We start from the raw sequence: 144179 nt of genomic DNA, 5'->3' as shown, positions 1-144179 counted from the left end.
TTGTTCACTTGTGTCACTTGTTGAAACATACATGAAAGGCGACAAAAGGTGGACAAAAGAACGGGCAAGAAAATTATATATACGTTTTGTAGAACTTTCTTAAGACGATGAGTGAGATAGTACCACTTCACATCATTTTCGATTCCACCATGATATCTCCACATGCTCAAGGGAGAAAAATCAACCCTTGTTATTGGCCATGCATGCTTAAGGGAGAAATATCAACCCTTGTTATTGACCATGTACCTAGAAGCCCACTATTCACGATCCATCAATCATCTTGCATTGTTACATTGGCTATTCTAATGTGTGCCTCCTCAATGGCTACAAATAGCTCTATTTTTATAGCATATGATCAGATTCTTCCTTGTCTCTAGATTGCTATTTTTAGCATCTTTGTACTTCTTGCACCCTTTAGCTATGTATCCTTTCTTGTTACAATATAAGAATTTTAACTTTTTCACAAGTTTAAAGAGAATCTTTACTCGTCTTCTTATTAGTGTTGGTAGCAAATAAAGCCTAATCATCATTGTTGTGACTTTGCATCCACGGCTTCTCATCTTTAAATAGAAAATTGGACTCCTTTAAGGTGAAGTTATCATGACACCGATGTTTAGAGAGGTGACATGCATGTTTAGAGAGGTGACATGCATGTTATATGTGACATGATATTTTGAGGCTAGGCTTTCTTGAGGCTTTGATAAGTAAGGTACACTTAAATGATTGTAGTCATTTGGTTTTTAAATCTTTGATTCTATTGAGGAATACCTCTATTATGAGAATGGATTACTCTCTTGTATTGACTTTGCACCATAGCCTAGGCTTTTGTAGATTGGAAAAAAGCTTAACCATTTTCAAAAGATTATCTTCCATATGCCAGTGAAGATGGTGTAGAGCAATGACACAGAGAACATATGAATCTTTTTGTTTTCAACCAAGACAAGGTCACAATTGGGTGGAACTATTTTTCCTTACACGATTGCTTTTGGTGGAGGAAGAACACTGATGTAATGATGTCATGTCAAAGCTCATAAAAAGGATAGGATAGCCTTTAGCTTGAACTTTCATATAGGGTAATTGTGTTCAGATTTCCATCATCGTTAAATGTTGATGGGCTTGAAAGAAGCAATACTCCTAAAGTTTTGTTTTGTTAGACCACAACTAGCTTAGGGCATTTATACTAAGTCAAAGCTCTAATACCATGTAAGAGGATTGCTATATGCAAATATTCCTAAGAAGCAAGATCTATCAAAACACAAAACTTGAATTCAAATTGCACAAAAAAAGATGGAAAATAACATGTTATTATTGATGTGGTATAATAGATAAGTCCCACACCCATGTGCTTTTGTGAAGGAATATTTGATGGCTAGCTTAGAACTACTAAGATTAGAGACACAAAGCTATAATGCAACAGATGATAAGGCTAATAACTAGAAAGATGATTAACTACTAGAGTGTGACTTTGTGAATAGCTATGTAAACTAATGCACCCACAATGGGAAGTTGCATTTGCACCTTGAAGGCAAGGCCCGACATATGCTTCAACATGGCTAAGGTAATCTTTTGACTCGAACATTTTTGGTGCTAGTGCTGGAGACTAGCCTAGGCTTAGCTCCATTTTTTTGTCCATTCCAAGCTATTAGGATCACCTAATAGTGCTCGGTGTGCTGATTAGGAGGTCACACTCCAAAAAACATACGGTTTTGGGACCATTGGATGTGTTTGTTTGTGTGTTTGATTTCGATTTGAAGTTTATTTTATATAAGGGAGTTCTATTTACTCTTTTGGTAAGGCAAAACCCTAGTTCTTTGGTGATTTGCATGAAATTGGAGCCAAAGGAGCTTAGATTTCATTGCTTTGATCCAAGGATTAGTTTAGAAATAATGATTAGAAATAGAATCCACTTCGAAAACATGAGCGTTGAGCTCCATTAGGTTGAATTAGAGTGAAATTGTCAAGTTTTTCATACATTTCATATTTTTTCGTAATTTGTTAATGCATTATTGGAATTGGTCGGTTAGAGGCATGCCAAACCATCAAAAAATAATAAAAAATATTTAATTAGTTATATTACAATCATTAACTAGGATTATGACCATTAATCACATCCCATCAAGTCCAAAAAATCATAAAAACCATAAAAATCCAGGCTAAACCAGCTCTCAGATAGGAGACATAAGTCCACCGTCCTGCATAAAAAGACATTAGTTTGGACACGTGAGCCTATAGACTTGAGTTAAGAGACATGAGTCCTGAGTTTGGATATATGAGTGTCGTGAGCCTAGATACATGAGCTGAGCCTACAGACATGAGTCTGGAGGTAGGTATACCTAATATAAGGAAAATTCTTGTCCTTTGTAATTATGAAAAGTTAACACTTATTACCCAATAATTGCACACTAACCCTATCACAGGCCTAGCTCCTAGACTTTCGTATCCTAGGTAAGTACGTGATCCAAGTTCATACAAAAAAACGTGAGCCTACCTAGAGGCGTGAACCTACATACGTGAGCCTGTAGATGTGAGCCTACGAACATGAGTTGGAAGATGTGAATCTAGGGACGTGAACTTGGACACATAGGGGGATGAGGGGTAGCTTAGGTGCTGGGGAAGCTCAGTGGCATAAGGCAAATCAGGGGCAAAGCGCACTTTGGAAAGACAACGCGAAGGATCTAGTCTCAGGAGATTGATGCTATCGCGCTGTCTTTCTAAGGTGGCCAGATGGGGAAATATCCTTCTGCTTTGGAAATCTCACAGGGATGGGGCAGCTCAGGGGGATCAGGGGGCTCAGGGGCAGCTCAAGGGGCAAATGGCAAATCAATGCACTGCAAGGAAAGCTCAGTGGCATAGGGTAGTTGAGGGACCAATGCAAGGGAAAGACAATCAGCTTACGCAGCTTGGAGGTAAAATTTTTAAAATTAACCAGATATTTATAGGTGCGTGAGGCCACGTGGCAATGGTATGGATGCCATGTGGCCACACAATGCATTCACACGTGTGCGACGCACGGTTACACGTGGGAACCCACATGTCGACGTCCTATGGTTGCATGTGTGTGGGTGTTGCACATGTGCATTAACACTCGCATGTGTGGATACACATGTTGCCATATGGTTCTATTGTCTGTATGCCATGTGACATAGTCGACGTCTTCTATAAATAGGATGGGATTATATATATATATATATATATATATATATATATATATATATATATATATATATATTACTGTACATGCATAGGCATCAAGTGTTCTTCTTTACCCTAGCTCCTCTTGGTCTTCACCCACACCAACTGTGCTTGCTCCAGTGGTGTTTAAATTAGCAATAGGAGCCAATTTGAGTGCTGTCTAGCTAAGCTTATCCTAGTGGAATAACGACGCAATATCCACATATTGGAGTCATCGAAATTCAACATATGCGCCGTTCTTCCAACACGTCAAAGGTATACTTATTCTAATCAAATTCTCAAGATTCAAGTCTCTAATTTCCATATTTTGCATCAAAATCAAGCCCTCTAGGTAGCTGACTAAGTGAAGGTTAAGTGTCAAATCTGGCCTACTATTGCACATCAAGGACCAATCAAGGAAAAAGGAAATTTGGCTAAACATTGGCATTCCAACAGGCTTCCCACATGAAATTCTTCTAAATCATTGTAATAGGGTAAATCAAGATCTAGGAAATTTGGGTGAAGACCCCATTGTAATTTGGGTAACTCACGCTCTAGGAAACCCCATGAAATTCTTCTAAATTTGTAATAGGGTAACTCAAACTCCAATGTGTAATGTTTCAAATCTTTCCAAGTTTGTAGGGGAGAGATAGGATTTGCACAACCAACCAGTAGCACATATATGAATGATGCCAGCCAGTAGCTCACCAACGTGCGGTAGGAAATTGACATGACTAGGACGATATGGTAACACGCGATATCATATATCACGCTGTCTTTCCATTGTTGCTTATGCCTCCCACCGGCCCACACCACTCCACACCACTCTCTATCCAGTTAAATTGCCTCTGCAATGCTTGTTCCTCCCACCAACCCACACTTGTTTCTGCACATGAAGGACCAATCAAGGAACTAGGAGCCACATGTTACTACCATGGTGGGAAAGTAGGAAAGACAGCGCGACTTCTAAGTCATTGTAATAGGGTATGTCTCTTACCTAGTGTTGTAACTCAAACTCTAGTGTGTAATGTTTCAAATATGGCAAACTTTTCAGGGGAGGGTAGGATTTGTACCAGCTAGTAGCATATATGTGAGTGAAATGCCAGCTAGTAGCTCACGAACGTGGCATGAGAGATGACGCGTCTATGACAATCCGATAACACCCGTTATCATATATCGCGCTGTCTTTCCATTTTTGCTTGTGCCTCCCGCCAACCCACGCCACTCTCTATCTAGTCAAATTGTACAATGCTTGTTCCTTCCATGTTTCTAGCCAGTTAAATTGCGTGTAGAACTCTTTTTTCTCCCACCAGAGTGGTCTCTATAAATTGCATGTACGTAGGAGTGTTCTACTTTGCATGTCTGATGATATAGTATGCACATATCATGTTCTGGCTTGCATATTTAAATCCAAAATGATGTAATTTCTTAAATGAAGTCATATTTGGTTCTATGTTTGATTGATAGGCCTAAGATGGCTAGAACAAAGAAAACATCAAGGAGGGTTGGACCAAGTCCAGGGTTGGCAGAGAAGGCAGTAAGTGAAAACACATTGTCAAAGAAAAAGTTGAAAAAGAGAATCAATCAGCATGTGAATGCCCTAAGAGAGATAAGGAAAGCCTAGAAACATGTCGAGTTACTCATACCTAAGCTTACCTTCATGAGAGTCATGAGACAGATTTGTGATGAATGGAAGCTTGGGATGAGATGGGTTGGCAATGCAATATTTGCCCTTCAAGAGGCTGCAGAAGACTTCATATAGACTTTTTTATTGATAGTTACATTTGTTCTTCCCATGTGCATAGAGTCACTCTTATAGACAAAGACATGCCCTCCTATCACTACGCTGGACCCCATCGAATAATCGAATGTCTAGTCAAGAAAAGGATGGCTAGTACTCCTGTGTGAGCACTCCCACCTTAACCCCCTTATGCATAAGTTGTGGGTTAGACCATATGTACAACGATTGCCCATTAAGAACAAGTGCAATGGGGAAGGAAAACGAATCTAAAACCTAGTACCAGCATTAACTTGCTGAGTATACAGGATGGCTTCATCCACATAGTGCCTCTAAATGGAGTCACATAAATACAAAGTAGAAGGAGAGCCGTAACCCATGTTGCTGCTTGTTGCCAAAGCATCTACTTTGTTGAAGTAGGAAGCCTCAGGACATGCAAGTTTCTTATCTTCTAAAGAGGTTCCTAAACAAGCATGAGCAACTAGGCGCTCCCAAAAGAAAAAGGCCACAAAGATTGGCAACAAGGGAGATAGCTGTGTTGTCTCATCAAAAGTGGGTTCGGTGAGGGACAACTACTAATGTGTCATATTCCTCATCTAACAAAGAAAACATACTAACATCTGCCCCTCAAGAATGAGAGTAAATAGACCCCCATTCATTTACCTAGAAAGTTAGCCGACTATCCCATCCCAACTTGATTAAGGAGAAGGGAAGATTGAAGGCCACACAAGAGTTAGTCAAGGATTGCCAAGCTCGATTGGAGGAGAAATCTTAGGCAATTCAAACTACATGAAGTTCCTCTATGCCTAATTTAAAACCTATTGAGGTAACCTAGAAGCTTAATAGAAGTCCGAACCACCAAGCACCCATTGAGAATCTCCCTCGACCACGAGAGGTAGACCCAAAAGCCACAACACTCCCTCAACAAGTGAACCTATTGTGTATCTCAAGAATTTTAGGGACAACCACCCAAGAAGATTGGATATTGAAGTTCATATCCCTATTTTCAGACACTAAAGTTCATATCCCCATACTTTACACTTTGAAAATCTTAAGCATGAATAGGGATAACTAGAGTTATAAACCTATGCCCATTCCAAGAGATATTGTAGGTCTTTCCTCCTTTTTGTCTTTGCAAGTCCAGATTCTCATTGGAACCTTACTTCAAGGCAGCCCAAGTCTATGAAAGGATTTGAATGATTGGATGGAAGGAAGTCTTAAATAAGAAATGGAAGAATGGGTGGAACTAAGACGAGACTGATAAGGAAGGATCCATAGAAATAGACGGAATTATCGGTGTTCCTCCTACGGCCCTTGTGAACACATTAGGGAAATATTTTGAAGGAGATAAACTCAATGCAGCACTGCCCTTAACCTTTGATGAGCTTCAATCATTGCTATCCTAGACGGCAGGGCAAGAGTGAGAATTGCTACCAAATAATGTTAGGAAAAATGGGGAAAACCTCCTATGTGGATGAGATTGCATATTGATTGTGAAACTAGCTGATGGAGCCACCGTGAAGCCCATAGGTCTTCTGCAGGATTTGAGGATTAAGATTCTTAGAACTAATTTTTGACACACCTTTGTGATGATGAACTTTGGCTAGTAGCTTGTTTCCTATGATTGCATCTTAGGACGATCCTTTAAGAGAAACCAGGATGATCCATGATTGGGACACGGATCACATTTACATTTATAAAAAAGACTGGACACTAAAGGTCAGCCTACGCACTTGAAAGATCCATTCAATGAGTGGGGAACCCTTGGTAGAAGATTCAGTGAGTGACTACTACGAGATCTACTACAGTACACTTATGCCAAACGTGCCATAAAAGATTGGATGATGAACGGGATAGCATGGAATTTACACCTCTCCTGAAGCCAGAAGACTCTGAGAACTAGATACACATCCTTGCTACCATGGATATACTTCCAAAATGCACGGGTACAATATTAGCCACGGATGATGGGCAAGAGATCACAACCCTCTACATGCTTCAGCACTGCATGTATGCCCGATATTATTAGCCATGAACCTATGAGCATTAAAGATAAAGACCATTACAGGAAAAACCCACCCGCAAGACCCATAAAACAAATGGCTTCATAGGAAGCTTACATCTTCCCAATAGAATCTGAAGAACATTGGTGCTGAGATATGTGGAAGTTGTTAACGCGAATTCCTACTTCTGCCAAGTTTAGCAAAAGGAGCTCGATGAGTTCCCCATTCCAGTTAATTCCGTGACCACAAAAAAACAAGAATCAGTCAACTCCCAAACCAAACCCCCAAAGCTTTGTCGCTTTGTGCGTGAGCACGAAATAAAAAGTTGGTGCAATTCGAGAAGGAGGCCAAGAAAAGAATGGACAAGGAAAGTGCAAAAGATGAGGAGACCAAACAAGTCCCTGAACACTTCAAAGCCTACAAGGTAGGAGACTATTTTAGCTTCATAGCTCGAAGTGGTCACTATCAAGCTGCTTCTTTGCTAAGCCATGATATACATGAATTACCAAGGTGAAAGCAAAATTCACTAGTGGAAACTCACATGTCATAACATCCAACCCAAACAAAGAATAGGCCAAGGGACTGAGTACCCTGTAAGTACCTAAATACTTGCTTAGTATCAATGCTTACTTTTAGGATTGTATATAAACCTACCTCTGAGTCACTTGCATCCTAAAGACTAAGCTTACCACATGTCCCTACATATATTGATGAGGCACCTAATAGCTTGTTGATAAAGCGATGTATCAAATGGTTCAGTTGCATCTTGGAGACTAAGCCTAGCACTTGTCTCTATTGGTGTAACAGTAAGCTTACAATCTTCAAGACCAAACCGTGCAAGTAACCTTTGTATATACTTTGACTGCAACGTCACAATACCATCATCACCTTACATAAATTGTATGCCTAAATAATAATTCAATGAGCCCAAATCTATCATCTCAAATGACATATAATTGAACCTCGAAGGCTTAAATCGTATCCTCATTAAGGCCTCTGACTAGAATGTCATGAACATATAAATGATTGATTAAAAAAGAATATTTACTCCTCTTTACATAGAGGATACTCTCAGTTGGATTGTTGCAAAAGAATATTTACTCCTCTTTACATAGAGGATACTCTCAGTTGGATTGTTGCAAAAGCCATTTGTAACCAAGAATGCATTGACCTTCACATACCATGCTCTGGTGGGAGCTTGCTTAAGCCCATATAAAGCTTTTTTAACTTGTATACTTTAGACTCCTATCCCTTTTCAGCAAAACCACGAGGCTAAGATACATATACTTCCTCATATAAATCACCATTCAAGAAGGTAGTCTTGATATCCACATTCCAACCATGAAGTGCTACCAATGTAATAATACACTTGATCGTAGTTATACGAGACGTGGGTGCAAAGGTTAGAAGAATAGTACATGACTTAGAACTGCTTGCAATTGTGTATACTTTAAAAATGTGGAGGCACTACTTGCTAGGCCAAAGGTTTACACGTCTCAAGTTGATTTTTACCTAGCCAGATCTGAATATGTGCCAACGTAGATGGATGGAATCCTACAGGAATTCGATTTTGAGATCAAATACAGACAAGGAAATAAGAATGTAGTTGTAGATGTTCTTAGCATAAAGTGTTGACTTTGGAGGAAAGCTCCACTGTTTTTTCCTTTCAATTTTGATGTTTGTATCACCATAATTGTGAACGTGAACAAGCAGAGGGTGATACTCAGTTTTTCTTTCCTTGAAAAAATCTATAAAAATTGTAAAAATAAGGAGCCTTTAGTTGTGTCTTGAACTCGTATTACATTCTTTATGCATGGCACAATCATTTTGGAAACATCTGGATAGGTATTTTGCACCTAAACTCCTCTCTATCGATGTGCTATCGATGTGGGAATTCTCCACATGAAACTACAGGAAAACAGTTCACGATGTGAACTACTCCCTACAATCTCATGGCATGAAACACTCTCAAAATCATCACCACAATTAGTGCTGCAATTCACATGATTACCTTGCTAAAAATAGGTTGGCTTATCCTAACACCTCTGACACCACAGGTCTGGCAAAATTGTAATCCATGAACTAGCAGAAAATGCTACATGACGTGAACGATTTACATTTCATGACATGAACTGTTTCAGCACATCTCACGGCATGAACCAATAACATTTCATAGCGTGAACTAGATAGGAACTCACGACGTGAACGGTTTCCATTTCACGACATGAACTATTTCTGCAGTTTCACGACTTAACCAAATCTAGCTCACGAACCTAGTATTGTCAGATTAAGGTTAAGGAAGTGCTTGAGACCAGTAAAAATTATAACAAGGTAATGCAGATTTCTGAGTCCAAAGTAAAATCTTGGACACATGAAAGTACAGAAATTTGTTCACGACATGAACGGTTCTCTAACTTTTCACGCCGTGAACTGTTCTCTGCATTCTCACGGCCTCAGAAAACAAATCGACGGTATCTTACCAAAATTCAATTGGGGTAGCAAATTAGCTTATCAAATCATATTCACATCCACTTGAGGTCTAGAAAGCTTATCGAAGGCGACCTCACTCCTAACAATAGTGCATCAAATCACCCAAGATCTTCCTATCAAAAGAGTGCTAGTTCAGGCCATTCAATGAGCACTCAACTAAGTGTCTTAAGGAATCTAACCACCGTTGAGAGATTAGTAGTAAAGAATCCATGGAAGAAGAGTTGCGATACTCTAAGTTTGGGGAAGAGGAGAAACCACTCTCCCCTACCAGATCTAGTGGTATCATTGATATAGCCCGGGGATTTTTTGGTCTCCAAACCAGCAACGATGAGGAGGTGCAATCCGTAGGCACGGGTCCATCAACCAGCACTAAACTTGGTCCAAGGCAATAATTACCAATCCAACCTTCAAATTCTAGGTTGTCTAACACTGGCACCCCCCCAATGAGAAGAGACTTGGAAAGTGCAACCACATCAAGTATTCTTCCCAACCTCAGAGAAAGTAGAACTAGATCTGAAAAGGATTGAAGTAGAATGGCAGATCTATGAGAATTGAGCTTAAGGAAACAAGAGCTCAATAATTGAAGGACTAGGGCCGAACAAAAGGAGATGGGAAATGTGAACCTATTTCAATCACGTGGTAAAGAGCCGGAAATAGTCATGGGCATGAGTGAGGGAGAAATTCCAAACTTAGATCCCATTAATGAAGATCCAAGAACGGAGGAAGGGTTTGTAACCCAAGATGAAGGAGATAATCTACCAAGGAAAACGGGTGAAGTAGAAGACCATCTATGCACCAAGAAGGACATCGAGCAAATGATCAATCATCCCACGTTTTATAGGACATGAAGCTCTTAATTATACAAACGCATATACAGAGGCTACTAATGATGAGCCAATCTAGAATGGACCGTCCTCTATAGACCGGAGATGCCTAGAAGAGCCAATGTTGGAAGAGGACGAGGTCTAGGTAGGGGGGAGTAGCTCCTCAAAGACCAAGGGCGAATCCAAACATAGATCTTAATGCGGCCACCACAAGGATAGATTTGTTGAATATGGATGTGGAAATGGGCCACGGAATGGTCAAGGAACTAGGCACTACTCTAGAATCTAGACCATCCCAAATGAAGCCACACATCATTTCAAAGCTCATACAAAAATTCTCTAAGGATAGGGATCCGATTCAACATGTAGAGATCTTTGAATCCACATGCAAAACCTGCGGGCCAGTAAGTGATGTAACCATGATTCATGCCTTCTCACTGACCCTAGAAGGAAAAGCTCATCAATGATTCTGAACCCTCAAGCCAAAAGATAAGATTAAATTCACGTGCAGCTCAAGAATGTGTTTGTGCCAAGCTTTGCCAAAAGTGGCAACAAATGGAGTCCTATGGCACAGCTACACAAAATCAAACAAAAATAAATTGAGTCGATATGCGAGACTTTTTGTGAGTTTCGAGTCACTAAGAGATTAGAACTCAGAGCAAGCAAGTTGGGAACATGACTGTGAACGAACTCAGTAAGCCATACTAGAAAATTGAAGGTGAAGGATGGAAGAGAAACATGTGGGCATGGGCATACCCATCTTTACCCTTGTAGAGATTTGGTGTGGTGTTCTATGTGCAGATTGAATCACACTACCACTGAACGCCCACAGTTAAGAGCAAGGCCATTACTCTATTGTATGCAATGTGTAAAATTAGGGAATCATAACACCCCCATGTGCAGATATCCAAGGTTCCAAACGTAGCATAGTTGCTGGCACCTAGAGCCCCATTTGCCTTACTAACACCACCCATGCTGTGGGACAACCAAACCCTTCTTATTTACCTAGGGGGATGTTTCGAGTACAAGACACTTCACCTCTGCCGCCACCTGTTCTACCATCACAACCACCACAGGCTAAAATCAACCAAGTATTTATTGAAGAGCCATCACAGGATATGGATATGGTGCGTGAAGTAGAAATCAGTTGTGCTTAAGTACTATGAGAAAGCTGCAGAGATTGAGTACTATGAGGAAGCTGCAGAGATTGCACCAAAATTTTGTCTTATAGAATAAACACACTAGTACCTATGTTTCAAACCATGGTACAGTGGAAAGGTAAGGACATAAACGTAAATATAAGGGGAGGACCACTACAATGTTTTGGTTGTGATGGACCGCATCGAATAGCTTAATGTCCTAACAAGAATGTGGTTCATACACATCAAGCTCAACAATTGACTGCACCACCCAATGACATGCCAATACTTATCTGTACTAAATGTGGGATTGATCATTCGATCAAAGATTGTCCATACTGCGCAAGTGGTTCTACTTTCACTTTTAACCAGGCCACTGTCCAGACCATGAGTGTGCAACCTAGAAACATCATGCCACTCAATGTTCTGACACATGAGCCCAAGCCCAATTAGGGAACAAAGGGAAAAACCCAGTAGATGCAACCACTTCTAGAACTTGCAAGGGAAGGAGGGTGAAAAAAGTGGGTAAGGGTGACACCAAAGTCACAATTCAAGATGAATCTGAAGAAGAAGATACGATCGACACCGGATCCACTCAATCAAGAGAAGAGAGGGATCAAGCACTCAAACCAAATGAGCCTTACCAATAAATGCAAGGGGAAAGACCATCCTAAGGAGTCGGTGAATACCCAAATGCTAAAGAGGAGATAAGGAAGCTTGAAGAAGCTAGGGCCCTGGTAGAAGAGTGTCAACGACTTCACGAAGCCAAATTACGGGCTAACCGAGTCAGGCATATAATGTATCCAAGAAACGAACCAACAAGGGAAAGGGAATTGGACGTACCTACTCCAATTCCAGAAGAGTCCGAAGAGGGATCTCAAGGAAACATGTTGTCAAGAATGTTTGAGGAGGTTGCGCAGGATGAGTCCATCCATTCATTCCCTAGGGATGGATATGAGATGCACACATAAAAGGAACTCTCAATTGCCGAGAACCCAGAGACATAGGCAATCTCGCCAATTGTACCATCCACTTTCATGCAAATGCCTTTGGGGCAACTGCTACGTAGTTCACCAACATTGTGGGAAGACATAAAAAAATGGGTAGAGTTTAGAGAATGTGCGACTCAAACTCTTTACGTTTCAATACCATCATACATTTGTGGTAATGGATTTTCTGCGCCAACCAGACTCATATGACATAATATTGGGGAGACCCTTTATGAGGGAATCCAAATTGGTGCACAATTGGACATTAGACCATGTGTATGTTCAAAGGGATTCACAAATTCTAAATATAGATCTGAGAACATAATGGAAAGCACACCCCATGGTAGTGCAACTATTTGGTAATGATTCGATCACAATCGAGCAAACTACATCCGTACAAATATGCCAGCACACGGTGGAAATTTCCAAAGAGGAAGAGAAAGCAGAAATGTATGCATTACTTCCTCCTCCGGATTTTAGTGAAAACTGGATACATGTGCTAGCCACTATAGATGTGATGCAACCCCGAGGAACCCAATGCGTGGAATGTGGGATTGTTCCCACTACCTTTGTCTATGTGGTCAATTGGCAACCCATTGACTCAGAGGAGGAAGTTTCTAGCATAGAAAGGACTAGATCACAAGGCTATACCAATGCCCAACGCCTTAGAAGATGGCGAAAGCAAAAAATGATATATCACTCGACAAAATGCCCTGCTACGAAGAAGACCCACGAATGCCCAGTGGGCTGAGATACCTCGAAGCTACTAAGGTACACAACGAGTTTTCTAAGGATTGGGGTGAGGAATTGAGTAAGATATCCCTTGAAGGCAAACATAGGTAGGAAGTCACCCTTCGAGAACCGGAAACACCTAAGCTTACGAAAGCTCGGTACCAAAAATGAAACAAAGCTTTGGCAGAAGCTGAGCGAGAGGCTCGGAAAGTGATGGCTAAAACAAAAAGTGAGAATGAGGATAAACCAGACCTTCTTTTAGTACCAGACCATTTCAAAACATACACAATCGACGAACGAAAGATGGTCCGATTGACGGCCAAAAGAGTTAAGGAATATGGGTTATCCACATCATACGATGGCCCAAACCAGCTAAAGTCAAGGAAATTTATATATTGCAGAACCATGGGAGGAAACCAAACCTATTTATATCGTTAAGGACTTGACTTCAGCTGAAGAAAATGAGCTTGTTGCTCTCCTTTAAAGAGTTTAAGGATTGTTTCCTGCCTGGAACTACAAAGAGATGAAGGGTGTACCACTTGAAGTGGTGCAACATAATGATCCCAATCATGGATGGATCAAGACTAACCAGGCAAAAACCATACCAAATTAATCCTAAATATGCGACAATTATAAAGGAGGAAATTGATAAACTCATATGCGGATTGATAAAGGAGGAAATTGATAAACTCATATGTGGATTTCATCTATGAGATAGAACATGCGGATTTCATCTATGAGATAGAACATACGGATTGGTTGTCACCAATCGTAATAGTGCCAAAGAAGAATGGGAAACTTAGGGTATGTGTCGGTCTTAACGTAGCTACTATGAAGGACCATTACCCATTGCCTTATACCGAACACATTTTGGAGAGAGTAGCTGGTGAAGAAGCTTATAGCTTCTTAGACGGATTTTCAGGCTATAATCAAGTGTCTATAACACTCGAAGACCAACATAAGATACCTTCAATACAATGTGGGGGACGTTTGCTTACAAAGTCAAGCCTTTTGGTCTCACCAATGCCCCAGCAACATTCCAACAATTAATGTGCATAGCATTCAAGGACTACTTGCAAAAGTGGTTGGAGGTATTCATTGATGATCTGTGTACACACTCTCTATGGACAGACAATTTTACTTTCTTAAGTAAAGTGTTTGAGCGATGTCGATTGTATCGTATATCCGTAAACCATTTAAAGTGCCAATTTTGGGTTAAACACGATGTGATATTGGGACACATTGTCTCTAAGAAGGGTATATCCAACTGATGCAATCAAGGTCAGGTTGATCTTGGAATTGCATCAGGTTGATCTTGGAATTGCCCCCACCCACTAATTACAAAGGTGTGCAGAGACTTATGGGCCACATTGGGTATTATCGCCGCTTCATAATATTTTATGCTGAAATTGCCAGACCATTATATAAGCTACTCGTTATCTTTGAATGGACTGAAGAATGCCAGGAAGCATATGATAGATTGAAACAAGCATTGGCCACCACAGCGTGCCAATTCTGAGACGACCTAATTGGGACCTTATATTTCATGTGCAAATCGATGCATCAAACTTTGCTATTGAATGCGTATTGGCATACCCTGGTGAGTTCAAATTGGACTACCCAATCTACTTCACTAGTTGCCAATTGAATGATGCAGAGGTGAATTATACCACCACAGAACGAGAAGGGTTGGCCATGGTTTATGCTATCAAGAAGTATCGACATTACCTATTGGTTAGCAAATTTGTATTCTTTGTGGACCATCAGGATTTATTATACTTGGTGAACAAGCCTTGCATCACTGGAAGAATTACATGCTGGTTATTATTACTATTGGAATTTGACTTCACGGCGGTTACGGTGAGAAAGGGAACATAGCATGTGTTGGCCGATCATATGTCGAGGATTCCAAATGGGGAACCAGCCAAACGGGTGTTGATGATGACCTCCCTGATGCTTGTTTATTCAAACTGGACATGGTGTCCGAATGGAGTGAAGAAATATCAGATTATCTAGCTTATGGTTTCTCGGAACGACCCTTGAACAAAGATATAATGCGACGGCTTGTTAAGCTAGCTGCACCTTATCAATTAATTGCTAGAGAACTATACAAGCTAGGTAAGGACAATGTCTTAAGGAGATGCGTGTGGGTCACAATATTGGATGAAGCACACTCAAGGATAGCTAGAGGACATTTTGGTGGAGAGATTACAGCTCGTAAGGTGCTTCAAGCAAGACTTTGGTGGCCTACGTTGTTCGAGGACACCATGGAGTTTGTTAAAAGATGTGAAGAGTGTTAGCGATTTGCTATCCCGTAACTTACCCCTATTATTGTAAGGCAACCTTTTGAGAAATGGAAAATTGATTTTGTTGGACCTATTAGTCCAGTTGCGCATCCATCACAAGCGTGATATGTGATTATGGGCCACATACTATTTCATAAAATGGACAGAGCCTCTAAGCGAGTTGATGTACGAACAACAGCTAAGTTCTTATATGAACAAATCATCTCGATATTCGTTTGCCCATTAGAGTTAGTCAGTCATTTTTGCAATTCACACTTCATTAATGAGGTGATTGATCACTTACTTGTTGGATTCCTTATAGTCCACTGGAAGTCATCCCCTTATTATCCCACAGGCTAATGGTCAAGTGGAGAGTACAAACAAGATTTCATGTACTATCTTGACAAAAACATTAGAAGCAAGTCGAGCAAATTGGGAACATAAGCTGACGACAACTTTATGGGCATATCAAACATCGTATAAGGTAGCGATGGGATATACTCCCTTCCGTGTAGCTGATGGTGTTGAAGCGGTAATGCCTATATGGAGTACCTAGTTCCAAGCTTGAGAATTATAGTACAAGAACATTCGACTGAGAATGCATTAGCTGAAAGGCTAATATACTTAGAGAAACTTGATGAAACCAGACTAATTACATCACATGGTCTTATTGTCGAAAATTATGAAGAAAACATTGATTTGACAATAACTTGAAACAAAAGGAACTAGAAACGGGGGACCTTGTCCTCATGTATCGTGTAGGTAACTCCAGAAAAAAGAAACTCAAGTACAAAGGGTTAGAACCTTTCTGAGTGTCTAAAATCACACCTCAAGGGTTGGTTAAAATTGAAAGAATTGAGGGCGTACAAATGGAGGGTTACGTCAATGGAAGCAAGCTTTAAAAATATTTTGTACCACTGACCCAAGAGATGCTCTTGCAAGAATGTCTTTTAAAACAACGGAAGGAGCTCGCAAAAGAAAAAATTAAGCAAGCTCAAGAAGAAGCTAAGGCAAGAGAGGCCAAGGCCAAACAGATACTCCAGAAGAAGAGGATGTTACATGTGAACATGGCTTCACTAACTCTCCTTGACGAGGACAAACTGGACATTGAGCCAACACGGCTTAGGGTGGGAGTCTCTATGACTAAAAGTCATACAACAAGCATTGCATTGATAGATATGGGATCAAGTCATAATCTGATCTCATATGAGACATGGGTAGCTCTAGACAAACCACACCTTGAGGCCACCAATGCACAAGTACGAAGTGTGCACTTGACAACTACAAAAGCTGAGGGATTTCTAAGTGTTGATGTTTCCATCAAAAATAATCCCTTGGTTGGGAAGGTGTTTGTTATGCCCTGCAGGATCGATGGAGGGGGAAAGGATCCTGGGACGATCTTGGATTTGTGCCAGTAAACTGTGTAATATATCCAATAATGGAAAAAGAGAACGGCACAACTGAACAAGGACAACAATGTCATTTATGTGCCCTTATGGACCCCAATAAACAAAGGGAAGCAATCCATGATTGAGGATATGGAAACACCAGGCACGGTAACAGCAGCTCACGTACCAGAAAAGGCATCAACCCCACAATCCATACGCAAAAAACAACTAAAGTTACCAGATAAAATACTCAGCAGTGGGTGCCTAAGGGTCAACTTGGAAACTAGCTATACAATGATGAGAAGGGCGTAAATAAGGAATCAGGGAAAATTTTTCAAAGATCAGATAAGGGACATAAATGGTCTTCAAATGTAAGCTGGCGTATTCTTTTCCTTCTACTAACTGGTGATCCAGTTGCACTAGCTTGTGTCACTGACAGATTCTCTTCGGCTTCTGGGTCAGAGGTGGTTGAGGTTGACATCTGTAACAATGAGAAGAAGGTGAGTCTAATGACTGGTGAGGGCATGTGCCATGTCTTGTTTCTTTCTCTTCTTCTTCTTCTTCTTCTTCTCTTTTCTTTTTTGAAGTGTCTCAAGGTTATATTTGATGAGAAGCGTGTTAGTGGTGTGAGCAAATAAGGAGGTATGAATTTCAAATTGAGAAGGTGTACATCGTGATAGTGCAGGTTAATGTACCATGAGATGACAAGGTACAAAACCCGTGAGTGGGTAAACATCGTGAAAGTGCAGGGTAAAGTTCCGTGAAACATGTTTCTGTGAAAGTGCAGGGTTAAGTTCCGCGTGAAACATGTTTCCGTGAAACAGGTTAAAACCGTGAAAGTGCCTAAAATCATGAAATGGTCTAAACCCATGAAATAGTATTTTCGTGAAAGTGTAGGGTTAAGTTTCGTGAAACATGTTTCCTTTTATACCTAGTTGTAGGGTGAGTGTACTTTATGAAGTGGTAGGTCACGGAAACAAAAATTCATATGCAGCAAAACCAACCAATTTTTGTGAATATATAGTACCGTGAGAGTGCAAGATGTGATTTACCAATGGATTGCGAGGTTTGTGAGATGATGAGAATGTATGTATTTGAAGATATGGGGAGCAATCGACCACGACTATGCAATTAATGAAACTTTTGCCAATATTAGTGAACTTCTGATCATGCAATTTATGCTCAAGAAGGAAAGAACTGAAAACACGAAAAGAAAACGCAAAGGCAAGGTACATGCTCCCACCTCAACCTGGATATGTGGATATCGTAGGGAGATGGTCACATGGGAATCGAAATCATGGAGATGCAAGCTCGCGGATCGTGCACATGATGAAGACGACGAACGCAAAATGGACAAAAAGGGAAAGAAAATTGATTTTATGGCATGGCCATTAGACTGGGCGGCTACCTTAATGAAGAATGCCACATGGCTTCCCATGATTAGTCAAAGTAAATGTGACCGTTTCACGGCGTAAACCCTTTAGAACCAGTTCACGGTGTGAACTATTTAGACTGTTTCAGGGTGTGAACCTTTGAGAATTGGTTCACAGAGTGAACTGTTTGGACTATTTCACGATGTGAACCTTTGAGAACTGGTTCACGACATGAACTGTTTGGTGGACTGTTTCACGACATGAACCATTTTGAACCAGTTCACGACGTGAACTATTTTGTGTCGAGTGTGTGCAAGGTTGATACCCTAAGTTTCTTTCATGCTTAGACACTCAAATCATGAATTCAAAGTTAGATGAAGTGAATGATCCCTGTTTTTACCTTGTATCTGTTTTTGAGTAATGGATACCTTTATTTTGTTTATTGCCATGGAAACCAAGTTGGTACTATGGCACTTCTGGGCATTTGTTTTGTTGCAATCATTTTTAACTCCGTGTGAGAGTTCTTGATCTTTCCCTCCATCCAACTGAAGAGTGCTTCTACTGAATCCTATTGATTGGGTTTTGTATCTGTGTCTATTTGTTGCACCTTTTCCTTCTTCTTCTCAATAACATTGCCTAGCTCCTCTATTGTGGTGGGTACAAGTAGCGGGTTTGTTATCTTTAGTTCATCCTATTGGATTGGCTTCTTCCTCCACACCAAGGTTTGTACATTCCTAGCATTTGTTTTAGTCAGGATTTGGCTCTGAATTCCTTTACTGTCCTTTTCTTTGTATCTGTAGGTATTTGCAAAATAATGGGCTCTTGGTGGACTTTGGGCATCAATATTTTTGTATTGCCCTTGTAATAGCCTTGTGTCACTAGTAATTCCTTTCGAACACAGTGCTAATGAGAACCTTGTGGAGTGCAGTTTTGGGCCCGAAATTGAGCTATTTGGGTCAGTATGCACAGGCATTCCATGGCAGAATCATAAGCAAGGAAGTCCACACTACACATAGAAAGATAGCTCTGCAATACCACAACCCTAAGTGCGTGCATATTTGGAGGATGCTAAAGTCAAGGAAAAACTAGAGAGAGTTGCCTAGGGCGGTTGGCCTAGGGCGGTTGGGAGAATGTCTTCCCCGAACCATTGATATAGAGTTGTGTGCAGAGTATGACAAGGCCACTAAGAGGGGAAAGGTAACTAAAGCAGATGGAACCATAGAGCAGGTTTTAATCACATAAGAATTGATATGGGAGGCCCTACAGTTACCACCACCACTTAAGATACACTCTCATAATTACGAAAAGATGTCCCTTGATGCCATGCTAAAGAAAAGTTCTTACAACTCCAATGGCGCTGAGTATGACAACATCAGGGATGAGGTGACAGAAAAGGCCTGCATAGCAATGTTACTCATAATGCAAGTAAAGCCAGTAGACAAGTACAACACGGTTCCCCTTAATAGGATAGCCAAAGTACATGAAGAAAAAGAAGATGACTGGGCTTATTACATCCATAGAGAAATCAAGAATTATTTAAAGGCACACCAGTCAAAGATATGCAACCCTTATATGATGACATAGGTGCTGAATCACATAGCTCAGCGACCTCTTCCAGATCTGGAACCAAAAGAAAGGATGTAACTGGCAATACAAATAGCACCACCACCACTTACCTCTAAAGAAATGCAGGAAGGACAAGCCATATTAATGAAAACAAAGAAAATCATGAAGGAGCTCAAGAAAGGGAGAAAGAAGAAGACTGAAAAGAAGATGAGAGGAATTATGCCTGACGTTGCTGAGGAAACACAAAGAATAGAGGCCAAGATAGCCTAGGAAATAGCATCATACTAGGAAGTACTGGGGCAGCAAGAAGCATCAAGTCTCAGCTTGTCAGCGCCTCCAAAGGGGACGGCAGCACAGACACATCATCAAACCCCCCCTCCAAGTACGACACAATGGATTTTCAAAAATCTTTCCCCTCTTAAAAATTCAACAATGTCAGATACACTGCTTCTACTAAGTTGCATTTAAAGAGACTTGGCAGCAGGAAGCGTTGCCAGAAGCAGAGCACCAAGGCCACGAAGAAGCCACATCACTCCAAGAAGGACTCCCCGAAGAGCCACTGGATACATGGAAACGACAAAGGACTGAAGAGAAACCAAGCCCCAGTAAAAGGAAACGTCTGGATTCATAGGGGATTCCAAAGACATCTTTCCTCCATAACATGGATTACGACAAATTCTTTCATGAGACTATGAAAGGCCTGGAAGGACTCTTGCAATTGCCACACTCTGGACTGGAAGGAGCAGCAACAACAAGTGCTTCTCTTTGGGAACAAGAGTAGAGAGTATGGCGATGCCATCTTCTTACAACTCATATGCTTCATGAGACAAAAATGCAATGCTATGGAAGCAGGTCCAGGATGCTACCAATCAAGTTCAAACACTTCAAGAGCATCTAACAACAGCAGAAGCAACACACAGAGGTGTAATCCTAAAAAGCTTAAAGGCTGTCGCCGCCGCCACACCGAGGAGCAGAAAGTGAGATACCAAACACTTGAAAACAATAATCTTGCTCTTAGTCAAACCTTAAAAAATCAAGGAAAATACAAACTTGAAAGCACAGCTGAAACAAGCAAAGAAGCCAATTCAAAGGGAAGTAGCACATAACAAGGAACAAGCAACTATCCAGACTAAATAGCTACAGGAGCTCCAGCATACCTCCCAAGCTAAGAAAGAAGAACTACAAGGCAAACTGAATTCATTATCCACAACCCTTAAGGAGGCAGACAAAGACTGCTCCAACTCCAATAAGAAAGAGAAAAAAGCAATAGAGCAAATGCAAAAAAAAAAACGATCACTCAATGAGACCATCAGCACACCAAAAACTTGGAAATGCAAAAGATGATGGATACACACAAAGAGGCAATGCTGCAAATTACACAGCAGCTCCAAGCAAGTCAAGCCTTCGCCACAAAAAGACTTCAAAAGATTATAGAGGCTCAAGGAATGGAAGTTGTAGCTAGACGAGCACAGGAGGCAGCAACAAGGCAATTTGAAGAATTGGATGCCGCAAGAATGGTGTGAGAAACAAGTATATCAGATCTTCTCACCACCAAGGACTCACGCATGCAAGAGTTGGAGCGCCAGCTGTGGCAATCCAAGAACGCAGCCAAAGACAAGAGCCAACCGGCGAGATGCGACTACTCCTTGAGCGAGCCTTGGAGATAGGTTCGTTGCCAGTAACTCCTCAGGTCCCTCCTCAAACTTTGACTCTCTTTTTGTCTCCACTAACACTCTCTTTACTACAATATGATGTCAATCTGTCTGATGATCTGAGCTAGGAGAACTAACACTTATTAAACAAAATACAGAGCATGATGCTGACCCTTCTGTCATCATGGAAATTTTTCGAGGAGACCTAGTACTGACTGATCCTAAGGATATTTTCTTCTGTCCATTGTGCTCAACCTTCGTAGTGCTACAAAACTCAGACATCCTCGATAACAGTGTCGATAAATTAGACCTATTTGTTCCAGATGATATTCCTGAAAGACCGGCCAATTACAAGGTTGTAGCTCACAGTTACCAATGGATCATAAGCTATGGGTGGTTAGAAGTACATAATACTCACCAACATTTAAATCTTTGTGAGTCTACACTATATCATCCATTTGGTATTCTTAAACTATATCAGAATATCCACAAACGTCCAGAAGCCATGTTGACCACCATACTTTACAATTTTGATAAAATACATATTGAGTATCCTAACATATCTCCAGAGAGGATATCACTAAGCTGCAAGAATTTATGAAGCTCCACAAACCCAGCCAAACACCCCTTAGTTCCAAAGAGGGTCAAGAAGAAGCATCAAGTTCATCACCTAATCCTACTTACCCTATATATTCAAATGTTGCAAAAGTAAATTACTTAATCCATACCCACGTGCTCCACCCTACTGACAAATCTCGGACCGACTGTATATTTTCTAGACTTCTTTCTCAACCTTTAGAATTTTCCACTAACACTCGCTCCCGAAGAGTTGTTGTTGGCACCCGCCGATCCATCTCCACCCACGGGCGGCCAACTCAAGAGGTTAGTCACACTCTACCACAAGATACTCTTGAGCCATTTACTGATGATTCTATTCTTGAGTCTTTGTTTGCTGTAGAGTACGAGGGTTTAATAAGGGCCAGGAATCCTCTACTCATCAAGACAGATTATAAAAGTGTTACTTTTATCATATTTGATTTTCATGCATAGAGGTATGCATAAAAGATTATTATTTTTATTATAAAAGTGTTACTTTTATCATATTTGATTTTCATGCATAGAAGTATGCATAAAAGATTATTTTTTATTATAAAAGTGTTACTTTTATCATAATTGATTCTTATGCATAAAAGATTATTATTTTTATTATAAAAGTGTTACTTTCATCATAAATGGTTTTCATGCATAAATGGGTGCATAAAAGATAATTTTTTATATTAAAAGTGTGATTTTCATCATAAATGATTTGTATGCATAAATATATGCATAAAAGAAATTCTTTCATGTTAATAGAGTGATTCCCATCATAAATGATTTTTTATGATGATAAAAGTGTGACTTTCATCAGAATTGGATTTTATGCATAATTAGATGCATATAGAATCTTTATAATTAAATAAGGGTTCTCTTTAATCTTCTGTTAATTTTCGTAAAAATTAGAAAAATGAATAGGTAGATAATATATGAGAGAAAATTCTACTATTTCATATTCACTAAGATGGTAATGAGAACATTCAATTAAAATATCGAAGTCGGAGATCGAGATAAATGATTATTTATTCCTCTTAAGAAATCCATGTTTTAGAAATCTATAAGCAAATATTCATCGAACGAAATTTAGAAAAAGAGAAATTGAAATAGTACCTTTGAGAAAGATAGTTTAGGAAGAACCTTTCCAGACCCAAACTCTGATTCAGACTATTGACCAAGACCTAATTCCTTTGTCAATGACGATGTGCTCAGTTCAAGAAAAATGCACTCAAAACACCCACCAAATCTGAAACTAAGTTAAGACTTTTGATTTTGATCTGAGGATCAAGTTGACAGAATTCCAGGAATTCTGTTTGGAATTCAGACCTGGATCTAGAAGTATTGAGATACGGAGTGTTACATGGTGTTTCAAAGAGTTCGACCAAAAAAGGCTTCTTTGCCTCGGAAAAAGTACAAGAAGTTAGCACCTAGACATTGTGGAGCCTATGTGGTCGAAGGATTGGAGAGCATGCCTATAAACTTTTGCTCCCTTTGCATTTGAAGATTCACAATTTCTTCCATGTTAGCTTGCTCAAAAAGTATGTGCCAAATCCTAACCATATTTTAGATGATGATAAATAACTATACCCGCTCAAAGACATCTAGAATTGGAACCTAAGGTGATTCTCAAAGTCACGGAAGAGCCTCTTCAAAACCGAATCCTCAAGGAATGTCTGGTCAAATGAAATCTCTTTCCCATTAAGAATGTGATGTGGGAAAAATAAAAAGATCTCCTTAATATTACCCCTGCTTAGAGCAAGATGAGAACATCTCGAGTCTTTTAAAGGGCAAAGAATGTAAGATCTCTAATTTGATGAGAGAGAAAAATTAACATTTCAATTGTGTATTTTTTCTAGAGAGGATATTAATTATGTAGTTTTTTGTATAGTTAAAATGTGATATTTCTAAATTATACTATTTTTAGAAATTTTCTACATAGAAAAAATATTTTTCGAAGTTCCAACCTTAATATTCACACTTAGATTAACCTCCATACCAAGTTTAACGAAAATCGAACGACCTTGATGGGAAGCCTAATTTTTACGTTTTCGTGTGTAAGTTCACTAGATGGGCAAGTTGGGCTCTGAATTGGGTCATCGAGGTGCTTGTTAGAAAGGGTAAGATCTAACTAGGTCAAATATGATGAGAAAATTAAACGCTAAAGCTAAAAAGTTGACTTTGGGACATAATGAGATTTTAAGACTTTTGGTCATTAACTTTTAGATAAAATAAATATGCCAACAAGAAGTGGGGGAATTGATGAGAAAACTTACATGTGCCTTGAAATGACCTTTATGAAAATAAATATGCCAAGAATTGAGGTAATTGATGAGAAAACTTACATGTGCCTTGAAATCACCTTTATGTAAGGCCTATATTATCTAGGAGAAGTGGGTAGAGGCAAACAATTTAAATACGAAAGCTTTTAAAATTGAATGGTACTATGGCTTTAGGCTTAGGATAAGAATAAATAACTAAATGAAAAACTATGCATGAAAAGAAAAGCAAAAGCAGAGACAGAGGGTGTTCATTTGGAGGTCGAAATGCTATCAGATTTTCCCAAGATTTTATCAAGCTCATAGTAAAGGGGTAAGCAACCCTTTTAATGCTTCACATAGCCCTACTCTCCTCATAATCTTAGTTTTAAAAAAATACCTAATTTTCTTAAGAAAATTATAAGAAATTATTGGCTTCCTTCTTGAGTAAATTGTTGATTGTTGATTGATCTTTAGGTCATTGCTAAACCCCCAAAAATCCCCAAGTGGGATCTCTTCGAGTAATTGAAATGTGATTAGTGAGTATTACCTTCTTTTGTTGAATAAATATGCCTCTTTTAGAATTAAATTGAATGGGGCAAGTGTCTAGGTGAGGATGGCCATGATCTCTCTTTCTGAATCTTTGGGATCTCATGGAAGACGGTTACATGGCATCCTTCAATGAGATCATCGTCTCATATCACATATCAGAGGACTGTATGAGGGGCTGATTCACTTGATTCCAAAGGAGGGTGGTGACCATTTGGAGATTCGGCAATGGCACCCCATCACCCTCTCATGAAACACTTACAAAATCCTCACCAAAGGCATCAATCATTACCTGTGGCCTCTTCTCCCCAACCTAATAAATGGAACCCAAACCGGCTCCATCCAAGATAGGAGCATCCTTCACCTTTTGGGAGGCGATTGTTGTAGCCAAACTTCACCATGGAGGACATGGATGTTCACCTTCTGGATTTTGAGAAGCCCTATGAGAGGGTCAATTGGGCTTTTTGGAGGGCACCATGCTTAGGATGGGATTTCGACTGGATGCTCTTTACTCGACAGCCTATAGTCAAGACCTCATTCAAGGGGCCTCTTGTGGGATAGGTTTTCAATCTCTAGATCACTTCAATAGGGATGCCACCTAGCCCCTCTTCCTCTTCATGGTGGAGGCGATGTGTACCTTTCTCTCCACACATGAGACTAACTCTAGGGTCTGTGCCTCCCCATTAGATCCCAAGGGGAGCTACTTGACTCAAAATTTGCACATGACACAACCGCCTACCTTTCACAAAAGGAAGGGAACCCTACAGAGATTTTCCCTCGCCATTGAGACCTTCTGCTTATAGCCTTCGGAGCTCAGATCAATTGGCACAAGTCATGTAGTTTCTCGGTTGGATCTTCACCTACCCTGGCTTGGCATCTAGTTGAGTCATTTCATGGGATCCCCAGCAGCACCCTGGTCAAATACATTGGGTGTCAAGTAGGAATTGAAATCCTAGTTGAGCAACAACTTGCCCCCTCTTTGGAGCACTACCCGCCTCTCCCACGCTGGTGTCATGATCATGGCCAACCGTGTACTCCTGGTCACCATGTGTTACATCACTCCTTGCTAGGTGTTTTCCAAAGCTTGCTAATCACGAACTTTCTGTGGCATGAGTCCAACTCAGGCCAAGGTGTCCTAGAGAGTGATTATACAGTCGCAGACATGTGGAGGATTGGGCATCATAGACTTGGGGTGCACGGTAGAGTTTGTTGGGCAAGTTGATTGTCAGAGGCCTTCTACTTGGCAAGAAGTCCTAGAAGGCATCCCCTAGACTCCTAGTGTATGACATCAATCTTCACGAGGGCCTCATCTCGAGGCTTGAGCACCACCTTCGAGGATTTGCAACCAACATGATGAGAGCATGGGGTCACCTCAAGCTAGCCCTCCACAACAGATCCCCTCGACCTCGGATGAGGAGAGACTCTGCCTCTTTAGCAAGATGCCCAACCGTAACCCTTTGGGTGTGCATTCTCACATAGCTTAGGCCCCCCTAAATTTTGGCCCAACCAAGTCTCTTAGCGAGTGGAATAGCTTCAATCAGCTTCAGTAAGAGGCTCAAGATAGACACCTCCCCGAGATTAGAGGGAGAGAACATAGAGTGCTCGCTATCAACTCAGCCATCCCTCCCTCCCCCCCCCAGTGGCTTGGAGCTTTCATGTGCCATGACATCACCTTGGTGGTTTTAGGCTGAGACGAGGAACAAGCTTTCTTTTTCTCAGTCGCATGTCATAGAGGTCTAACATAGGAATTCAACGGTGGCTCACTGTAGAGGGTCCAAATCATCCGCTTCCATGAGCACTACTAGCACTTCGACCCCATCCCCTTGGGCACAAGTAGCTCAAGATAGGTCCTAGAGACTTTGGCTCTAAGAGGGTTGGCCCTTCAGTGGGACCTAGGCGAGTGGGAGTGGATAGACCCAAACCCCTTCAATCCAAAGAGTCCAACCACACTATCAAGAGAGAGAGAGAGATGATGCTTAGGCCCTTAGGATCACTCATTGCATGATAGAGTCTATCTCCACCCTCAACTCTACAATAGTGGTGGCCAAGTCCCTCGGCACTTGCCAACGATGAAAGATCATTTGAAGCATTGCAGCATGGCACATCTAGCAAGGCCATTGAGGGCTCCCTTACACCCCCAACGGAGTTCATTCATACCCTCCACAACTTGTGGGCGAATCTAAGGAAATTTGAACCACATGCAAAGACATCAAGAGGCCTACGCACCTAGCAACAAGGCCCCTTCCTCTCTGACAATGCCAGTTATCTCACGAGGCATTGCAAGCCACCGTTCCCACCCCCATATAAGGTAGTGTCCCCCAAATGAGGTAGTTCCCTCCAAGAGCGGCCAACCATGGAGGGGACTACCCTCCCGAATTTTTTTCCTCTTTTGGAGGTTTTAAGCATGTACTACATGCCTATTGGTTGGTTTTTCATATAATTAATTGAATATTTATTTCCCAAAAAAAAAGATTTACATTATTGTTTCTCAATGAGTGTACTTCGCAACACTTTCTTTAATGACCAAAGTTGTTCTTCATTATTCACTAACTAAGGTCTATAATCCATTAACCCTAGAAAACATGATAAAATAAATAAAGGCAAAGGAACCGTACATTTAACTTAAAAATTTGTACCTTAGCTTCTAAAAAGGGAAACTAGTTAGATTAGGATGATTTACGAATAACTAGACAACTATATCCCTAATCAATTGAGCCTCGTGGAGCGTTAAGTTGGACATCTAGGCCAAGCTTCAAAATTCGCTGAACAAGAATCTCTACCCTTGTAAGTAGGATATTTTGAGTTGGGGGGCCTTACATTCCAATGAAATGATGTAAAACAGCCCGACATTCATAGAATTCCACAATAGCAATACAACTCAATCAAAGCAACACTCAATCTCCTGATGGGTGCCAATGTAGCTCTCTCAATAGGTAGATCGCTCATGTCTGTTTTTTATTCATTGTTTATTCTTGTTACATATCTCATGTAGCCGATATCATATAACAAGCTCCACATGATAAGAGTCTCATGTAAGCATTCTTCATTCATCACAAATTACAAGGAAAACAACCATTCCTACACAATTTAAATATTTGAAAAACAATAGTGCCCTCTCCAATGCCTTGTATGGCAATATATTCTAATCATGTGAATTAAGCATTTGGAAAAGCTAATCTCTCAAATGCCATGTTAAATCATATAGGTATGCAAAGATTCACACATTGCGAAGATGCCCTTTACCGCATGCAGGATGCATAATGCTACATGCAGATTGCACAACTTTGGCATGTAGTGAATTATAGTGCCTTACAAAACAGCATGCGCTCTACTGTTGCAAGAAGCATGAAATCCCCAAGTGACACCTGGAAAGCATTGTGTAACTACTTACGTGACTAAGAACGCACAGTAATATGTAGATGGTCCCAAGCAACAGAAAAGCTGTCAAGAAAAAAGCAAGATTCACATGCTACTGTTTTGTGTAAGAGAGCATCTTCATGCTGCATCAGCACCAGCAATCCCTCCCATGCTATGGTCCATGTTAAACATCAAAGCCTCGACTCTCCCCATCAACATCTCTGTCCTATTAAACTTCAAGCTTGACATCCGCTTACCCCTCTTTTACTAAATGAGGCCTAGTTTTCACTTGGACACGACGCAACATAAGGACCAGCAAGCCTCTCACCACAGAACGAACATATGGTGTCCACACAATTTAGCAGCAGGTGATTCACAGGTACAGCTAAAGTGGCCTAAGTAGTAGATATAGCATTTTTAGTGTTGTTACAGCAGCCATCACACCACTTTATGCAATATGACCATATGCAAGGGAAGAGCCCATGGGCTACTATGAACTCCACAATGGAGGCTAGGGTTCTAGCCTCCAGGCCAAGGCCATGTGTGCCGTTTTCCACTCATTTGAAAAACTTGCTACTGCAAAAGATACTCTCTATAGCAGGTAATTGACGAGTAAATTCTTGAACTTTTTACAGCCTTTTGTTCCAGCAGAAAACATTATCCTGCATAACCAGACCAACAGAGTCCACCTCGAGCACTTGTGTGACACTCCTGAAAATTTCTCCAGTGGAAGGTTGAAGAAGTTACAGAACACATGGTGTCTCACATCTGCAACAGTTCAGCTTGAGTACTACAAATTGATCTGCAAAACTGGACCTCTAAATTATCAGTTTCCCAACATAAATAGAGGGAGGTGCTTCCGAAATGTTTTGAGACACAGCTTAGCCATATTCCTTTCGTTTTGATCCAATTTCTGCATATACTTCCAGTAGAGCAGCCGTATGGCCTGCCACAACAGGAAGTGGTTGAATTTTCAACATTAATCATCCAGTTGCACAAATTGCTGCCTCCAATGAAACCAACATCTGCATGGCAGCCATATGCGGCTAACGTAGGCCTTGCTGCCACTGTAACCCAAGATGACGTAGGACAGCAAAGCTCTCTTTCGTGTACTTTATTTAGCTGATGCAAAACTCATCCCCTTCCCTAATATTAGAATTTGCTACCTCCACTTGCAATAGCCAAGCCAGCAGTAGCATATTGCAGAAGAATCATTATACAACAAGGGATGTGAAGCCGGGACAAGCATAAAGAAAAAGCCAACAACGCTTACAAGAAAGATGAGAATTAACCCTGCAAACGTTGAGAGAAGCTGTCAGATCATTAAGAGCCTGAATCTACAAACTTGTATTCTAATTTTCTCAATCGTCTCTTCCAATGGTTGTGCCAAAAAAACAAACAAGAATTTCATATATTACTCTTCTTTAAAGACCCAATTTGATGAACAGCCCTTAACCCTTTCGCCTACACTTCACCATGCAAATGATCATCCTCTAGATCCTCAATAATAATTTTATACATTACTAGACAACACAAACTTCAGTAGAACATTTGTGTAGGAAAGCAATCCCAACACCAAGACGGGTTTACAAGCTTCAACCCAACTATTTATAATAATTTCACTAACTAGAAACCTGGAGAACCAACCCCCCGCGCCCCCCCCCCCCCCCCCCCCGCCCCCAACACACACACACACACACACACACACTGTCCCAAGATGCACGTGAAAATCTAAAACCACAATCAAATGAACATGTGACCACACCAACTAATGCGAGTCATGCAAACGGACCTCATTGTAGAGACCTCCAGAGCCAATTAACTTAAATGACCCTATGGCACTTCTCCAACCAACAGCCAATCATCTACTGCCCTCACAACGACCATTTAAGAGGTATATGGTACACTCCAGCATCAATCTCCATGAGTCCAAATCAATGTCCATCACCAGGTTAGAAGTCTTCACTCGCAAAACCAGGCACACATCTCTGACTCAACAATTCTACTGGACCTAGAAGATAATTCCCACCCCAATATTCCAACACCAACATTCTGGTGAGCGATGCATTTTCATAATTGGTATAACACAACAACCAGATCTTGCCACTGCATACTACAAAGCATCACTGCCACTAGAGCAAGACTTCAAATAGGCTCTGTAACATGCACTTGCTTGCAGAAGCGTTTTAATGATAAGATAATGATGCTTAACACTTGCTGAACACTGAATTGCTAAGTTTAGGGTTGAGAGTAGTACACATGAACACCGGATTGGGTCCCAATCCACCCTCTCAAGGGCCCCCACCTTATAGGTGTAAATTCGCTTTATTACTTGCATTAGAATGAGTACAAGATTTGACTTTCTCTGCTGCAGAACTTGACTGAGATTGTACTCGCCCTGTTTTGGGCTGAATATAGCCACCCCTTGGGCTGCGTTTGCTGCCCCTGAATGCTGCCCTGACTTGCTGCTCTGGCCGCTCCTGAATAGGTGTGTTTATCTGCAGTTCTGGTCGCCTTGATGTGCACTACAGCCACCTTGCTGCAGGCTGCATTTAAGGCCTTCTGGATGCCCTGAGGATGAGTGTTAAGCTCCTTAATGTGTTTCAGATAATGGCTGACCTAGTCACCCTTCCTTGATATGGTGTGTTTCTCCCTTGCTCGAGAGATGGTGTCTCATCAAGTGTTGGCTATGACAAGGTGACTTTCTTGTCCCAGATCTGCCCTATATATAGGCACGTTAGTGTTTAGTCCCTTTTTATGGTCATGAAAAGTTGTGCCTGGGGCACACATATTCATGCACTTTTTTGGTCCTTTCAGATAGGCGCCCTTTTGAAGAATGCCCAGACAACCCTAGACCAGCCACATCTATGGCCCCTTTTTAGGCATGCAAACTAGGGTGCCCATGGGCTGTGCCATGGCCCCAACTTACCCATTGCTAGTGACCACATGACGATGTGGCGTTAGCACATGGCAAGACACCTTTGCCCACCCTGACCTGGTGTAGCTAATCTGGGGGTCCACACACGACTTTTAATGCGATTAAACACTTAAATAAAGGCACTCACTTTATCCACTTAAAACCACAGGCACAGCTTAAATACTGGACACCGCAATGGGACCGGAATGCCCCATCCCCCTCCCCCTTTTGGAATTTTGGTCATATTACAAAGGAGAATTTATCTGTTACAAGCTTTAGGGGCCTCTCTTGTTCCCACACATGGAATCAGCAGGTTATCTAGAATACCAAGTACAAAGTCCCAAAAGATGTCCACATATCGAAGGACATATTTGAAGCCATGAAACATAAAAGCATGTCTTCGATCTAGAAATCTCCCATGAGATCCCATCAAGGCTCCAAGAGAAAGGCAGCCAAGAAGATCTCCAATAAACTCCACCTAATGTATAACACAAGTAAGGCCACCCGGTCTCCAGTAAACTACACCTAGTGCATAGCGCGAGTAAGAAGGCTTGGTCCCAAGCCAAAGAGCCCTGCACAAGAGCTACAACGGCACCCACAGGTACAATCCTGTACAATCTCCACAATTCCACCGAACATCCAAATGCAGCCGGATCAAATAGGATTCATCTCGTACAAAAGATGCAGCAGTTACTGATGGTATAACAGGAGCATCAACCGGTTCAGAAAATACACATGGTACAGCAAGTGCATACATCAAGTACAGTAAGGGTCACAAGTGAACGGCTGCTGCATAAATATATACAGCAGATACGTTGCAGGTACAGCAGTACACTCGCCAACAAGTACAGCCATAGGTACACCTCAGCCTAGGCAGTAGGTACAGTCCAGTAGTACGTCCTGTACGGAATCATATAGAGTACGGGTATGTAGCAGGAGAAGAAGCCGACAGTGATGCTATCCAATACCTCCTTCAGGCCTGCACCCCACCACGCCAAAACTACCGTCAAATATATTTTTATTTTTATTTTTTTAATATTAAATTTATACTATGTATAGATACGTTTTTGTTTTCTGTGATTTATTTGGCTAAACTTTTCTTTTCCATGCTTTTATTTTGCCCAGACTTTTACATGCCAAGGTCCAATCCATAATGTGAGTATAGTGTCCATGCTCATGTTTAAATCTCCCAGACACCCAAAATAATAATGGGTGTGAATGCTTTCTCACAGGAGGCCCAATATATCAAAAAGTCTGCCTTTGATAATAACTTGTCCATCCATTGTAAACACACACAAATAACCCATTTTGACCCTGTTTTCCAGGAGGTTGGTGTTGTAGGACGAGGCTCTTGCCCCGTGACAATGTCCCATAGCCCCTTGGCAATCAGCAGACTCTTCACCATGAAGCTCCATAATGAGTAGTTGGGACCTTCAAGCCGATTTTCAATTGTCATGAATGCACCAAAACCAGAAAGTTCAGTGGATGCAGCACTTGGCGACTTGAAACTTCCTCACAGTAGTACGGAGTTTCCCAAAGCTAGAGAGAGAACTTGAGCCCCCCTCCCTTCTTGATGTGAGCTCTTGGGAAAATAAGAGAAAAAGGGAGTTACACGAGTGAGCACACAAGGCGCCACGATATGACGAGATTGTAGGTGCAATCCCCAAATATACCAAAAACAAGGGGTATAATTGAATGAGTTAACACAAGACTCCAAGAGTGAAGCACAAAAACAGAAGTACCTAGATATGCACAAGTACAAGAGCACCTATGGATGCTTTCACTTTACCAAACTTCCCCTAATGAACAAAAATCCCCAAATATGCAGCACAAGCTTGAATTTGACAAAAAAGTGTATGAAAAAGAAAGCCCCAAAAAATCTGTGAATAGCACGTTGATGTGAGTTGATCTTCTTCTTCCCTCTTTCCCTCAAACGCACAAGGCTCAGCAAGGCGGAGCTGGAGCTGGAGCTATGCTAAGTATAGGGCTAGAGGAGCTGAGTATAAGGCTAGCGGCAATCTCAAAGGCGGACAGTGGGCAAAGACGGTCTCAGAGCCAACACAAGCAAGAGCTGAGCGGAGGCAGAACTGAGCGAAGGCGGAGCATGGGACTCGGTGGAGGTGGAGCAAAGGCGGTGCAGAACTGAGCGAAGGCGGAGCGTGGGACTCGGTGGAGGTGGAGCAAAGGCGGTGCACACTGCACTCGTGCCGTATGGCTGGCGGGTGTGGGCTGACCCCTCTGACTAGCTGGGCAGGGTATGGAGTGATGGCTACAGGCCCTGGACGGCAGCTATGGGCTCTAGAGCAGTGGCGCTGTCTGCGAGCATGGAGCTCTAGAGCAGTGGCGCTGTCTGCGAGCGTGGAGCTCGTCTAGCTGCAGCAGCACAAGCTTTGATACCAAATGTTGTCAAATACCTAGAGTGCAACCACACAGCTAGTGGGAAGAAGGGAGAGAGAGATGATGATCAACAAGATAATCAACACAAGGCAAAAGGATTGAGTACAAGAGTAGTGGAAAGCATAAATTCATTGTAGACATAGGTCCTTTTTATGAAGAGAGATCAACAAGATAATCAACACAAGGCAAAAGGATTGAGAGAGTACAAGAGTAGTGGAAAGCATAAATTCATTGTAGACATAGGTCCCTTTTATGAAGAGAGATCCCATTACATATTCTAAAGCATATGCTAGATATGATGCAACCACATATGCCTTTTAAGAGGCTCTTCCCACACAAGAGACTTATCCATGCTAGCGGTTGTTCATTCATTGGAACCGTTTTATTTAAGGCCTACATTCAGTGCTAGTTTACTCAACCACCTAGCACTTGTTTATTCCCATATTAATCACTATTAATATTTAAACTTATGTTGGAAAGAAAAACCATCGTCTCTCCTCTAGTTGCCACATGGCAATCTCTCCTTGGGATTATCCAACATGCCTGGCCCGGCTTCTGTGCGCATCCCTATAAAGGGCTAAAAAGAGCCCTAGGCTCCCTTCATCCCTCCACATTTTAAGTGGACTGAAGGGATTAAGGTGATGGGGACTGCACGGCTGTGGGCATGTTAGTGCACTTGGGCATGGGCCAACAGTGGTATCAGAATCTCAGGGGGTGCATCTGCGCTGCTGCTCGGTTGTGTTCGTTGGCGGAAGATGTTGGACCTAGTACAAGTGGCTGGTCTAATCGTCAAACGTGGGTGCCGATGGGACATACTGCAATTGGCAGCTGGTTATCAGGGCTTGCTGCAATGCTGGTGGGACATGGCTGCGCATTTGGCTGGTCGTCAAGGCTTGCAACGCTGGTGGGACGTATGAAAGGTGTTGTATAATCTCAATTAAGTTTAGTGTCATGTTTCCCTTGTCCTTCCAATATTGTTGCATTGACGTATGTATCTATACAACTACAAACAAATACGCCAAATAGTTGTGTCAAGATATAATCTAATGGCACAAAGAGTGCACCAACAAATAGATGTTAGCTCAAACTACACAAAAATACTGAGTTTCCAACCAATCCTATAAGAAATGGGACTTGAATAAACTCCAAAATTTCTAAATTTGTCTTTTATAGCCATTACAAGTGTTGTGTTATAATGTCGGGTGGTGAAAATGCTTCTTTACACATGTTGTATGGTTGATCATGGCGACAACAAAGGGGAGGATTTCTCCTAGCTTTTCTTATCTCAAAGAATAATTTTGTATTCCCTTTGCTATAGAAGATATATTGGTAATTTTATTATATTCATTTTACTCAAATCAATGTTTTTTTAGAGAGAAATTGAGAGAGAGTTCAATTGTTTTTCACTTTGGGCAAGTTTGTTTCTCATGAGAGAGATTGCCTTGTGTGGTGGTGCGAGTTACATAGACTTGTCCCTTGGACTATGACTCACAACATACTCTTGGCCCATCAGAAAATGTATCCTCTATCCTAGATGAAGGAAAATGTGCACGTAGCACCCTAGGACAGATGGTGCACGTGACAAGCTCATCCTCCCAAATTCAAGCAAGCCAAAACAAAGGGCAGCTATACTTCCAAGGACAATGATCAAAGATCCAAGATCATTGTATGCTCATCACGTTGAGTTGACTTAGTGCAACATTCCATTGTGCACATGTTTCTTTATTTGTTGATAACCCAAAGATTTTCATTTTCCTAGAATAGCCTTAATACATGAACCAAGGCACATTTAATAGCTCTCCAATGGAGCTCCAAAGCATTTTTAGCAGGTACATATCCAAGAGAAAGCAACTGAAAAGGACTCCCAAGGGCTGGAGAGCAGTGTAGCACTCATTTGCCAGCTGTTCCAAGAGTTGGAGAAGCAAGAAACCATGCCAAAAAGTATGTGTGTGGACTGGTTATGCTAAAAAATTTCTTCTTTTTCCTCCTCATGAACTAGGTGCCTATTTCCCTTGAAGGGACAGAGAGGATAAGCCTTTCCATACATAAAATGGATGGCCATTGGGCCACCTCAACAGTAGCCACACCTCTTCCATAAGTGGAGAGGGTGCCCAATAAGTTTTCCACACTCTTTTACTTAAGAGTGCCTGGTTTCGGAGAGTTTGGCCGGCTACCATCCAACAAGTGCCCAAACTCAATTATAACTTGTCCACCCAGTCTTTAATGAATTGTGGATGCCCAAACTCACTTATAAGTTGTCCGGCCGTACTTTAATGAACTGTTGTGAGGGCAAAAGGATGAAAGAACCAAATGTACGAGAGATCAGAGCAAATCAACACAGCATGAATGGATGAATGAGTGTATGTATGATGGTAAATGTAACCCTGTACAAGAGGCCCTCCGATGCGAGGTGGTTGAGAGTAGTAGACCAGCGAAGAAGCAAAGACACGGCCGGAGCTGAAGCATGGTCGGTGACGAAGGCTCACATCGGTGGATGCGGAGGCACTCCGAGGTGGTAGATGTCTGTAGTGGGCAGCGGAAGGTGAAGTGATCCAGGCTCTGGTGACAAGGGTGCTGCGGTATCTGAGGGGTGGTGAAGAGCAAAGAGGGCTGCTGTCCCGATGTCGTCAGGTGATGATGAGCAGAGAGGGCTGATGTCCCAAGTCGATGGATGATAAGCAAAGAGGTTGCTGTCCCAATGTCGAATAATGATGAGCAGAGAGGGCTGCTGTCCCAAGTTGATGGAGAATGATGATGAGCAGAGAGGGCTGCTGCAAGAGAAAAACGCAGATGTGATTGATGCAAAGAGTGAAAGGATGGGCTGTAGGAGAAAAACGCAGATGTGATTGATGCAAAGAGTGAAAGGATGCTGCTGCTGTTACAGAGGTAGCGCCGACAACAAACAGGTTGATCATATGAGGTGTTGTGCTTTTCAGATTTATGAAGCGATGCATATATATGTGGTCTGGGCTGCTGGTCGGCCCAACGATGGGTTGTCGGTCAGCAACACAAGACAAATAATCAAATGATTAAACCCCTTTTAGGGCTGGTTAAGGTACAATAAGGAGAATCAACTTCTGGTGAGATAGGTTGGTCCTCCAAAATCGCACGTAGATGATCCATGCTGTGTGCTCTCGAGGTCTTCAATCCCTTTGCTCACGATAGCTTTGATACCATGTGAGGGCAAAAGGACGAAATAACCAAATGTACGAGAGATCAGAGCAAATCAACGCAACATGAAATGGATGAATGAGTGTATGTATGATGGTGAAATGTAATCCTGTACAAAAGGCCCTCTGATGTGACGTGACTGTAGACTGGCGAAGAAGCAAAGACAAGGTCGGAGCTGAAGCTCGGTCAGTGATGAAGGCTCGCGTTGGTGGATGCGGAGGCACTCCGAGGTGGTAGATGTCTGTAGTGGGTAGCAGAAGGTGAAGTGATGCAAGCTCTAGTGACAAGGGTGTTGCGGTACCTGAGGAGTGCAGACTTTGATGACGAGGGTGCTACAGTACCTTACCTGAACGGCGTAGTGGAGCAGGCTCTGGTGGCAAGGGTGCTACCGTACCTGAGGGGTGCAGACTCTGGTGATGAGGGTTCTGCAGTACCTGAAAGGTGCGCTGGTGCAGGCACTAGTGACAAGGATGCTGCGGTAACTAAGGGGTGGTGAAGAGCAGAGAGGGCTGCTGTCCCGATGTCGAATGATGATGAGCAGAGAGGGCTGCTGTCCCAAGGAGTGCTGCAGGAGAAGAACGCAGATGTGATTGATGCAGAGAGATATAAACGATGCTGCTGCTGTTGCAGAGGTAGCGCCGGTAGCAGACTGGTTGATCATATGATGTGTTGTGCTTTTCAAATTTATGAAGCGATGCTTATATATGTGGTTTGGGCTGCTGTTCGGCCCAGAGATGGGTTGTCGGCCAGCAGCACAAGACAAATAATCAAATAAATAAACCCCTTTTAGGGCTGGTTAAGGTACCATTTTCACACAGTGTGGACCTGCAAAGCAACACAATGAGCTAAAACACAAATGAGCTTACACAAAGAGTTTAGAGTCACACCTACCACCTATCTACAGCCCACAAGCGAGGTTAGAATACAAATTCACGCGCACGGTTCACAAGAGGGCGTCCCCTACCCGTAAACTATACATACAGATCTTGCAGGCACTAAAACATTTCACGCGAAAACAGTTCCAGACATGCAAGTATGCGATGCATAAGAATGTATTGGACAATCTCCCTTTCATTTAGCTTGTGCAAGCAGCCATTCTAGGCGTAGACATTCCATGCCGAGTCCAACAGGCAGCCATTCTAGGCGTAGACATTCCATGCCGAGTCCAAGAGGCATAATGTAATCAAAATATGGACGCAGACCAAAATCCCCACCCTCTCTCTCATATCCAGCCTACTGGCCCTGGTGTAGGCATCAGTCCCCTACGATGAGGTGCCAATCCACATGACCCTTGACATAGCTGTTGGTCCCGTACCACGAGGTGTCATGTCCACACTATGGAGCCCGTCCATGGGTCCAGAAGCGTAGAGAATGCCCAACTAGTAACACCTTCTGTCTTGTACTTGGGGCAAGGCTCTCGGTTTTGGGATGTTCCTCAATCCTTGGTGATTCCATCATGACAATTAGCCTTCCTGCCATGATCTTTGCCGTGAATGTCCTGTCAACTTCGCAAATTCGATGTAGAATTGCTTTCAGAACTCTTCCTTTACTTGCATGCGTCGTGCTTGCCATACATATCTTGCCCTCTATAAGCTTCTCTTCATCTATGCTATTCCCGATTCCCACCCATTTTAGCTGCACATAGGCCGTCATCCACATGTCTGTAATCAAGTCCACAACACGCACGTCATGGAAGAATTGTGTGTATAGAGCAAGGACTCACCACGAGAAGTGTCCTATACCACCAACAACCACTCAGTGCCCATCTTTGAACTGAAATTAAACAAAAGGTTGCTCAGTGGTCAAGATCACACACCCATAGAGGGCCCATACAATTGGGCTAGTGATCACACTGCAAGCAGGCAACTCAAAATGGGCATTCTCTAGCCCTTGAGGCTTGAATATAAGTACTACTAGGGCTCGTCTGCTTTGTCTTTGACAGTAAGTCTAGGTAACTCCACATGGTAGAGGCCCTGGTAATTGATGATTGGGTGGCTTGCTAAAAGTGGAGCTACCCTCTAGAATTTCATCTGATCTGCCACCTGAGCTTAATTACTAGGCTGACCTGACACTCACTCCACTGAGTTGCAACAGTAATACCTTGTAGCAGTTTGTGTTGGGGTAAAGGCATTATGCCCACCCTTGTAGTGTGTACAAGCCCATAAGTTATAGTACATAGTACACTTAGTACTTTTAATGTACTAAGTGCACTATGTGTACTAGTGCAATATACATGTGTGATAGGGGAGTCACACACTCATTCTTATGAGTTGACTTATCCCCACAACTCTCTCTCTCTCTCTCTCTTCTTCTCTCTCTGTGTTTGTCTCTCACATGAAACCCTAACCCTAATTCTATCTCCCATTCAACTGGTATCAGAGCCAGGTTGTGTCCGTGTGTGTGCGGGTGTGCAGAGTCGTCTTCATCACAAAGAAGAAGCTCGGCTATGGAGCCTTGAGCTTGGCACGAGCAGAGGAGCTTTCTGGTGCTCAGCAAGGAGCACATGCGCTACAAACCAGCTTAAGGGCAGCGCTGTTCATAGGCGCTACAGGTGCTCACGGGCTTCCCTCTTGGCTGCCAATTGCAGCGCTACACAAAGAGGTCACGCTGAGCAGAAGTGCAGAAGCAGGAGCGACTCCAGCGACTCGCGCTGAGTGGGTTCAGCTTTGTGCGAATTCTGGTCGCCTGTGCGCCCGCCTACAAGCGAACCGTCGAAGCCAGGCTGGGCGAGCACGTGGCAAAGGTCAGGTGGAGCGCGTTGTGAAGCTCCCTTCAGTAGGAGTCGGGCGCCGTGCTGGAGTTTCGCGCACAGCTGAAGGAGTCGGGCGCCGTGCGTCGCCGACCTCGATAGCGAAACTCGTCACCCGAATCACTAGCGGTCGGCGCTCAGCCCATCGCGCGTAGCGCTGGCCAAGGTGTAACAAAGGGCCGCCGTCTACTGTGTTGCACACAACGAGGAGAGCTACGCACCAACAGTCCCCAGATCATTCTTCCCCTACGGTTTCATCCACGCCTGCATCCAGCCCAAGGCTAACACGTAAAAACAGCCGGTCACAACTACCTGCTGCTGAGAAGCTGCGCTGCGCACACGCACGTGCCTCTGACCTGAGTCGAGTCAGATTTCTGCAGCAGCACCTCATCAGAGCAAATTCGACGCCTTCCCCTTTCCTGCAACAGAAATTTGCTTGAGGTATTTGCTTCAATTTTGGAATTTTCATGTCCAATCATCAATTGAGCAGGTACAGGTGCCAAATTGCTCAATTTTTGAGCAAAATTGGCAAAATTGGGTGACATTGGTCACATTCAGGATCAATTTGCAGGAAATTGGTACCAAAATTTGGGGCTTTTGATGTAATTGTGCCATTGGGCATTCATACATGCTGTATGATGTGAGCAATCTCACATTCGGGCCAAAATTGCAGGAAATTGATGTGCAAATCAAAGGGCTTTTGTGCCGATTGGGTTGATTTGCATGCAGGCACTCGCATTTGATGCTTTGGGCAATGTGTTGATGCCTGTCAAGCACTCAATGTGCCTGTAAATCAAGGGGCTTTTATATACTGGATGTATATGTGGCCAGGGGGAAGCACTGTGAAGACTCTGGATGCCTTCATGTGCGTTTATGTACCATGTATGATCAGAAATTGATCTTAAATCAAGGGGCTTTTCAAGATTTTATGCTTGTTGAGCTTGGCAAAGCAGCAGGCAAGACTTTTATGCCTTGAATCCTCAGAAATCAGCTTGCAGTCAAGGGGCTTTTGCCCAATTTATGTTCGGGACTGTTGTATGCAGTGGTGGGGACTGTAAAAGTCTGATTTTCACTCATTTGGACAGCCAGGAGAGCATTTATTGCTGCTGTACTTGCTGATACAGATTTGGTACAACTTTGTTCAAGTTTTGGCATGGCTGTACATTGATTTGAGTGAGGAAAGGGTTCATTTTCAGCTGTTGTACTTGCCGGTACAGATTTGGTACATCATTGGTGAGCACTTGGTACTGTTGTACAGTACTTTGGAAGGGCAACAGAGCACATTTAAGGTGCTGTCCTAAATCTGCAGCAATCAGATTTTGGTGATTTCATCACATACAGTGGGAGTAGAGTTGCATTTGTGCTTCCGCAGTGGGAGATAAACTTTGGGAGAACAACTGTGAGCACTTTGTGCGCTTTTGGTGCAGTGTTTGCACATTTTGCAGGGAGTCAGGCATTGACAAAGGTTGCATATTGCTATGGCAACCACAGGTGAGAGCTCTTCATTGCTTCACATCAAGAAGCTTGAAGGCTCACATAATTATGATATTTGGCAAACCCAGTGCTATAATGTGTTGCTCCAAAAGAAGCAGCACAAGCCTATCAAAGAAAGGGGTGTAATGCCCGCTTCTCTTACTGCTGAAGAGTGGGAAGATATGGATGAGCTGGCAAGATCTACTATCATGTTGTCTGTGTCAGACTCTTTACTTTTCAGCATTCGTGAAGAGAAGACAGCTTGGGGAATGTGGCAAAGATTGCAGGACTTGTATGCCCAGCAAAGTGCCTCAAGCAAAGTGTATTGGTTGAAGAAACTCACAGGTCTTCAGATGAAGGAAGGGGCGTCTATGACAGCCCATCTAAATGAGTTTAATGGTATTGTCAGCCAGGTCATTAATCAAAAGTTGGCAATGGACGATGAGTTCAAAGCCACTTTTCTCTTATGCACTTTGCCAGAGAGTTGGGACACATTCACGACAGCCACTAGCAATTCGAATGCTATGCTGTCATATGCAGATGTTGAGGGTGCGCTCCTTCAAGAGGAGATGAACAGGAAAAACAACTCTGTTGGAAAGTCCAATGCAATGAATGCACGTGTGAGATCCCAGCAAAGGGGTAAAAGCCAAGAACGGGGAAGGAGCAAGTACCGCTCCAAAAAGGACGTGGAATGCCATTATTGTGGCAAGAAGGGACACATCAAAAAGCAATGCTACAAATGGAAGAATGATCAAAAGGGGAAAAGGACAAAGGAAAGGACAAAGACAAAGATGAAGCCAAAGATGCAAAGCAAAAGGGCAAAAGTGGAGTCAAGATTGAAGAAGTCAATGTGTCACATGCAGGTGACAGTGAGGATGAGGTCCTATTCACGTCTTCACTTGATGCCCATTCACTTCTTGCAGGAGATGGTCATGGTATGCACTCATGGATCATTGATTCAGGTGCCTCCTTTCATGTCACAGGTTGCAGAGACTTGTTTGTCAGGTATACTGCTGGCAATGAAGGAGTAGTTTATTTGGGTGACAACCATGCATGCAAGATTCTTGGCAGAGGTAATGTGAGGCTTGTGTTTTCAGATGGCTCACAGCTTATGCTCCATGATGTCAGGCATGTGCCTGAGATCAAGAAGAACCTGCTTTCTACTGGACAGCTTGATGATGCTGATTATGTTACCACATTTGGTCGTGGAAAGCGGAAGATTAGTAAGGGCTCACTGGTTTGTTGCCAGAGGCTCTAAGGTGGACACTCTTTACTTCATGCATGCAGGTGTTTGTCACCATGCTAATGTAAATGCAACCGAGCTGCCGGAAATCTCTATGTGGCATAGCCGGTTGGGACACATAAGTGTCAAAGGAATGGAGCAATTGTCTCGTTTGGGTTACTTGCCTTCTCTAAAGTTCTCAAGTTTTCAGTTTTGTGAGCATTGTATATATGGCAGGCAACTCCAGTGCCCCCACAAGAAAGCTCTTGGACAGAAAGATGCTCAGTTAGAGCTTGTACATACAGATGTATGTGAGATGCCTCAGCTTTCTTTGGGAGGGGCAAAATATTTTGTGTCTTTTATTGATGATGCCACACGCAAGGTGTGGGTTTATCCTCTTCGTTTGAAGAGTGATACATTCTCAGTGTTTGAGAAGTTTGTTGCTCTTGTGGAGAATCAAACTGGCAAAACACTGAAGGCTTTGCGTTCCGACAATGGTGGAGAGTATATGTCCAAACTGTTTCAGGACTTTTGCGATGCTAAAGGCATCAAGAGGGAGCTCTCTACTCCTTATGATCCTCCACAAAAAGGGACAGCAGAGAGGATGAACAGGACCATTCAGGAGAAGGTCCGTTCTATGTTGTCACATGCTGCATTACCTCATGGTTTTTGGGCTGAAGCTGTTATGACAGCCGTTCATCTTATAAACAGGTCACCTAACACGAGGCTTAGTGGGAAAGTGCCAGAGGAAGTATGGACAGGGAAGCCTCCGTCCTACAAGCACTTGAGAGTGTTTGGTTGTGTTGCGTACGTGCACATACGCAGGGAAATATGCACCAAACTTGAGTCTTGATCCTAAGTCTCACAAATGCATATTCCTAGGATATGGTGACAGAGGTGAAATGGGGTATAGACTTTGGGATCCAGTCAATAGAAAGATTATACGCAGCAATGATGTCATTTTTGATGAAACATGCATGTATAAGGAGCCTGTAAGGCAACAGGAGCCTGGCAGAGTCATCTTTGATGATGATGGACATCATGGACAACAACAAAGAGCTGTAAATCAGCCATTACAGCAACAAAACCAGCCCTTAAATGGTGCTAAAAAAGGTCCAAATGGACAGCCAGAGATGACAGAAGATATCCCTATGGATATCCCACAGTTAGAGGAGATACCGGACATGATTTTTCAACCTTATGGCATGGAACAGGAGCTTGCAGGCTGGACAGCAACCTGCAAATGATGGTCATTGGGTACGGAGGTCCACAAGACCCTCCAAAGCCCCTGACAGGTTTGTTCCAGGGGTTGACTACTTGATGCTTACTGACTGTGGGGAGCCCTCATGTTATAAGGAGGCTTTACAGAGGGTAGACAAGGCTCTTTGGGAGCGTGCCATGAAGTCAGAGATGGATTCTCTGCACAAAAATGGAACATGGAAGTTGGTGCATTTGCCTACAGGCAAGAAGGTTTTGCCATGCAAGTGGGTTTACAGGCTCAAAGTTGCACCTGATGCAAAGCCAAGATACAAAGCCAGGTTAGTGGCTAAGGGCTTCAAGCAAGAATATGGTGTGGACTTTGATGAGATCTTCTCTCCAGTGGTCAAAATGACCACACTTAGAGCTGTATTAGCTTTGGTTGCTCATGATGATCTGGATTTGATTCAGATGGATGTGAAGACTGCTTTTCTTCATGGTGATCTCCATTATATATGCAACAGCCAGAGGGTTATGCAGTGAATGGAAAGAAGAAGCTTGTATGCAAGCTGAAAAAGAGTCTTTATGGGCTCAAACAGGCACCAAGGGAATGGCATCATAAATTTGATACATTCATGAAATCCCAAGATTTCAGGAGAAGTGACATAGATCACTGCTTATACACCAAGAAAGCTTTGGATGGCAGTCTATTGATCCTCATCTTATATGTTGATGATATGTTGATTGCCGGGAAATCTCGTAAAGAGATGGATGCCTTGAAGAAGAGGCTGCATCAAACCTTTGATATGAAGGATTTGGGTGATGCAAATCACATTTTGGGTATGCGGATACTTCGGGACAAAAATCAGCATGTGTTGTATTTGTCTCAGAAGGAATACATTAGCAAAGTTTTGTAGAGGTTCAATATGGACGGGGGAAAGAAGACTAGTACTCCTTTGCTTCCATATGTGAAACTCAGTGCTATGGACAGCCCGCAGTCGGATAGTGACAGGGCTGATATGGCCAAGATTCCGTATGCTTCAGCTTGTGGCAGTCTCATGTATGCCATGGTTGCTACTAGGCCGGACGTTGCATTTGCAGTGGGAGTGGTTTCTAGATACATGGCCAAACCTGGCAAGAAGCATTGGGAAGCAGTGAAAGGTGTCATGAGATACCTGAAGGGCACACAGGATATGTGCATATGCTTTGGCAAACAGGATGCATTAGTGCATGGTTACACGGATTCGGATTATGCCGGTCATCCAGATAACCGGAAGTCTACTACCGGTTATGTATTTACATTCACAGGAGGTGCTGTGTCATGGATATCCAGGATGCAGAAGTGCACTGCCTTATCTACTATAGAGGCCGAGTATATTGCAGCCACCACAGAGGCTTGCAAGGAGGCATTATGGTTATCTCGGTTAGTGGTTGATTTGGGTTATACAGGGGATATTCCATTGTTGCATTGTGACAATCAGAGTGCCATCCAGTTGGCAAAGAACCTTGTCTTTCATGCAAAGACGAAGCATGTGGATGTGTAGTATCACTTCATCAGAGAGGTGATAGAGAACAAGCAAATTCAGCTTGTTAAGATTCATACGGATGACAACCCGGCTGATCTGTTGACAAAAAGTTTGCCTCCAGAGCGGTTTGCTCATTGCAGACACTTGATGGGCATTGGATGAGGCCAGTTTCAGCCTTGATATGGCCTTGCAGATTATCATGTACATGCTGATTTTTCTTTTCCTTTACTTAAGGGCACTTTGCCTTTAAGTGGGAGGTTGTTGGGGTAAAGGCATTATGCCCACCCTTGTAGTGTGTACAAGCCCATAAGTTATAGTACATAGTACACTTAGTACTTTTAATGTACTAAGTGCACTATGTGTACTAGTGCAATATACATGTGTGATAGGGGAGTCACACACTCATTCCTATGAGTTGACTTATCCCCACAACTCTCTCTCTCTCTCTCTCTCTCTTCTTCTCTCTCTGTGTTTGTCTCTCACATGAAACCCTAACCCTAATTCTATCTCCCATTCCGTTTGTAAAGCTCTTTGGAGTTCACCAGTACAGCAGAAGGTGACCACCCTTGCCTCTAATGCACAGCTTTGCTGCCAAGGCTAAACCTTCTGCTACAGGCCACATGTTAGTCCGTGTCATAGAAGCACCCTTTACAGATTTTTCATTCAATGGGATTCTTTGAAGATGATGTATCTCAAGTCCTCATTATGACCACTAAGTTTTGGCCATGCTTTGGATTTCACATGGCACCTATGCCTGACCAGCACAAGTTGCAGGTACTGTTTGAAAAAGTCTGAAGTGGTGTCATTTCTTGGACAACTCAGTCTTCCGTACGTGAAGTCTGAAAAACTCATACAACTCAGCGGCTTTGATCCAACCCCCAAAACAAAGAACCCACCCTCCCAGCATGTACAAGCAGAAGTGAACATGAGAACAATAAGGACAATCGATAAAGCAAGGAAATCACCTCTTCTTTGCAACACTCCGTTCAGTTCAGGGAAGCCCATTATATTGCAAAATATGTGAGCAGCCAATGGTGCCAATATATTTCCTACAATCACCCCTCATCAACATTAGGATAACATTGCAAACAAGAAACTAGAAGGCAAAACCATGTGGGAAGAGTGGAGGATTAAGGCAAGTACAAAGCCTTCTACTGGAAAAACATTAATACCTGTCCGAATGTACAAAAAAGATGCATACCAACCAAAGACAGTAGTATACCCTAACTGCATGCCTGCAAAGGCACCACACATGAATGAATGTGACTATATAATATCTTGTCAGCATCTGAAATGAGATGTTGCATGAACAAAAAGACAACCAGCAAGATGAAGTTTTTCACTTTAATAGAGCTGCTTGAAAAATGAGAACATAGTAATCAGGTATAGTAGTAAAGAGGAGAAAATTTTGTAGGAAAACAAAGCAGCTCCCACAGTCACAATACTTACTAGCTCCAAAATCATGAGGTATGACAAAAAGTTGCGTACCTACAATAATAAGAGCTCTCTTCTTGTCACAATTTTGTAGGTGAACAAGCTCCCAAAAGTGGTTTACATGAGCTGCTCAGAAAAGGAGACAAACAAAATTAAGTACACAAATATAAACCCCTTAATCACTTGCTACAGAAAAAAATTTCATTCTCCTGTCAAATTATTTGCAAATGCTTGTCTGCATCTCTGTTTGAGCGGCATAACTTTGCTAACATAGCATAGCATGCCATCTCGCCCAATCTATTGCCATTTTGTCATAACCAAGTGACACCTTGGCATAATATTCAGATAATTGAAACTTGCTCTTTTCAACTCTTGTTTTATACCTAGACCAAAAAACAATGGACATAGGAAGATGATTGTGACAGGCTGCAATCCAGCACAAAGTAATGTCGGTATCATGCACGCTCTGAACACAATCTCTTCAGTTAATGGTGCCTGTATAAAAAACACAACAAAAGAATAACAAACAATATGAGTAACTTGAGCCCAAAACAAAAGAAAAAATTGAGTGATGTCCCTTGCTTTAGAGGTGTTAGTTTTTTTGTTTTGTTTTCCGAGCTGGGTCAACAGATGTGCTAGTCAAGTTGTGTATTTTGCTGAGGTGCATATATTGCAGAGTTATGGGAAACACCCGGAAACATGAGCCTCCCAAGCCAAAACACTTGTTTCGAAGGGGATCATGATTTCCAGAACTCATTTCAGCTGTTTCCCATTTCTATATCTGGAACACCATGTTTCCCATTTCTATATCTGGAACAGCATGTTTCCCATTTCAGCCGTTTCCCTGTTTCCATTCACGAAACGGCATGTTTCCCTGACAAAACTGACTTTTTACCTTTGACCATCAGTTTAGGTCAAGTAACTAATTTCAAGGCTTCTGTCTTCTCTCCTATTTCCTTTACTCTCCTCTGCTTTACTTTAGCAATTTATTTTCTCTCTCCTGCTGCTCCTGTTTACATCATCCTTGCTTATATAGCTTTTCTCTGCTCCAGTCCCCCTCAAAAGTTCAATTTCCATCTCCTGATTCCCATAAGTAAGGCATATAGGACACAATTTCCATCTCCTGATTCCCATAAGTAAGGCATATAGGGATACAAATTAGGCTTCAATACCTTCCAATAAGCAAGGTTCCTACCATGAATTCAAAGGTACCATCAATAAATTTACCATTTGAAATGCGATGTAGATACATACTACAAGCAGGATCTATTAAATTAGTCAAAAATGTGAGAGAGTCGGCATCTTATGTGCTAAAATTTTGGCAGCTCAGCATTAAAACCATCAATGAAGCAAATCTGCTTCAATAAGTCAACAAGGACTGCATGGCCAATGTCACAACCATGTTTCTCATGATCATAGCAGCCACAAATTTATTCAAACGTACTCCTTTTCCATGCTTGAATGCATGAAAAAAAAAATGCATTCAGAAACTAGGATCTCTGCCACATTAACAATCTTCGCACAATCTTCAAACAAATTCAAGAGGTGGTCCTCTACGGCTTCAGCCAACGGACATGCAAAGCATGCTTAGATGAACTGCATTTTAGTTGTAGTTGTCCTCAAGAAGGATCAAAGGAGAGCTTTGTCCATATTTTTCAACCATTGCTTCGTTAAGGTGAAATAGACCCAATTCCTTCCTTGGACATGCTTATTGCCAATTGGCTTGCTTATGCCTCTTTATCCTCAGCAGATCTACAAAATCCACGATCTCATGGCTGGACTTTGTTACGCAATTCACCATTCATATGGACATAATGAGAAGACACTAAAACTAGCATAAGACATTCAAAAGACCGATATGCAAGTTCCTAGGGCTCGCTGGAGCTCCCCGCCTCACCCTGCGCTGCGCACCCTCGCTCCCCCCCCCTCCTCGCGCCTGTTTCCTTCCGCCCCCCGCTTGCTTCCCTCTGCTCGCCGCTGCGCCCCCCCTCTCCTTCCTCGCTGCTGCGCCGCCCCCCCCTCCTTCCTCGCTGCTGCGCCCCCCTCTTCGCCATTTCGCCTCCCCCCCCCCGCTGCCGCCTGTTCGCCATCATCCCCCCGCTGCCGCCTGTTCCCCCCCGCTGCCGCCTGTTCGCCATCCCCCCCCCCGCTGCCGCCTGTTGTCATCCCCCCCCCGCTGCCGCCTGGTCGCCCCCCCGCCTCTTCGCCTGCTATCGCCGCCTCCATTCAGCAGCGCCCCGCCTCCCTCCTCCTCGCGTTGTCGCCGCCCCCCCCCTCTGGGCCTCTCCTCTTTTCGCCGCCCCCCCCTTCCCTCCTTTGTCGTGCTGCTTTTCACCCCTTGGGGGTTTTTGTTTTTTTTCCCTCTTCGTCTTCCGTCCTTCCGCCTCTTGGTGTGCAGCCCGCTTCTTGCAGGTTTTCCGCTTTCGCCTCGCCTTCGCTTGAGCTTCAGACTCTGATGGAGACTCCTCCCGCCTCGTCTCAGAGGGACTCTTCCGCAGCCCCCTCGCCCGCCACCGAGGTCCTCCCCATCAGGCTTTCTCTTTCGCCGGAAGAGGAAGCGAGCCTCACCGCAGAGGTGGAACGCCTTCAGGCTCACTCCACCATCTGCCGTATAGTCGGCACTCGCCCCAGCAGAGGGGAGATCAGGGATCTACTTCAGGCTCGCCTTCTTGCAGATGTGGGCAAGATCCTTGATGTACAGCTCTTGGGCCGGGGACATTATCAGATCGAGTTCGAGGCCGCCCAGAGCGTTGCCAAGGTCCTTGCCATGAGTCCTCTGGATATCAGGGGTGCTCGGGCTTTCTTCAGGCCTTGGCAGCATGGATTTGACCCAGCTGCGGCGGAGCAGGGAGAGCGCCTCTTCCATATTACAGTTTGTTTCCCTGGTCTCCGCCGGGAGTATCTTCCGCTCCTCTCCAGGCTCGGAGCACTGGTGGGCTCGGTTCTTGAGACGGGCCCCTCAGCAGCTTCAGTGGTGGCCAGAGCAGCTGGGCTACCTTCGGTCAGAGTGTTAGTATCTGACATCTCCTCCCTTCCTAAGGTCATTCAGCTACCTAGGATAGGGGGGGGGTGGATTGATCAGAGAGTGGAGTTCTCGGGGCTCCCGAACCAGTGCTTCATTTGCAGGCAGGTCGGTCATTTGGCCAAGGCCTGCCCTCGCAGGAGACCTCGGCCCTCACCACAGAGCAGGCCACGGATGGCCCGCCCACAGATTCGGCTCGGCAGGCTGCCTCAGGGACACCTGCTCAGGCCACAGAGACCTCGGAGTGGCAGCCTGGACAGGGGCGCCGTCGAGGGAGACAGCCACAGCAGCACGCCCAGGTACCGCTGCAGCAGCAGCCACAGTCTCAGCCTCACTGGGTTCCCGTGAGGAACAGATTTGCTCCCCTTCAGGAGGAGACCCCTGCAGCGACCGAGGACCAGGAGATGCCAGCTCCCCCTCCTTCACCTCCCCCACACCCATCCCCTCCCACCGCCTCGCTTCCACCATCGCCTCCTCCCGCCCCCGCTCCGGTCTCGGCAGCGGCTCCCTCTCCTCCTCCCTCGCCTCCCCCTCCTCCCCCTCCGCCCGCCTCGCCTTCCCGGGAGGTCCTGGCAGCTCCCTGGCGCTCACCTGCAGTCCGGAGGGCGCTGAGCACTGACCTCGCTCGAGCATCACAGAGGAGACCTATGCCGATTAGGGCCTCACGGATTTCATCTATTCGTAGTCGGCTGAGTCGCCTCGGCATTCGACAGCGCTCGGCGGCGTTTGATTATACCTTCACACGGCTTTTTGGAGCAGAGGGCCCCCATGAGCCAGCACCCATCCGAGTGCATGTAGTGATACCTCCGGCCCGCGGGGAGGAGGCACTAGACTCAGCAGTGGCCTTCTCGTTCCCTCTATGTGGACCTTGTGACCGGGAGTGGACTCTAGAGCTCGCTCTCAGCACGTTGAAGACTCAGGCAGTTGAGTTTTCACATCACATGAGCGATTTGGAGGTTACAGATGTGCTAGGCCGACTTTGGGAGTTGGCTCATTTTGTCTTGGATCCCGGGGGTGTGGATACATCCGGGATTCGGCATTTGGTCGTGCGCATAGTTGCAGATTTGGCGCGCGACCCAGGATATGTGAGCATTCACGAGGTTACTATGTCAGAGCAGGAGGCAGTCGCCATGGGTCACAGCCACTGGCGCCTGATCCGGGATTCTTGCAGTACACCGGGTGGGCAGACTCGCAGCCGTTCGGATGGGGACTACTCTCCATCCAAGCCGCTTGCGAAGGCCCGCCGTACGGCTGAGACAGCATCCACCTCAGTAGGACATCCATGAGGATCATCTCATGGAATGTACAGGGCCTTGGCGGAGCACACTTTATACGCTATCGAGGCTGCTTGAGGCAGGAGCTACAGAGATGTCTGGTTGGTGGCAGCATTGACATTCTGATGATGCAGGAGCACCACTTGGGTGAGAGCAGGATCCGGAGATATGGTTCGGTGATGCCTGGTAGATGGGACACTTTCTGGTCTGCAGGGTTTGGTCCGTTGGGTGGACAGGGAGGAGTATGCATGGTTATTGCAGATGCATGGCGGCAGGCCATTGTGGACCGAGGGATCATTGTGCCTGGTAGAGCACAGTATGTCATTCTGAGGATGCATGATGAGCTATTGGGTGTGCTCAACATCTATGCGCCCAATCATGCTAGTGCCAGAGCAGAGTTCTGGACTCAGGTTACAGATGCATTGCCAGAGGCCGCACATTGGTGTGTTGGGGGAGACTTCAACATGCTTGAGGACCCGGCAGATAGGGTGGGAGGCAGTCATGTTACAGTGCACGGCACGGAGCTTGCAGCTTGGGACCGGTTTTGTATGACACTGAGGATCACTGATGCATGGCAGCATGGGGCTTTTTCCCGGTCTCAGGACAGTCTTAGTTTCTCTCGGTCGGATCGCCGGCAGGGAGGGACTAATCTATCTCGGATTGATCGCTTTTATGTGGGCGATTGGTTGGGGGAGCGAGGGGGCTCCGTCGGCATTCTTGCTGGCACCTCATTTTCAGATCATGCGCCAGTTATACTGACTTTGGAGGAGGGGACACGGGAGCCCAGCTTGCAGTTGAGGATCCCAGAGAGGGTACTTGCAGACCCCAGTCTCGCTGAGGACATTGAGAGGATCTGGCATGATAGTCAGTGCTCAGACCAGGATGCAGCGGGCCAGTGTGCCCAGGGACTCATTGATCTTAGCTCTTTTCTACACGCTGCAGCTTTGACACGACTGGGAGAGATTCGCGAGCGGGAGCAACGGCTGAGACGCAGCCTTGCTTCGCTACAGCGCCTTCAGGAGCAGCAGCCTGCATGTGAGTGGGTGGCGTCCCAGCTGAGCCAGGCACGCCAGGAGGTTAGAGAGGCAGAGGAGCAGAGACATGAGTTTTACTATCGTCGTCAGGCCTCTCAGTGGACGCAGCTTGGTGATAGAGTGACTGGGGAGTTTTTTGAGATCACTGGACCCCGTCATGCCCGAGCAGGGGTTCGCCAGCTTGCTAGACCGGATGGATCGATAGCTACTGAGCTCGGGGAGATCAGAGCCATTGCCACTGCTTTTTATCGTGACTTGCTTTCAGCGGAGCCAGCCACTGAGGATCGAGATGTATGCAGACAGACTGTGTGGGCCCATGTGCAGAGGAGGGTCACAGACCATATGCGCACAGTTCTAGGTGCGCCTCTGTCAGAGATTGAGCTTGCCGAGGCCTTGAGGGTCCTGCCGCGACATAGTTGCCCAGGGGAGGACGGACTGACGCCGGCCTTTTTTATGCGCTATTGGGACCTTTTGGGGCCAGGCCTCCGCAGGGGCTTTCAGCATGTTTTGGACACTGGGGTGATGCCGCAGAGCTTTTCAGAGGGCTTGATCTATCTTATCCCCAAGGGGGAGGGAGTATCGGATGACATTCGGCATTGGAGGCCTATTACGATCCTCAATACTGTATACAAGGTCTTGGCAAAGGCCTTGAGTTTGAGGATCCAGCCCTTCCTGGGGGAGTTGATTCATGCTACTCAGACAGGATTTGTCAAGGAGCGCAGTATCCTTGACAACATCTTTACTTTCTGGGAGGCGACGGCCCGAGCTAGGTTTCTTGGCAAGGACTTGGTCGTGATGCTTCTCGATTTTGAGAAGGCATACGATAGAGTTGATTGGGGATTCTTAGAGGGCACTATGCTTCGCCTGGGCTTTGAGCCAGGATGGATCAGAGGGGTGGCAGCTTTGTATTCCACAGCTCGCAGCCAGGTGCTGATTGCAGGAGGTCGGAGGCCGAGTTTTGAGCTGACCAGATCAGTCCGTCAGGGGTGTCCTCTCGCCCCTTTCCTTTTTCTCTTCTTTGCGGAGGCTATGAGTATGTATTTGACGGCAGAGGAGGTTGGTTTGAGAGGACTTCAGCTCCCAGTCCGGGGGGAGGATTTGCTTGATGCTGAGTTTGCAGACGACACGGGCTTATTTTTGCATGGCCAAGAGGCCAATCTTATTCGGGCAGAGCAGTCGCTCCAGGTTTTTAGTGCAGCTTCGGGAGCATTGATCAATTGGCGCAAGACAGTGGCCTTTTGGATCAGTAGTGCTCCCACTCCGGCATGGAGTCCGGACCCCGGTTTTAGATGGATCCCTCCCGGCACAGCAGTGCGGTATTTGGGATGCCAGATTGGCCTCGATTTGTCACCTGAGCAGCAGATTGCCCCGCTTCTTCTGAGCATTCGGAAGAAGCTATTGTATTGGAGTACAGCTCGACTATCCTTGGCTGGGAGGGTGGTGGTGGCAAATCAGGTGCTGTTAGCGACCATGTGGTACATTACGTCTTGCTGGATTTTTTCGAGCTCTTGCATCAGCCAGGTACAGAGGTTGATCAGGAACTTTCTGTGGTCTGGGCGGGACGGTCAGCCAGCTCGGGCAAAGGTTGCATGGGCAGTTATTACACTCCCGCTGGCTCAGGGCGGTTTGGGCATTATAGATCCAGTCGATCAGAGTAGAGCCTTATTGGGGAAGCTTATTGTTCGGGGGTTGCTTCCAGGCGCTGAGCCTTGGAAAGAGCTCCTCTTGCAGCGATTGCAGGCCCGGGCGCCTCCTGCAGGGGGTACTTGGGCACCAGAGATTCGCTGGATATTCATAGAGATGAGGAGGACAGGCCTCAGTAGAGGATGGGAGGACAGATTTGCTTTGAGTATCCTGAGAGCTTGGGAGCTACTGAGACCGGGGCTATCTCAGCGGCCTCCGTCTTGTGTTGAGGAGCGGGCCAGGCAGCCGCTCATCTGGAGCCCAGCGGTTCGTACAGAGCAGGGTCATATGCTGGGTTCTCGGCCTCGTCTAGCTTGGGGACCTTTAGCGGCAGGCCCAGCTCGTAGTTTTGGAGACTGGCAGGCTTTCTGCAGTCTACCAGAGGAGACCCAGGTGGAGAGGCTGAGTCACTTCAGAGGGGGGTTGATTATGAGGGATGATATTCAGGAGGCACTTTCAGAGGAGTGGTTCACACCTCTCGAGCCAGTGGCCCCACGGTGGATGGGTGCCTTCACACAGTTGGAGATCCTGATTGCTGTCAGAGCTAGCACTGAGGATGGCAGATGCCTCTATTATGAGATTCAGGATGAGGGCCGACTCCAGAGAGTGGAGGTGGAGTCGCCTTTGGTTGCAGAGTGCACCTTTCAGAGGATTCGGGTAGTGGCTGCCGCTTCTCGGAAGTGGCATATTGACCCCGACCCTGCTGACGTGCTCCCGGATTGGCGTATATGGGCATATGCAGCGCGCCCCTTGGCCCGGCTACAGTGGGACCCCGGAGAGTACGAGTGGCATGATCCTTATGCATCCCTTGAGGCCACAGAGATCACATTTTTCCAGTATACTGTTCGGCTGGGACGGCATATTTTGACGGCGAGGAGGACGGTTTCTCCAGCGGCAGCGGGGCATTGGCGATTGCAGGGACTATCACAGGAGTTCCTGGAGGATTTCTGGGCTCGACTCTGGGCTAGTCGACAGGCCCGCAGGATCTCGGCTTTTCAGTGGCTGGTCGCCCACAGGGGCTCAGCAGTTGGCACTTGGCTTGTTTATAGCGGTCTTCCGGCGGCTTGCGTCCGATGCGGCCACCCTATGGAGACACAGAGACATTGCCTTTGGGACTGCCCTCAGGCACAGCAGATTTGGCTGCGGATGCTGCGTATTCTAGCCCCCCTCTCTCCAGAGGGTATGTTTACGTGGGGTGCCGCTGCTTGGTCGACTTCGTCAGGGCCTGCTATGGGCTATGAGATGGAGCAGGGCAGTCAGGCCATCAGATTTATTAGGGGCCAGCCTCGCCTGGTTCCGGCACCGGATTTCTCGTCCGACAGCTGGACACAAGAGAGGGATTTACGATGGGAGCTCCTCAGCAGCCTCACCATCTGGTTCACCTGGAGGGCCCGGTGCTTCACGGCCTTTGAGGGGAGATTAGAGCCACCAGCAGAGACTGTTCGGGGGATTTGGCAGGAGTTGATCCACACCCTGCGAGGACAGTACGACCGCATCCGGGGAGACTCGGATGAGGCGATTTTACGGCGCCAGGCCTTTCATACCACTTGGCGCTGCGGCCCGTTCTACACCCTACACACGGGATCCCCCCGTTGGCACTACAGGCCACCTGTTTGGCTCTTCCCCCCCCCATTGTATGATTTAGCCGCTCAGTCCTTTAGACTGATGCTTGTATTTTGCAGCACCTAGGGAGAGTCTCCCGGGCTGCCATGATGTATTCACTGCTCTTCTCTCTGTTAGGAGCAGGAGAGATCTCTTTTGTAGCCCTACGGGCGTTTTTTTTTTTACATAACTAATGAAAGGATCTTTTCTCGGAAAAAAAAAAAAAAAAGACCGATATGCATTTTATGATGCTGAGATGCACCCAATTTATTTCTTGTACTAGGGATTAACCCTAGACTCATACTAATTGCCTCTCAAGCCTTTCTATGACTAAATTCCTTATCTTGTGTTAGGACTTTGTTATATGTTTGGCTCCTTCCAAAAATTGATGAGAGAAGACTTCCCAAAGGCAATTTCTATCAATACTTGAAGAGTATAAGACGTTTCAAATATCATGTACACGTGGGAAAATTATACCTTATTCCCAATCTCATTAAAGTGATACTTCAGCACACCACTAGCCAACAACCAAGAATGTAGTGCACTAACAACAATGCAACTTTTTTCCTTGGAGTAGATCATTCTGTAGTTGCAATTTGGTACCCACCAGTGGGCAGATTTATCTTTGCCACCCCAAGGCATTACAACACATCGCAGACAATAGACCTAAATCGTGCGGGCTATACACATACCAAAAGATTGCACTACTGATTTGGTCGTCCTCTCAAGAAAACGCTCACTACAATCGGGTGATCCACATGCGGACAATTGCTTGGAAGATGCGCCTCGAGGCATTGGCTCTAAATTGTCACATGCACTCTGCACTGTAGTGACAAGATGGCTCATCATCATCAGTGCAATATTGTACATTATTAGAGGATGATATTTGTCGTACGCCATGACCCCATTGTAATCCTCAGTCCAGGATAAGTCAAGCAAGATGGCTCATCATCATCATCAGTGCAATATTGTACATTATTAGCACCTTTTAGGATGATATTTGTCGTACGCCATGACCCCATTGTAATCCTCGGTCCAGGATAAGTCAGGCACAAGCTACGTAGGTCATTATCAACCTTAGACAGTCAGTCAGTCAGTCAGTCAGTCAGTCAGTCCAAGTCCCTTAACCCACTTGAAGAGATGCATTTCATGCATGTAGAGTCAATAGAAGCCTTAGGGTTTGCATAAAAAACCACTCTACATAATGCATAGCATTCATCCACTGCATTTAGACCATGACAGAAGCCTTCAGATACCATCTAGCATTCATTAGAATTCATCTAGTATTATTCCCATAATTTACAGCATTTTTACATCATTTAGTTATTTTAGCCAGGACAGATGCAGTCGGTCAGCTCTGTACCCCACCAACTAGCATCATAAGTCCATATAAATAGCTGAGCATATAATCCATTCATTCATTCATATCATAATCAGCATAGAAGAACTCAATGCTTGGAGCCTTCAGCACAAGGAGCATAAGCGATTGCAGAATTCATACAGTATCCCTTGCATTTTCAACATTCATACAGGTTTCAGCACTCATATGCATCGTTTTGCTACAGCCACTTGGTGAAGGTAAAACTCAGCATTCATACATAGTCTAGAACAGTCCCAATCAGCCCCTTTTCTCACCCTCAGATTTGCAGCCCTCCTACATCCATTGGGAAGAGTGCATAGGCTCGAGATTGGTCATCATTGGTGCTTCTACACCCGTGTACAATTCAGCCCGACTCTTGGTCCTCAGAGATCTTGCGTTTGGCTTATCATCAGTCCACCGTCAGTCTCTTCAAAGAAATAAAGCAAATACTATTCCGGTAACAGGATAGGGGGCCCTTCAGTGGGTAGTTCGAGACCCCACACGGTGTACATTTTTTCTCTCTCTCTCTCTCTCTCTCAAATCTCTTAAAGTTTGAAGTCTTAAAGTGGATTGCTAAACTCATGAAACTCAGGATACAAAAGACCGTGTGAGCATTTGTGTGAGAGGATCCTCAAATTACGAATACTTCCAATGCATGTTACATTGGTATCAGATTCAGCTTGTCCACACACACCGTATCCTAGCGTGAGGGCATCCTTGGATGGTCAGATTGCGTTCCAGCACGACCGCCGACTTAAGCATCATGTCTACAGAGGAGAGTACCCATCAGCCGGAAGACGTCTCCCCCGAAGAAGACCTAGCTCTTCCGACTACAATAGACACCATAGCTCTACTCAAAGCTTAGAACCAGCTTCTCCTGGAGTGTCTCCAAGTCTCGGAAGTAACAACAACGCGTCCTCCTCCGCCTCCAGCAACCCCCGACTACATCTCCCTCTTCTTTCAGATAGAACAACAAAGAAGAGAAGACGAGGCTAGACGGAGAGAAGAAAAAGTAGAAGCTAAAGCAAGAAAATAACAAGAAAAAGTTAAGACTGAAGCAAGAAAGCAACAAGAAAAAGCAGATAGATGTGACTATGAGGAAGCCCAACGCAGGATCAAAGAAGACCGGCGTCAGGATGAACTCGCCGCTTGGGGGCACCACCGAGAGCTCGATCGAGAACGTATGTTACTCGAGCACCAAAGGGAAAAGGAGGCCATGCATCTTAGATACCAGCATCTCTCTTCAGTTTCCCTAGCCTCAGGTGCAACCAGCCCGCAACATCGACTACTGTCATTCAACCACCGAATTTAAATATGATGGTTAAGTGTGATCATTTAGCAGTTAATCAGTTTATTCATCAATTTACTGCTCATTTTCCATTAGCTAGGATTACAGATTGTCACATGCACTCTACACTGTAGTGCATGGTGACAAGTTGGTTCATCATCATCAGTGCAACATTGCACATTATTAGTACCTTTTAGGATGATAATTGTCATACGCCATGACCCCATTGTAATCCTCAGTCCAGGATAAGTCAAGCACGAGCTACGTAGGTCATTCTCAGCCTTAGACAGTCAGTCAATCAGTCCAAGTCCCTTAACCCACTTGAAGAGATGCAATCATGCAATGTAGAGTCAGTAGAAGCCTTAGAGTTTACATCAGGACATGTGTGCATTTATGCATAGCATTCATCCCATATGCATGTAGGCCATCTAGACCATTGCAAAAGCCTTCAGATATCACGCAGTCATCAAAATTTATCTAATATTAAGATGAGGTCATCAACATAGACCACAATGATAACAATCAACCCCCTCTCAAGGAAGATATAAAGGTTCGAATCTGCGCAAGAACGGCACAAGCCGAGCTTCTGAAAGAACTCATCAATCCACTGGTACCAAGCCCGCAAAGCCTGCTTCAGACAAAATAAAGCCTTCTTCAGCCGGTACACATGATCCTGTTTGCCCGGAAGAACAAATCCTGGTGGCTGATCAATATAAAGCTCCTCTGTAAGCTCTCCATTCAGGAATGCCGACTTAAAGTCCATCTAGAAAACGGGCCATCTATGATGTCCTGCAAGTGCAAGAATGGTGCGAATGGTAGTCATCCGGGCCGTCGGAGCGAAGGTCTCATCGAAGTCGACACCAAGGCGCTGAGCACAACCCTTGGCAACCAACCTCGCCTTGTGCTTGTCCAAGCTGCCATCAGCTCAGAACTTTGATTTGAAGATCCAACACACACCAATCACCTTATGCCGCAGTGGCCGAGGCACCAAAATCCAAGTGCCATTCCATTCGATAGCATCCAGCTCTACCTGCATAGCACGACGCCAAGGCTCATGTGAAAGAGCCTCGTCTACAGAAGTGGGATCAGAAGGACCATTCATGATAGTAGACATAAGAGCATAATTAACAAACATGTTGCCCTCATGAATTTGTTTCCTTGTAACTTTGGAAGAACGCCGAAGAGAACCAAGCGGAGGAGCAAAAGGAAGCTCACATAACCCAGAATCACGAACTGTCTGATAATACCAACCAAGTACAAATTTGCTCGAACTCGCCGGAGGAGGAGGAGTAGGTTCATCATCATCTGACTAAGTATCCTCAACTGGATGTGTATCAGAAACAGCGGGAGCAGGAGGAGGAGGAGGAGGTGAAGGAAGAAGAAGCTCACTACCCCCCTCTGAGGATGTAGGAGTCTCGTCGAACACCACATCACAGCTCACAACAACTTTACCGCCCTGAGGATCATAAAGACGATATGCCTTGGACACAGTGCTGTATCCGAGAAAAGTCATGCGCGGAGACTTCGAGTCCAACTTGGAGCGATGCTCCTTAGGCACATGAACATACGCCGTACACCCAAATATCCGGAAATGAACAACGGAGGGCTTCTCACCATGGAAAGCCTCATATGGAGTTTTATCGGGAAGAGCAACAGTAGGAGACCTGTTCTGAATGTAGACAGCAGTGGAAGCCGCCTCAGCCCAGAAACGTCGAGGTAATGAAGAATGCTCAAGCATAGCACGGGCCATCTCCATAATGGTCCTATTCTTCCTCTCGGCAACTCCATTCTGTGATGGAGTATATGATGTAGTAAGTTGTCTCTGAATGCCATGTGTCTTGAAATATTGCTAAAACTCCTAGGATGTGAACTCACCCTATCCATCAGTCCTGAGAGCCTTGACCGAGTGACCGGTCTCTTTTTCCACCTCAGCTTTCCAATCACAGAAGTGCTGAAAAGTCTCATCCTTGGTCTTCAGAAAAGAAAACCCAAGTATATCTGGAAAAATCATCCACCATCACGAACATGTACAACGTCTTCCTCAAAGACGCGGTACTCATAGGACCACATAAGTCTGCATGAATGAGAGCAAGTGATGTCGAAGATCTGTGTGTCGCCTCCTTCGAAAAGGCAGCTTGGTGTTGCTTCCCCTGTAAACAAGAGGAACAGGCAAAAGATGGAGCCTTGATGGTCGGTAATCCCTCAACCAACCCATCCTTCAAAGCAAAACATGATAGCTAAAATGGCCAAACCGAGCGTGCCAAAGAGCAGAAGAAGCACCAGAAGAAAGCAGAGCGGTCAACTTGTAGAGACCACTATCTTGGACTCCTTGAGCCAAGATGCTACCAGTCGCCTTATCACGAATGGTAATAACGAGAAAAGATCACCTCCGCACCCTGAGCTGTAAGAGCACTCACTGACAAAAGGTTAAAAGCCAAATCTGGAATATACAGAACGTCAGAGAAGTACCTCTTGTCCTCGTCAGAACGGAAGATGGGGATAGTGCCATGACCATGCACTAGCACAGAAGAAGAATCACCCAGAGTGATCTCGCCTGATCTGGCAATGAAGTCGTTGAACCAATCTCGATGGGGTGTCATATGAGCAGTAGCACCACTATCAACAATCCAAGACCGTGACTGAGAAGTCACAAGAGCAAGTATACGCTGAGTACTTGCTAAGAGAAGAATGCCATCATCCTTCTTGGGTTGAGACACCGCCGTTGAGGAAGGGTTCTTTGCTCCTTCATCACGCTTCTTCTGGTGACATTGGGGTGACTTGTGACCCTTCTTGCTGAAAGAAGGCACAGAGCGGAAGCAAAGTGGCACTAGAATGTGCTGAACAGAGAGTGCAAGAGAGAGAGAGAGAGAGAGAGAGAGAGAGAGAGAGAGAGAGAGATATGGAGAGAACTATGCTGAATATACTGAAGCAAAACAGCCACAAGCAAAAGACACAGATAGTCTCATAAGTGAGGGAGCAAAATATGTACAAGACTCAATGAGAAAAGAGAGGCCAGCACCCACTATTTATAGTAAGGGAAGGCTGGCCGACTAGAGCTGCAAAACAGGCCGACTGGAAAATGCGAGAGAGGCTGGGAAAAATCCCAAAAAAATACTAGAAAAAGGGGTGGTCAGCCCACAAGCAAGGGCCATGCAAAAGGGACCAAATGGGCACCATAAAACAGTAGAATCTGGGAATGAATATGCTAACACTCCCTCTCAGCACCAGATGCTGAACAAACTCCGAGAATCCGAAGATGAGGAGCCAAGGAAGCCTGAGAAACCAGCTTGGTGAACAAATCTGCAGCATTCTCCGCGGAAGGACAATACTCCAAACGCAAATCTCCAACAAGAACCCGTTCACGAACATAGTGATACTGAATCTCAATGTGTTTCGTACGAGCATGAAACACAGGGTTCCTGGCGATGGCGATGCAACTCTAATTGTCATACCAAAGAAGAGTAGATCCGGTAGGAGGACAGCCGAGCTCCTCCAATAATCTCCGCAACCATATCGCCTCACATGCAGCATAACAAACTGCACGGTACTCCGCCTCGATAGAGGAAAGCGCCACAGTAGGCTGCTTTTTACTGCTCCAAGAAATGGCTCCAGACCCAAGTGAAAAAACACAACCAAAGGTCTAACGTCGTGTATCTTCTCTTTGCTCAAGTCTATCCCACTTTTGGGTGAGAGTTTGCTCCGCATTTGGTGGCAAAAACTGAGCATAGAATCTGTCCTTAAACTCCTTCCAAGTGCAAATGGGATCTTTGGTGATCTTTTCAGTGATCCACCACTGAGCAACGGTCCCCTTCAAAAACATGCTAGCATGGCGTACTTTAGACTTCTCAGTGAAGTCCTCATCGCTAAAAGCAATGTCAAACTGTGCCACAAATGCTAACACTTTGGAAGCATCATGCTCTCCATGAAAAACATCAAACTTAACAGACTTGTCACCTGCTTTAAATTCCCTGCGCTTTCTGGCATGAGGCTCATGGTCCTCTCTTTTTCTTTTCCCCTTATCCAACGGGGCAGCCCTATCTACATGGGCTTCATGGGCCATCATGGAAGTTTCATGAAGCACGGTGGCATGTGCTCCACGAACTTGAGAATCAGATGCATGTGACTTTCTTGCATAAGGCAATGTCTCTCCATGAGACAACTCAGAAGGCAAAGCTCTTCTAGTGGCAGACCTGTCACCCCTACCATGGGATACATGTCTTGAATGCATGTGACCATCATGCCCTCCATGAGCACTAGCATACATATACCTGTCAGGCTTTGTGCCTTGTGGAGAAGATGCATGACGAGAGGTGACTGTCACCTCTTCCTTTTGCATAAATGACCTCAACCTTTGAGATGCAGGATCTCCATGCTTCAAGCGAGGTGGATTTCTGAATTTCACCTCTGAAACCGGCCTCTGGTAGAAACCAAAGTGCGGTAGACTAGCAATCACCCTTCCCCTTGTAGTCCAGATATAAAAACAAATTTGATTGGAGCTAGAGTCCCCCAAATCTGAAATAAAACCGACACCTGTTGGCCCCAAAGCTTGGCGCCCCTTTCGGTTTTTCTTTATTCAAATTCAAAATGATGTAAAGCTGAGTACAACAAAACCAGCCAGGAGAATACACCTGTATGTCCAATCTGGCAGCCCACAAGACCTCTTAGCACAGAGGATTCACACACAGATCTGTGTCCCACAAAAGCAACACTCTGTGCTTCCCTCTGATCAGCCAAGACCATTCAGCACGACAGCCTTGAGCACACATCTGGCATATCTCATGTACATGGTTCCACAACTCAGCACAAACATACATCCACTGTCCAATCTCTGTTTCCACCCTTTCAATCTGCCATACCCTTCCTCTCACAAGGGGCCAGATAGCTCAACTCTGCAGCAGACATAAGCCAATGGAAAGAAAGAAAGATGAACCAGTTCAGAGCTTACCAAATCAGCACGTGGTTCTGCACTCGTGGGACAGTTCGTACCAGCCTGTACTTGACAATGACTGTCTGTACTCTTTCCCCTGCAACCACCTAACTATTGCACCAAATAAACTCTGATAAAATACCACGTGCAGCTGGAGATGCCCCGCCTTACTATCCAGAACTGACAGGTCAACACCGGCCTGTACCTGTCCGTACAGCACAGCAGAGTCTCACTGTACCTGTCCGTACAAAACTGTACGGCCTGTACTGCAGTTGCCTGAATCCGCCCGCTGTACCCGACTGTACCAGCTGTACGGTTCAGCGCCTGCAATCAGCCGCCTGTGTCAACAGTCGTACAGCTGCCTGTACCTGCTGTCCGTACGACTGTACCTGCAGCACAGCCTGCAACACGTACTGTACCCGCCTTCAGCTTCTGTCAGCGCCGCCTGTACCTACAACAGTCATACCCTGTACGGGCAACCACGTGGACTGTACCTGCAGCTGTACGGGCACTTCTGTACGGAAAACAGCAGTCAAAAACCAACAGCAGCAACCATATGCAGTCGACCAGCCTTCTCCTCTTCTCCACGCTTGCAAACTTGCACGACTCCCCAAAAGAGAGAGAGAGAGAGAGAGAGAGAGAGAGAGAGAGAGAGACGTGTAACTCCAAAAGTGGAGTTCTCTCTCTCCAAAAATATCCTAGGGCCCAACTTTAATAAATATTAAAGTTCCCTAGGGGCCACTAAGGCCTAGGGGCCACCCATGAATAAAACATTAAAAATATTAATGTTATTGGTGCCCCTTCACACCTGGAGATGTCCACACATCATTCTCTTTGTGCGGGCACCCCAAATGTGAATCATTTAATATTTTTGCTCAGCAACCACCATGCCCACACTTGTGTTGTTCCATTTTCACAGGGTCATGACATACCCCCCTCTTGCAAGCGTCCTCGATTGCATTCTGGTGATAAAGCAAAATATCCAAAGTGAAATATACAATATGGCAAGATCAGCGTCCCAATCTCTCTAAGCCATGCATATGTAACATCTTTCACTGCAAACCAATGGCGTAGTAGTAGTCCAAGTTGTATACCACTGTGAACCATACACAACCACAACATCCAATGTGACTAGTACACATATATCATAGAAGTCCCATAAATAGATGTACTGTCAGCCATCAGTACCTTCGGGTGAGACAAAAACTGCACCAAGCGACCTCTAGATGTCATCTGAGCCTGTCTGTATCAAGGGAGTGGAGGTGCTACCCCCCCTCTTGGGCATCAGGCAATGCTCCAGACCCATGCTCTGCTGAACCTGAATGAGCCATAACAAGAGTCGGCTCCAACTCAAAAGCATCGAGATAAAGCTGCAAAACCTGAGGTGAATCTGTTAAGTCACCTTCCTCCATCCACTTCGCATCCATCAGTGAATAGTTCTTGAACTTCACAAGATAGCGACGCGAAACTTTACCTCGTACCTTTCTTTCCTTATGTGCCAGTATCTGCTCTGGAATAAGAACCTCAGCAAGTTCCTCAACTTCCGGCTGAGCCTCATCTGATACATCCTCAGGCACATCCCCACGGAAAGGTCTAAGGAGACTCACGTGAAAAGCATTGTGAATCCTCCAGTGATCTGGTAGTCGATAGGCCACCTCACCAATCTTTTCCAATACCTGAAAAGGCCCATAATAACGCATGCTCAACTTAGGGAATAAGCGCTCTTTACCCTTCATCGAGTCTCGCCTTTTCAAAGCGCAAAAGAACCCAATCACCCAATGCAAACTCTAATGCACGTCTGTGACAGTCTGCCGCTTTCTTTTGCTTCTGCTGAGTTTTCTGGAGTGCCAACTTAACTCTCCGATAAGCTTCATCCATGTTTTCCACATACTGATCAGCCTCAAAGATCTTATCCTTTGTGTGCAAAATAGGTGGTACCTTCTTCCCTCCTTCCACAATCTCAAAAGGCACCTTGCCTCTCGAGGTATGGACAGTGTTGTTATATGCAAACTCCACCAAAGGAAGATACTTTTCCCATTGTTGCTTGTGCTCTGACACATAACATTTGAGAAGATCTAACACTGTAGAGTTAGCCTCTTCCGATTGCCCATCTGTTTGTGGATGAAATGAAGATGAAAACTTGAGAGTTGTACCCATGTTGTCAAACAAGCCTCGCCAGAACAAACTCGTCATCCGTGGATCACGGTCACTAATGATAGACGTAGGCAAGCCATGATACTTGAAGATGTTCGCCATGAACAACTTCACCATATGATCCACTTTGATCGTTACATGAAGGGAGAGAGTTAGGGTTTCATGTGGGAGACATACACAGAGAGAAGAAGAGAGAGAGAGGAGAGAGACATATGGGGATAAGTCAACTCATCAAGTGTGTGTGAGAAACTTGAAGGGAGAGAGTTAGGGTTTCATGTGGGAGACATACACAGAGAGAAGAAGAGAGAGAGAGAGCGACATATGGGGATAAGTCAACTCATCAAGTGTGTGTGACTCCCCTATCACACATGTATATTTGCACTAGTACACATAGTGCACTTAGTACATTAAAAGTACTAAGTGTACTATGTACTATAACTTATGGGCTTGTACACGCTATAAGGGTGGGGCATAATGCCTTTACCCCAACAACCTCCCACTTAAAGGCAAAGTGCCCTTAAGTAAAGGAAAAGAAAAATCAGCGTGTACATGATAATATACAAGGCCATATCAAGGCTGAAACTGGCCTCATCCAATGCCCATCAAGTGTCTGCAATGAGCAAACCGCTCCGGAGGCAAACTCTTTGTCAACAGATCAGCTGGGTTGTCATCCGTATGAATCTTAACAAGCTGAACTTGCTGGTTCTCTATCACCTCTCTCATAAAGTGAAACTTCACATCCACATGCTTCGTCTTTGCATGAAAGACAGGGTCCTTTGCCAACTGGATGGCACTCTGACTATCACAATGCAACAATGGAATATCCCCTGTATAACCCAAATCAACCACTAACCGAGATATAGCCATAATGCCTCCGTGGCTGCAATATACTCGGCCTCTGTAGTAGATAAGGCAGTAAACTCCTGCATCCTGGATATCCATGACTAAGCACCTCCTATGAATGTAAACACATAACCGGTAGTAGACTTCCGGTTATCTGGATGACCGGCATAATCCGAATCCGTGTAACCATGCACTAATGCATCCTGTTTGCCAAAGCAAATGCACATATCCTGTGTGTCCTTCAGGTATCTCATGACACCTTTCACTCCTTCCCAATGCTTCTTGCCAGGTTTGGCCATGTATCTAGAAACCACTCCCACTGCAAATGCAATGTCCGTCCTAGTAGCAACCATGGCATACATGAGACTGCCACAAGCTGAAGCATACGGAATCTTGGCCATATCAACCCTGTCACTATCCGACTGTGGGCTGTCCATAGCACTGAGTTTCACATATGGAGGCAAAGGAGTACTAGTCTTCTTCCCCCCATCCATATTGAACCTCTGCAAAACCTTGCCAATGTATTCCTTCTGAGACAAATACAACACATGTTGATTTCTGTCCCGAAGTATCCGCATACCCAAAATGTGATTTGCATCAACCAAATCCTTCATATCAAAGGTCCGATGCAGCCTCTTCTTCAAGGCATCCATCTCTTTACGAGATTTCCCGGCAATCAACATATCATCAACATACAAGATGAGGATCAATAGACTGCCATCCAAAGCTTTCTTGGTGTATAAGCAATGATTTATGTCACTTCTCCTGAAATCCTGGGATTTCATGAATGTATCAAATTTATGATACCATTCCCTTGGTGCCTGTTTGAGACCGTAAAGACTCTTTTTCAGCTTGCATACAAGCGTCTCCTTTCCATTCACTGCATAACCCTCTGACTGTTGCATATATATCTCCTCATGGAGATCACCGTGAAGAAAAGCAGTCTTCACATCCATCTGAATCAAATCCAGATCATCATGAGCAACCAAAGCTAATACAGCTCTAAGTGTGGTCATTTTGGCCACTGGAGAGAAGATCTCATCAAAGTCCACACCATATTCTTGCTTGAAGCCCTTAGCCACTAACCTGGCTTTGTATCTTGGCTTTGCATCAGGTGCAACTTTGAGCCTGTAAACCCACTTGCATGGCAAAACCTTCTTGCCTGTAGGCAAATGCACCAACTTCCATGTTCCATTTTTGTGCAGAGAATCCATCTCTGACTTCATAGCACGCTCCCAAAGAGCCTTGTCTGCCCTCTGTAAAGCCTCCTTATAACATGAGGGCTCCCCACAATCAGTGAGCATCAAGTAGTCAACCCCTAGAACAAACCTGTCAGGGGCTCTGGAGGGTCTTGTGGACCTCCGTACCCAATGACCATCATTTGCAGGTTGCTGTCCAGCCTGCATATCACATATTGGTGGCTCTTGTTCCATGCCATAAGGTTGAAATATCATGCTCGGTATTTCCTCTAACTGTGGGATATCCATAGGGATATCTTCTGCCATCTCTGGCTATCCATTTGGACCATTTTCAGCACCATTTAAGGGTTGGTTTTGCTACTGTAATGGCTGATTTACAGCCCTTGGTTGTTGTCCATGATGTCCATCATCATCAAAGATGACTCTGCCAGGCTCCTGTTGCCTTGCAGGCTCCTTATACATGCATGTTTCATCAAAAATGACATCATTGCTGCGTATAATCTTTCTATTCACTGGATCCCAAAGTCTATACCCCATTTCACCTCTGTCACCATATCCTAGGAATATGCATTTGTGAGACTTAGGATCAAGTTTGGTGCGCATTTCCCTGCGTATGTGCATGTACGCAACGCAACCAAACACTCTCAAGTGCTTGTATCACGGAGGCTTACCTGTCCATACTTCCTCTGGCACTTTCCCACCAAGCCTCGTGTTAGGTGACCTCTTTATAAGATGAACGGCTGTCATAACAGCTTCAGCCCAAAAACCATGAGGTAATGCAGCATGTGACAACATAGAACGGACCTTCTCTGAATGGTCCTGTTCATTCTCTCTGCTGTCCCGTTTTGTGGAGGATCATAAGGAGTAGAGAGCTCCCTCTTGATGCCTTTAGCATCACAAAAGTCCTGAAACTGTTTGGACATATACTCTCCACCATTGTCGGAACGCAAAGCCTTCAGTGTTTTGCCAGTTTGGTTCTCAACAAGAGCAACAAACTTCTCAAACACTGAGAATGTATCACTCTTCAAACGAAGAGGATAAACCCACACCTTGCGTGTGGCATCGTCAATAAAAGACACAAAATATTTTGCCCCTCCCAAAGAAAGCTAAGGCATCTCACATACATCTGCATGCACAAGCTCTAACTGGGCATCTTTCTGTCCAAGAGCTTTCTTGTGGGGGCACTGGAGTTGCCTGCCATATATACAATGCTCACAAAACTGAAAACTTGAGAAATTTAGAGAAGGCAAGTAACCCAAACGAGACAATTGCTCCATTCCTTTGACACTCATGTGTCCCAACCGGCTATGCCACATAGAGATTTCTCGCAGCTCGGTTGCATTTACATTAGCATGGTGACAAACACCTGCCTGCATGAAGTAAAGAGTGTCCACCTTAGAGCCTCTGGCAACAACCAGTGAGCCCTTACTAATCTTCCACTTTCCCAACCAAATGTGGTAACATAATCAGCATCATCAAGCTGTCCAGTAGAAAGCAGGTTCTTCTTGATCTCAGACACATGCGTGACATCATGGAGCATAAGCTGTGAGCCATTTGAAAACACAAGCCTCACATCACCTCTGCCAAGAATCTTGCATGCATGGTTGTCACCCAAATAAACTATTCCTTCATTGTCAGCAGTATACCTGACAAACAAGTCTCTGCAACCTGTGACATGAAAGGAGGCACCTGAATCAATGATCCACGAGTGCATACCATGACCATCTCCTGCAAGAAGTGAATGGGCATCAAGTGAAGACGTGAATAGGACTTCATCCTCACTGTCACCTGCATGTGACACATTGACTTCTTCAATCTTGACTCCACTTTTGCCCTTTGGCTTTGCATCTTTGGCTTCATCTTTGTCTTTGTCCTTTCCTTTGCCCTTTTTCTTTTGATCATTCTTCCATTTGTAGCATTGCTTTTTGATATGTCCCTTCTTGCCACAATAATGGCATTCCAAGTCCTTTTTGGAGCGGGACTTGCTCCTTCCCCGTTCTTGGCTTTTACCCCTTTGCTGGGATCTCCCACGTGCATTCATTGCATTGGACTTTCCAACAGAATTGTTCTTCCTGTTCATCTCCTCTTGAAGAAGAGCACCCTCCACATCTGCATATGACAGCATAGCATTTGAATTGCTAGTGGCTGTCCTGAATGTGTCCCAACTCTTTGGCAAAGTGCATAAGAGAAAGGTGGCTTTGAACTCATCGTCCATTGCCAACTTTTGATTGATTACCTGGCTGACAACACATTAAACTCATTTAGATGGGCTGTCATAGACGCCCCTTCCTTCATTTTAAGACCTATGAGTTTCTTCAACCAATACACTTTGCTTGAGGCACTTTGCTGGGCATACAAGTCCTGCAATGTTTGCCACATTCCCCAAGCTGTCTTCTCTTCACGAATGCTGAAAAGTAAAGAGTCTGACACAGACAACATGATAGTAGATCTTGCCAGCTCATCCATATCTTCCCATTCTTCAGGAGTAAGAGAAGCGGGCATTACACCCCTTTCTTTGATGGGCTTGTGCTGCTTCTTCTGGAGCAACACATTATAGCACAGGGTTTGCCAAATGTCATAATTATGTGAGCCTTCAAGCTTCTTGATGTGAAGCAATGAAGATCTCTCACTTGTGGTTGCCATAGCAATATGCAACCTTTGTCAATGCCCGACTCCCTGCAAGATGTGCAAACACTGCACCAAAGCACACAAAGTGCTCACAGTTGTTCTCCCAAAGTTTATCTCCCACTGCGGAAGCACGAATGCAACTCTACTCCCACTGTATGTGATAAAATCACCAAAATCTGGTTGCTGCAGATTTAGGACAGCACCTTAAATGTGCTCTGTTCCCCTTCCAAAGTACTGTACAACAGTACTAAGTGCTCACCAATGATGTACCAAACCTGTACCGGCAAGTACAGCAGCTGAAAATGAACCTTTTTCTCACTCAAATCAATGTACAGCCATACCAAAACTTGTACAAAGTTGTACCAAATCTGTACCAACAAGTACAGCAGCAATAAATGCTCTCTTGGCTGTCCAAATGAGTGAAAATCAGACTTTTACAGTCCCCACCACTGCATACAACAGTCCCGAACAAAAAATGGGCAAAAGCCCCTTGACTGCAAGTGGATTTCTGAGGATTCAAGGCATAAAAGTCTTGCCTGCTACTTTGCCAAGCTCAACAAGCATAAACAAAGCCCCTTGATTCAAGATCAATTTCTGATCATACATGGTACATTAATGCACATGAAGGCATCCAGAGTCTTCACGATGCTTTCCCCTGGCTACATATACATCCAGTACATAAAAGCCCCTTGATTTACAAACACATTGAGTGCTTGACAGCAGGCATCAACACATTGCCCAAAGCATCAAATGCCAGTGCCTGCATGCAAATCAATCCAATTGGCACAGAAGCCCTTTGATTTGCACTCCAATTTCTTGCAATTTTGCCCCAAATGTGAGATTGCTCACATCATACAGCATGTATGAATGCCCAATGGCACAATTACATCAAAAGCCCCAAATTTTGACATCCAATTTCCTGCAAATTGACTCTGAATGTGACCAATGTCACCCAATTTTGCCAATTTTGCTCAAAATTTGAGCAATTTGGCACCTGTACCTGCTCAATTGCATATCCCAAAAAAAATTTGAAGCAAATACCTTTGAAATCAGCTGATTTCTGTTGCAGAAAAAGGGGGGGGAGGGGGAGGCGTCAAATTTGCTGATTCGTGAAGGAGCTGTTGTTGCTGCTTCTGTGCAGGTATTGAGAGGGCTACTGTAGGTGTCTTGGCCAGCCACCTTCTTGCTCACTGCCTGTAGTCAGACCTACACACAACTGTGTTTGCTACTGACCATAGTCGACCTGGCAGCATACCTACCAACGTCGCTTGCAGCTGGCCAAGCTTGCAAACGCCTGTACTGCCCAGTGATGACACGCCTGCGCACCTGTACTGCCCAGCGATGACACGCCTGCGCACCTGTACTGCCCAGCGCTGACACGCCTGCGCACCTATACTACCCAGCGCTGACACCTATACTGCCCAGCGCTGACACATGCGCACCTGTACTCCCCAGCGCTGACACATGCGCACCTGTACTCCCCAGCGCTGACACGCCTGCGCACCTGTACTGCCGAAACGGGCTGAGCCTCTGCACTCGTTTTGTTACGCCTTGTGGCCAGCCTTGTTTGTTGCCACCGCCTCTTACTGTCTTGCAACGCCCAACACGACAGCAAGCTCTCCTTTGCTCGTGCCAGGCTCAAGGCTCCATAGCCGAGCATCTTCTTCGCGATGAAGACGACTCCGCACACCCGCACACACACGGACACAACCGTGGCTCTGATACCAGTTGAAGGGAGAGAGAGAGGGTTTCATGTGGGAGACATACACAGAGAGAAGAAGAGAGAGAGAGAGAGACATATGGGGATAAGTCAACTCATCAAGTGTGTGTGAGAAAGTTGAAGGGAGAGAGTTTAGGGTTTCATGTGGGAGACATACACAGAGAGAAGAAGAGAGAGAGAGAGAGACATATGGGGATAAGTCAACTCATCAAGTGTGTGTGTGACTCCCCTATCACACATGTATATTTGCACTAGTACACATAGTGCACTTAGTACATTAAAAGTACTAAGTGTACTATGTACTATAACTTATGGGCTTGTACACACTATAAGGGTGGGCATAATGCCTTTACCCCAACATTACGCACGGGAATGAAATGAGCCTGCTTACTGAACCTCATATGATAGTCCAAATGCCATCATTCCCTGTTTGTGTCCGTGGAAGATCAAATATAAAATCCATGGCAATGCTCTCCCAAGGTCTATCTGGAATAGGTAAAGGCTGTAGTAACCCTGGTGTCTTTTGACAGTCAAACTTTACCTTCTGACATACGATGCATTGCCTAACAAAGGCATCAACATCTCTTCTCAAGGTTGGCCAATAAAAGAAAGTCTCAACTGCTTTTACCGTGGCGTCAATACCTCTATGACCTGCATACGGCGAAGCGTGACTTTCAATCATAACCTTGAGGCGCAATGGCCTAGTAACACACAGTCTGCCATGCATCAATAAAAACCCATCTTTGAGAGTATAATGCTCATGCCGTTGACCCTCAGATATCTGATCATATAACCTTTCAAAATCCTCATCATGGGCATACTGCTCTTTCATTTCATCAAGCTCATGATGATAAGCAAGTGAAACTGCTGAGACCTGTGGCTTGCGTGACAAAGCATCTGCCACAACATTCTTTTTGCCTTCCACATGCACAATCTGGAAGTGAAACATGGACAAAAAGTTTGCCCATCGCATATGCTTCTCTGAAAGCTTAGATTGCGTGAGGAAATAACGCAAGGTCTGATGATCTGTCTGCACAGTGAAATCAGCCCCAAGCAAATAGTGTTTCCATGTAAAAAGAGCATGAATTACAGCCAACATCTCTTTCTCATAAACCTGTAAATGCTTCTCGGCATCTTGCAATATTCTACTCTCATAGGCTATCACATGTCCTTCCTGCATGAGAACTGCCCCAATGCTACTTCCACATGCATCACACTGGACAACAAAAGCCTTTCGGAGGTCTGGTAATACCAATATTGGGTCCGAAGTAAGCTTTTCTTTAAGCTTTTTGAAGGCTGTAATTTCTTGATCAGCCCATCTAAACGGAGTTGCCTTCTTTGTTAAGGCATGAAGGGGCGAAGCAATTTCAGCAAAATACCGTATGTGCCGCCTGTAATAGGAACACAATCCTAGAAAGCTGCGTACATCATGCACGGTCCTCAAATTTGGCCAATTAAGAATTGCTTCCACCTTCACTGGATCCATACGGACTCCATGCTTAGACACAATATGCCCCAAGAAGTGTATCTCTTGCAAGAAAAACTCACTCTTCTTGCCATTAATAACCAACCTATGGTTCCTGAGTTTTGCAAACACAATGCCCAAATGCCTTCTATGCTCTTCCTCAGTTTGTGAATGCACAATCATATCATCAAAGAATGTGCCCACAAACGCTCTATGAGGCCTGAAAATCCTGTCCATCATTCTGTTAAATGTGGCAGGTGCATTTGTCAAACCAAAGGGCATAACCAAAAACTCATATAACCCAAACGTGGTTCGAAATGCTGTCTTATGCACATCCTCGGGTCTAATACGTATCTAATGATACCCGCTTTTCAAGTCAATGCGACTAAAGACTGTGGAGCCCTGTAAGCGGTCCAAAATGTCATCGATCCTCGGAATGGGGAATCGATTCTTGATGGTATTCTTGTTCAGCGCCCTGTAATCAATACACATGCGCCAAGAACCATCCTTCTTTTGCACTAGGAGTACAGGTGAGCAAAAGGGTGATGAGCTAGGCTGTATCAACCCTTTATTCAAAAGCTCCTGTACCTGACTCATAATTTCTTCTTGTTGGGCTGCACTAACACGGTACGGCGGTCTATTTAGTGGAGTACTACCAGGAATTAGATCAATGGCATGATCTTCAGGCCTCTCCGGAGGAAGTTCTCCTGGCAATGACTCGGAAAAACAATCTTGGAACCCACATAAGAAATCAGTCCTGTCCTTGTCTAACATTGACAAATTAGACTTAGACTCGTCATCTTTTGCATCCTTTACATAAATCAAGTACGCGGAAAGATGCTTTTTCATTACTGAGATGAAATTGCCAAAGCTTTTTTCATTACTGATGAAATTGCCGAAGCTGATACAATAGGAACAGATTCCCCTTTAAGTTTTACATCCAAAACATGTTCTTTCCCTCTATGAGTCAAAGCAATCTTCCTATTATATGTATCCACCACCGCATGTACTCTGTGGCACCATGGCATACCCAACAAAACATCACATCCATCAAGAGGCATGATGAAAAACTCTTCGCTGTCCACATAACCCTGCAAATGAAGCCTGAGCTTCCCAATGATAGAAGTAACGGGTTCTGCATACCCTGGACAAGCCATGTTAGCCTCATATAACGGCCCCATCTCCTCTGCACGAATCCCCAATCGGCCAGCCAAATCCACTGAAATAAAGTTGGTTCTAGCATCTGTGTCAAAGAATATCAAGGCATTTTGATCTCTCACTTTGCCCCATGCCCAGCACAACTCTGTCTCTTCACCACCTGGCTGTTCCCCAACAAGATCAGGAACTAACCCTGTAGAAGGTTTTGGTTTCTTTGACTTGGGCTCTCCTTTATTGTCAGAGTCCTTTTGGGACTTTCTCTTGGGACAATTAAAAGACATATGTCCCTCTTTTGTACAGTAAAAACATTTTCGAGCATCCCTCAAAGCCTGTCTCTCCTCAGAAGTTCTCTTGGGCATTGGCAACTTCTTATACCGCGTCTCTGTAGACCCTTTTGCATCACGCGAAACATGCCCTAATTTTTCAGCTTTCTTGCTCGAGTTCTTACTGCCTTTAAATCCAGATGAGACTCCAATGAGTAACGCATTAGCTGTCATAGCATTCTCTATCATCTGTGACATGTTCGTTACTCGAGTCTTGATACAATAGTCACGCACTTCCTTGGGCAGCCCACAACAATACTTCTCTACGTGCTCAGACAAAGGCACTGCGCGGTAAGAAGTAACTGGGAGTAAAGCTTCCCAAAACTTCTTGTTATAATCTTCAAGATTGTCACACTTTGATGCATCCAGCTTGTGCCATGCTGTCATTACATCCACCTCAAAAGTAGATGTGGGCCATACGGAAGAGAACACCTGTTTAAATTGTACCCAAGTAATTGGTGCTATGCCCTGCAGAAGAAGAGTAGACCACCACTGCAATGCATTGCCTTTGAGAAAAGTGGCAGCTTTCCTCACCTTAGAGGACTCCGTGAAATTACCACCAGAAAAAGCAGCATCAAACTGTTGTAAAAAGGTAAGTGCTTTTAACTTATCTTTGGCTCCATTGAATGTATCAAATTTCACAGCAGCTCCCCCTTCCTTAAAATCCTTCGCCTTACCCATAGGCGTAAGATTATCGTAAGGAAGTGGCTTCACAAGATTGCTACCCCCAGCATTCATGCCCATCATAGGGTCAACATTACCAATTCCCACACCTGGCATGCCATACATTCCAGCCATGTTTCCAAACATTCCATTATGCATACCGGGCTGCATGCTACCATACATATTTGCTTGCATTCCAGGTTGCATGCTCCCAAACATGTTTCCTTGCATTCCGGACTGCATACCACCTGCATTCCAGGCTGAAAATTTGCTCCAAAAGTCCCTGGCATACCCATGCCTCCCTGAGGATAACCCCTAGTCATAGATTGGAACACCGAGCCACCACCAAAATAACCTGGATGCATAGTCTGCTGAGGAATAGATGGCTGTCCAAAGAAGGAACTCTAAGAGTTAGCACCAAAAGCATGCTGCATGTTCGAAAACTGTCCAAAAGATGGATCCTGTGGGAAGGCACCACTATGACCCTGAGGAAGGTTCTTAGAACGCACCTTCTTCTTCTTCTTTTCGGGCTCAGAACGGGATCTCATAAATTCAGCAAACTTCTGACTTTGTGTGAGCTGCATAAACACATCCATAACACCAGCCAAACGATTTTTAAACTGAGCATCATCTTCCTCTTTACTAGGCACATCTTCTGGCTGTGTTACATCCTCATATTGCTCGTCATCTGCAGCCTGTTCTCCTGCAAGAATATCCTCAGATTCATTTCCCTCAAGAGAGGTCTCTTGCTCTTCCTCTTCATGATAAAAATATTCGTCTTCTGTATCAGACATGCTGCTGAATTTTTCAGCAATGACTTTCCTCGAGTCAACCACGAGCTCACCCCCTTAAGAAAGTTGATGATAGGTCCCGGCAACGGAACCTTGAAACCGGCCTCTGGTAGAAACCAAAGTGCAGTAGACTAGCAGTCACCCTTCCCCTTGTAGTCCAGATATAAAAACAAATTTGATTGGAGCTAGAGTGCCCCAAATCTGAAATAAAACCGACACCTGTGGCCCCAAAGCTTGGCGCCCCTTTCGGTATTTCTTTATTCAAATTCAAAATGATGTAAAGCTGAGTACAACAAAACCAGCCAGGAGAATACACCTGTATGTCCAATCTGGCAGCCCACAAGACCTCTTAGCACAGAGGATTCACACACAGATCTGTGTCCCACAAAAGCAGCACTTTGTGCTTCCCTCTGATCAGCCAAGACCATTCAGCAGGACAGCCTTGAGCACACATCTAGCATATCTCATGTACATGGTTCCACAACTCAGCACAAACATACATCCACTGTCCAATCTCTGTTTCCACCCTTTCAATCTGCCATACCCCTCCTCTCACAAGGGGCCAGATAGCTCAACTCTGCAGCAGACACAAGCCAATGGAAAGAAAGAAAGATGAACCAGTTCAGAGCTTACCAAATCAGCACGTGGTTCTGCACTCGTGGGACAGTTCGTACCAGTCTGTACTTGACAACACTGTCTGTACTCTTTTCCCTGCAACCACCTAACTGTTGCACCAAATAAACTCTGATAAAATCCCACGTGCAGCTGGAGATGCGCCGCCTTACTGTCCAGAACTGACAGGTCAACACCGGCCTGTACCTGTCCGTACACCACAGCAGAGTCTGACTGTACCTGTTCGTACAGAGCTGTACGAACTGAACTGCAATTGCCTGAATCCGCCCGCTGTACCCGACTGTACCAGCTGTACAGTTCTGCACCTCCAATCAGCCGCCTGTGTCAGCAGTCATACAACCGCCTGTACCTGCTGTCCGTACGACTATACCTGCAGCACAGCCTGCAACACGTACTGTATCCGCCTTCAGCTTTTGTTTTTTTTTTTCGAGAAAAGATCCTTTCATTAGTTATGTAAAAAACGCCCGAAGGGCTACAAAAGAGATCTCGCCTGCTCCGAACAGAGAGAAGAGCAGTGAATACATCATGGCAGCCCGGGAGACTCTCCCTAGGCGCTGCAAAATACAAGCATCAGTCTAAAGGACTGAGCGGCTAAATCATACAATGGGGGGGGGAAAGAGCCAAACAGGTGGCCTGTAGTGCCAACGGGGGGATCCCGTGTGTAGGGTGTAGAACGGGCCGCAGCGCCAAGTGGTATGAAAGGCCTGGCGCCGTAAGATCGCCTCATCCGAGTCTCCCCGGATGCGGTCGTACTGTCCTCGCAGGGTGTGGATCAACTCCTGCCAAATCCCCCGAACAGTCTCTGCTGGTGGCTCTAATCTCCCCTCAAAGGCCGTAAAGCACCGGGCCCTCCAGGTGAACCAGATGGTGAGACTGCTGAGGAGCTCCCATCGTAAATCCCTCTCCTGTGTCCAGCTGGCGGACGAGAAATCCGGTGCCGGAACCAGGCGAGGCTGGCCCCTAATAAATCTGATGGCCTGACTGCCCTGCTCCATCTCATAGCCCATAGCAGGCCCTGACGAAGTCGACCAAGCAGCGGCACCCCACGTAAACATACCCTCTGGAGAGAGGGGGGCCAGAATACGCAGCATCCGCAGCCAAATCTGCTGTGCCTGAGGGCAGTCCCAAAGGCAGTGTCTCTGTGTCTCCATAGGGTGGCCGCATCGGACGCAGGCCGCCGGAAGACCGCTGTAAACAAGCCAAGTGCCAACTGCTGAGCCCCTGTGGGCGACCAGCCACTGAAAAACCGAGATCCTGCGGGCCTGTCGACTAGCCCAGAAATCCTCCAGGAACTCCTGTGATAGTCCCTGCAATCGCCAATGCCCCGCTGCCGCTGGAGAAACCGTCCTCCTCGCCGTCAAAATATGCCGTCCCAGCCGAACAGTATACTGGAAAAATGTGATCTCTGTGGCCTCAAGGGATGCATAAGGATCATGCCACTCGTACTCTCCGGGGTCCCACTGTAGCCGGGCCAAGGGGCGCGCTGCATATGCCCATATGCGCCAATCCGGGAGCACGTCAGCAGGGTCGGGGTCAATATGCCACTTCCGAGAAGCGGCAGCCACTACCCGAATCCTCTGAAAGGTGCACTCTGCAACCAAAGGCGACTCCACCTCCACTCTCTGGAGTCTGCCCTCATCCTGAATCTCATAATAGAGGCATCTGCCATCCTCAGTGCTAGCTCTGACAGCAATCAGGATCTCCAACTGCGTAAAGGCTCCCATCCACCGTGGGGCCACTGGCTCGAGAGGTGTGAACCACTCCTCTGAAAGTGCCTCCTGAATATCATCCCTCATAATCAACCCCCCTCTGAAGTGACTCAGCCTCTCCACCTGGGTCTCCTCTGGTAGACTGCAGAAAGCCTGCCAGTCTCCAAAACTACGAGCTGGGCCTGCCGCTAAAGGTCCCCAGGCTAGACGAGGCCGAGAACCCAGCATATGACCCTGCTCTGTACGAACCGCTGGGCTCCAGATGAGCGGCTGCCTGGCCCGCTCCTCAACACAAGAAGGAGGCCGCTGAGAGAGCCCCGGTCTCAGCAGCTCCCAAGCTCTCAGGATACTCAAAGCAAATCTGTCCTCCCATCCTCTACTGAGGCCTGTCCTCCTCATCTCTATGAAGATCCAGCGAATCTCTGGTGCCCAAGTACCCCCTGCAGGAGGCGCCCGGGCCTGCAGTCGCTGCAAGAGGAGCTCTTTCCAAGGCTCCGCGCCTGGAAGCAACCCCTGAACAATAAGCTTCCCCAATAAGGCTCTACTCTGATCGACTGGATCTATAATGCCCAAACCGCCCTGAGCCAGCGGAAGTGTAATAACTGCCCATGCAACCTTTGCCCGAGCTGGCTGACCGTCCCGCCCAGACCACAGAAAGTTCCTGATCAGCCTCTGTACCTGGCTGATGCAAGAGCTCGAGAAAATCCAGCAAGACGTAATGTACCACATAGTCGCTAGCAGCACCTGATTTGCCACCACCACCCTCCCAGCCAAGGATAGTCGAGCTGTACTCCAATACAATAGCTTCTTCCGAATGCTCAAAAGAAGCGGGGCAATCTGCTGCTCTGGTGACAAATCGAGGCCAATCTGGCATCCCAAATACCGCACTGCTGTGCCGGGAGGAATCCATCTAAAACCGGGGTCCGGACTCCATGCCGGAGTGGGAGCACTACTGATCCAAAAGGCCACTGTCTTGCGCCAATTGATCAATGCTCCCGAAGCTGCACTAAAAACCTGGAGCGACTGCTCAGCCCGAATAAGATTGGCCTCTTGGCCATGCAAAAATAAGCCCGTGTCGTCTGCAAACTCAGCATCAAGCAAATCCTCCCCCCGGACTGGGAGCTGAAGTCCTCTCAAACCAACCTCCTCTGCCGTCAAATACATACCCATAGCCTCCGCAAAGAAGAGAAAAAGGAAAGGGGCGAGAGGACACCCCTGACGGACTGATCTGGTCAGCTCAAAACTCGGCCCCCGACCTCCTGGCCTTCAGCTTTTGTTAGCGCCGCCCATAGTTGTTTCTCGTACGCGTACGGTACGGTTCGTACGGTACGGTACGGTTCGTACGAATTCGTACGATATCGCACAGTACGAGTTTTTTTTTCTCCCAAAAAATTTTTTCCTTGGAAAAAAAATTTTCCAAATGCTAAAAAAAATATAGAAACCCTGCTTTACGAAGATCACAAATGCTCGCAATACTTCGCAACTTTCGTGTCCACTCAGTATTCCATATGGGGTTGTTGAGAGACCTAAACAATCTCGCGAGGTAGACTGGTAGTGTACACTTGATTGGTAGGATGAGAGAATCTTGCTACATCACTTGGGGATCCCTGGTATAGGTAGGCTAGACAATTAGATTCTCAAGTTATGCACGAGGGAGAAGATTTGGAAGATTTGGACATGGCCATTTTGATCTAGAGAGGAGTCCCTAAACTTATCACCCTAGATGCACTCCTCGTATTTGTGCAAGGACGGTCTCTTAGTCATAAACGCTACACTGGGAGACCTTTGGTATTGCAGTACCCATCCAGGTTCTTTTTTGGAGACAATCGGGAGATCCAACCGGGAGAGACACATATCCATGTTCTGGTTCCTCAAGCACTGTAGACTCCTCCCCTCCCAACCTTCCCTCACATTCAAGCTTGAAGCTCCATAGGTTGTAAGTGTAAAAAATAAAAACCGTATTTTATCGTACGGTATCCGAAAATTTCATATCGTACCAAAAATTCCCGTACGGTATCGTATTTTCATACCGTGACAACCATGGTGCCGCCGGTACCTGCAGCAGTCGTACCCTGTACGGGCAGCCACGTGGACTGTACCTGCAACTGTACGGGCACTTCTATACGAAAAACAGCAGTCAAAAACCAGCAGCAGCAACCATATGCAGTCGACCAGCCTTCTCCTCTTCTCCACGCTTGCAAACTTGCACGACTCCCCAAAAGCGAGAGAGAGAGAGAGAGAGAGAGAGAGAGAGAAACGTGTAACTCCAAAAGTGGAGTTCTCTCTCTCCAAAAATATCCTAGGGCCCAACTTTAATAAATATTAAAGTTCCCTAGGGGCCACCCATGAATAAAACATTAAAAATATTAATGTTATTGGTGTCCCTTCACACCTGGAGATGTCCACACATCATTCTCTTTGTCCGAGCACCCCAAATGTGAATCATTTAATATTTTTGCTCAGCAACCACCATGCCCACACTTGTGCTGTTCCATTTTCACAGGGTCATGACAAGCTCTCCATCTTCCCCCTCTTTGATGTCACCTTTGCAAAGGAGATAGGAAAGTGCTAACTCCCTTGGCTTCTTTCCCACTTCCCGTGCCATGGACTCAAAAGTCACATCTACCATTGCATCGACTTTCCTTGCTTCAATGGCACTTTGCACATGGGGATCTTCATGCAAAAATCTCAGCTCTTGCTCTTGTGCCTGCAAAAGCCTTCTCATATGCTCCAATTCAGCCCTCATTGCATCAGGCTCTTTTTCTTGCATGACTGTCTTTCCTCGAGACAGTTGTCCCTTTGAATCACTATCATTTACCCTTTCAAGGGGCTTGTGCCTTCCTCGTAGAGCATCAGAACCACGCGAGGCACTTGATGGGCCCCTCAAATTAGGCACTTCCAAAGGGTTGCCTTGGCTGTCCATTGTGTTAAGGGTGCTAGAAGCGGGGTGTCCAATACACAGGTTCGTTTCCCCACTAAGAAGAGGGAAACAACCGTGCTCTGATACCAATGAAACCGATCCCGTCAAGTGGGAATAGACTTCGTTGAACACCCACACGCGTAATAGCACAACTTAATATCACAATTTGAAATGGACAACTTAATAACAACTGAAAATTGAAATGAAATGAAATCTTGATGGATGGACACCAGCACTGGGGCCGGAACGGGCCGACCCTCCCCTCAATATATGATATATTATTGGGAGTATTTAACAAATACAATGCTCCATGGGTTCAATGAACCAGATGATGTCCATGTACAACTGAGATGAATACAGTACCAAACAAGAAGCTCAAAGGAGAGCGACCACTTGAGTGATCCACTCTCTACAGTCCTATGCCTTCACTGGAATCCGCGGAGAGCGCCCCACTGGTGTTCTAGGACCACGCACAAACAGGCGCTCCCGTACTAACGGCTGGCTCTCCCGATCTCGGCACCTTTGGACCGTGGTTCTCCAAAAGCTTCGACTACCCGGCACCGAACGGGTGTTAGCGGTAGAGAGAATCCTTTATCAGATTTACAACAAAGTTCTTTACTTAAATCTAAATTCACTTACTTGTAGCTCGCAAATGGAAGACAAATACCCGAGGTGTATGTGTGCAGCTACTTGAGAGGGACACCAGGGCGCAGGAGCCTGTCAAGGAGGAGGAGGAGGCGCTGCCTGTGTAGGTGTAGCCACCTAGGAGGTGCAAAGCCACCTGTAGCCGCCTATGGAGGGAAGGTGTAACCGCCTGCAGAGGAGAAGAGGCAACCGCCTGTAGTGGCCGTCTGCAGAGGAGAAGAGGCAGTCCTTGTTGATGGCGCAGCCGCCTGCTGGGTAGAGGGAGCAGCCGCCTTTGGAGAGGAATCGCCTGGCTGCAGCCGCCTGCAGTGTAGTGGACAGCTGGTTGGAGAACAGGCACAGCCACCTACAGAAGGCACAGCCGCCTGAGGAGATGGAGAAACAGCTGCTATGCAGAGGAGGCAGCCGCCTGTTGGAGAGGAAAAGGAACGCCTGGCTGCAGCCTGCGCCACCTGCACAGTAGAGGGCAACCTGCTGGTGAACAAGCGCAGCCTGCTGGACAGAGGGAACCACCGGCTGCTCAGGTGGTGGAGATGGCGCAGCTCGAAGAGGAGGAGACGATCGCCGGTTTCCTTTTACGAAGGGTGGTCGCTCTCTTTTGTAGAGATTGGAGAAGAGTAAACGACCACAGCTGGCCGGCTCCCCAAGGTTGCATGGGAGCGGCCAATTTCATGGTGTGGTGTGGGTAGGTGGCCATGCACCCACCCTCACACACTTAAGGGGCTAAGTGAGGCTCCCCACCTTGGCCCATATGTGGGTGCCCACTTTTAAATGAATGTGAACTTACCACCTTATAAAATGAAAGGTTAGAAATAAAGCTATTAAACCAACAAGTGCAATACACTTACCACCTGTTCACACGCAACAAAACTCGTCAGAAGACAGAGCAAACTTCACGACTCACTGGCAGGCGTCCCCGCTCAGTAAGTGGCACGTCAAGCAGGTAAACACAAGAATACAAGTCATGCGAAAATAGTTTCAAACATGCAAAACATGAGTGCATGTGCAAATAGTATCATGGACATATTTCCCGTTCATGGAACAAGTACAAAACATCTATCGGGCACAAAAATGGCACGACATACCTGGTCTTCCTATGGAGTGACAGTCCCATAGGTAAAACACAATTCCAGGCAGCACGAGCCTCCCTATGGAGTGACAATCCCATAGGTAAGACATGGTACAAATACTGGCTCTTCCATGGCGTGACAATCCCATGGATAGAACACAGTCTCTTGTTTGGTAACTGTATTCATTCACTAGTACATGGACATCATCTGGTTCATTGAACCCATGGAGCATTGTATCACTTAAATACTCCCAATAATATATTATATATTGAGGGGGGGAGGGGGGGAGGGCCGTTCCGGCCCCAGTGCTGGTGTCCATTGATCACCATTTTCTTTCATTTCAGTTTTTCAGTTGTTATTGAGTTGTCCATTCATATTGTGATATTTAAGTTGTGCTATTATGCGTGTGGGTGTCCAACGGAGTCTACTCCCACTTGACGGGATCGGTTTCATCAGCACATCAGCCTTCAGTGTTTTCTTCATCAGCATATAGGAGCATCAGCGCTTGAGCAATTCAGCCTCCCTTCAGTAACACGCAACATCTACAGCATTCAGCCTACAGCACCCCTTGCATTATCAGCATTCATACAGTTTTCAGCATCCTCATATGCATCGTTTTGCTACAGTCACTTGGTGAAGGTAAAACTCAGCATTCATACTGTCACCATTTGGCCACCCGAATGGTTCACTCTTGCTTTCACACTATGTACATATTGGATTGGTGTCCATGGCTTATGGAATGTGTCTATGCATGTGATTGGCACGTGTTATGCTGTATAGTTGGATATGATATTCCGCTCGGACTTGACGTTATCATGCCCGGAATATCTGGAGGACTTGGCTTTCCGCTGGGAGTACATGCCCGGAAACGCCTGGAGGATTGGCTTTCCATTGGGTCTGGTATCGCATATACTTGCCTGGAAACGCCTGGTCTTATATGGTTTCATTAACGGAAATTGCTCATGCCAATGTTGCATTGCATAGCATCTTTATGTGCTTGCCTGCAAATGAAATTGCATGCTGTTTTCATGCCTGCATGACCTATGTGTAGTTCCGGGCTAGGGGACGCCCGCCCGTGAACCGCGCGTGTGAAACTGTCGGCGGCTGACATGGTTGTGTGGCATGTGAACAGGTGGTAAGTATTACCCAATCTAGGCTCAAATAGCCCTTAGGACTTCCCCAATATTTATAAGTGAGTGCGTTCCCACTTCATTAAAGTTTGGGCGTCCAAAAGTCACTTATAAATTATGACCGCTTCCAAGTTCACACTCATTGAAGTCCCGAGGCGGACAAGACTCAATGTCCAGGACCTAATCCTCCCTTTTTACTCATAAATGGGCATCTCCCCATGTCCTCTCACCTGATTGGACCCCAATTCACTTACTTATCAAGAGAAAATTCGTGTTTTCTCTTCATGAGGATTTTTGGAGGCTGAAAACTCTGTTTTTCCACCATTTCTCTCCATTTCCAAGCTCTCCATAGCCATACCCAACTTGCTAGGGTGTTTTCCAAGCTTCCAAGAGTGTTTCTAAGTGCTAATCACTCTCCTACTCACTCCCAATGACTGAAATTCAGCAAAACAGCGCTCATTTTTGCTATAATTTCTGGTCTTTTTGCTGAAAACCCTAATTTCAGTCTTCCTTTCTCAAGTTGAACCATAGGGAAAGCTTTCCCAAGGTTCCCTTCATCCTCTTGAAGACTTTTGTCGCGAAGGATTGCGGAAAATCGAAGATATCAACACTTCTAAAGCTTCCAACGCGAAGGCTTCCGCTTACAACAACTTCTATGAAGACTGGTAAGCTAATTGGACAATGTGTTGTCATTACTTATTCAGTAGAAGGGCAGGACTCCTTGTTTAGCCGCCCTGTGTAGTATTTCTCTTGTCCTATGTGCTCTTGAAGATGTTGCTACCTTGCATGGTAGAACATAGAGCCAATGGTAATGGGCACTGAAGTCAGGCCGGGCATCAAGGCAGCTCCTTGGTTATCTACATCGACATACCATTGTTTTCTAAATGCTGAATTTCATATGCATTGGCATGGAGGATTTGGCAATGGATGCCCATGAAGCTATGTATTGAATTTTTCCAATAGTAATACAATTTGCTCAAGGGAGGGGTCGGCCGTTCCGGCTCATTGTGTGTCTCTTGTCAATTCAGCAATTTACTTCTTGTATTTGAGCAAGTGTCCTTCAAATCTTAGTGTATTTAAGTGTATTGATTAGCATTGTGTTCAACCAAGTTACATTGGTATCAGAGCATACGGTTCTCTTTCACTTCTATCGTGAGAGACGATCACCGTGAACACTAGCTATCTCTACACTTAGAACATTATGGACAGCCATACAATGAATGTTGGAGATACTAATACAAGAGGCAGGGACAATGAAATGCATGCCTCCAATGCTTTACAGGATGAGCAAACTCAGGTGGTGCACAATAGGGAACATGAATATGTGGGACAGCCGTCCCGTGGCAAAGAGAAGATGCAAGAAGAAGAGTCCATAGTTTTGAGGGCTGAACTTACTCGTATGCAAGTTCTTCTCCATGCACAACAAGAAGAATTGAATCTCTATCGCCGCGACGATCCATTGATACATGATCGTTTAAAGGCCAAGAAAGCTGAATCTTATATGGATCATGCAATGGCAATGATTGCTCAAGAGTTGCACATGCAACCGAGGGATGCAGCACGTGCATACTTGGCTCGTACCGAGGATGCCTATGCAGAAAAGGGAACCATCCCACATGTCTTGGAATCCCCACTGGTGCCCGAACAAGAACTTATGTCTAAGAGGATAAATATCCATGCTATGGGAGAGGAACAATCAGTGACTTCACGCCATGCAGGAATACCTCATGTAGCCCGTGAAAGATACAATGTTTATGGCAGTGGTCAAAATGTATGTCAAATGCCATTGCCGGCTGAAAATGTACATGCACAACACATGCAACATGGGCTGCAATTTTCTGTTGGTCCATTCCACGTATCTCTCATGCCACTCATGCCTTCGAGTGTGCTCGTGAGTTAGAAGTTATGGCTGAAAATGTATCAATGCATGTTGAGGGACCAACCATGCCTCATGCTTACAGGGCACATGTATCTATGCCTTATGCATCACCTTTTGGTCCAAAAATGATGCCAATTACAAGGGCTGTCCCAATGGACAAACCTGGGGGAAAACATGTTGAGATGCACACACATGCATCAAAGTCTCGTGACTTCAAAGCCGGAGACAAATCTGTGAAGTTTGACACATCATGGGGAATATGATGCATCAAAGGCACTTGCTTTTATTGCCCAGTTTGATATTGCTTTCAGTGATGAGGATTTCACTCAGAAATCCATGATCCAGCACGTAAGCATGTTCATGAAAGGCACTGCTGCCCATTGGTGGCTCACAGAGAAGCTCTCACCGAATCCTGTTAGATCATGGGAAGAGTTCAAGGAGAGGTTCTATGCTCAATTCTTGCCTCCCAATGCATTGAATGAGATAACAATGAAGTGGGATTGTGTAAAGCAAAATAAGGGGAAATCAGTAAATGCATATGTACAAAAGTTTTGGAAAGGTGTCTCCATTTATGCATGTCACCGAGGCGGAAAGAAAGAGAAGGTTTCAATCGGGATTGCAACCCGTGTACAAAGCGGGATTACAAATGTATCCTGGTCATACCTTACACCAATTAATCGCAGCCGCCACCGCCACCGCCACCGAGCAATTGGAACTCAAATTGAGTCGATCCAATAAGGCTAAACTCTCATTTCAAGGCAAGAGGGCTGTCCAAAACCTACAAAATGATGGACAGCCACCTAAAAGGGACGAAAACCAAGCCAAATCAGGTCCAAAAACTGAAAATAAGTTTGCTAAAAAGCGCCCTTATAAGCCGGCAAACTTTGGTCTTAGTGCAGAGCGCACTGAGCACATGGCAAGAGCATGCCCAAATAAGAACAAAGCTGAAAATACTAATGTACCGAAGCCCAAGGTACATATGGTTCCCGATGTGCAAGGGGATACAATGCATGAGGGCAAAGATAGGGTTGTATGCAAAGCTTGGGGACAACTCAAAGATCAGCCCGCTTTGTTCATGTTTGATGATTGTGCATCTGAAAATTTCATATCCACTCAGATGGCAGCTGCTTTGGGTATTGAAGTGGAGGACATGGGTCCTCAAATTGAAGCAGGGGCTGCCTTTGTTGGTAGAGAAGTGCAGGTCATGCCTATTTTTGGCAAGTTGCGCATACACATTCAAGGCTATGTGGATCATGAGGATTTTCTTGTGGCGCCTTTGAATGGCTGTGATGTATTGCTTGGAAAGCCTTGGCATACACGTATTGATCTGTGCAAGGCTTACAAGACTAACAGGATCACCTTCATGCATAAAGGCCGAGAACATGTAATTGATGCTGGTGAAGAGGGTGATACCATTCCCCTTGTATCTCATGTACAAATTAAGAAAGTAATGAAAAAGAGTATTTTTGCGTTCTTGATTTTTGTACGAGATCTTGTTGAGGAAAATGATGTACATGTAAACACTCTTTGTAATTATAGGCTGAAATTTTTGCAAGAGCACAATGATTGTTTTGCTGATGAGTCACCAAATGAGTTACCACCTGTACGACCGGAAGATCATCGCATTGATCTTGTGCCGGGTAGCTCACCACCTAATAGGCCAGCCTATCGTGTAAGTGCATCCCAAAAAGAGGAGATCATGAAGCAAATAAATGAGCTTCTTGAGAAGGGTTTGGTTCAGCCAAGCTCTTCCCCATATTGTTCACCCGTCCTCTTAGTTCAAAAGAAGGATGGATCCTTTCGTATGTGTGTGGATTATAGAGCTTTGAATAAGCTTACCATCAAGAATCGGTTTCCGATTCCACGCATAGATGACATCCTTGACAAGTTGGATGGATCGGCATGCTTTAGCTGAATTGATCTCAAGAGTGGATATCATCAAGTGCGTGTAGTGCCTGAGGATGTACACAAAACTGCTTTCAGGACAGCATTTGGGCTTTATGAGTATCTTGTAATGCCTTTTGGTCTTACAAATGCCCCGGCTACATTCAATAGAATGATAAATCGCATATTCCGTGGGTACAGGAAATTTACAGGTGTCTTCTTTGATGACATCCTAGTCTTCTCGAAGACCGGAGAAGAGCATAAAGCTCATTTGGCTATTGTTTTTGAAGAGCTCCATAAGCATAAACTCTTCATAAATGCAAAGAAGAGTGAGTTCTTCTTGTCAGAGATACATTATCTTGTGCATATTGTGTCCAAAGATGGAGTGCGGATGGATCTTGCAAAGATTGATGCAATTCGGAATTGGCCCAAATTGAGTTCGGTGCATGAGATCCATAGTTTTCTTGGATTATGCTCTCACTACCGCAGGTTCATTCGGCACTTTGCATGGATTGCTTCTCCTTTGCATGATTTGACAAAGAAGAAGGCCGTGTTCAAATAGACTAATGTAGAGAGAGATGCATTCCTCAAATTGAAAGATGCAACTACTCATGGTCCAGTGTTGATCGTTCCGGATTTGCAAAAGCCTTTTTGTGTGGAATGTGATGCATCTGGAAATTACATAGGAGCTGTCCTTAATCAAGAGGGACATGCCGTGGCTTATGAGAGTCGTAGATTGCATGATGCAGAGCTATCTCTTGGCATATATGAGAAAGAGCTCTTGGCTGTAATTCATGCACTTACTATATGGAAACACTATCTTCTTGGGGCTGATTTCACTGTGAAGACAGATCACCAGAGTTTGAGGTATTTTCTTACTCAAACTAAGTTATCAGAGAAGCATATGAGGATGGCCAATTTCCTCTCTCTGTTTCATTTTCAGATCTTGCACACCTCAGGAAAGAAAAATATAGTGGCCGATGCATTGTCACGAAAGTCGTATGTAGCAGTTATCTCGGTTGCCTCTCATGGGGACTTGTGTACCATGCGTGATTTGTATCATACAGATGCTGATTTTGCCACTATTTGGGCTGATTTGATGGCTGGTCATGCACATGCCTCATATGTTATCAAAGAGGGTTATCTCATGAAAGATAATTGCCTATGTGTGGTGTCTGACATGAGGCAAAAGGTTTTGGATGAGTGCCATGCTCCTCCATATGTTGGTCATAGAGGCATAATGCCTACTACGCACATGATTGAGCGGTATGGTATGCGAAAGGACATAGAGGCACATGTACGTGCATGTATCACCTGTCAAAAGGTCAAATTTGATAGATCAGAAGTCTTCTTGGGAGAAGTACTTACCGCTTGTGGAATTTGCAACAACACAGTACATGCATCTACAGAAAAGGCCCCGTTTGAGATTGTTTATGGTAAGGTGGTTTTGCCACCCATCCTTCGCACAAAGGATGAGATATTTGCAGCTGATGAGTATGTAAGAGACTTGGATATTGCTTTTGCTCAGGTGCGGACAGCCATTGCAAGGTCACAAGACAAGCATAAAAAGGCTGCCGACAAGCATAAAAGGGAATTGGATGTTAAAGAGAATGATTGGGTATTGCTGAAATTTGAGAAAGCAAGACTTGCAAAGAGGCCTGGCAAAGAGGGTGCATATCCTAAGCTTGCAACCAGGTACTATGAGCCTTTTCGAGTAATCGAGAAGATCAATGAAGTGGCTTTCAGATTGGCATTACCTAGTCATTGGCACATACACAATGCTTTTCATGTGAGTCTCCTTCGCAAGTATGTAGGGCCGGAGCCCAGTGAAATGGTCATTGAGGATCACCCGGAAGTGGATGAGCTTGAGAAGATCTTGCAGCCAAAGCAAATTGTGTATCACAAGGAACGCAAGCTTGCTGCAGGCAAAGTTGTGAGGGGTTACCTTGTGAAGTTTAAGAACTATCTTCCCATTGATGCTAAATGGGTAGATGATGAGTTCTTCAAAGATTGCCCGCATGTGCTTCAGACATATTTGGATGCATTTTAGTTGCGGACAACTGTTTAGAAGCGGGGGGGAATGTCACCATTTGGCCACCCGAATGGTTCACTCTTGCTTTCACACTATGTACATATTGGATTGGTGTAAATGGCTTATGGAATGTGCCTATGCATGTGATTGACACGTGTCATGTTGTATAGTTGGATATAATATTCCGCTCGGACTTGACGTTATCATGCCCGGAATATCTGGAGGACTTGGCTTTCCGCTCGGACTTGTGCCTTTGTGTACATGCCCGGAAACGCCTGGAGGATTGGCTTTCCATTGGGTCTGGTATCGCATATACTTGCCTGGAAACGCCTGGTCTTATATGGTTTCATGAACGGAAATTGCTCATGCCAATGCTGCATTGCATAGCATCTTTATGTGCTTGCCTGCAAATGAAATTGCATGCTATTTTCATGCCTGCATGACCTATGTGTAGTTCCGGGCTAGGGGACGCCCGCCCGTGAACCGCGCGTGTGAAACTGTCGGCGGCTGACATGGTTGTGTGGCATGTGAACAGGTGATAAGTATTACCCAATCTAGGCTCAAATAGCCCTTAGGACTTCCCCAATATTTATAAGTGAGTGCGTTCCCACTTCATTAAAGTTTGGGCGCCCAAAAGTCGCTTATAAATTATGACCGCTTCCAAGTTCACACTCACTGAAGTCCCGAGGCGGACAAGACTCAATGTCCAGGACCTGATCCTCCCTTTTTACTCATAAACGGGCATCTCCCCATGTCCTCTCACCTGATTGGACCCCAATTCATTACTTATCAAGAGAAAATTCGTGTTTTCTCTTCATGAGGATTTTTGGAGGCTGAAAACTCTGTTTTTCCACCATTTCTCTCCATTTCCAAGCTCTCCATAGCCATACCCAACTTGCTAGGGTGTTTTCCAAGCTTCCAAGAGTGTTTCTAAGTGCTAATCACTCTCCTACTCACTCCCAATGACTGAAATTCAGCAAAACAGCGCTCATTTTTGCTGTAATTTCTGGTCTTTTTGCTGAAAACCCTAATTTCAGTCTTCCTTTCTCAAGTTGAACCATAAGGGAAGCTTTCCCAAGGTTCCCTTCATCCTCTTGAAGACTTTTGTCGCGAAGGATTGCGGCAAATCGAAGATATCAACACTTCTAAAGCTTCCAACGCGAAGGCTTCCGCTTGCAACAACTTCTATGAAGACTGGTAAGCTAATTGGACAATGTGTTGTCATTACTTATTCAGTAGAAGGGCAGGACTCCTTGTTTAGCCGCCCTGTGTAGTATTTCTCTTGTCCTATGTGCTCTTGAAGATGTTGCTACCTTGCTTGGTAGAACATAGAGCCAATGGTAGAGAATATGGGCACTGAAGTCGGGCCGGGCATCAAGGCAGCTCCTTGGTAATCTACATCGACATACCATTGTTTTCTAAATGCTGAATTTCATATGCATTGACATGGAGGATTTGGCAATGGATGCCCATGAAGCTATGTATTGAATTTCTCCAATAGTAATACAATTTACTCAAGGGAGGGGTCGGCCGTTCCGGCTCATTGTGTGTCTCTTGTCAATTCAGCAATTTACTTCTTGTATTTGTGCAAGTGTCCTTCAAATCTTAGTGTATTTAAGTGTATTGATTAGCATTGTGTTCAACCAAGTTACACATACTCATTTTTAGCATGCATACATAGTCTAGAATAGTCCCAATCAGCCCCTTCTCTCAGCCTCAGATTTGCAACCTTCCTACATCCATCGGGAAGAGTGTATAGGCTCGAGATTGGTCATCATTGGTGCTTCTACAACCGTGTGCAGTTCAGCCCAACTCTTGGTTCTCAGAGATCTTGTATCGTCAGTCCACTGTCACTCTCTTCAAAGAAATAAAGCAAATACTATTCCAGAACGGGATAGGGGAGCCTTCAGTGGGTCATTCAGGACCCCATACGATGTACAGTTTCTATCTCTCTCTCTCTCAAATCTCTTAAAGTTTGAAGTCTTAAAGTGGATTGCTAGACTCGTGAAACTTAGGATACAGAAGACGGTGTGAGCATCTGTGTGACAGGATCCTTAAATTACGAATACTTCCGCTGCATGTTATATAAATGCCCATGAATGACCTCTAACCACCTTTATATAGTGATCTAATGGCAAGTAATATTCAGGTCGGCCATCCATTTTCAGGTCCTAATGTTAGACATCGTCTCCTTGTTGCTGGCTTCCTATTTGGTGTCCTATTTTAGCCTCTAGGGCTGACCATGTTAGTTTGAGGGGCTGGTCACCCCTCACTTATTTTACCCATATTTTATCCCCATTTTATGGAGTCTTGGGCACTTTTTATCCTAGTCGTGGAGGTTTTTTCCCTAGTCGTGAGAGCTGGTTGGCTGCCTACTACTAGGCATATATATATTCGGCATACCCTCACTCCTTATTGATTGCTCAGCATTGTTTGCTGCAGTCCCTCACATACGAGGTCTTCTCCCCTCTTGCTCAAGACGTGTATTCTTGGTTGATGATATTGAGAGCATGTCTATACCTGTATTTTCTCTCCATCTCTCTCTCGCGCTCTCTCCTATGTTTCCACTTTGCCTTCTTCCGTTGTGCATTCCATCATGGTATCAAAGCGCCGGTGAAGAATAGTGTCGAATGCTCCCTCCTCCTGCGTTTTTGTGTTTTCAGCAAGGTGGACAGATCTATGTTTTTTTTTTCTCTCAGGTTGCTGCTGGTCGCCCGCCTCTTTCAGGCGCTTCTCCATTGCAGCCCGTGGTCATCCATAGCCGGTTTGACCTCCTGAGACTTCCCCCTCACCTATTTTCTGCTCTGTTTTCAGGGCTGAAGCACCTAGAGTGCTGCGTTTTCCTACAGGTGGTTTTCTACAGTACATTGCAACGTTTGTCAGCATCTACCCCCTTGTAGTGTGAGCCGCTTGTTCTGTGTAGGACAGCAACAGGATCTTTGCTTCATTTTTTTCTCCTACAGGTTTGTTGTTTCTGTTTGCTGATCTGAGGACTCGATGGTACCATATCTCTTCTGCTTTTCCAAAATTTGCCCTATCTCTTGCCCCAAACACTTTTGCGTTTTCAGATTTGCAGCCATGGTTGCTGCGTTTTTCTGAATTGTTTCTGCTGGTAGCTCTACCTTCTCTTGGGCTCCTCCCGTTGGACCCGAAGGTACCTTCTCTTCAGCGTTTTTCCTCATAGGAGGTGTGGACACTGGTTGGCCTGAATTTTCAGGTTTGTAGCCCTTGTTTGGCTGCATTTTCTTCTCCAGTGGACACAGATCACTTGCAAAGGGGGTCTTGTTTGGATTGTGGCTTTGGATGCAGTTTGGTACTTGAGGAGGTTATTGAATTTCTGATTTCAGTCAGCGTTTTGCTGATTTTGGAGCATCTGTACTTGCGTCTTGTTCCTGGCCTTCACAATTACCCGGTTTCTTCATGTCCCTTGCCTTCTGTTTGCGGTGGAGTGCTGTTTTTTTACTGGACAGCAGTGTTTTGGCTACGTTTTGCTTCCCAAAGGAGTTTTCTGCACTCAAAGGGGGCCCATCTCCAGCTACTTCACTTGAGAATCCGTTTCGGGAGCTGTTTTGTATCCGTGGAGACTTTCTTCCTTGACAGAAGTTTACAGGGTTTGGAGGAGAGTAGTGATCTTTTCAGAAATCCTGAGCAAAGTTTATTTTTTGTCCGACCATATGTTCTTTGCAGTGTTTGCAGAGAAAGGAGGGTGTTTTGCCTATGAGGTGTGATCCTTTCACATGGATCACTTGTTTGTTGCTGATTCTTGGGATCTTGTTACCACTGCAAATTATAGTCCTGCTTCCCTTCCTCATTGTGAGGAGTCTATCTCTGCCTCTCTTTGTGATTCTTTTGAGGATGCCCCTCCCCCTGCCAATTCTGCAGGTTTGTTGTTTTGGAGGATGGTTTTTTGGACCCAGTGGGATGCTTTGGATCTGGGGCACATTGGTACTTCCAGAGTTTTTTGGATTTGGATCAGAATCAAGTTGGGCTTGTACCAGTCCGACGACTTCTTTTTTCAGAGGGGGATGGAGTCCTTTCATCTGGCAATGCCCACCTTAGTGCAGTGTGCTTATGTCCAGCTTTGGGCAACTCATGGTACGGAGTTTGAGCAAATGGACCCCATCTTTTCTACAGAGCCTTTACATCTTGCAATGCCGACCTTTTAAGAGGATGCTTTTTTACAGCATTTGGCTACTCTTGGTACAGAGTTGGAGCAGATTCACTCTATTTCTTCTGAGGGTTCTAGTGAGGAGCAGCTTGCTTCTCCCAGGATTGATTATCTACAGGATTTGATCTTGGTTGGTTTTGAGGTTTTCATAGCTTCTCCAGGCTGGATACACGACATACGACTTCAGGGAGTGCTTACACACTTGGGATTAGAACCATTATTTGGAGCAGCACGTCGCAACCTACTTGGTTGTTTTCTTCTAGAGAAGCGGTGTACCTAGCAGCTTGTTTTGTTGCTTTTGTAACTGAGTTGCTGAGGAGATTGCTTGTGGAGCTTTCCTAGTACTTGTTGGGTTTTATGCTGTGTATGCACCCAGAGGAGTGCTAGTGATCATCAGTAGATTACTGGGGCACTTTTTACTTCAGTTAGTGGAGGTTTTTTTCCCCAGTTTAGTTCAGTTTCACTTATATGCAGTTTATAAGTGTTTTGGTCCACCCGGCACATTTTATGGCCGGACATGTGAACACTTATCTTTAGGGTCACTATTATGTGGCTATTGTACTTCACTTTTGATTATCAAGCAATAGACTGAAGTCGTGTTCTCTCTCTCTCTTGGTTTCCACGCCTGCTTGTAGCTTGTGTAAACCCTAACCCTAACACTTCATTGCCTTCATTTGGTATCAGAGCATTGAAGCTTGTCTTGCCCTGCCCGTACACTGCCAAGCTTTTGTTGCTGCTGCCCGTACAGCACCCGTACATCACTGCCCGTACACTGCCACTGCTGCTGCCCGGCCCGTACATCTGTGCGCCGTACTGCAGCTTCAGTACCTGCTGCCCGTACACCTGTGCGCCGTACTGCATTCCGTACCTGACAGCGCTATCGCCTTGTAGCTTGCGTTCCTGTCACCGCACGTGTACCAGCCCCGTATACCTACTGTACTTGCCCGTACAGTAAGCGCCGCCTTCAAGTTCTGTACCTGCCTGTACAGTAAGCGCCGCCCTCAGTTATGTACTGCATCTGTCATCGCTGCCCTGTCATCGTCGCCTTCAACATCTGGTCGTCTTGCTAGTCCTCCGTACAAACCTGCACAGAGAGCCGTGCAGCATTCAATGCTGCGTACCTGCTTCTGTACTTTCGATTGTACCTGCTGTGATACGACTGCAACTTCCATACCAGCTTCTGTACAGAACCAGTAGACTGTACATGCATAGTACAGTCAACTGTACTTGCTCTTTGGTGGACTGTACCTGCTAACATCACACTGTTGTAAGCATTGCAAGCTTTGAATATTGGGCATTTTTATTTTCTCTGTGAAAATATACAGGCACAACAAACAGATTTTCTAGCAAAGAACTATACAGGTTTTTTTTTTGCACAGTTTGGGTACAGCAAATTTGGGCATTTTTGGGGCATTTTGGCATTGTGTACGCCATTTTCTGCAATACTCAGTCATTGGTGCATTGAGCTGCACATTCAGAGGATTGAGAGTGCAGGCATATTTGGGAGAACTGTATTCAGTGGAGTACAGTTATTTTCAGGGTTTCTGCTATTGGGTTTTTTGATAAACAGGTACAACATTGTGCGTAAGCATAATGGCAAATCAACAGCAAAGTGATGTATTCACATATTTGTCTAAGGAAGACAAATTGGATGGCACGAACTACTCCTTGTGGAGTTTTATGCTGAAAAATGTGCTTGTGGCAAAAGGTCTTTGGGATTTTGTTAGTGGTGATGAACCACGTCCAGGTCCATTGGCTCCAGAGACTCCTCCCCAAGGGGGTGCTCGTGGACGAGGACAACAGGTACAGGCTCCAGGACAGCCATTGCCTGTTCAAAGAACAAATGCTCAAAAGACATGGGATGCCAGGGATGCACAAGCTTTGTCACTCATTGCATTGTCAGTACAGAGGTCCATTATACCTCATATTCGTTCAGCTGGCTCTTCACAGAATGCATGGGTGACTTTGGAGCAGATGTATGCTGCTCGTAATGAGGCTAGAATCTCATTTTTGAAAAGAGAGCTGGAAAATCAAAAAATGAATGAAGGAGATGATATGTCTAGCCACTTAAACAAGCTGCAGGATTTGAGAGAACAACTCATCAATGTGGATGAGATTATTCCTGAGACACAGCTTGTGTCCACCATCTTGCACTCTTTGCCAAGATCTTACTTGGCTTTCATACCTCTTTGAACCTCAGCATGAGGAATGCTGTTGAACCCCTCACGTATCAGGAACTTGTTGCTCTCTTACTACAAGAGGAGCAAATGAGGAAGAATATGAATATGAACACAAATGCTGAACAAGCATTTACTACAGGTCAAAAGGGGAAAGGAAAAACTCAGCCAAAGAGTGCAAATCAAAATTCAGGTGATGGTGGTTCTTCACAGGATACCAAGAAAAGTGATGGACAGCCCAAGAAGAAGGGCAAATGTCATTACTGTAAGAAGCCAAGTCACTACATCACGGAATGTAGGAAGAGGATTGCCAAAGAGAAGGCAAAGGAAGCTGGGATGTCTGTTAATGATGCTTCTAAAGCTCCTCCAGAGATTGCTTCTTTTGTTGAGGACAGGGATTACTGTTTTTATACATGCAGCTATGATGCCTCTTGGTCTTCACAGGCACTCAGTTTGACAGAGCATGCATGTACTTGGTATTTTGATAGTGGTGCCTCAAAGCATATCACATCTCGCAGGGATTTGTTTAGTCATGTTGGCCCTGCCCCTGTTGGCAAAACTGTTCAGTGTGCCAACAATGCTTCATATCCAGTTCGTGGCATTGGGGAGATTCAGCTCACAGCCATTGATGGCTCCATTCTCCGCCTTACAGATGCCTTATATGTACCAGGGATAAAGAAGAATTTGTTGTCCATTTCTTCTTTAGCACATTGTGGTATGCAGGTCCACTTTGATGATGATAAATGCATGGTCAGAGACAAAGCTAATGCCTTGACCTTGATGCTTACTGGTACATTATGTCATGGACTTTATCAGTTGGATGCATTTCAGCCAGTGGATCAGTCTGCTTATCATGCATTCACTCTTACTCCAGCTATGGTTGATGCGGAGTTATGGCATGCTCGCATGGGGCATGTAAATTTTGGTAGTCTTATGCTTATGCAGCGACATAACATGTTTACAGATCTACCTCTCATGGAGAAGCCTCCAAATCACATTTGTGAAGGATGTATTTTGAGAAAAATGCATAGGTTTTCCTTCCCACGTGATCAAGCTCTAAGAGCAACTGCAAAGTTGCAACTTATACACAGTGATCTTTGTGGTCCCATGCAGACGAAGTCATTAGGTGGTTGCTTCTATTTTGCAACATTTATTGATGACTTCTCTCGTATATGCTGGGTCTATCCTTTGACACAGAAATCACAGGTATATGATGCATTTTTGGCCTTTGTAGCACTTGCAGAGACAGAGTCAGGATGCAAGGTGAAGACTCTCCGTTCTGACCGAGGGGGGGAATATATGTCACATATGCTGAATTCCTTTCTTGGGAGTAGAGGTATAAAACATCAGTATACTACTCCTTACACTCCACAGCAGAATCGGGTTGCAGAAAGGAAGAATCGGTCACTCATGGAGATGGCCAGATGTATGCTAAAGGCAAAAAGGCTACCACATATCTTTTGCGTGGAAGCAGTAATGTGTGCTTGTCATATTTTGAATCGATGTCCCACAAAGGCATTGGTTTCTATTACTCCTTTTGAGGCTTGGCATGGCCGCAAGCCTTCTGTATCGCATTTTCGTATCTTTGGGTGTCTTGCATATGCACACATACCCAAAGAGTTGAGGAGGAAGCTGGATGATAAAGCCACAAAATGCATTTTTGTTGGGTATAGCCGTGAGAGCAAGGGCTACAGGTTATATGACCCACTATCCAGGAAGATATTCACTAGTCGGGATGTGATTTTTGATGAAAAATCAGAAATATCCATGGCTGGTTATGAGGCAAATCAGGCTGAAAATGATGTGTCTGAAGGTCTACTACCCATGGAGTTTCATTCCATGGTTGGTGATCCAACTCATGAGGGTACAGGACAGCCAGCAAATGATGTAGGTGGTGCAGAAATTCAGCAGCCAAATGAGCCAGAAGCTGAACCAAATATGGGCAGCAGGCACCACAGGTCAGACATATACCTAGATGGTATTTGAGGACATTACAGGACAGCCATTTAGAGGGTCCTCTTGCTGGTCGTACTCGTAGGGAGACAAGGACCAATGAGCATGCACACATCATGGATTTGAATCTGGTTATGGCAGCCAGTTTACAAGATGATGATAAGCCTGATTCATTTGTGGATGCACGAGATAATGTGCATTGGAACACAGCCATGCAGGAAGAGCTTGATTCTATTAAAAGGAATCAAACATGGGATTTGGTTGATCTGCCCAAAGGCAAGAAAGCAATTGGTACTAAATGGGTCTATAAGTTGAAAAGACATGCAGATGGATCCATTGACAGGTACAAAGCCCGTCTAGTTGCAAAGGGCTATGCACAGAAGAAGGGCATTGATTATGAGGAGACATTTGCTCCTACATCCCGTATGTCGACACTTACGTGTGTCATTGCATTGGCTGCACATCGTGGTTGGGTTGTTCACCAGTTGGACATAAAGACTGCATTTCTACATGGGGACCTCGAGGAGGAAGTTTATGTATTTCAGCCCATGGGTTTTGCAGAACATGGTCATGAGGGGAAAGTTTGCAGGCTGAAAAAGGCCTTGTATGGTTTGAAACAAGCTCCACGAGCTTGGTATGCAAAAATAGATGCTTTTCTACTCACTCAGGGATTTGTGAACAGTCCATCAGAGGCCACTCTGTATGTAAAGAAAGAAGAAACAGATCTGCTGGTCATCAGTCTTTATGTGGATGATCTCTTGCTCATGGGATCAAATGATGACAAAATTGCAGCTTTTAAAGAGATACTGCAACAGACATTTGACATGTCTGACTTGGGCCTTGTACATTACTATTTGGGCATACAGTTTGTGCAGGATAACAGAGGCATTGGGTTGTTGCAATCACATTATGTTGCTAAACTTCTGGAGAAGTTTAAATTTCAGGATTGCAAGCCTATTAGTACTCCTATGGAGCCTGGGATGAAACTGTCACTACAAGATGACAGTGTTTCCTTTGATACCACTACATATGCTCAGGCTGTTGGGTGCCTCATTTACTTGTGTAATACAAGGCCAGATATTCAGTATGCAGTCTCTCAGTTGAGCAGATTCATGCACAGCCCGCGGTTGTCACATTGGCAAGCTGTGAAGCGTGTATTCCGTTATTTGCAGGGTACCTTGTCTCTTGGATTGCTTTATCCTGAGGGGGGTGACATGTAGTCATACGCTTGCAGTGATTCAGATTGGGCTGGTGATTTTGATACCAGACATTCCACTAGTGGAAATTGTTTCTTTCTTGGCTCTTCATGCATTTCTTGGCTAAGCAAGAAACAGACCACAGTGGCCACTTCGTATTGTGAGGCAGAGTACAGAGCAGCCTACACTACTACTGTTGAGTGTGTTTGGCTGCGTCGTCTCATGACTGATATGGATATTTCAGTGGAGGAGCCTACACCTATCTATACTGATAGTCAGAGTGCCATTGTTGTGGCCAGGAATCCTGTGTTTCATGCTCGCACAAAACACATTGAGATTCACTATCATTTTGTTCGGGAGAGACTCCAGGCAGGAGATATCAGTCTGATCTACTGTCCTACAGATCAGAATGTGGCAGACATCTTCACCAAGGCATTACCACGTCCGAAATTTGAAGCATTCCGCAATGCTTTGAATTTGTTTCTTTTTGGTGGATGATGTACAGTGATCACATATCACTCAGGGGGGTTTGTTGGGTTTTATGCTGTGTATGCACCCAGAGGAGTGCTAGTGATCATCAGTAGATTACTGGGGCACTTTTTACTTCAGTTAGTGGAGGTTTTTTCCCCAGTTTAGTTCAGTTTCACTTATATGCAGTTTATAAGTGTTTTGGTCCACCCGGCACATTTTATGGCCGGACATGTGAACACTTATCTTTAGGGTCACTATTATGTGGCTATTGTACTTCACTTTTGATTATCAAGCAATAGACTGAAGTCGTGTTCTCTCTCTCTGTTGGTTTCCACGCCTGCTTGTAGCTTGTGTAAACCCTAACCCTAACACTTCATTGCCTTCAGTACTTCTTTCTGCAGTCTTTCATCTTTGATCAAGGACGACGTCTCTAGCTTCTTGGAGTTCACTCAGCATCCGGCACTGAGAGGGGGTGTTAGACATCATCTCCTTGTTGTTGGCTTCCTGTTTGGTGTCCTATTTTAGCCTCTAGGACTAACCATGTTAGCTTGAGGGGTTGGTCACCCCTCACGTATTTTACCCATATTTTATCCCCATTTTATGGAGTCTTGGGCACTTTTTATCCTAGTCGTGGAGCTTTTTTCCCTAGTCGTGAGTTGTCGGCTACCTATTTCTAGGCATATATATAGCCAGCATACCCTCACTCCTTATTGATTGCTTAGCATTGTTTGCTGCAGTCCCTCCTCATATACGAGGTCTTCTCCCCTCTTGCTCAGGACATGTATTCTTGGTTGACGATATTGAGGGCAAGTCTATACCTATGTTTCCTCTCCATCTCTCTCTCTCTCACTGTCTCTCCTGTGTTTCCACTTTCGCTTCTTCCACTGTGCATTGTATCACCTAAAACATCATCAAAAATACCACAAACATGTTCACTTGTGCCCAACTTGTGTCCCAACAATTGGGCCATGTTCTAGACACCTTTGGGTGCCTATTGCGCTATGAAAATTGCCCAATTCAACCAAATTCTACTTCTAATCTTGCCAAAGAGGCAAATGCAAGTAAGATCCATGTCCATGTAGCACTCACGGATGTGATGCACCTAACATCCCCTCCTAAACTTGGAGCACTAGGACACATGGTGCACCCTTGGTCCATGCTCCTTCACTCCTCGACTCTCGTCCAATGGTAGGCTCTGGCTCTACTCCAAACACACGGGCTCAGTCACCAATAAGAACGCTTTTGAGGCTACTTCCTCATGGCTTTCTTGCAAAAAACATCTGATCAAGGACATATGCCACTTAATTCCACAAAACTATAAAGAGTGATATGCACATCTGACACCACATAGAGACTAGAATGGGCAGACCCCCCCCACCCCTCTTCCCATTGGAGTATTTTATTACCCAAGGAGAAAAATATCATGTACAAGCTTTGAGGGAGCACACGCTCCAGAGGTATCCACATACAACAATGAATAATTCATATACACAAACTGTTATCAAAAAGGCCCATGAAAATGCCAAGAATATGTCTATTCCGTGTGGATACCGACCAACATGGCTTATCAAATAGCCCATACAACTGTAAGCCCATAAGCTGTCCATGAACATGTATGGCTTAATCGTACACCCATAAAGCTGTACATATGGCTGAATCATAAGCCCATAAAGTAGTACATGAACCAATAAGGCTCATCAATAGACCCAATAAACTATCCATAAACCAATATGGCTGAGATACCATACCCCAATGGCAATAACAAGTGTCCAATGGCTCAAATACATGCCCAATTGCAGTAGCAAGTGTCCAATGAATATATAACCAATTAAAAAGACAAATGCCCAGTGGCTGAAAATCATAATACAATGATCAAATACCCTTGCCTTTAATATTTATTCACGATGGAGGCCTTCAAGGCAATCCCCAACAGTCAGTATACTTTATGGGAAGCCTAAGAGAGAGAGAGAGAGAGAAAGATAGCAACCAACATTAGGGCAGCCTGTAGAGGTGGTAGGGAGCCTTAGCTATGGAGTAGCCAAAATGGTAGAGGCTAGTTTGCAGCAATAGAGCCTGCTCATCTGAAGAAAGAGGGCTGCAATTTATAGATTTGGGGCTCTCATGAGCTAGAATGGCAAGTAGAAGCTAAAATAACAAGTGTAGAGCTGATGTGACAAGTGTGAGGCCACTTGTCTCACTTTGATCCACTGTCATGCCAGATGTCCCAATTTAAGAGATGATTCCTGTTAAATATTAGTAGTGATTAATGTGGGATAAACAAGTGCTAGATGGTTGAGTAAACTAGCACTAAATGTAAGACTTAAATAAAGAGGTTCCAATGTGTGAACAACCACTAGTATGTATAAGTCTCGTGTAGGAACAGCCTCTTAAAAGGTATATATGGTGGCATATTTGGCATATGCATACCTGGAAATCCTAATAAGGTGCAACAAATCCGCTAGCAACTTTCCTCCCAGCCCCATAGGCTCCATTCCAAAACCACCCTCGAGCCCACCCCAGAGCCTAAGGTCCAGATTGACGTGAGTCAGCCAAAACCTGCCAGCATGCCCTAGCGTCCCATACCACTAGACCGCCTTTGTAGGCACTAACACTGTGAGGATTCCTCATAATCTCCATAAGTGAGCCCAAACTCACTCGTCACAATAGTTGGCCTACTACTTTTATTATTACGCTTTTAGCCATTATAAGCCTCTAGTTAGCTTTTTACCAACTCTAGGCCATTTTGGACCTCATCCTTGTTAGTCCTTAGCCTCTTGGGCAGGTCCTATCAGCCCCTATGCCCAGCTACGCCCTAACCCTAACCTTGGGTTCACACATCCCCTTAGCCCCAGGATATCCTAACCCCAATTAACACTGGTCCTAAGCCCAATTAGGGATGCAGCACACAGTGTCCTGAATGATGCATTATGTCGGTATGGCACCCTAGTACAACGGGAGCATGTGACACGGCTTGGTACAGCAACGATCGCATTTCTTCCACAACTCGCTCCTATCTTTGTTGCAATCACTCCATCTTGTAGTTTCGCTTGGAGCACAAAATCACCCAGATAGATTGCTGTGACTTCAGCTTCAACACAGTTTGGCCAAGTTTTTGAATGTGGCTGGGGGGATCACATGAGAGAATCCACCTAAGCCTCTTGTCCCTATCACAAAACAGGCAGAGGCCCTAGGTGGATTCCCTAATCCTTTCCCGGCAGCTTTCTACAAAATTCTTCTTCATGAAAGCCTCCCCTCCCCCTTTTTGTCCATGACATTCCCGTTGTCTTAGTTTGAAGAATTGAAACAGTTCATCTACCCTGTTGTCAGCATGTTTGTCCTATAAATGAGTGATGCAATTTTACTGAATATACATTGCACTTTTACAAAGAGAGCCGCTTACCAAAATAAAGTTCCTCCAAGCAAGAACATCGGAGGCCAATAACTTTGTGTTATGGAGAAAATCCCAAGTTACATGTCTCCAGCTGTAGGCACTGTTTGCAGTAGCACTTCCTAGTAAACCTTCCCGCCAGTCATCATAGAATTCCAATGCTTCCGCCGTCAAAGGCCCCAAGTAGAGCAGGGAAGTCAAGAGGAGAGGGAAGACAACTGCTTGCCACTGTTTCCTACACACCACATTGCAATGATTACCCCATGTTAGGGAATACCCCCGGCAGCTTCTCCTCCTCAAGTGCCTATAACGACGTTAAGGCTACTCGATAATGCAAAACAAAAAATAAAAGTTTGTCCTTTGCCCTTGGTAGCGCTTCTCGCTCGAAGGACTCGAGATCCATGTTTCATGGAGATAGAATGAGGATGCAGTGGTATACTACATAAGTTCTTCTTCACGTATCTTTTGTGTGTATGCTACGATAATCTCATATTTAATGCACACATTTGTTGGCATACATGAGTGCAAACGCATGTGTGTTATAGGGGCATGTGCGTGTTGGTATACATATGCACATCCATATCTACATGTACAGTGCATAAATGTGTTACATGGGTTATAGTATACACGGGTGCATACATGGGTTCATGCTTATGCATACACACAGGTGAATACACGTGTTAATTGGCACGGATGCATGAGCAAATGCACATGCATATCTACATGTATGTACGTATGTACCTATTTAGTGCACAATGGAAAGATCATAGGAGCTGACGCTGAGCAAAGAAGGTACCCAATGATGAGAGCGCAGTCCAAAAGCATTGAGCCACGAGGCGATGTCCACAGACGAGTTCACTTCGATCTGGAATCGAACCACACGCCATGGCCATTGAGCTTTACAATGCAGAGAGAGGAGAGAAATGATGAGAATTGGAAGTGAGAACAGAAGCACTTACAGGGAGGAGAAGGCGGTGGGTGAGGAAGAGGGAGAGGCCGGTGGCTGCAATGGCTCCCGCGAAGCGTCGGAGCATGTGCTGACGGAGGGAGGCCGGGGGCGGGAGTCGCAAGAGCAGGGAGGGCGCGTAGAGCAAAGCGACGTACAGGAAAGCCATGGAGGCGCAAGCCCCAACTGCAAGCCAGGGAGCAATGCAAACTGCTGTTGTGCATGAGGCTCCTCCCAACGACGCCATAGCCACTCCAGGGTAAACGTTTTACCGAAGCACTTAACAACCACTTGTTAACAATTTAGCCTCTTGTAAGATCAAATAAATTCTAGCTCGAAAGGAGTAGTAGCTACCCTCTTCTTTTAGAGTGAAGTTCTTTTCTCATATGTTGGGTGCCATCTACTCGCCCTCACCTCCATTAGAGCTATATATCGCTATCTTATCCCAGTGCGACGGAACAGAGTTTGTAGTCGTCCAAAGAGATTGTAGTGGTAACGAAGCCAACATGGTTGAGCAGCTTCCTCGAGGTAGACTTCATGTGCACGAAGACCATAAAGATGCCTCACCTATGACTACACGTTTGAGCTCGATATCCAATACATCTACTAGTTGGAAAGGTGGAGCTCGATAATCCAACATATCCACCGGTTGGATACCTTCAAGGACTAGTTGCCTTTGCCTATATAAATGTGATTGGTTTCCCAAACATGTCTTTCTCTCATGTAAGGCCTTTCGGGGATCATCATGTATGACCCTCTTCTCTGAAAATCCATCACCACCACGAATGTGTGATGGAAGCTTAATCTGAAGGTCTTGATTTATACACCTTGAACAACGTGTTTAAATGTGTTCCCATTGACAAGCTTCACTACAAGGCATGTGCCATGAGTGGTGCACTACCCTAGGCCTCCTAGCAATCCTTGGTGATTATGATGACACCACCATCCAAAATTGCAAAGACCATAAGGCCCTTGTACACAATAGGTAACACGACCTTTATTTTATCGCTTTCAAAGTAGTGCCTTAGCTTGTTCATGGGCATTTTTGGATGTTGGTTATAGAGTGAGATTGCTCAATGGGGCATGGCTTATCCTCCTCATCCTCAAGTTTAGGTTCAACAGTGTGGGCTCTTAAGTTCCCATTCGTCCAATCTAATGGCATATTACATAAAAGTATGTTCCTCAGGTAGGCCTATTGCATAAAAATAAAAGATGTGAGCTTAGTTTATATAAAAAAGGCATAAGCCACCACACGTGAATTTGTATATGTGAGTCTGTAGATATGAGCAAGATGTGAGCCTGTAGAGGTGAAGAATCTCCATATACGAGCCTAGATGCGAGTCTAGAGGCAAAACCTAAAGACATAAGCTTAGGGGGGGGAAAAAACTCAAAACTAAAAAAGAAGAAGTTTTTGTTATAGCTTGAGCAGAAGAACGTGTCTGAAATCAGTTTCAAATAAATGTGTCTAAAGCAAGTCTGAAAGCAATTACAGACCTACTTCACCGTAAACTCTTGATGTAAACCCAATTTGGACTAATTATGGGAAACAATAATATCATCGATTAAAGCACATTAAACCACACTTTCTTAAACCCACCCAGCCTTTGGTCTTAGCAAACAATAGAGCGCTTCCCTGTTAAGAAGGTAAAACTCCTTCAAATTCACCTCCAACGAGGAGCTTTGGTGAAATGAGCCAAGTAAACATGAAATAGGCTAACTAAACACAAATTGATCCAACTAAACATAAATGTTCAAATCCACCTCCAATGAGGAGCTTTTGGGATGAATGAGCCAAGTAAACATGAAATAAGCTAACTAAACACAAATTGATCTAACTAAACATAAATGTGAGTACAAGAACATCGAAACACCTGGAAATGAGAGCCATTGACAGTCATTTGAGCCCCAGATTCACTAATTGACTTCGTAAACATTGTCGTAAGCTTCATGAAAAAGGCACTAGACTGTCCTATCTTTTAGGCAAAGCTCTAGTGAATAAGCGAGAGCATGATGATGAACCTCAAGGTTTACTCCCTTTAGAAGTGGTGTAAGGTCCCTCTCCATATTTAATGACCTTAGCCATTTTATTTAACGATGTTCCTATATTTTAATTATCAAAGCTGATCATGTAAGTTGGCTAGATAAATTCTTAAGTTGCTCATTATAATGAGATATAAAATTACTTTTTATCTCTGAAACTCATAGACAGATAATAGTAGATATTATATAAATCTTGCAGGGGGGTAACAGTGTGGTAAATATTCAAAAGAGATTTTTTGATGGGTAAAAAGCTTTTAAAAAAATCTTAAGCTACCCATCGAGAGTTACTGATAAATCTTAATTTCAAGTTGGGCATAGTGCATTAGCAAGAAATCAAAGAAAAATATCAAATTATTTTAAAAATTAGAAATAAATTATTTTTAGTGATTTTTGTAAAAGATGAATTATTGATCCCTTGTAAGTGATCGTTCAGACACCTAGGTATGTGCAGATTATAATCTTAGTTAACCTTAGTAATAAGGGGCCTTCTTAGGAAACCTACTCAAGTGGCTTGCTTGCCCATCCCCCATCCATATTTCCACCATACCTCCCATCCCCCATCCATGTGTCCACTATACCTCCTTCCGGAAAGGACTGGATGCTTCTCACCTTACCTCTCACCATTCCCTTTCCTTATGTGACCACACCCACCATATTCTTGTTGAATTTGGGCTGACTGGAGACTTGTTCTCCTTACTTCCAAGCTTAAAAAATGTACCTACGTCACAAGGATTTATGAGTTTATTTTTGTCATAATTTGCTCTCCTTCTTGTTGCCTAGTGTCTCCTACCACTACCTCCTCCACTCGGGTGATATTCGAGTCATTTCTAGAGCTAGAAAGCTAATTATTGCTCTCCCAAAGTTGACCCAAGTGTTTTGTATGTAATTTTTTGGTTTTTCTCTCTAGGTTTTCAATAGTTAATATTAATTAATCTTTTCTCAAGGCTTAATTATGTTGCTAATGTGTTATGGAGTGCTGTATAGTGCCTCGATAGGCCCTTTCTTGGAGTTTTTCTCACTCTTCTCTCTCTCTCTCTCTCTCTCTCTCTCTCTCTCTCTCTCTCAATTCAGTAATTAGAGAGCTCCTTCTCATAAATTAAGTTATAGAAATTCTATTAATTGGAGAAATTAGAGAAGTGGAATTACGTGATTAGGCTATTTTAAAATCCATTCCTTGCTAGAGTTAGGTCATTTGTGAGAATTTCTCCATAAGAATTCCTCATTTTTCTTAAATTTATTTATTTTAAGCATTTATTTTATGCTTTTTAAGAAACTTAGAGATAAACTACCTTCCCTATCTTTCAAATAGAGTAAAGAAACTTATGATGTTGTGCTTATGGTTTATTGTGTCATGTTTGAAGATTTGTATGGTTAATTAGGGTTAGGGTTTTGTCTCTTTTAAGTAGAGAAAGGTGTTAGTATATGTTCAATGCCCACCTCTTAGCATATATCTCACAGTGATGTATGTTGCACATTTGTACGGGCCGCGATTATGAGGAGAAGCCATTGGTGCACATATCTTTAGTGGAAACTCTAGCTTAGATGCTGGAAGGGATCGTAGTTGTGTGACCATTGATGGTTAGGATATGATGAGGGGTATAGGCATTAGCTGGGGTCGTAGCCTCGGCTCAAAAAGGTATTGAGAGGAATATTCCCTCGGATACTAATTTCATTATTAGTGGGTGATGGTTGGTTGGGACGCGTTATGAATACGCGGGCGATGAGCCGCATCAATGTAGCGTAGCTACCCACGTCTTAGACGCGTTCACCGCACTACCTGCAACAACAGCATTATAAATGGACATAGTTGGCGCAAGCAAAGGCATCCAATGCTTATAAGCATATATACTCTATACTCTCACTACGCCCTCCATCCACAGTCTGTCTAGATCACCATCTAAGCTCTTCACTAGAGCACACGAGTGGTTAGCACCATCATATTGTACCTATCTCTTGTTTGGTATAATCAGAATTTTAAAATTATCTTCATTCTCTCTATTACATTGTCTAGTGTACTTCTGTTATTACTGGACCCGGAATCATACCAAGATTCAAAACTTGGAGAATCAGCTTGCTGCTGAAAAGTTTGTTGAAGGAGAGGCTGCGTAAGTGTTTATCTCTCAAATTAAAAATCTGTGAGGCCAGATAGCTGCTGTGGAAATCATAAAGACCAGTGAAGAGTTGGCTCAGAGATGCATCCGAATTCTTCTGCCCAAGTATGATGGCTTGGTTACAGCACGAAATACCCAGGTTAGAGTAACGCCTCTTTCTTTTGAAGAATTTAATGCTATGCTATTTGAGGAGGAGATGCGGTTCAAGACCCATGATGGTAGTGACACCGCATTTATGCCCAATGCAAAAGACAAAGGTGGGGCTACTTCTGAAGACAACAAGAAGAAGCCCAAGAAGAAGAAGTTTTCTAGTATGTGCTATTATTGTGACAAGAACGGTCACGCTGTCAAAGACTAAAAAAAGAAGTAGGCTGATGAAAAGAACGACACCATGAAGACTTCATGGAAGGGAAAGGAATCAGCCAGGTATGCTCATCTGCTCATGCTCCAGTTGTTAAATGTTCATGGATTTTGGATAGTGGGGCATCTCGACATATGACCAGCAAAAAGGATTGGTATAGTTCATGGAGCCTCTATAGGAATCCATCAATTTTATTGTCGATAATAATGCAAAATATCCAGCCGAAGGGTTTTAAACCATCTCATTTGTGGCAACTACAGGTGAAGAAAAGAAGCTGCCTAATGTGCTCTATGTGCCTCAAATAAAGAGAAACATGCTCTCAGTTGTTGCTACAATAACAGATCGTGGCCTTAAAGTACGCTTTAAGAAAATAAGAGCAAAAATTCTAGATACTGATGGGAAGATAGTTGGCAAAGTTATAAGGAATAACAATTTGTACGGGTTGAGTGCTCTTACAACTGTTGGGCACAAGCAAACTTTGGCATGAGAGATTTGGTCACATTGGATTTGCTGTGCTAATAAAGAAGATGCTGAAAATGGGGATGGTGGAAAATTTGCCTGCATTTGTAGAATTGCAAGAACCATGTGAAGCTTGTATGATGGGCAAGCAACAACAAAAGGCATTTCCATAAGAGAGCAGCAATCGAGCAAAGTCTCCTCTAGAGGAGCTAGTATATGTTGATCTTTGTGGTAAGATGTCTACTGCTACATTGGCTATTAGTCGACAATTATAGTAGGAAGATGTGGGTTTATTTCCTCTGTGATAAGACTGAAGCTTTTAGCAAGTTTAAATAATGGCATAAATTTGTTTAGAATGAGATAGGACAGAAGGTGAAGAAGTTTCGAACAAATTGAGGAGGAGAATTCACTTTTAGGAGAAATCAATGAATACTGCAAGGAGCATGGCATCAAGTGCCAGCTCATTGCTGCACATACACCTCAACAAAATGGAATTGTGGAACACCACAACTGCACAGTCTGGTGGAAATGGCAAGGTGCATGATGAAAGGGAAAGGGTTACCAGACTCTTTCTGGGCTAAAGTAGTCAACACTATAGTTTACATTCTCAATAGATCCTACACAAAGGAGCTCAAAGGAATCACACCATATGAGGCCTATTCAGGTAAGAAGCCTTTATGTTCTCATTTTTGAACATTTGGTTGTGAATGTTACATGCATATACCATATGCAAATAGAACTAAGCTTGTTGCCAAAAGCAAGAAATGTATCTTCCTTAGATATAGTACAGAGTCAAAGGCATATCGACTATTTAATCCAAAGGCTAAGAAGATAATGGTCAGCCGAGATGCGGTGTTTATGGAGCATCCACATTCAATGGAGGATAGGGATGCGTCCACTTTATCATCAAATGGAGAAATAATCCACCATGTGCCCAGCCCAAGCAGCACTGGAAAACTAAAGGAGGAGGAGTTTTCGAATGATGAAGACTCTCATAAATCACACCAGCCTACCCTTGCACCTAAAGGATAGCCACTTCCTACGTGGGTAAGGCAGATCTTTGATTGATCACAACCACCCACTTGATGTTGCAAAACTTCAGCAAATGGCTTACATAGATCAAAGAGAATAGAGGAGTAGAGAAGGTCTTTTGAACACATTGTCAATATGGCCTTGATGTGACTGAGATAATGGATTTAGTGAAGGAGCCCACAAATGTAGAAGCAGCTTTGGTAGATCCAAAGTGGAATGCAACCGTGCAGTCAGAGTATGATAGCATCATCAAAAACAACACTTGGGAGCTGGTTGATTGGCCACCAAAACAAAGTAATTAGCACCAAGTGGGTGTGGAAAGCTAAGTATAAACCCGATGGTTTATTGGAGAAATACAAAGCTAGGCTAGTTGCACAAGGTTTTTCATAGGCTGAAGGTTTTAATGTCAGTGAAACCTTTGCCCCAACAACTCGAATGACCACCATTCACACAGTACTTGCCTTAGCTACTAATAAGTAGTGGACCAGTTTTTCAAATGGATGTAAATCAGCTTTTTTGAATGGACATCTCAAGGAGGAGGTGCATGTTGCTCAGTCACCAGAGATTGAGCTGCCCGAATCTGAAAATAAGGTTTGTAAGTTGAAGAAGGCTTTATACAAGTTGAAACAAGCCCCAAGGGCATAGTACCAACGAACAAATATTTTTTTTAAAAAGATATTGGTTTTTCTAGAAGCGCATCTGATGCTAACTTGTATGTGCTTAGAAAGGATGGCAAATATGTGATAGTTGTTCTCTATGTGGATGACATGATTATCACTAGTAACCATGAAGACTTGATTCAGCAAACACGAGAAAGGCTTGGCTCTAAGTTTGAGATGACAAGGCCGCTTGTTTTGCTACTTGTGAGGCAGTATGTTTGAGGAGGATTCTAGCAGATATGGGAGCTCCAGTGAGGTCATCCATGACCTTACGATGCGACAATTAGAGTTGCATGGCCATTGCAAAGAACCCTATGTTTCATGCTCGCACAAAGCATATTGAGATTTAGTATCATTATGTGGGAGTTGATCGAGGATGAGATTGTGGAGCTGGAGTACTGTTCTACAGAGTAGAACTAAGCCGACATCTTCACCAAAGCTCTTGGGAAGGAACAACTCACTCGACATCTTCATGGACTTGGCATTGGGCCAAAACACTCTTAGTTCATCTTTGGGGGGACATTGAGGGGGGTGTTAGAATATGTTCAATGCCTACCTCTCAACATGTATCTCACATTGATGTATGTTGCACATTTGTATGGCCCCTATTATAAGAAGAAGCCATTGGTGCACATATATTTAGTGGGAACCCTAGCTTAGATGCTAGAAGGGGTCGTATAGTGATGGTTAGGAGATGATGAGCAGTACAAGCATTAGCTAGGGTCCGGGGCTTAATAATTGTAATTTAGGACTAAGAGGATGAATTAAATGTGTATAATTGTTTATAACATAAGCTATGGTTTCCCTCTCTTGTATTATGAGAGAATCAAGGGTTTTGTGACAGCATACAGGATTAAAGAGAGATTTCAATTCTTTGATAAAGAGGATTGAAGTGTGAGTAAAGAGGATTGTATTTTCTTAATCTAAGTCTTCTTATTTTTGTTTATAACTAATTTATGAGTAATGGTAATTAAGAATGTTATTTAAGTACCATAATTACTCTTTTGAAGGTAAAGTGTTGAGTGGTTGTGTTAAGGGAGATATAAATAAGCACATAAACTATTATAAGTATTTACCTTATATGGAAGAATATAAAAATGGTTAAGTATTGCAACGATTTTATATAGCGGTTATGATAAAAAAATAATGAAATAATTACCAATAAAGAATATTGGAAATTCAAAGTCGGCATGATAAGGTGGATGAGGGTAGCAATAGAGTTTGCACTTGTCGTGGAGAATGGTGAGCCTAGGGCATAACCAACCCTAGCTCAAGTCCTTCAGTTTAGCTTGAGTGAGGTCAAGATTATCATGGCCATGTGTGTGGGGGTTGACCAAAATACACACCGTCTGAAGTGAACCTTGGTAACAATGCTCCCTTTGGCTTAGTCGACCCCATAGACAAAGCATTGTGAAGTAAAAAGGAGAAAAGGGGTGTGGTGGTTGACATATTAGCTATGGATGGGTAGGTTGGGTGAGTCTGATGCTTTCCTTTTTGTAGGTTTTATGATGATGAAGCTCTTGGAAGAACCTTACATGAGCATATTATTGTACAAATTAGCATACTTGCATCGTTGTTTATTTTTCCTGCTTGTTGTATTCTCTTGTATGTGGAGAAGGAAAATTAATGTTGTTTAAGTTTTGAATTTTGTGCCATGTTGGTTCTTATGCAATGTGACTACCCCCTTGGGCTTGGCAATGGAATTTCAAAACCCAAGTGGAGGCAATCCGTGCATGCGAAGTGGTCGTGAACCCAAGGGCAAGCGGGTAGGGGCCTCTTTGGTGGTATCAGAGTGACCCACGGACATAATGATATTTTAGAAAAAGAAAGGTAAAACTAAGAATATTGATTGTCATCTTTCATGAATTACTGCTAGAAGTCAAATTGATGTCTTTCTTGAGGCCCTTTATAATGAATTGGTCAATGATTGAGCAAGGGCGTGCATTCACATCGATTTTAGAGCATGATGAAAAATACTTGGGGATAGAGGATGGGCTAGTTGGACCCAAATTTGGGACGACTAATATTTACTTTATATTATGAAAATACTCATTGTAGATATAGAGGTGTTCATCCAAAATATCACCACGTGTCATGAGTTAGAAGAGGATGGGCTTATTGACTAATTACCATCAATGCGAGGAATAGGGTAGTTATCCTTGATGATGCATTGGTTAAGACCTTGGTAATCCACACAAAGTCTTAAGGTGCCATCTCTTTTCTTCTAGAAGAGAATGGGTTCTCCCTAAGGTGATACACTAAGTTAATTAGACCCTCGAATTAACTAAGAGAGTTTCTCCTTTAACTTAATTGCCTCTCGGAATGACATCTTATAAGCTCTTTTGGCCCCACAAGCTGAGAGTTAGGCTCCAACTCTACCTCGTGATCAACTTCCCTACTACTATAAGGCGGGAATTATGTAAGCTCCTTAGGGAATAGGTCCGCATATTCACTAAGCCATTGTGGTTCTCCCATTTTGGAGACTTGTTTTTAGCTGTATTTAATTTCACACCATATAAAGCTAATCCTTTTTGAAGACCTTTGACTAAACGGGTAGCTTTAACTACCCGTTTAATTTCACACCATATAAAGCTAATCCTTTTTGAAGACCTTTGACTAAACGGGTAGCTTTAACTACATGTAATATAGTCTTACCACCATGAACCCTCATTTCCTAATACACATCAAGCAAAGACACATGTCCTGACTTATAATAAATGCTACCATCATTCCTACTAAGCTAACATATACCCAAAATATCATGAAAGATTCCCAAAGGAATAACCTTGAAAGATTAAGAGGTAGGGTGGTCATTAAGGAGAAATGGAATCTCATCTATCTCTAACTTCGAGAAAAGAGAGATAAATGAATGCAAACTATGCATGAATCAATCAATAGGCAGAGATTACACTTTTGATGGTTAGCTAGAATCTTGACGATTGAATACTAGCTGTTTGGCCCTTGAGACTTTGAGCAGTGCATAACCACAGGCCTCTTCTTCTTCTTGATCTTCAAGAGTGACAGCATGGGCTACACTTTTGGTAGACCGATTGTTTCCGTTAATAAAGTGGTCTTTGAACTATAATTCGCATGCTCATTTTTAATCGCCTTGTAAAATTTTAGGTTATTTGTTATTTTGGAGAAACAATATTTGATCCCAATGTAATATTTCTTTGTCCTATTCGATTTTGTATTATTGTTTGTTTTTCATGACAGCTTGCTCTTTCCCAAAAAAGTAAGAAAAGATGTATTCATTATTGGGGTGTGGGATTTTGAGGGAAGATGACTTTATTATTGACATTAAAAAAGAAGAAAGTTTTTTTTTAATAAGTGCAAAAGAAGAGTATACCTCTCCCACTACTATAAATATACAGATAACCTGTGTGTATATACAGATAACCTATATATGTGTATTATTTACATTGACGATTGTACATTGTTCATTGTTTATAGGAAAGTGAAATCTTTAATTTTAAGTTTCATGAACCTTCATTTGGTATGCAAGCGTATGCAACGACATGCAAACATATGAAAAGAAATGTAATCACTATCATGGACATGCAATCACATGTGCAGGCCTGGATCACTAGCAAGGACATTTGGTGACATGCAACACTATGCGAATGTTGTAAAGAGTAATAATATGCATTCAATCACATGCAAACATGCATTCAATCACATGCAAATGCATGCATAATAACACTATGCAAGTGCATGCAAAGAGTATTACGTGCAAAGATATTAAATGACATGCAAGGCTGTGCAAGTAATGCCAGGGTGGCCACTCCTCACCCAAAGAGAGCAGCCAGGGTGCCCATAAAGAGAGAGAGATAGCGCGTGCAACTTAGGTGTGTGTGTGTGTGTGTGTGTGTGTGTGTGTGTGAGAGAGAGAGAGAGAGAGAGAGAGAGAGAGAGAGAGAGAGAGAGAGAGAGAGAGAGAGAGAGAGAGAGAGAGAGAGAGAGAGAGGAATGAAGGGGGACAGGGTGGGAGATGAGATGGAAGAGAGGGTGGAGAGAGACAAGAGAGAGAGAGAGAGAGGGTGGAGAGAGATAAAGAGGGGATGGAGAGAGAGAGAGAGAGAGAGAGAGAGAGAGAGAGAGAGAGAGAGAGGATGGGAGTAAGATGAGGTGAGATAAAGAGAGAGTGTGGAGAGAGAGACATGGCAGAGAGAGAGAGAGAGAGAGAGAGAGAGAGAGAGAGAGAAGAAGAAGAAGAAGAAGAAGAAGAAGAAGAAGAAGAAGAAGAAGAATATATTATCATCCTTGGGAGGCCGAAAAACGGCCCATGGGACCGCCACGAAGTAAGTACAAAAGCTGTAAAGGTAGAGAGAGAGAGAGAGAGAGAGAGAGAGAGAGAGAGAAGGGAGGAGAGAGAGAAGAGGAAGGGAGATTGAGAGAGAGAGAGAGAGAGAGAGAGAGAGAGAGAGAGAGAGAGAGAGAGAGAGAGAGGCAAGAGAGTGATGGAAGGAAAGAGAGAGAGAGAGAGAGAGAGAGAGAGAGAGAGAGAAGAGGTGGGAGAGGATGGGAGAGAGAGCGAGATAGTAGAGGTAGAGAGTAGGAAAAAGGTGGGAGAGAAAAGGGAGAAGGGAATGCAAATAAGTTTCTTGAGATTAGATGGCAGGGGAGAATATTTCTCCCAATGAGTTCAACGATTTCCTAAGAAAGCAAGGAATCAAGAGACAATTTACATGTAGGTACACTTCGCAAATAGAATGGTGTTGCAAAAAGAAAAAAATAGGCACATTGCAAAAGTGGCACGGGCCTTGATGGCTAAAACGAATATGCCACATTATTTTTGGGCAAAAGCAAAGCAACTGTTGTGTACATTATGAGCAGGACACCCACTCCAACAGCTATTCATGGTATGACGCCTGAACAGAAGTTTATAGGCATAAAACTGGATATGTATCACTTAAAAATATTTGGGTGTATTACATATGTGCATGTTCCGAAGTAAGAACAAAGTTGGATCCAAAGGCAAAGAAAAACATCTTTATTCGTTATACTATAAAGTAGAAAGGTTATAGATATTATAACCCTACCACTCGTGAGATGCGAGTAAGGAGAGATGTTGTTTTTGACAAGATGAGTAGCTGGTATACACCAACAGTAGCTGGTATACACCAACAGTGAAGGTAACAAAAGATGCAGATATAAGAAGTACTGATGCTGCACCACATGTAGAGTGGCAATCACATATGCTTAATGGACCTAGAGAGTCCTCTAGCAGTGCATCCAATGTTAGCCCATGATCAGGCAGATGTAGGTACACATGTATCATGCAAAGGAAAGGAAACGGTAGATCAACCTTTTTTGCCTGATCTTTCAGTAGGTCACTCATATGTGGATGGTAACTCTAACAGCTCTAAGCAGAGCCTTAATGAGGAGCTTGGCATTCCGACTGTGGTTACTCCTAGTGTAAGGAGAACCATGGCTGTTTTGAGGACACCTGGTAGTGATCCAGGTGTACACAGTTCTACGAGGGTTACGTACCCTCTATTGACATGTTTAGATATGATGGATATACAACCCATCATTATGCTTACATCGTTAAAGCAATACAGGAATTGGAGCCCACTTCTTTTGAGCAGGACAAATAGATAGATCATGCTATTAGTCATCTATGTGGATGACTTGATTATCATTGGTGACAGTGATGCTAACATACATGATGTCAAGAGGCTTTTGAAGCAAAAGTTTGAGATGAAGGATTTGGGTGAGCTGCGGTATTTCTTGGGCATAGAGGTGATGAGATCACCTCATGGCATTTGTTATTGTAGAGGTAATATGGATTGGACATGTTGTCCAAGTATGGTATGATAGGCTGTAAGCCTATTTTAGTGCCATTGGAGTAGAACACAAAGCTTTTCCTAGATACAGGTAAGGCGCATAGTGGGTAACTTGATCTACTTGATCATTACTAGGCTAGTAGACTTGAGCTATGCTGTTAGACTTGTGAGTCAATTTATGAAAACCCCTAGGAAGCCACACTTGGATGCAACTAGATGGATTCTCAGGTACATAAAGTCCACAATTGATTATGGACTTTTCTATGAGGCGGGTATAGAGATACAACTACATGGGTACACAAATGTTGATTGGGATGGTAGTATTACAGACAAGAGATCTACCATTGGTTTTATGTTCTCATTTGGGAGTGTTATTGTGAGTTAGAGCAGTAAGATGCAGCCAACAGCTGCCTTGTCGAGTACAGAGGTAGAGTATAGGAGTATTGCTATGGTGGGCAACTTGTGAGGTAGCTTGGTTTTTTCATAAGCTACTTGGTGATATGCGTGAGCCCACCGATAGGGCAGTTTTCATTTATTGTGACAACATGAGTAGCATATAGTTGGCCAATAACCTAGTATACCATGCTAGAACAAAGCACATTGAAGTGCACTATCACTTTATGAGGGAGAAGGTTCTATAGAGCAGGTGATGTAGATTTGGTATATGTTAGCACAAAGGATGAGGTGGCTGACATCTTCACAAAGGAATTGGGCACAGAGAAGCTCCATAAGTTTAGGAGCTTACTTAGAGTGCAGTGTGTGGAGTTGAGCTCGAGGGGGAGTTTTTGAGATATCGAGCTCAACTAGTGCTACAACGGACATTGATGACCCGCCTGGGTGATAGCTTCCGCACTTATGCCACTGGCATGGTTGGTGAGATTATGGTTGATATGCCGCCAGTGGATGACAGGTCGTGTGATAGTCACTTTAGAGTACTAGAGTTATGGCATAGTTATAGCACCAACTCATATAGTCTGGTTCACAATATAGACCGGCCATTTTTTGTATGTTGGGTTCACACTATAGACCGACCATTTTTTGTATGTTGGGTTCACTATAGTCAGGTTCACACTATAGACCGACCATTTTTTATATGTTGTTGTAGAGGAGAGTACTTTCCCTCTATGTATGTACTATTATATTTTAGTTATATGGTTGCAGAGAAGAGAAGAAGATAGAAGAAAATTCAGTCATCCATCTCTCTTGTGTCGCACTCTCTTGTGTGTGTGTGTGCTTGCAAGGAACTCAAGCTCTTCCTCTCCCCCACATTCTCTTTACTATGCATAGGATGATTGGGCATTCATTATGCACTACAGTTATGATCCTTCTATCCATATATGCATGTTAGTAAGAGATCATAATGTATGGTACTTTGATAGTGGTGCTAGAGCAAGCACATTACTTCTCTTAGTGTGATTTATTTTCATCCCTTGAGTCTTCTTCTCAAGGAGGCATAGCCATATGTGGAAACAATTCCTCGTATCCTAGTGAAAGGAGTTGGATGTAAGGTTGTGCTCACTGTTAGAAATGGTGGGATAATCACTCTCTCAGAAGTCTTGTATCCTAGTGAAAGGAGTTGGACGTAAGGTTGTGCTCACTGTTAGAAATGGTGGGATAATCACTCTCTCGGAAGTCTTGTATCCTAGTGAAAGGAGTTGGATGTAAGGTTGTGCTCACTGTTAGAAATGGTGGGATAATCACTCTCTCGGAAGTCTTGTTTGTGCCTGGCATTAAAAAGAACTTGCTATTAGTCTCTTTGCCATTGCTAGGGTAGGCTTACTGTCTAGATTCATTGATGACGTGTACAATTCATGACTAGAGTGATGGATACATCACTATGATATCAGGTACTCTAAGCCATGGGCTTGACAAATTGGACAGGTATGAGAGATTGGCAAATAATTACAGCAAGTGTACAGTTCATGACTAGAGACATCACTATGGTATCATGTATAGGCTTCACTTGTTTGGAAAAGTATGAGAGATTGGCACATAATGCTTGTTCAGTTATATTGCCACATGCGGCCATGTCAAACATGTACGAGGGGTGTATTTTGTGTAAGATGCAATGAGCATCATTTATGAAAGATAGATCAATAGGGGCTGTCCAAAAATCATAGCTTATACATAGTGATGTTTGTGGTCGTATAAGAACACCATCAATAGAGGGATATCTCTACTTTGTGACCTTTATTGATGACTACTCTAGACACACTTAGGTGTATCCATTGAAGGCAAATTCAAAGGTTTTTACATGCTTTAGACACTTTGTTTCTAATAAGTCTAAGGTGAAGTTGGCACCCTTCTTAAAGATCGAGGGGGGAGTATATGTCAAAGGAGTTTCCTGCATATATGACTGAAAGAGGTATAAAACATCAATGCACAGTGCCTTACACACCTCAACAAAAATGGTATTGCTGAGAGGAAGAACAAATCTCTCATGGATATGGCCAATTATATGGTTAAAGGTCAGGATTTGCCTCATGTTTTTTGGTTGGATGTGTGTCACTTAAATACTACATAGATGTGCCCCGCCAAAGCCTTATATTGTGAAGCTTAGAATGGTAGGAAGCCCTCTATTTCTAATTTGCAAGTTTTTGGTTCTCTTGCTTATGTTCTTGTGCCTAAGCAACATTGCAATAAGCTAGATGATAAGGCGGTAAAATGCATATTTGTGGGAAAAGCACATGGTATAGAATATTTTGGTGTTTAGAGATGTTTTCTTTGTTGGGAACTCCATTTAGCATATTCTTTTATGTAAAAAATGTCAAAATATATGCTTACAGGACATCTTTGATACATGCCTACCTTTGTACAATGCCATGTAGCCATATGTGGAGCAAATGAATTCTTAACAAGGTGCTATAAAATAGTCCATATCGGTTAAAAATGAGCTATAAAATTTTAGGCCATAGATCAGCCTATTAATGAGGCAATTGTGGATGATGGATGAGGAAAGCCATATAGGCATCTAAGAGTATGTCAAAACGGCTGGTGTAGACATTGTGGGACAACAAATTTGCTACTCCTTTACTTATCAGGACATGTGCAGGTTCTAAGAGTATGTCAAAATGGATGGTGTAGACATTGTGGGACAACAAATTAGCTACTCATTTACCTATAGGACATGTGCACGTTCTCATCATGCCTCTTATTCTTTTTTGGATCATCCTCTCGATGAGTACAACTCAATCTTAAAAAATGACACTTGCTATTTAGCATATTTGCCTTATGGTAAAGAGGCCATTGGTACAAAGTGTACTTTTAAGCTTAGGTGTAAAACTCATGGTAGGATTGATCGCTACAAGGAAAGGCTTATTGCAAAAGGGTTATGCTCAAGATAATGGAACATATTATGAGGTAGTAGCTTGTTAGACTTATAAGCTATAGGTCTCTGGCCATCTTGCTTTAATATGCTGCCAATGGAAAATCTGCTTACACATGTAACCACTTCAAATGCTTTGCTAAACTTTGGCAACTTGAGCATCGGATTAGATATGAGAGCCATCCTTCTTTAGCAGTGCAGTCAATAGAGATGCAATCTTATCATAATCACTAATAAAGATTCTATATTTTCTTGTTAAACCAAGAAAACCTCGAACCTCTTTTACTAATATGTTAAAGCTAGTCCACTACTACATGGACTACTTTAGCATGATCTATTGCAATCCCATCCTTTAAAACTATAAAGCAATTGGTAAAGAAGGTATGTTTGCTGCGACATGCGCCATCAAATCTTTGGAGTAGACTAAATTGTCATTAAAAAACATTAAGTCAAATCCATCTACTAGTTGTTCCTTAAAGATTTATGATCAAGCGATTGAAGGTTGTAAGTGCATTTTTCAACCCAAAACGCATCATGATAAATTCATAATTTCCATACCTTCTTGAGTTAAAAGCAATTTTGGGTATGTTTTTCTCTCTAATCCTAATTTAATAGCACCCAAAATTAAGTAAATCTTGGGGAACAAGGGGGCATCGTAGAGCCAGCCCCAAGAGTTCATCAATCCTAGAAATGGGATATTTGTTTTTAACCATCAACTGATTCAACCCATGATAGCCTATAAAACGCCTTAGTGTTACATCTTCTTCTTTTGGAAAAGTACATGTGCACCCCAAGAGGCCAAACTAGGTCTAATGAACCCTTGTTCCAAAAGCAGTTACAATTTCTCTTTCCCCTCAAGCAAAAATTTAATACTATCAGTTTCATGGCATGTGAAAAGCATTTTCCCACTTGCCAAATGAACAGTCATGATTTACCTTTCCTTTGATCCAAAATCAACTTACTTAGAAGCTAAGCGAAATGAATGAATGAGTTAGTGCAAGCATATTCACCACAGACAGTGCACGCAGAAGTCTCACCTTCTTAAGAAGCCCAATATAGAACCAAGTAAAGGTAAAGAGCCAATGTCTAGGACTGCCTCTCAAATGAAATGGATCCATAAGGATATTTCACATAACATATCCTCAGCTGTAGTAAGCCTACAACCTCAAAGCTAGATGTAAGGTGATTTCCATTAGAACTTACATAGCCCAACCCCTGGCAAGAAATTCCAAACCATGAAACATAGGGTTTTCTACAACCACTCCCTTACATTCCCCACCACCATGTGAATACACCAAGCCTACAACCTTAATATCTAAATGTACGGTGAGTTTCGATAGAACTTGCACAATAGCCCAACCCCATGGAAGGATATTCTAAACCTTGAAATAGAGGGTTTTGTGTAACAACTCCCTTACATTCCACTACTACATGAATATGTAGAAGACATGCTTATTAGGATGTTGTTTCAATGGGAAGGGAGATTGCCATAAACATAGCACCTAGAGGCTTAGAGTTGGGAAAAACAAAGTCAATCCACATCTTAAGGATTGATGGTCCTACTAAGATCTGTTCTTTCAAACTTTACCTTGAATGCAAAGTAGGCCAGTGGTTTAGGTTTCTAGACCCACTAAAAAAGGCCAGCTCAAGGTCTTCAAGCACACATTCATTAGATTCTTGCACAAAGTGAAGCCAGATAGAGCCCCATTGCATAAATCTATAACCTTAATCAACAAGAGGAAGAAACAATGTGGGACTACATTGCTAGAACCAAGTATCTCCACATGAGATGCAACCTCCTACTACGAGAGACTAGATGACTTATCGATCATCCATCGATTTATAATTAGTCTCAAGAGTAAGAGGCTTTCATGACCATCTCTATAGGTCTATAAACTACATCTCTGATGAGTGTTGCGAGGTAATAGACCTAGACAATCTTCAAGATAAGGATGTGGAAGTCATCCGCCCAAATCAAGAGGTAGAGGACACATCATCCAAAGCCTAAATGACTAAGGGTGCCAAACCATCACCCACTAGAATCCTACTTAAGGACATGAACATGGATGAGTTGGGAGAAAACTTACTCAACCTTTAAGGTCAGAACAATGGGTGGGCATGTTCATCCCAAAGGGCAACCCTAAGGCCATCCCTTAGCATTTCCTCAAGCAAGACACCCACATGGAGGAGATATGGTTTGGTGCTCATTTCCATCATCATAGGTGTTAACCCTTGCCGGAGACCTCTATGGCATCGATGCCGGCAGCCACCGTATCCTTTTTACCTCATTTGGGCCATAGGCATTGGGCCATAGGCACCGGAATGGCTGAAATTCACTTAAAAGCCATGTATTGTATATTTTATGTGTGTGCTCATTAAAGGAACACCACAGGATCTTAGGTAGAGAGTAATATTTGTGGAATAAGTATTTTCACAAGCTAGAGTGGCTGAATGAGCCCTGGGACCTAATTTTTGACTTTGGCCGCCCAAGAATATAAACCATAGCAGAGCCACACATAAGAGGCAAAATGTAACTCTCACAATGATTGATTATTTTATGCAAAAGCTAATAGAGTGCTCTTCTTCTCTACTCACCTATACTATTAGTTGCTCATCTTTTGCTTATTTGAGCTCTTATATGTGCTCTTCTTCTCTACTCACCTATACTATTACTTGCTCATCTTTTGCTTATTTGAGCTCTTATATGTGCTTGTCTGCATGTGTGTGTGAGAGAGTGAGTGTGTAAGATTGAGTGGTGAGGAGGGTCAAGCTTCCATTGGAGGTCCGCGGTTACCTGCTTTCACGAGGTGAGTGACACACCTTGACTCTACATTTGTGTGCTAGGCCATGGTAATCTATTTTTTTGGTTGAGCTATTTATGCTCCTGAGTGTGGTTGGGCAAAGCCCCATGATATTGGATTGTTCCCTGTGTTCTTTCTATGGCACAAGGGTTTTCCATAAGTGGCACCGCTATTGGGGAATAGCCCCACCACAGAACAACAATGCATTTTGAGAGCCAATGAATGGCTAAATTGATTAAATTTTTGGTTTTTGCAAGAAAAGATTAGATAGGAGATCTTAAAACAACTTTGATTTTGCTACATATTCTTGTTTAATTTGCAATCTTTTGTTATCTTAGGAACTATGTGTTTAGTTTTCCATGTTGCTCTAAAACTGTGTGTTCTTTAATTTGTATAATTCAAGAATTTTGTCAACTTTTGTATTTTCTATTTTGTATTATTTTTTAAATTTGTGCATAAAAAATAGTAAATTGGGCTTTAAATTTAATGAATTAGGTGAAATATACCTTCACATTGGTTTTGGTACATAGGGTTTACCCCACTTTGGACTCCTTACACAGAGAAAACAATGATTCGGGATAGGATTTGTAAACCAGATTAATTTATATGTTGCAGGTTTTTTGTGTTTTTGCATCGCTGTTAATTATGCAAATTAATCTAACTTAATCTTGTTGAAATACTTGAATCTAGGGCGGCTCATAACAAGTGATTAAGCTTATAATGAAAGATTAAGAAAAGGCTAATATAAGATTAAGATAAAGGTTAATCAATGACACAATGATTAAGGTATAGACTCCATAATCTCATCACATTAACTTGATCTAAGTACATGCTTATATAGCTCTCATCCACATGCTCCATGCACCCTTGTGCCATCCATGTGTCCATAAATTCTCACACCACATGTGCTCCCTTGCACTTCCATGTACTACCTATTTGACCTTTGACTTCATCTTTTACAAATGACCATACAAATTAACCTTTGCCAATGACCCTTAGTCTATTTTTCTTTCTAATGTGCATGCTCCTCCCCTTTCTCTATTCATGTTGCACCCTCACACATTACTTTTCTCAACACCTCCCCTCAATGTGATGAGGGTCTAACACCTAACATGTATTGACCTAACCTGCAATCCATAATTATATGGTTGGAGTAGTCCGTCTAGGTTGCTCTATGAGATACAATGTTGGCTTTGTCTTGACACTTTACACACTGGGAGAGTGGGGTTACAACTAGGAGTTAGGAGCCATGCCATTTATTTACTACCACCCTTGGTGGTCTTTATTTGTTGAGATCTTTGGCTTGCTCTCCACCTTCTTGGACTCAAAGACTTTTAGCTTGTTCCTTTTGCTTGTGGATGGCTAAGTGGCCCTTGCCCATTTCTTTCCCGAGAGCTCTTTCTTTTCCCTCACAGCTCATTTGGCCGTGTTTCATCAAAGGTTACATTATTTTTCAACTCTTGGTCATGAATTTTGGCGAGTTTAGAGATTGCTTGCATACTCATGTGGTGTTGTGGCTTTTTACAAAGGTTTTGGTGGAGGTTTTACAAAAATGTTTCTTTAACATTTTCGGTGAAAGTTTTTGTAGATGAAGATTTTTTCAAATTGAAGACCACATCGGTGATGCCTAATCTGATGATGGCCATGCGAATGAGAATCCCACTTACGATGAAGTCCATGAAGAATGATATGCTTTCAAGGCCATAACAAGACATATAGTTTTAAGGTCTGTAACCAAGGATGCCGTCAACACGACACTGCGCCACTGCTTGAAGCTATGAGATGCTGCAAGTTGACAACAAAGGCATTCCATTCTACAAATCGATGGTGGTCGCCTTCTTCTGCTAGTTTGTTATTCAAAGCTATGGGCATGTTTGTTGCAGTCTCTACCTATTGGCTACTCTAGAAGAGTTTGCACTGGTTGGGTGCAAGAAGTGGTGGGTGCTGGTGATATTGAACGACCTGTTCGCTGCAATCCATAATCATATGGTTGGAGTAGTCCGTCTAGGTTGCTCTATGAGATACAATGTTGGCTTTGTCTTGACACTTTACACACTGGGAGAGTGGGGTTACAACTAGGAGTTAGTGTAAGGTTCCTCCCTTCTAAAATGAGAGAAACACTTAAGATAGTCCGCTAAGTCTTATCTTGGGAAAAATTTCCTATTCATCGACACCTTAATCCTGTAGAGATTCAAGGATACGATTTATAGGTATAACCTAGCTCTATCCTGCAGGGGGAGCGTGATTTTCTAAACATCAATCACCCATAGGGCAATTGATCATAAATTGGGCAACTACTAGACTTGATTTCTAGGGACAACGCTTTTTTCCTCATCTTATGCAAGGCACAACCGCTGGCCTAGTCTTCTAGAATAGAGTTGCCCAGGAACCTAACTATCTAGTGTAGGGCTTTCACTTAATCTGTTGGAAAGCTACCCGACTAATCGGGTCCACCCGTCCATAGGATGGTGCCATCAAGGCATTCCATCCTCCCACTTTCCACCCTACTCATGCATCAATTTGTTTTCTAATTAATCCTACCACACTGTTTGACATAAATAAACATATTCCTTAATTAAGGCCCTTTTTCACAAGGTTCGTTAAAACAGCCTTCTTACACAATACAATCATACCAAAGACAAGATGTAATTATATAAAAATTTTATACATGAACCAATTCCATACAAGCTAAACTGGCTCTCTTATTCTTATTCTGCCGATGATCTAGAATTCGGCCTTCCAGCCTCTACATGCTGGGCAAAACCCTATGGGACCATACACCTCATCGTCGGTCGCTGGCGAGGACTCAAGCTGGCCTGTCGCCCTCTCAGGCTCCATCGCTCGATCCTCCCGCCCCTTAGAGGGATGTTTGCACACTAGGGTGGGCTTATTTACTGCACTAGCCTGGGCCCTCAGAACTATGCAGCCTCATAATCTCTCACCTCAATCGGTGATCCTTATTCTCCCAAAGGTATGAGGGATACCTTGGGCCATTCCCGGGCTTTGCTAACGATGCCGCCCGGCTACACAAGCACGGAACGGAGTTAGCGTTGAAGCCAAAAAAAATCTTGAATTCTAAAGATAACAACTTCAATGCAATTTACTAAATATAGCATTCACAATTCATGAAGATAACAATTTGAATACATCACATAATTCGTAACTTCATACAATTTTTATGTCGTCATTTTAAAAGGAAAAGACACCATTCATTAACACTAATTTAAGGAAAATCTCTTCTTTTAAAAATTAACCAAGCTAACCTGGCCACCGTTTCCTTGAGGGGCTTGAAAAGGGAGGACTGGGGCGCATTTTCTCCCATCTCGTTATTGCGCGCTCCTCTTGAGGCAATATTTTGACGTCTCCGAGAAGAGGCCATCTTAGGCGTCGCCTTGTAGAGCTCGCTTCTACTGTTGCGATCGAAATGCTTTAGTCGGATCTGAATTCTGAGCTCGTTTGCTCACCGTATGAGCAAAAGAATATGGTGCACGAACCCTTTCTTGAGACAAAAAACCCTTATTAAAGTCTACGCAAATGGGGGGGAATTGTGAGATGTCCTTAAGGGCAAAAAACGTGGAGAGGGCTGGGAGGGGCTGCTGGAAGTCTCTTCACACGGGGGGAGGGGGGGGAGAAGAGTTAAGGACATTGGCTCCTAGCAAGAGGGGGATGGAGGAAAATTGGCTTATCTGAAAAGAGCCAAATGAGGGGATGTGAGAGGGGTGGCTGCAAGGACGGATGTACTGCAGCAAGTACCCTATGCAGGGGACGGACGGCGGTACAACAGGGCATACGCTACACAGAAATGCGTGCTGCCTATGGAGCACTCCGGGGGTTTATATAGCTGAGGGGTATGGGTATGGGCGCTACACAAAGCAAGGACGAAAGGACGGTGTACCTTCAAAGACTATGGATCAGTGGCCTGCATGGGTCTAGGAGAAAGGTACGGTGTCGGTTGTCCGGGAAAGGAGTGGTACGCATGTCCCTTATCTGGCCTGGGGCAGCATTGTAATTCCTAAAATTAAATCACACATGACAAAACTTGGCTCTTATCCTGACCCTCAAAAGGAGATTGAGAAAGTCTAAGAATTTAGTGATTTAGTTACAAAAACACAAGAGGATCTTGAACCAAGACCCAAGCAAGTGAGAGTCTCAGATACTGTACACTAATATCTTCACGACTACTACTGAGATTCACAAACCCCTAGATATGCCCAGTGCCATCATGGAGGAGACTGAGCCCTCCACCTTGAAGGGACAATTACCATATGAAAATTTTGAGACCATCTCAGAGATGGATTTTCCAGTCTTACCGAAATCTTTTTATGTGGAAAGAAGGTCATGAGATCATTACTAAACATCCCAAACTGTTGGATTTTATGGTCTCATAAAAAAGTACAACTATAACTGCCCAAGTGAGTGGAGATCCTGAATTGTTTGAAGCAATGAGAGCTCTTCTTAATGGAGAACTCAATGTAGGATTACCACCTAAATGATGTAATTAGATCTCTCACCACAACATTCATAATCTCACACCGCAAGTCCACTCCAATCTACCCTCAAGCAAATGATTAAGCTGAGAGCACCAACATAGTTCTCATTTCCATACTAAAAAAAGCTATTGAAGTTCAATACAATGATTGGGAATTCAAGCTCACAGCAACTTTGTGGGCTTATCAAACCTCTTACAAAGTTGCAATTAATTGCACACCATTTAAGACGGTAGATGGGAATGAGGCAGTCATGACATGGGAATTCATGATACCCAGCTTAAGGGCAGCAGTGATGAACTGAGAGATTTGAGGGTAACATGTTGGCCTATCAACTATTCATTCTTGAAAAACTAGAGGAAGAAAGACAAATTACTGTACAAAACATGTTAATAGAAAAATATTGAAGAAAAAAGTGGGTTGAATAATCTAAAGGATAAGGAAAACAATGAGGGATACCTTGTACTTATGTATGGACTCCACACGAAAAAAAGAAACTAAATTATACTGGAAAAAGGACCATCTCAAGTCTGCAAAATAACACCTCAAGGTACCATGTGTGTTAAAACCCTTAAAAGGGTTGAAACTATAGGCTTCATTAATGGCAATAAATTTAAAAAGTATTATGGTCCTCTTACCGAGAAAACATTGCGGGTTGCACATGATAAAAAGGCAAGCAAGGAAAAAGCATAATTAAAGAAAGCTCAAGCTTAACAAGAAGCAAAAGAAAGGCAAATCCGACATTAGCAAAGCCGTGAAGCTATACACCAGCCTTTGTGGGAGAAGTTGAAGGAGACACAAAGGAGCACGTAGCACTTCTACGAACATCCATTCAATTGCCTATGGTAAAGTGCTCTACATTGCATTACTTGACACACGGAGTAGTCACAATTTGATTTCCTTCAATACATGGAACTAGTTGATTGGGAAAACCTCAAATCATAGACACCTCTTTAAAGGTGAAAGGTATCCATGGTAGGAATACCAAGGTTCTTGGGCTACTACAAATAGAAACATATTGTGATAGAAACAAGCACATGGTAGGAGACTTCCTAGTTATGCCTACAAGAACATTACCTGAACCGATAATACTTAGTCGCAAATGGATGAAGGTTGCTAGATGTATGATTGATTGGTCATCAACGGGGTGTGTCTCTATGGGGGTGAAGTCACGATTGAACATTCTACTCATAACCCCTTGCCACCTCTCACTCTTGTTGAGAGTTACAATAATGAGGAGGAAGCTTTAACGTCCACAAAATCTAAGAATGCCCTCTCCACTTCATCTTCCACTGTTCAAGGAACTCTCGAGTCTTTTATCTCCACACAAAAACACCATGTTAGAAGGATGAACAGATATGACGGGCTAAAAAGTCACAATCCAAATCTACCTTGAGATGGGTTCCCAAGATTTCTCCATCTATTCCACCTCAACCAGACAAGGAAAGAAGGCCTCGACATAATAATCAGTGCAAGAAATCCAAATTATAGCTTACCTAAATGCTTATTGAAAGCTCAAGGCTACTACAAGGGTAACCATTGTATTTGGATACCAAAACATAATTATATACCACAATAATCAGTGCAAGAAATCCAAATTATAGCTTGCCTCAAAACGGATACCTAAAAAGCTCAAGGCTACTACAAGGGTAACCATTGTATTTGGATACCAAAACATAATTATATACCACTAGCCTCACTGCATTCGCTAAAAATTCCCTAGTCTCCTCAGTGATGGAAAAAAGCTTCAATAGCTCAAATTCAACCAAAGGGAAGACTATTGTAAGTGAACCTTCACCAAAGGGAAGACTATTGTAAGTGAACCTTCACCACCAACACCCAAACAAGTTTGGATCCCAAAGAGAAACCCTATCACATGAGACAAGGTGATTGATGGTGAAGCTTCTACATCATAAAAGGATAAAAAACCATTGCTAGCTATCCAAGTCCCAATCCCATTGGTTTCCCTAGAGCGACCCACTACACAAGCACAAATTTCCTTGCCGCAAGTGTCAACTCTCTATTACTCATCTATAAGGGATAACCCATAAGATTCATTTGGTCTTATGAAATCCCCTTACCGCCCTTAAAGTTGGAGATTAATATGCCACAAAGGGTGCTTCTAGATAGCAAGTACTTCTGGAGAAAAGTTAGAAAGGATGGTTACAAAAAACCTACAATACCTTTCGTGAAGTAAAGGTATGATATGAAGTAGGAAGGGGGGACTTGTTTACTGGCAGAAAACCTGATTTGTCTCATCTGAAAGTCTTTGGATGCATTGCATATGTGCATGTGCCAGATGAGCTGAGAACTAAGCTGGATCCAAAAGCTGAAAAATGTATGTTTATTGGGTATTCCCTTGAGCAAAAGGGATACAGGTGTTATAACGTGAGTTGAGGGTAAGCAGGGATGTTGTTTTTGATGTGATGAGTAGCTGGTATGCTGCTGAAAAAGAAGCTGTTGGGGTTGATGTGAGTGGAAATGTGGTTGCATATAATGCAAGTCAGCAATCACACAGTCTTTGAGTGGACTAAGAGAGTCCTCATCTAGTGGTTCAGTTGATAGACCATGGAGTGGCAGGCTGCGTCATAATACCAGTCCTGTAAATGTGATTAGTACATCACATAAAGGCAAAGAGAAAGTGGTTGAGCCCCTTAGTATGCCTGACATTTTTGCAGGGCATTCTCATGTTGATGGAGAGTCTAGTGGCTCAGAGATGAGCCTTGATGGTGTAAAGAAGGCTATGGAAGCCATGAATGCAAAGTTGCAAAGATCTCGAAGAGTAAAGAATCTTGTGCAGAGGTTTACCTATGATGGTTGTGGCACATCACTATGCATACATGGCAAAAGTTGTACAGGTTGTAGAGCCCACATGCATTGATGAGGCTGTTGGAAATGTGTGTTGGGAGAAAGCTATGGATGAGGAGATGGATGCACTATATGGAAATGAGACTTTGGATTTAGTGCAATTGCCTGAAGGCAAGAAAGCCATTGGATGCAAGTGGGTGTACAAAGTAAAACATAACAGTGATGGAAGCATAAGCAGGTATAAGGATAGATTGGTAGCCAAAGGATATGCACAGACATATGGCATTGATTATGAGGAAACTTTCAGCCTAGTTCCCAAGATGGCAAAAGTGAGAGTTGTGATAGCAGTGGCTACGTCAAAGCAATGGTCTTTACATCAGATGGATGTAAAGAATGCATTCTTGCATGGGGATTTGCAGGAAGAGGTGTATATGTTGCAGCCACCTAGTTATGAGGATGTGAGTCACCCCGAGCATGTTTACAGGTTGAAGAAAGCCTTGTATGGCTTAAAACAAGTACCAAGAGCATGGTCTGACAAGATTTCTGAATATCTTGTCACTATTGGCTTTCATGTAGCCAATGTAGATTTCTCGCTGTATGTGAGACATAGTGATAGAGGGGTTGTGCTTGTTGTTATCTATGTAGATGACCTGATCATTACGGGAGACCATGATGCAGAGATCTTTGATGTAAAGATCTTGCTTGGACAGAAGTTTAAGATGAAGGATCTCGGGGAGCTCAGATATTTCTTGGGCATTGAGGTGATTAGGTCACCACATGGTATTGGATTACTGCAGAGACAATATGGCTTGGACATGTTGTCCAAGTATGGTATGACAGGCTATAAGCCTATCTCAGTGCCATTGGATCAGAATGGCAAGTTGAGTGCAAATTCAAGAGAGATTTTGGAGGATCCTACTATGTATAGGTGCATATTAGGAAGCTTGATATACATGATGATCACCAGGCTAGATTTGAGCTATGCTATTGGGTTGGTGAGTCAGTTTATCGAAAGCCGCATTTGGATGCATTGAGATGCATACTGAGGTATGTGAGGTCTACTTTGCATTGTGAACTATTTTATGAAACTGGGATAGAGATATGTGTACATGGGTACACAGATGCTGATTGGGCTGGTAGTATCTCAGATAGAAGATCTACTAGTGACTTCATGTTTTCTTTGGGAAGTGCTGCTGTAACTTGGAGCAGCAAGAAGTAGCCTACGGCTGCTCTATCCAGTACTACACAGAGGTGCTGCTATGGCAGCATGTGAGGTAGCTTGGTTGAGAAAGCTACTTGTCGATTTGGGTCTATCAGTGGATAGACAAGTTGTCATTTTCTGTGACAACATTAGCAGTATACAGTTGGCCAGGAACCCAGTTTTTCATGCTCGACGAAGCATATAGAGGTCCACTACCATTTTGTCAAGAGACGTTGACCTTGTTTATGTCAACACACAGGATCAGGTCGCTGACATCTTCACCAAAGCATTGGGTACAGAGAAGCTCCGCAGATTCAGGGCTTTGCTTTGGTGTACATGAGATGGAGTTGAGCTCGAGGGGGAGTGTTGAGATATCGAGCTCATCTAGTGAGGCGATGGACACTGATGACCCGCCTGGGGGATAGGCCCCACACTTACACCACTGGCATGGTTGGTGAGATCATGGGTGATATGCGGCCAATGGGATGATAGGCTGTGTGACAGCCATTCTAGAGATTGGCATAGTTATAGTGCGAGCTCATTTAGTTGGGTTCACACTATAGAGAACCCTAGTATGTATTTGGTTGAGTACCTTTTCATATTGTGTGTACTCTTATCTTTGTATATGGTGTGTAAAGAAGAAGAAGATTTTCAGCCTCTCACCTTGTGTATTCTCTTTTAGGGTTTTGTGAGTGTGTGTGTGCTTGCAAGAGCTCAAGCTCTCCTCTCCCCCCTTGCATCTTTTTAGCAACTAGGCTGAATGTCTCCTCATAGTCAATGCCATAATTCTGTGCATATCCCTTGGCAACCAATCTTGCCTTATACATGTTCACTAAACCATCAGCATTATGCTTGACCTTATACACCCACTTACATCAAATTGCCTTCGTTTCCTTAGGCAAAGAGACTAACTCCCATGTTGCATTTGCATCTAATGTTGCCATCTCCTCATTTATGGCATCTTTCCATTTATTATTTCCAAGTGACTATCAAAATAAGTGGGCTCCAGATCCTATATTGCTTTAACCATGTAAGCATAATGATGGGATGTATATCTGTCATATCTCAACCCGTTTCAATAGGGTATCTAACCCTCGTAGACATGCATACACTTGGATCACTGCCAGGTGTCCTCTCAAAACATCCCTGGTTCTCTTTACACCAGGAGTAACCATAGACAAAATGCCAAGCTTCTCATCAAGGCTCTGCTCAGAGACGCTAGATTCACCATCCACATATGAGTGACATGCTGATAGATCAGGCACAAAAGGTTGATCTACCTTTTCCTTCACTTTGCATGATACATGTGTACCTACATCTATCCTCAACCTTCCTGACCATGGACTAACATTGGATCCATTGCTAGAGGACTCTCCAAGTCTACTAAGCACTTGTGATTACTGCTCTGCATGTGGTGCATCATCAACACTTCTTACTCTACATCTTCTATTTCCTTCACTATTGGTGCATACCAACTACTTATCTCATCAAGGACAACATCTCTGCTCGCTCGCATCTCATGATGCGAGTGGTAGGGTTATAACATCTATAACCTTTCTTCTCCAAAGCATAACCAATAAAGATAAATTTCTCTACCTTTGGATCCAACTTTGTTCTCACTTTTATCTCAAGAACATGCACATATGTAATACACCCAAACACTTTTAAGTGAGATGCATCTGGTTTTATACCTGTAAACTTCTACTCAGGCATCATACCATGAACAGCTACAGTGGGTGTCCTGTTCATAATGTACACAATAGTCGCTATTGCTTCTACCCCCAAAAATAATGTGGCATATTCTTTTCATCCCCACCGCCACCACTATCAAGGCATGCGTCACTTCTGCAATGTGCCTATTTTTTTCTTGCGGAGTGTATGTGCATGTAAATTGTCTCTTGATTCCATGCTTTCTCAAGGATTCACTAAACTCATTAGGGAAATATTCTCCCCCACCATCTGATCTCATGTATTTTATTTGTATGCTTTTTTCCTTCTTGATCAAGACTTTAAACCTCTGAAAGTGAGCAAACACCTCACTTTTCTCCTTCATGAAATAAACCCACACTTTCCTAGTATGGTCATCAATGAATGTAATATAGTACCTATAACCTGTAATTATTATAGTCTTGGTCAGTCCCCATACATTTGAATGTATAACATCTAATGGCCTTGCATTGATATGCTTTTCATGTGGGAAAGCATATTTGGCATGCTTACCAAGCTGGCATGCTTCTTATACTTTATGCATACCATCAACCTGAAACTTTGGCAAACCTGTAATAATATTTTAGGCATATATAAACTTTAACCACTGTATATTCATTAGGGGAAATATGGACTACAAAAAGGACCCTGTAAGGATTAGCTTAAGTTGTTAATTTTTTGGATTTAGAATGCTAAACTTGACTCCATAGTAGGGGACAAGCTAATGAATATCCTACTTTTGGGTTCTGTTTTAGACTAGTAACTCCTAGATCCTCTGCTATTGTTACTCTAGGGCCCACTCACTTTTTGAAAAACTTACCACTATTTCTAGAGTCCATTCTCATTTTTGAAAAAAAAATTGTGTGAGATTCCTTGGACCACTTGCCTTTTTTATGTGGTTCCACGCCTCTCTTTCCCAAATTTGAAAAACGAGGGTATAAGGGACCCTAAAATTAGGGTTTTTTGAAAATTTTAAATTTTAACATTTTTTAATTAAAAAAAGGTTCCTCAATCATATGTAACCTCCAAAAGTATATTTTCAAGATCATTTTCAGTTAATAACTACCTCTTCAAGCCCCATACCTTTTCCATCATATCTCACAAGGTTATTTTATGTGCGAGTGTGCACAAGGTTATTTTACGTGTAAAGGCCCATTAATATTTATCATTGGGCAAAGGTTTTATCATGTATAAACCTTTGACAAGGCTATTTGTATGTAAGCAAAAGCCCAAAAGTGGAAAAGGTGCTATTATTAGCTGTAAGGCCTAAAAATATGAATATAACATAAATACCGTGTGGGAGAAGGAGCCACACACGTCGAGGGGAGGGGAGGAGATTGCACCCAATGTTTGTGTCTTGTGTGGTGAATTATTTTTCAAGTGTTTACGTTTATCTTGTTATGCTTGTGTTATTTTTCTTTTTTCAATTTATTTGTTATTGTGAGAAAGTGGTTTAAGCTTGTACTTGGAAAAATATTCATGTTTTATTGAAAGCATAAACCTTAAATAAACAAGAGAGAGATAGAGTAGAGGTCACCATTGACACAAGAGTGGGTTGAATCTCCCCTGGGTAGAGTGTGGCCCTTGTACCATTCTCCCATATTATATGTATGAGGAAAAACGCTTGCTTTTCAAAAAGATAATTCCAAAAACAAAGTACAAGCAAGTGCTTTTGAGTTTATGAGAGTGCAAGCTCTACAAAAATATAGCAAGCATTAATATAAAGTCTTGGAGCTACCAAAAGTATAAAATACTATTTAGTATGTACAAAGGTATGAGGCCTTAGCCTTACAAAAATATAGACTCCTAAATATAAAACCATAAAATGTGTTCACATGTCTTCCAAAATATTCCATAGTGGTCCAACACATGTTCCACCCCCGCGACACATAATCCGCCACTCATTCTTCGCCTACATCCAAAATAATACTAGTCAGTGCACACAGCTGACTAAACACATTAATCCTGACTATATCATACCAGCATACACAGCTTGATATAACACATTAATCTTAGTAAATGATATAAATAAAAGGCCTATCCAAAATAAAATATCTTGAAATAAAATAATGGGAGTCCCCAAAGAGGTTACGACTAACACTCACTCCCTCTCTCTTCACACACTCTCTCTCACACATAGAAACTCTCTCTCTCTCTCTCTCTCTCTTACATAGACACTCTCTCTCTCTCTCTCTCTCTCACACACACACACACACACACACACACACACATACATACATGCAAATATATATTCTTACATGTAATCTCTCTCTCTCTCTCTCTCTCTCTCTCTCTCTCTCTCTCTCATATATGCACGCGCGCCCACACACTCTCTCAAATGTTGAATCTCTCTCTCTCTCTCTCTCTCTCTCTCTCTCTCTCTCTCACACACACACACACACACACACACACACATGTACACAATCCCACATGCACTAATTAATGTAAACACTCTCTCTCTCTCTCTCTCTCTCTCTCTCTCACACACACACACACACACACACACACACACACACACACACACACACATGTACACACCCGCATATGCACTGATTAATGCAAGTGCAGACATACACTTACACATAGAAATTCTATGTCTGTATCTCTCTCTCTCTCTCTCTCTCTCTCTCTCTCTCTGTCACGTGTGCATGCACACACACACACACACACACACATTCTCTCTCAAATGTTGATGCTCTATGTCTCTCTCTCTCTCTCTCTCTCTCTCTCTCACACACACACACACACACACACACACACACACACACACACACACACACACATGTACAAACTCGCACATGCACTAATTAATGCAAACTCTCTCTCTCTCTCTCTCTCTCTCTCTCTCTCTCTCTCTCTCTCTCTCTCTCTTACACACACACACACACACTGTCACACACACATGTATACACCCGCACATGAACTAATTAATGTAAATGCACACTCACCTCCCCCCTAACTTACACTAACACATAGTGTTAGATCACCGTAGCACCACTACGGGCACTACCTCAGGAGGGGACAGCGGCCTCTGGCTCACCACCCAGCCCCACCACGGAAGAATGAGGATTGCCCCTCATCCCCCCGGCTATATAGTGTGTGGCTTGCCGTCCACACTAGCCTGGCCGCCCATGACTCCGCATGGGCGTCCTCTCCCACTAAACCTCGGATGGCCACGTCCTCGGCGCTCTGGCCGAGGCGTTGACGCTAAAGCCCTGTCTGGCCATCCGCCGGTCTGCCCCGTCGGTCTCACAGGCATTACAGCCTACGTGACATTACTCCCCCCTTAAGAAGAGTTTTCGTCCTCGAAAACAAACTGGGGAAACCTCTTGGAAATTGCACTACGGCGTTCCCAAGGAGCTGCCTCCTCATCCCTGTCTCTCCATTTATAAGTACCTCCTGGTACACTTTATGTAAGGTTTGTCTGTCGTCACGATACTCTAGAATCTGTTTAGGTTCATGTGGTATCTTCGGTGGCTCTATAAAGTCCACCAAAATCTCTGGAGAAACTGCGCTCTCTAACCCGTGAACTGATTTCTTCAGTTTATTGACATGGAAGACAGGATGGACTTGAGAACTCTTCGGTAACTCAAGTTTATATGCTACATCCCCAATCTTCTTAAGGATTTTAAAAGGACCATAATATCTCGGAGAAAGTTTATCACACTTTTTCGTTTTCATGGTTTCTGACTGCGCAGGAACCTTGAGGAATACAAAGTCACCTTCGACAAAGGTCACCTTTCTATGTCCTTTATTAGCATAAGTTTTAGAGCGATCCTGAGCGCTACGAATGCTCTCACGTGCGGCTCTGAGCATATCATTCATCTCTTCAAGGAAATCCTTGATAGATTGAATCTTCTCCTTTTCTAGGCCTATAGTCCCATCAGAGATCTCGGCTGGAATCCATACATTAACATGAATGGTGTAAATCCAGTCGTCGCTGAGTGTTTGGAGCTATTATAAGCAAACTCCAATAGGGGCAAGTACTCTTCCCAAATTAGATTGCTTCTTACTAACATAAGAACGCAACATATCCTCTAGAATTTGGTTAACTCTTTCAATTTGACCATCAGACTCCGGATGATCTGCCGTACTCATACTCAGAGTAGTATCCAATTTTTTGAAGACTTCCCTCCAAAAATGACTGTTGAACTTTCTATCTCTATCCGACACTATATCTGCAGGCAGGCCATATAGCTTGTAGAGATCTTCAATAAAGAGTTTTGCCAACTCTAGCATTTTAACAGTTTTTTTAGTGGCGATAAACTTTGCCATTTTAGTTAACCTGTCCACTTTCCCATTTCCCTTGAGGAATCTCCAGTGGATGGAGTAGTCCTCCAACCTTAAGACGTTTATGTTTATTGACCTGGCACTTATTGCATTTCAGCACATAAGTCTGGACGTCCTTAAACAAACTAGGCCAATAAAACTATCTTTTTACTAGTGCATAGGTCTTTTGAATCCCGGGATGACCCGCACTTGGACTATCATGACTTTCTTTAAGAATTTGGGCCCGAAAGTCACCAATAGTTGGTACATATACTTTGGTACACATACTCTACCCTTATAGAGTAAGTACCCATCATCAATGGAGGAGTAATTAGCATATTTCTCCCCCTCGACAAAGTTTATCACTCCCCTTTTGAAGCCGTGTGGCAGTCAAAGGTGATGAAGGGCCTACGTCAGAGCTCTCCGGCTCCAAACTATACCCAGAAGACACAGCTAGTCTCTTCGGGACTAACTCTCGCTTCCCTTCCCGCCGTTGCACCTTCGGCCAGTCTCTCCGAACTAGCAATCCGTGCCAATGAGGGAGGTGGTCATGTTTGTGAAGAAGTACGTATGCGTACAGTGCGCCAGACCTCTGTAAAAGATGGATCATGCTCACATAAACCACGTAGTGACTCCAAGAAATCATTCTTGAAGACTGTGAAACTAAGTTCATTAATATGTGGCATGCGACTAAGTGCTTCTGCTACCACGTTATACTTACCTTTCTGGTAACGTATATGAAGGTCAAACTCTTGTAGAATCTCCGCCCACCAAGCTTTTCTACCCTTCAGTTCACTTTGACTTGAAAGCCATTTCAGACTTTCATGGTCCGTCCGGACCTCAAAAGAAGCACCATATAAATAGTGTCTCCGCTTTTCCAATGCATGAACTATCGCTAGTAACTCTCGCTCGTAAGCCGAGTAGTTACACTGCGCACGATCTAACTTTTTACTCTCAAATGCAATTGGGCATCCCCTTTGCATAAGTACGGCCCCAATGGCCTCATTACTAGCGTTTGTTTCCAAGACAAACGGCTCATTTGGATCGACAATAGTCAAAACAGGTGCTACGGTCACATTGAGCTTATCAAAGCTCTTCTTTTGGGCTTCCCCCCAACTAATGTTTTTAGTTTTTGACCGTAACTGGTCAGTCAACGGGACTACGATCTTCGTGTAGTCCTTCACATGCTGTCGGTAGAACCCCGACATGCCAAGAAAAATCTGCAGTTCCTCGAGATTCTTCGGCGCTGGCCATTTAAGAATAGCCTCTACTTTTTCTGGCTTCATCCGCATACCATTGGCGGATATATCGGCGGATATAATATGGCCAAGGTAGTGAATTTTTGTTTCAAAAAATTCACATTTGCTCTTCTTCACAAATAGTTTGTGCTCTCGCAACAACTCGAACACTAGACGCAAATGCTCTTTGTTCTTTCTGTGTCTTACTGTACACAAGAATATCATCTAGGAAAACTACGAATTTTTTGAGATATGGACGTAAAATGCTGTCCATCAGCGTCATAAACATCGCTGGAGCATTGGTCAGCCCAAATGGAATAACCAAAAACTTAAAATGCCCGAAACGGGTCCTAAATGCTGTCTTTCGCAACATCTTCTGCTTTAATTCTAACCTGATGATACCCTGATCTCAGGTCTACTTTTGTAAAGTATCTCGATCCATAGAGTTGATCAAACAACTCATCCATGCATGGCATCGGATACTTGTTCTTAATCGTTATCTGATTAAGAGCCCTATAGTCTATGCACATCCGCATAGATCCGTCTTTCTTCTTTACCCGAAGAATAGGCGATGCCCACGGACTCGCAACGTGGAAGGGGATGCTAAGGATTCGAACAGAATGCATCCAGATTGGATTGCTGCCAGATTAAACATCCAACATTAGTCATCCCAGCTCGGTCGATCCAAGTTATATACCAAAGTTCATGCTGATCTAATAAGAAGACAGATAAACATATTCTCAATGTGCAACATGATAGTGTTCTGTCCGGGTAGACCGCCAACTAAAGCAAAGCTTGGGAAATGGTTTCAAGGTGACATTGTCCATGAAAGGGTGGTGTTGTAGACATTCTATTTTGGGTATGTGCTTCTTTAATGTGCTATTTACCAAGGGATAGGTTATCTCTGATCTCTTTGCAAGATCTCCCCTATTTATGGGCCAGTAGCTTATCTATGCTTTGCCCTTTGATCCTCTCTTCAATGTAATTTAAAAGAGCTTACATGAAGCATTCCCTGCTTGCGTTGAGTTAGTTGGTCTCCCGCCCTGGCTCAGGCCTGCGCTTGGAGATCTAGCTAACTCTTTGGGTCTGCCCCTATATATTCCAAAAGAGGAAGATCCGGTCACCAAGCGAACAGTGTGTGTATAACTTGGAATACTAGGATTGAAACCCCAAAGTCTAAGGAAGTTGACCTAGGAGAACTAGGGAAGATGGAGCTGGCTTTGAAATTCGGCCCGTTTCTTGGGGCCTTCTTCAGATGTGGGGGCTTCGGCCACATAGCAAGGTTTTGTGGTGGCGGATCCCAGGCCAAAGTTGGTAGAGAGAGGAGAGCTAGGTAGTTGAATCAAGAGGGGACATCAAAACATGCAATAATGAGATTAATGAGAACTTGAGAAAGGAGGAAAAAGGGAAAGGACTATTAGAAACTCAAGGAAGTGGTCAAGTTGAGGGAGGTTGGACCAAAGTTCCTAATAAGGCTAAGGGTAAGTCTAACCTCAGGGAAATTAAGGATGAAGCCAGGAGGGCTCAAACTAAACCAACAGCTAAAGAAAGGGGAGGTAGCAAGTCCCAGAGTGATCTTAGTCCGCTAAATTGACTCGAATCCTTTCAGTCCCCTCGGAAGGGTTGACAGTGAGATATCTTCTATAGAAAGATTTAACTGGCAGATTGAAATAGCCTAGAAAGATATTCAAAAAAGAACTCCTGATGAGGGAGGTAATGAGGAGGTAGATATGGTTCCAAAAACTTCCTTGAGTATAAGGAGGAGGTTAGAGGTTTTACTTGGAATGTGAAGGGTATTAAAGATATAGGGTATTAAAGATAGGAAGAAGAATGCAATTTTTTGGGGACTAGTTAGAGAGTGGGGCTCTCTATTTTGGCTATTTAAGAACATAACATTTTTGGTCTGAAGGCGGTTATGAGGGATAGACATAACTATTTTTTGGGGACTAGTTAGAGGGTGGGGGCTAGTTAGAGAGTGGGGGCCCTCTATTTTGGCTATTCAAGAACATAATATTTTTGGTCTGAAGGCAGTTTTATGAGGGATAGATATAAGGACAGGGTTGTGTGGTATGGGGGGGTGGGGGGCTATAGTGTGTGATTACCATTCTTAAGAAAAACCTAAAACCTTACTAAGTTACAAACCACCCTAACGACAGGGCCCTCATAGTGGAGACCCAGATTGGGGGAGAGAGACTATAGGTGGCGAATATTTATGGAGCCCATAACTATAAAGAAAAGTGTAGTATGTCTTGCATCCTGATGGGAGACTTTAACATGGTTGTGTGGGGGAAAAAAAGAAATGGGAAGAGTTTAGGGGTAAAATGGGGCTTGTTTGATGTGTGGAGTTTGGGGGACTGGGGAGGTGACCTTGGCCACACCTATTTTGCCTGCAATATTATGGTTCCTCTTCTAGAATTGACAGAGTTTTCTTTAGCCCCAGCAAGTTGCTTGGGTTCCTCACACCCTGAAAGTTGAAATTGATAGTTTCTCTGCCCTCTCTGACCACATGCCCTTGAAGTGGGAATGACATGTGAAAAATTGGGAGGAGGAGAAATTGAACCAATTTCCCTCAAGGATATTGAGGGTCAACAATCTATTGCTTAAGGATGATCTATTTATTGCTTAGGCCATTAGTAGATTAAGTGGGAGAGGGAACAAGGAAGGGTCATGGAGATCCTTTGCCAATGCAGGATATTATCAAAAGGGTTGGGAAATTGAGAGCTAAAGAGAGAAGGTAGGAAAGGAAAAGATGGAGTGAACATTTAGAAGTTCTCCAAAGGAAAAGATAGGTTGGTAAACTAACTTAGGAAGAGATCAACCTATATGCTAGATGCCAAGTATGTCTTTAAAAAGAAGATGCCAAGTATGCCTTTAAAAAGAAGATCAACCTATATGCTAGATGCCAAGTATGCCTTTAAAAAGAAGATGACAAGTTTGCCAATATAGGTCTAGGTAGTTAAAGAGAGAAGGCAGGAAAGGAAAAGATGGAAATTGAGAGCTAAAGAGCGAAGGCAAGAAATTGAGAGCTAAAGAGAGAAGGCAGGAAAGGAAAAGATGGAGTGAACATTTAGAAGTTCTCCAAAGGAAAAGATAGGCTGGCAAACTAACTAAAGAAGAGATCAACCTTTATGCTAGATGCCAAGTATGCCTTTAAAAAGAAGATGACAAGATTGCCAATATAGGTCTAGGTAGTCAAAGATGGAGAAACCATCAACAACATGATAGACACCTATTTAGATTAGTAGAAGAAAAAGTAAACATGGAATTGGTGGGACATATCATTGATGAAAATGGGTAGGATTTTGGGGAGATCGACCATGTTGCAAAGAAATGGGTGGAGTTCTTAGGCTCTATAGACTTTAAGTTTGGAAGAGGATAGCTCCAAGGAACCAAAAAAGTCTAATAGATGGCATATGAAATACACTTGAAGCAGTCAAAGTGCCTAGTGTTGAGATTCAAGCTCGATGTCAGCTTGTGCTAGTTGGACTATGTGCTGGCATGCTTGGTAGTAACATGTGTGAGACATAAATGACCGCGTCCTGCTGGTGTCATAGTGTGTGGACAGTAGCTAGGGTTAGCTGTGTGTGGACACAACACATGTAGTGTGTTGTAGCTTAATGGATTATGGTATTATGCATTGTGTGAGAAGGGACATGGCTTCCCTCTATGGTTAGGGTTTGACTAATACATTAGGGTTTGCTCCTGTGTGTGTATCCTCTCCCTCTACCTGTTTTTAATCATGGTATCAGAGCCTGGTGCTCTCTATTAGGGTTTATAAGTGAGTGAGAGAAGAGGGAGAAGAAGCTGTTGAAGAATAGCTGTTCCTATAGCTGAGAATAATCTCTTAGGTTTGATCAATCAAAGAGTAGATGCTGATGATAAGGCTAGATGGCTGGAGTGAGAGGTGGAACTGGATGAATACTGGTGGATGGCCCTTATTAAGTTGGGAAAAGAAAAGTCCCCTGGCTGAAATGGGCTCTCTTTTGAATTCTTCATCTCCTTTTGGCCTTCTTTAAAGGAACTGGTATGGAAGATTTGTAGAGAGGCATTTAATATTGGTATCCTGGATAAAGATCTGAAGGAGGGAGTGGTGAAGCTCATCCCCAAGCAAGCTGCATGTAACAGATTTAATCATTGGAGACCCATAACTCTGTTAACTGTAATCTAAAAAATCTTGGCCAAAGTCATTGCCTTGAGGATCTCTCTTATTCTCCAAGAGGTAGTGTCTAGGAAACAATATGGATTCATTAAAGGTAGGTCCATATATGATAGCATATTTGCTGCAATGATAGGGAGAGATGTGGCTTAAAGGACTAATAAAAAATGCATTATGCTTTAGCTGGATTTGGAGAAAGCATATGATAGGATCCATTGGTCCTTTGTGGCAAGGGTAATGGAGAAATTGGGCTTTGGCTTTAAGATAACTTCTTGTATCTACACACTCACTCTTGGGGGACACTCTAAATTGCTTTTGAATGGAAGACTTGTGGGAGGGTTTGAGATCAAGAGGTCAGTGAGACAGCGATGCCCTCTTGCCCCTTTGCTCTTTGCTACCTCTCATTGTGGCCCTTAAAGATGCCTGTGAAAAAGGGAGGGTGACTAGATTAAAGCTAAGGAGTGGTAAAGAGTTGGTAATTCAATGCTTTACTGATGACTCGCTACTTTTTCTAAGAGCAAATAATGATAATGTGAGGCAGGTTTTTTCCATTGCACATGAGTTTGCATATGCTTCTGGCTCCAAATGCAACATTTAGAAATCCAAGATAATTACTGAGGACAATGATTTTGATTTGGAAAGATGGGGATGTGAGGTGATCAGGAGAGGCCAAATCATTAGGCACCTGGGAATTCATTTTGGGGTGGAGGTATAATTGATTGGGCCCTAGAGAGATTCACCCAGAAATTGAAGAAATGGGAAGGGGTAAGGGTTCCATTTCATGATAGGCCAACCAACTACAATGCTGTTCTAAATGCCTACATCATGTTTTTGTGCCTTGTCAACTTTGGTAAAGGCCAGTGAAAAAAAATTATAGAACCTGTAAGGGGGAGAAACATGAGTAATAGTAGGAGAGTGGTAGCTTGGCTTGCCTGGGACAAGCTGAGTATGCCAAGGATTGAAGGTGGTATTGGTATCTTGCATCTTCCCACCCATGCTTTAGCCAGAATAGCTCTTCTCCTTCCCAAATGTCTACATCAAGTGACATGGACCAAAATGCTAAAGCATGTGAGATCCTCGCCCCCTCTACGATGCCCCCTCGGAGGGGGTGCTGGTGGCGCAAGCAGCGTCAGTCTCTCGCGTGGGGCAGGGATCCACATTCGGGGCCTCGCCCACGAATATCCGGACAAGAGACTAGCCTGGCAGTTCCTCCGAAACCGAACCAGGAAAAACTTCCCTCGCCGAAAGGCACGGGCGATTCCACCAGGAAAATCATCTAACGGGAGAATTGATCTAACGAGTCAAAGTCTTAACTATCCAAACTGATCCGACCGAACCCGAAAGTCACATGGTCAGATCCAAGGAAGAGACTTGCACTTGGTCCATAAAATCATCGCTTTTCCCCCCTTTAGCGAGGCACAGCCCCACTGGTTCCCTCCCACAGAACAAGGGTCTTCCTAGGACTCAATCTAACTAACGTAACTTAATCATAACTATTTGTATCGCAGGAATCCCCCGATCTAGCCTACCAACCAGCCCATGGGTTACCAACCACTGTATTGGTGGGATTTCTTTAAAAATTTGATTATGTTTTGTACGGGTATCGAGGAAAAGAGTTCCCAAGCCCCCTAGCCGGCGCTTCAAGCAAAATTCAAGGTAGTCATACCACTTACACACCCAATATGAAATTGCCATTTTAACAGATTCGGCTGTCTTTAAAACAATCTTTCAATGAAATCATAGTATTACTGATCATAATCCTCCAAAATATTGAGTCCATTGATTTACAAAATATATCATCCAGACTCTCTGTTGAAGACCAGCTGGTCAACCAATGAGATCTAATATCAAAATTCAGTTCACAAAAGTAATTCTTTCCAGTTCATTCGTATCTTCCTTGACGTACACATGGGTGTCCTAGCAACCGCGAGCCCGTGCATCACCTAGTCAGAACTCTCTAGGATCCTACCTATGTGTTCTAGCACTTCACTTAGGGACCGCTTCGTCGGTCCTCGCCCATCGTACCAGAAGTGCACCATTTTAACCATACCGAGGGTGGTCAAGATCTCGGCAGGCTTTGCCACGAGCGACGTCCCTCGACGACTCCCCGCCAGCTGTTGCAAACGAGTCTCTCCTTTTAGTTAATCACATACCAAATGCTTCCTCCAGCATTTTGGCGTAAAACAGTCCTTTAAAAGAAAACAGAGGTTCTA

At 43.8% G+C, this 144179-nt stretch overlaps 1 protein-coding gene across 1 annotated transcript; it reads right to left on the bottom strand.

Moving 5' to 3' along the window:
* Positions 1 to 28676: 28676 nt before the first annotated feature.
* Positions 28677 to 103859, bottom strand: FACE2 (farnesylated protein-converting enzyme 2). The gene is made up of 8 exons (XM_086788992.1): positions 103537 to 103859; positions 103374 to 103442; positions 102590 to 102805; positions 46572 to 46683; positions 46243 to 46314; positions 45927 to 45989; positions 45720 to 45803; positions 28677 to 29395 (listed from the first exon to the last, which is right to left on the bottom strand). The coding sequence occupies exons 1-8, from the start codon at positions 103768 to 103770 to the stop codon at positions 29265 to 29267; spliced, it is 981 nt and encodes a 326-aa protein (XP_086645118.1). The 5' UTR covers positions 103771 to 103859; the 3' UTR covers positions 28677 to 29264.
* Between the last annotated feature and the right edge of the window lie 40320 nt (positions 103860 to 144179).

The sequence above is a fragment of the Cibotium barometz genome, chromosome 53, assembly GCF_041138505.1.
Source record: "Cibotium barometz isolate CiBa-2024 chromosome 53, ASM4113850v1, whole genome shotgun sequence".
NCBI classification, from domain to species: domain Eukaryota; kingdom Viridiplantae; phylum Streptophyta; class Polypodiopsida; order Cyatheales; family Cibotiaceae; genus Cibotium; species Cibotium barometz.
Note: the sequence above shows the minus strand (reverse complement) of the source record. Positions and strands in the feature narration are given on the sequence as shown.

Coding starts and splice junctions, on each gene's coding strand:
- FACE2 (XM_086788992.1), bottom strand. CDS start 103,770: ATGGCGTCGTTGGGAGGAGCCTCATGCACAACAGCAGTTTGCATTGCT. Junction 103,443..103,536: donor CCCACCGCCTTCTCCTCCCT/GTAAGTGCTTCT, acceptor GTTCGATTCCAG/ATCGAAGTGAACTCGTCTGT. Junction 46,315..46,571: donor TCCATTGTTTTTTGGTCTAG/GTATAAAACAAG, acceptor TTTTCTGAGCAG/CTCATGTAAACCACTTTTGG.